Genomic DNA, 144,179 nt, shown 5'->3' on the forward strand with positions numbered 1-144,179 from the left:
CATTAATATTTCTTATTACTTCATTCTGGATTTCTCACTTTGTCCTGGTGCATTGCTTGAAACAGTTTAATTTCTATTACTTTGCACAACCAGTCCTGACTGTTCTTCATTCAGGATACTCAGCTGTCAGTCCTTATCTTCTTATACTGATTAACTACAAAATAAACGTGAAAATGGGGTCTTTCTGTTGCAAAGGAGAGGGGAAACCAGTATCCCCGACAACTGTATTTCCATCTGAAGAAATGTCTCCATATGCTTAGCAATTAGAATTCTGTTCCAAAAACTCTATGAATGTTCTAAAAAGAGAGTATGGGAATGAACAAGAGAGAGAGAGAGAGATGTGCATAATTGTCAAAATGTATATATTTTAAAGTATAACTTCCATCTCCTCCAGAGGTACAGGCGTTTTTCATATGCACATACAACCCAGGGACCAGAGGGGTACTTATGCTGGCATTTTGCTACAACATATTTGTGGGACTCGCCAGTAAGGGCATCAGGGCCAGAGGAGGGCGCTGCAGCCAGGTTTGCCCTCCCTGCCGTTTACCCTGCCAGAGGGCCGTAGAACTGCCCCCTTGCGGCTGTGGAGGGTAGTGGAGCCCCGCCTTCCCTCTGCGGCTGGCCACCTTAAGAGGAGGGGGGTTTTCTGCACCCTTATCCCTCTCCCTCTATTCACCCCAGTCTGCCCGCTCTGCTCCCCTCCTTTGAATCCCCATTCAACCCCTCTCCATCTCCCTGGCCTCTCTCTCTTTCCCTGTTGCTTAATATTCCCTCTGCTCACTCTCCATCTCCTTCCTACCACTACTTCACCATCCCGAGCCCTCCGGCTTCCTCTCTTTTATCTTCCCCACTCCCCGTCTCCCTCCTGCCTTTCCCTTCCCAAGCTCCTATCCCCGTCGTCATTCCCCCCATCTCCCCTGACAGGCAGCCCTCTTGGCCATCCAGAGGGCCGCCGTGTGGGCTGCGCTGATTAGCGCCCCAGCCCAACCCCGCCTCATCCAGGTGTAGCGTGGGGCTGGCTGGCCCCGCCCAAGGCCGGCATGCCGGCCACGGGCCTCGCCGCCTGGCCCAGGTTGGGAGCTGGCCGGCAGCACTCCGAGGTGTGTAGGAGCCTTCTTTCTCTGCGCCATGGCTCCTTCCATTTTTGGCGGCTCCTTCGTTCTGCCGGCTAGTCCCGGTGCCTGCCCCGTTGCTCCATGCCACTGGGGCTCAGTCCTGGCCTCGGCCAGGCCACTGCTCCTGCGGGGGGGTCATAGGTGCCCTTCCCCCACCCTGCCTCAGCTGCCCCCTTCGTTCGGGCCCCGCGGGGGTGTTGGGGTGGGGGGGGGGCTTCTGCGCCTGGACAGTATTCATAGACAGTCCCTTCCTTCACTGCACTACAGCTAAGCAGTACTGGTGTAGGAAGCCACAGCCTGCAATCCTAGCTCTCCCTCTCATAGAGAACTCAAATTGGTAATAGGATGAAGATGCAGCCATTTTGGAGGGGGGATTTACTGCATTATCAGGCTGTTGACATACAGTGTCATGTGAGACTGGATGTAGAGAACTTGGTGACGGTGGGTAGGTCAGGAATAGAGATATGCACGAACCAAAATACGAGCCAAAATTAAGCACGAATCAGGCCGGTTCATGGTTTGCAAACCAGCGGTTTGTCAGATCCCATTTCTGACGAACCGCCACGAACTTTAGGCTGGTCCGTTTGGTTCATTTTTTGGTTTGTCACTGCAGACAGTCTGGTGCCAGTCAATCAGTTTCCTAGGCAATGGGATGGACTTCCTGCAGACCTTCTGCTGACCCGGAAGTGAACTGCTGCTTGCCCGGAAGTGATGATATTCTGACCTGGATGTGACGTTTTCACAAACCAAATGAACTGGTTCGTGAACCAGGGGCAGGTTTGTGAAAGTTTGTGGTTCGTGAAATTTGACGAACCATGAACCACATGGTTCAGGTTTTTTCCGGTTCGTGCCCATCTCTAGTCAGGAATTGCAAGGCTTTTATTGACCTACATGACTAAAAGGTATTATTAGTTCCTGTGTATAGGTGAAGACTGCAGCACAGCAACAGTTGCACACCTCTGTCGCCTGATTAACCCCTTTATACCTCTTTTTCCTTGCTACTTTACAACATCAGATTTATGGTGCACTTTCCTGCCACAAATAATATTCAGATGGCATACAGCTGAGGTTCCAACTCTCTGTCCCTGTGTGGGTGAGCAGAATCACGACCTTGAATTTTAAAAAGAAATTACAATATATTCCGTAGTATAAAATACACGATTTTGTACAGAAATAATGTATAGATGGATGTCTGATAGCCATGTCTGTTTCATTCTTTTTGCATTGAACAGATTGTTTCGCTTTTCTGAAATATTAAATGAATGCATACATATTTTATGCTGTAGTATTTTGAACGAGTAAAGTAATACACTATTTTATATTGCACTGGGGCTTTTGTTTTAAACTAAAATATGAGTTTATCACTCATGTGGATGAAATAATGTGAGTATATAATTAATAAATAAATGCTATTTTATTCTCAGATACAGACTATATCTTGTATGCTGTTATTTATAATGATGTGCTTATAATTCTAGCAGTATCATATCACACATATATTTGCGGTCTCTTTCTGATCATCAGTACCATTTTTCCTACTTAGGGAGGATTTCTCACAATTTGGTGGTTCAGAGAAAAATGAAGTTTCCATTGAATTTTGCAATATTCAGGCATCTTTTGGGGAAGGTGGGAGAAGACTGAAGAATTATGGAACATATGTGATTACTGTTCCAGAGTACCTATATCTGTATTTATGACAGTGTAAACAAGTTTATATAACAAATGTGCTTAAAATACCCAAGGGTTTGGGTTTTTGGCATTTGAATCTTGAATATATCAACAGAGGCCTTGAGCCTCTGTGAATCTTGTCTCATGATCAAAATCTCTAATTTCCCAGATAAAATGCAAGGTGTTTCCCCAGGTGAAAACCTTATTATTTTTATTCTTTAACATTCCTATTTGTTGAGGGAGAATCAGGATAATTTAAATATTACATATCCTTTCTTTTTTGGCTGGGGCCAAAACCAAGAAAATACCTCTCCTTCAGTATAGCATCAAATTAGTTCATTGTGTGGTACCTGTGCAGCCCCACATGGGTTCTGCACGTAAACAGTCCTATTGCAGAGAGGTTTTTGAAGATCAAAAGAATCAGCGGGTGCTACTTTCCTTTCACCCATCCTGCTTTCTCAACCTTTTTCAGCATGACAAGGAGGGGAAGGAGTGCCCTTCCCTCAGTTCTTTCTCTGCTGCTACTGAGACAGTGTGTTTCTACTAGAAACTCCTTTAAAGACTTGCAGCATTGGAAAGACAAATGCCCACCTCCCATAATGGACTGAAGGCATTATAACTTTTATCAGCATTTTAACATATGGCATACAGACAATTGCATATGAATTTATTTTGAGATATTTGGAGAACCTTAATAGAAGCTTGTGTGCAGACTTGCTGCCTTTTTATATTTTTTCTTGTTTATTCTGTATAAAAATAAATAAAATTGTGAACAATCTGGTTTTCTTTCCCCTAAAAAAAAAGACAATTTTGTCATTAGCTCAATCTTTTTCAAGAGAGAAATGCACATGCAAGCAAAGGCCACAAAAATATGGCTCAAAAAGGTCTGTTAAAAGATGTATGTCCTGTGGGGCAGAAAAGAGAGAGAGAGAGAGAGAGCGCAAACAGCCACAAAAATATGTCTCAGAAAGCTCTATTAAAAAATACAGGTCTTGTTGGATAAAGCCTCTCACTCCAATGACCATACATTTTACCTATTTTAAGAGGAGCACGATGTATTTAGATGCTCTATATGCAAGGCATCACCAGGCTTCCTGCCTTAAGGCAGCATTATGGGGGGAAAGCCCTCTCTTGTGCTGTTCACAACAGCCACCCTATCCCAGTATCTCCAAGCTCCAAAGAAATGGGCATGCTTTTTGTCAGTTCTAATGGTTCTGAGAATAGTTCTAGCTTCCTTGAGTCTGTCTTTGGCTCCAACCAAGTCCTTACCCTTGATTCTAGCTATACCCTCTCACAGTGTTCCAAACAAAGTGCACCATAAGCACAAGCTTCAGGAAAAGACAAGGCCTTGTCTTGGATGCTCTTCTTTCTGCCCATGTCTCGAAGGATAGAAAAATGTTCAACACCCTACAGCTAATTCCCTGGTAATAGCTTTATTCCAGGCCAACAATGGGCCTCAATTGACAAGGAAGGATAAAGATTAGACGGAGTGGGGTGTAAAATTTATGTCTTTTCTGCCTTTCAAGAAACTGCCAGTATATTTTGTTTCATTAACAGTTTATTTCTTTGGGATCACATAGCACCCTATTTAGAGTTTCTGCTGGAAGAAAAGTAGAAGTTGGCCAAACCTTTACAGCTTGAGGCCTCAAATTTATCTAAACAACAAATTTCTTCTGTTAAACATGTGGCTGATCACTCACCTCACAGTCCCACCACAGCTATTTCCCTGAGATATTACTCATGGTTATGCTCCACAGCCTTACCTAATGAGACATACTCCAGAACTGAAGATCTCTCTTTTGAAGGTATGGATATTTTCAGTATCAAGATAGATGAGGTCCTTGACTGTATAAGGGGGTGGGGGGAGTTACAGCAGAAACGTCAGGAGTAATTTCTTCTGTCTCACCATCTCAAAAGTCCGGGCTTTATTCTAGACCCCTCAGCCAACCACCCAAATTACAGAATCAGAGGATATCAGCTTTTTCATCCACCTCCTTCTATAGACCTCTACAATTGTGTGTTTTATTTCTGTGGTTGATACGGGTTTTTAAAATATTTGTTATCATGCGTTTAAATGCAGACCTCTGAGATAAGAAGGAAAAGTGTTTCATGGGTGAGTGAAGTGTGCTGTGATTGGATAGAAACTGTAACCTTGAGAGTACAAGTGAACTGCAGTTTCTTTGTCTGAGAGCCTCGCTACAAGTGACATCTTACACGCGAACGGCACTTGATCATTTTCGCAAGTCTTTCTGGGAATTGAAGTCCCTCTCCCCCACCCCTTTTCTTTCTGTTCCTTCCCCTCTCTGTTAGAATGGCTGCCTGAAGAGACAGAGAAAGCCTGCTTTTGCAAATCGTTCCTCCAGTCACAAGCCTGCTTTCAATAATCTTTGGGGGTGGGCAACTGCAACTTTTCCGCTTTCTCCAGACCATCTTCCCCCCCCCCCAGCAAGACAATTAGCAAAGTTGCAGCTGCCCGCCCCCAAAGATCACTGAAAGGACACTAGGACTTCACCAACATGTCAGCTTTCTCCAGAGCATCCCCCACCCTCCAGCAAGACGATTTGCAAAAGCTGCTATCATAGGCTTTCTCTGTCTCTTCAGACAGGCATTCTAACAGAGAGGGGAAGGAACAGAATGAAAAGGGGTGGGGGAGAGGGACTTTAATTCCCAGAAAGACTTGCAAAAATGATCAAGTGCCGTTCGCGTGTAAGATGTCACTTGTAGCGAGGCTCTGAGAACAGAGGGAAGGAATTAGGGGTGTGCACCAAAAAACGGTATTATTTGGATCCAGATATCCAGAATACCATATATATTTGCTATGTCTGATATTTGGGTCTAAAAATACTGATTTAGTATTGAGATCTGGTTTTTATTTGGGAATCAGAATATATTCATCTCTATTATTCCTTATAGGGGAACCTCTCTGGAGGCGGGGCGCATTTTTCAAGCACACACCACAAAAGTTGTGGGAAACCTAGTCCTTCATGTCTGCTGCAGACCTCCCCCCAAAGTTTCAAGAAGATTATACCCTGGGGTCCAATAATATGAGCCTCTGAACAAGCTGCCCCCACGACTCTCCATTGTTCCCTATGGAGAGAAAAAAATCCAAGCTGGCTTTCCAGCAAAAAAAAAAAAAAGCATAACCAAACACACAGGGTCAGGCAAACAGTGGCCAAAGGCCCAGTCCCAATGCAAGATGAACAAAGAAAGCCCAACATAACCAACATCAAACCAGAGAATCTCACCAAAACCAAAGTGAAACAACGGAGACTGTTGCAAGCCCAACAGAACCAGTGCCACTCACAGATGCCAGGCAAAACCTATGGCTAATGTGGGAATACCACAGAACAGAAACAAGTACCAACATTAACATCGACAGAAGCACCAACCTTGCACAAGCACTGGTAATGACAAGAAAACATAGTAGTAACTTAGTATAAGTTATATATAGTATAAGGTTTGGCTTCTGCTTGTTACAAAACATTAGCAGTGTATGCTCTATGTTCCTATTCCAGGGGCATGAAAATAAAATTTTGGTTCTGTTTTTCTTAATTTTCTGCACAGAATTGTGCCAAGGTCTAAGGAGTGTGCTGGCTGGGAGAGATTCCAAGTTGGAGTGTGCATTTTATGTGGTGTGCCAACTGGATAAAGTGTCCTGCTGGTTTCCCCACCTCCCCAGTACATACTGATAGAGGATGCAGGCACAAGGTGTGCTCACTTCACTCATTCTAAAAGTTCATAATCGAGGAATTTAAGAGCAGCCTTCAGGAAGACTAACTGCTCAGCTCTCCAGGGGAATACCAAACAGACCAAAATCCCTGTAATGCACTCAATCCATCCTGATATATAAACTTTTATTTTTTTATCATTTTACAAAGTAACATAAGGTGCTAGTGCATATGTATCAGTGATTAAATAACAATGAATATATAACAACAGCCACTGGCATTAGTCAATATCATTTTGTGCCGGAGGTACTACCCTCAATTAAGGGCAATAGAAATTGATCATATATGCATTTTTCATTGACTGACAAATTTCAAGCACCTTGGCAATATTACAATAAATACTACAATAGACAAAAGAATAAATACTCCAATAAATAAGACAAAGTTATATGGAACAGTTTTTACAAAAATAAATATCTCTTTTCAACGCTAAGTTTTGTTGCATCTCATTCTTATTTGGGCAAAGTGGTGGTAACGTGTAGTAGGAATATTCTTCCTTTATAGTATAATCTTATCTGTCCAAAATTGTTCCTATGATTGTATCTCTCCAATGAGGGAGATGTGTCATATCATTCCACTCCATAGAAGCAAACCACCTCTAACCACTCAACTTTGACCCCAAAATATGGGGGTGATACAATATGTCCCACCCAAAGATGGGGTGATCCAACCCATCCTGACAGGATGCTAGCTACTCGCCTGTTTCGTGTGACCACTTTCTCAGGGGATAATATTTTTCAAGTTTTTGTCCAGATTAGTTCTCAAGTTCCTTCCCTCAGTCAATGGGCTGGTGAGGGAAGGCAAGTGCAGTGAGGGCTGACGATGTCACCTGCATGGGAAAACACATGTTTGCTCTGCTTGCTCATTGAGAGGAACTTCTGAGCCACAAGAGAGAGTTGGACAGATAGCCTCTTCGTTGGCCCAGTAGCTTAAAGGACAGGTAGTACACAACTCACAGGGTTCTGAAAGGTAGTCCCTGACTATTGTCTCTGCCTAATCATGGCTCACACACCCCACATCCCCACAGAGGGGCTGAGCACTTCCCCGATGGCCACACAAGAGTGGCCATGTCCTCATGCAGGGAACCATGCTGAGAAGAGGAAGTGTGGGGAACAGCAAAGCTGGTCTCTTCTTCCTCCATCTCTGTTGGCAGGGTGCCCCTCTTGGTCTGCATATGCTGCACCCAATGAGAGAGAGTGCCTCTCTCAAGCTGGTGAATTTCTAGCCCACTAGTCCTTGATGTGCAGGTCGCACATGGTCACTAACATGTATAGCTTGTTCTCAGTGAGAAGTTTCCGGTTGGGACTTGATGCCCTGTTACCGCCTTCTTACAAGCCTGTGCACTGCTAGAACAAGGTCTGCACATCCTGTGCCTGGGTCCAGAAAGGCAGCCATCTTCCTCTGAAGCATTTGTATCAAAAGAATGACCAGACCAGGATTTCCATGTCAAATGAGACCATTATGGTGAAGCTCTTAAAAGGCCTAAGGACCTCCTCCATCTGAGAGACAGCCAGCCAGTCCTCTTGGATGAACTGACTCTGCCCCTCCCAGTGTCAGTCTTTGAGAGCCACATTCTGAAGACAGCCTGCCGTTCCACCAGATACTCAAGCATGGCGTTAGTGGAGTTCCAGCAAGTGCCAACATTGCTGATCAGGAGATGCTCCAGCACACCTGCCAGAAACTGTTTCTGGTGCAGTTGATGAGCAGAGAATAAAAATAGAACCTTGCAGAAGAAGGGCAACCAACCAACCAAAGTGAATTAAATATAACTCCAAACATGATACAAATGAATAAAACACTGGTATATAATTTAATTCCACAAATAAAATTGCAAAGTTATGATTAAAAACAATGTGGTTCAACATGCAAGTATCATACCCTTGTATATACACATAGTAAGTTCACACATATACAGGTATGTTAGTACATTTAATCTTCATATGTATAGAACCGGAACTAGACATGTTCTGGCCCAAAGGCCTTCATCAGTGGTACATATTCATACAAAGAAGTCCATCAATATATCTAATAAATCCAAAATCCCTGATCCTGCACAAAATTGACACAAGGATGTTTTATAAAAAAGCTGTAACTATATTCATTTCCTCCCATGAATCAGCTTAAAGTGTAGTATGGCACCACAAACCCAGTTCCCGGGAATAGTATCCACTAAACCATGAAACAAAATTCTATGCAAAATTAATGAGGCTCTCAAAATACAGTTATATCAATACAAAAATATCTATTCAGTTCATTACATGAAAACAGTCAATTCTAAACATATTTTATACATACAATGTACAGAGTATAGACTATAACGTCACTGGTATCTCACAGTGTGTAAGGCTCAAAGTCTCCAAAAATAGACACAGTCCTCTATTCAATATGCTAAGTCTTGCCCAACACACTGGAGAACAAGACACCTGTAGTCCTCACGGGGGTGAGGAAACACTGCAGGGTGATGCCATCCATCTCCCTGTTCTATGCCACAGGGAGCGAAGAGCAGACGAGTGAAATGGCGCGATCCCATGTACAAGTGAAAGTCTTATGTCTTCTTATATCTTTCAGTACAGTTGAAGCGGTACCCCAGCCCCCCCCACACACATCTCGCCCTACAAACGGCCAGAAATATTTAATCAGCTTGTTTCATAGATGTCCACTTCCTCAGGGGACGATACATAGTTCACCAAAGCAATAAACTTTCTATGAATGAAAATGTCTATAAAGCAGTGTAAATTTCCTTTAACCATCACCCGAATATCAAAAGCAGCTGTTCTCTAATAACGGAACTCACCAAATAAAGCAAGTTAAAGATTCTCAGGTACTCCCATCCTTCCCCTACCTGTTTCCAAGCCAACACCAGGCCGAACTCCTTTCTCCCTAAAAAAATGGGGGGGAGGGGTTTGAGTCCCTAGACTCACAAGCTAGGTAGAATAATAACAACAACAACATTCAATTTATACACCGCCCTTCAGAATGACTTAACACCCACTCAGAGTGGTTTACAAAGTATGCCATTATTATCCCCACAACAAAACGCCCTGTGAGGTGGGTGGGGCTGAGAGAGAGCTCCAGAGAACTGTGACTAGCCCAAGGTCACCCAACTGGCTTAAACTGGAGGAGTGGGGAATCAAACCCGGCTCTCCAGATTAGAGTTCCACGCTCTTAACTACTACACCAAACTGGCTCCCTTAAGTGGTCTTCCAGGCAGCCAGCAGCAGTTTCCCAAGTCATCCTCCACAGGCAGTAGCAGTACTCCATATCAGTCCAAATGGTAATCCAAAAGGCAGACTCATAGAGCAGCCTGGAGTTAAAAGCATCACAGCACAATCTCCAGAAATCTCACTCAAAATGGAATCTGCCCTGAGCCAAGCCTGCTTTTATGTCCTTGCAAGAATTTTAAAAAGGCTCTCCCAACTTTGACTGGCCAGACAAGTAGAGCTCTTCCACCCATTGGTCGGTCACTCACTTCTCCCTCCTGCCCCACTCCCCTGATGGAAAAACTTATGAACTATTCTGAAATCAATATGTGGATTAGTACTCTGCAGCCATAACACATATATCCTTATAAGTCAATTCCAGTTCTGGTTAAACAAAACACCTGTTTTATCTGGATCCCTTTTTTACCTCATAGCCAATTCCCATGCACTAACCATTCTATTATATTTCTCTCTATTTAAAAAAATCATTTGTATAATACCAGTTAAACCAAAGATATCTAAGGTGAAAGCCTCTGGTGGCAGCAAAAACCTTTTGGGAACTTTTGGGAGTCAGTAAAATATGGGTCACACAAACAGGGCAAAATACCACAGGTGGGGTTAGTAATGGGATTAAAACTTCAAAGTGAAAGTGTTCTTGAGATAAAAACCTGGGTAAAGTAGAGAATCTCCAAAGTCCTGTGTGTGTGGAAGAAAAGGAGTGTTTCTTGTAACCAGGGTCCCCCTGAGGTAAAAGCTGAAACTGAAGTAAAAGGAAGAACTCTAATAAAGGTTCAAGGTAGTTTGAAATAAAATCATTACCATCTCTTTTTCTCTTCTTACAGTCAGCCCCCTGAATAAACTGAATTAATATGTGACAATGGCAAAATTAACATCTTTTATACACAATAGATCATTTTCAGAATTTCAAGGAAAATGAACAGGGCTTTTTTGATTATATATCTGAAAACTAGATTAAAATTAAATTAAGACAGAAAGACAGACTTGGGTAATGCATATCAACAGATATGAAAGCAGATGGGAAAGATAGAATAAAGGTATTTAAATAGAAGTGAAATATTATAAAGTTATATAATGTATGATTTGATAAAAGATTAAGTTTGTTTGTATATTTGCAATAGTTTTAAAGAAAAGGTTAAATCTTCGAAAGGTTCCCTTCATTGGTAAACAGTGCAGAAAAATCTCCTAATAGAGGTACACTTCAATCCCCCTCCCTCAAAGGTTACCTTAAACATGGATGCCTCTTTCTTGGGTTGGGGTGCTCATGTTGGACCCATCTCAGTCAGTGACACTTGGTCCCCCCAGGGGAGCTTGCTCCACATAAACATTCTTGAGCTCAAGGCACTTTACAATGTACTGATTGCCCTTCATTCTCATGTGACAGGGAGGACCATTTAGGTGGCAACCAACAATGTCATTGCAATGTATTACCGGAACAAAGGAAAACAGCCTCAGTGGCTTATGCCACCTAGCCATCCAAATATGGAATTGGTGCATTCCAATTAGGTTGTTACACAGGCTGTTCATATAACAGGTGCCAGAAAACTCTTTGCAGACTTCCTCAACCACACTCCACTGGTTCCTCACAAATTAGATCTATATGCAGCTTACCTTATTTTGGTCTTCCAGCAATGGGGCAATCAGGTCATCAACATCTTTGCTGCTGCCACCACCATGTAGGTACTTTTCGCTCCCAAGCAGTTTGGGATCCAGCATCTCTAGGAAATGCGTTTCAGCTTTCTTGAGCACATCCTGATTACACCTTCCCTTCTTTTCCCCTCTGTTAATGATATTTCATGACTATTATCTAGCATCCCTGTTCTTCTAAGTGGAAGCATCTTTCCATCTGGGCTGAACAAAAAGGTATTAATTCTGTTACCTGTCCCTTATTAACTTCAGTACTTAGACATAGTTGACCTTTCTCACTGAAGGTGGATTACATAGAATAAGTCAATGCAGTCAATGGCTGAGTCATTCAATAAACATCACAATAGGGTAAGGATAGTAGAAATTTGAAAGCAAGCAGAAACCTGATACAGAGATGAAAAACAATGCTGAATCAAAACAGAAATTCAGTACACTGCTGATGGATACAGTCCTGTGAACAGTCCACATAGCTCTCTGTGATATTATATGCACTTACAATTATGAAAATCATAACCCCTCTCTCTGATGCACTTTAAGCTGCAGTAGCAAGCCACCCAACTGGGCGAGACATTGCTGGCTTCCGACCAGGAGACTGGAATGCAAACAGAATGCCAGTGGAATGCAGAGTGATTAGGTGTGATTGGTTCCTGCCCTCCCTGCTTCAGGATGTGCAGCATTCCTAAAAGAAAGGTGCTTGAGGGATTTTCCTTCACAAACCCTCAGACATTCCTGCTTCCCCTCTCCATTCAAGATTGAAACAAAATCCTATCCAGCAATCAAAGGCCATCAATCATCTCTGATAAGTTTAAACTCTTCCTGGGAAAACTTAATCTAAACTTCAAGTTCATTGTCCAACCCCAGAGATACTTAATTAAAACTGTAGCTTTGTTCTCTGGCACCAGCAACAATTAATCAAAACCTCCCTAGCCACTATTTTCACACCCTGGAATGCCAGTCAGGGTTCTTCAAACCCTTTGTCTATTCCAAGAGACAATCCTTAAAGTCATTGTTTTTCAGACTGAGGTCACCTTCTTGCCCCAGGGCCCATTTTGCCCTATAATTGCTCAGGCTTTGCCCCAGCCAAATTGTACACAATTACTCGGATCCAAGTGCTATACCCTCAGATCTCTCAGCCTCCCGGCAAAGGACACTAGCTGTTCGAGCCCTCTTCCTCCATGGACTCCTCTACTCCTCTGACAGTAACTATCACCCGAATCGCATAACCTGTTGTGAGTCACTGCCCTGCTGGGCCTTCTGGCCCCACCCTCAGCTGTGTTCCCGGACACACTGGCGGAAAGACCTTCCTCGGCCTCAGAATAGGCAGGGGGAGGGGGATACATCACCTGGTCCTCCCCCTCGGCCTGCTGAACTGTGACTTTGCCTCTCTCCCTCTCTCTCTGGCCCCTAGTCACCTCAGCATCTTCCTCCCTGGCCTCATTGGGATGTCTCCCCTTTATAGCGTCCATCTAGAGCCGGTTTGGTGTAGTGGTTAAGAGCACAGGACTCTAATATGGAGAGCCGGGTTTGATTCCCCATTCCTCCACGAAGCCAGCTGGGCGACCTTGGGTGAGTCACAGTTCCCTGGAGCTCTCTCAGCCCCACCCACCTCACAGGATGATTGTTATAGGGTAATAATAACACTTTGTAAACTGCTCTGAGTGGGCATTAAGTTGTCCTGAAGGGCGGTATATAAATCAAGTGTTGTTGTTGTTGTTGTTGTTGTTGTTGTTGCTGTTGTTGTTGTTGTTATTCTACCCCACCCCCTCCCCAGACCGCCAATTGTCCCTTGTTCCTCCCTTCCCTCCTGCCCTCCCTTCCCTGCACCTGGACCTTCTGCCACCTGGCTGGTCGAGGCCCTGCCTGCCCTTGGGGCCACTCCCTTCTTCCCAGGGCCAGCGTCCAATGAGATGTGCATCCTCATTCTCTCCAGCACGCACCTCCCTTGGAGGCCACCCCACCCACCTCCCTGGTTGGGTGTGGCCCTTCCTTGGCATTTGCCCCAGCTGCCCCACCTCCGCCGGCCTCTGCGGCATCCCCAGCCGCAGCGGCAGCAGGGTCGGAGACTGCTGCCACGCTACTGCAGGGATCAGTTGTTCGGCAGGTCCTAGGGCTTGCAGCTACCACACCGCACCACCCAGCTGGCCCACAGCATCTTCCGGCCTCCTCCCTGGCCTCTTCATCCTGGCAATGCCTCCCTTCATTCTGGTGCAGGCTAAGGGAGTGGGCATCAAGGGTGGCAGTGGGTGGAAGGCTGGGCTCTGTGACTGGGCCCGGTAAGGTTCCTGCAGTGGGTGGCACTGGGCCACGCCCAAGTCCGGGGCAGCTGCGACTGGCTCTGGACACCTATATCCAGCCTCCTCACTGCCTTTCCTGGGACTCTTGTATGCTTGTGATTTGCTTTGCCTTTTGCTGTGTGTTTGAATTTCCCCTTTTAATAAAAACTTGCTTTGGGAAACACCTGTCCAGTCAGTTTCCTTGGGGAAGAGACCTGGTAAAAATTGGTGGAGGATCTTGCTTGTTACTGCCTCTTGCAGCTTCTCCTTGTTTGCTAATTCCTCCATCTTGCAAGGAGACTCATCTAGGTAACAGTCCAGTCCAGTGCTGCTGGATACAGTCCATCAGGGTGGACTTAGCTATAGCATCTTTCCATTGTTGTTTGAGAAATGTAGATGCTTGAAAAATCATGTATATGTTGTTCAGCCACTGGCAGGAAATCCTGTAATGTAGTGGAGCTATGAACCTATATCATGGCATGCATTTATTTCCAGAAGCCCATTTCTTTTGACACTCCCCCCTACCGAAAGATTACAGGAATCTTAAACAAGCACTTATTATCAACTAGCCACCCCGCCCCACAGATTTGCTGACACTGAAGGGTTGTGTGCTGCTATTTTAATGAATTGTTACTGATGTTTTTATATTTTTATGCTACCCTGTTTATTTTATTTTAGGTTGTTGTGACCCACTCTGAGCTTGATAGCAGGGCAAGCGGAATATAATATAAATCAAATAAATAAATAAATTTTCATACATCAGCAGTAGTTTGTGTAGTTGAAACTTCTGAATTAAGTACACCCCTAGGAAAAGTTGTCTTTATATTTATTTATTTTTAAAAATTATGCCACCTCTCTAGGAACCTGCCTGAGGCAACTTACAAAATAAAATTAATTAAAACAAAACATTAAAAGATATTAATTAAAACACAGATTTATAAACTAGGGGTGTGCAGTGCCAGTAATATTCGGGTTTCCTGCTTCAGTATTTCTGAAGCGGGAAAAGGCTTCAGTATAAAGCAATTTTTGAAGTGGCAAGCTATATGGGAGAATATGAGAAAAGGCAGTTCTTCAAGTAAATGTTTAACCAACTAAAATATTAATTTGTACAGCTTGAGCCACAAGGTTTTCTTAGTAATCGTTCACTATGTAGCTGAATGAGTTCAGTACTGAAAGGGGAGAATGGAAAAGGAATAAAGATCACAACCACAGCTCACTCCATTTTCACTCACTTGACTCAAATCTGTGCTAATGGACAAGGGCAAAAGAAGCAATGAAAGTTGACAGTAGCTGCAATGTTCAGTCCTTTCTTCTCCCTAGTAAAGGGAAGCTTAGGAGCGCTCAAAAATGTGTGAATAGCTGTGTATGTTTTGAGCAATCCATTTCTTTCTGAGAAAGAGAAGAGGCTATTTAAAAGTGATCAGTATGCTGCTTTTAAAAACAGAGTTGCAGAAGGAGCAATCAGATGATGCCTCACAAAGAATGGAGAGTCCCACCTTCAGGAATGCCTGGCCTCTAACTATGGTTGGGAGGCCTCCGACTAGCAGCTGTAGTTGCTTGCCACCATTCAGACCAGCTGCTGGAAAATTTTTTAAAGGTGATATTGTCTGTGTCACCACATCACTTCTGTGGAAAACCCTGAAATGACATAAAGTTGCTCTGGGAGTCACCAAAAACTCTATGGTTTCATCATACAGTTTCTGGTGATTCCTAGAGTAATGTGACATCACTTCTGTTTTTTCCTGGAAGTGACTTTGTGACCTACAGGATGCCCATGTTCCCCCATGTCTCTGCCCCCTCTGCCCTTCTTCCACCAGTTGCCAAGCATGGCAACCCCACCCAAAGGAGCAGCCTTGGGGTGCTTTCACACATTTTTTGCTTCCCCTGATATTTTGTGGTTGGCTTTGGCACCTGCAGGAGTCAGAATTATAAAAAGTTTTTTCAGGTTTGAAAAGTTTGGGGACCCATGTTCCATGGTATGCCATAGAGTCTAGAAGAAATAAAACTCCCTCTCCAAGTTTTACACCCAAATCTCCAGGAATTTCCCAAGACACAGTTGACAACCTTTGCAGAACTATGTGTGAAAAACAATGCTGAGAAGAAATGCGCTTTCTTCTGCTGCTGAGCAAAAGATTAAGAGGAATACCATCACTGCAGATTAGAGAAGGAGCTGTTGTGCATTGTACACGATAAGGATCCTTGCCTAACTTTCGTTCACATGACGTTGATTCTGTAGCTGCTCCCACACAATTCCTTCCTAATTTAGCCAGTCTACTCTGAAATAAGTCCCATTTTATTCACTGAGGCTTACTCACAAGAAAGAGTTCTTAGAATTGCAGCCACAAGTGCCTTAACACATGACATTTTCAGATCATATGAAGGCAAAGAGACACATAACTCCATAGTGCTATCCACTGCTCAGTCTTCCATACAATTATGGACACACAGGGCTTCGTGAATGCTAGCAGTCATAGTGGGCATGATCCAGCTAGAGTTAAGCCCTTTCAGTTTTGATTTCAGAAGAAAGATTTACACATGAGCTTAACTCTTGCATTGAAGACAATGGAATTTTAAAGAGCTTAACTGTGTCTGAATTGTGTCATGGTACCGTATGAAGATTAATAATGAACAGTTACTATTTCAGCACTTATGTTTGGGACATGGTTTTTGATTCTGTGGGTTATCTCTAGGAGTAGAATGATTATATTGCGCAGCAAGTTGAATGTCTCCTTTAAGGCATCAGAACACTGTATGTCAGAATGTCAGAAATGAAATTTAATTTGGACTGCATAATCGACCATTCCTGTTACTGCCAAAGAGGAAGATTGTATGTGGTAGTTGTTCATGTGCCTGTGTTTATATATTTATTGCACAACATTAATTTTCTTTCCTGTTTTTCTTTTTAATAGAATTGTATTATCTGATTGAGTCAATGAAGATGTGTATAGTAGAATAATGGAAGCCCCTGAATACCTTGATTTGGATGAAATAGATTTTAGTGATGACATATCTGTAAGTATGAGGCTCTTGTTTTTCTGTTTTGGTTTAGTGAAATACATTGTGCTGGCGGTTGTTTTGCTTTTAAGTCCAGATACTGCAACCATTCTACCAAATGAGTGGAGAAGATTTACATTTACATCCTAATATTTCAGACAAACAGCAGGAATCCTGAAAGGTTTCTACTTCTGAATATGAATGTTTGGCACTGTAAAGGACATTCAGGACCCATTTAAGCCAGCATTATGCCTAGAGACTCTAAATACAATCAATGTTGATATCATTATGGAAATGCTATCATTCTTTGGTACGCAATGTTGCATAAGTTCTTACAGGAACTAATGATGCAGCTTAGTCAATGTCCCTAATGAGACCACAACTATAGGTTATATTATTTTATGAATACTAATAAAGGCTCCAATCCAAATATGTGCTAAATGCCCAATTAGTGAGTAAATTAGACAATGATTGCTGAATGTATGTTTTTTTACTCTTGCCTTCAGAGAGATTTTTTTAAAGTTTTCTGCTGCTTTATTCAGAGGTATTTTTTCTCTTAAAATGGATTTTAATCTTTGGTTTTCTCTATGTAGATTTTTAGTGAAGGGAAATCAAGACAGGGTTTGCAAATTCATGAGGCAGTGATCCAATCCCCAAAGAATAATTTATTCAGTGTAACTATGCTTTTATCACTGTGGGGTATTAGGATATGTCTCAGAACCTATTTCCAGACCCAGTTTTATAGCAACATATAATCAAGAATATGTAACCTCTCTTTGCCTTTCCCATTGTGCCTTAGTGATGAACTTAACTGTCAGTTCCATAAGTGGATAACACAAATTCTCCATGTTAATAATGAATGCTGTAAAATGCTGCTGACCGTTTTGAATTAAAGAATTACTCAACTTTAGAGAAAGTATTATCCTTAATTTCCTACTGTCAATTGTTGAAGGCAAGATTTATTTCTAACTAATTTGGTCATATGTTACCTCTCATAGGAGAAAATCTTGGATCTTTAAATACAGGCTTCAATAATAAACCACAGACAGGTTTCAGTGTGGGTTAAATATGACTCTTGTGCTAATTTTCTTTCTAAAGTGACATCATAATCATAATCCTTGTAAATGAAATTTATAGTATTTTCAATCTGGCCCCATTAAGTGGATTTCACTTTAAGGTACTTAAGCAACATCTTTTGTCATATGGGTTTCTCTCTTGTTTGGAACTCCAAATCTGCCTATTTTCAAAGCTGTAAACTTACAACACAGCCAAAACTGGTCTGGCACCCATACTCAATAGCCTCCCCCAAACTTTCCAGATACTTCCACAGCACCTTTCAGGTGCTGGATCCTGCTGGTTTCTTCTCTGCCACCATACAGTCACTATTAGGGTTGCCAGCCTCCAAGTGGTGGCAGTGGAGATCTCCTGGAATTACAACTGGTATCTAGGCCATAGAGATCAGTTCCCCTGTAGAAAATGGCTGCTTTGGAGGGTAGACTCTATGTCATTATATCCCACTGAGGTCCCTCACCTTTCCAGGCTCCACCCCCGCCCCCCAAATCTCCAGGAATTTCCCAACCTAGACCTGGCAACCCTAGTTGCTATCTTTCTGCCAAGGTTTCTTCCAAGCTAGTGGTGTCCTATCTGGGATATTTTGGTTGCAAGTGTATGAGTCAGGTAAAATAGGAGTGAACAGAAGAGAGCTAAGCCTGTGTATAATCCTCCCATTGAAATCAGTGAAATTATCTGGGTTTTACCCAGTGTGTTCCTCCTCAGTCAGGTTTGTTTCAGAGCTTAGCTGATGTTTCCACTAAATAAATATTAAATAAACAGAAAACCGGAAAAGGAAAACAACCTTTCAGTGTTTCTATGTCTCCTGTGTGCACACAGGCCCTTGTCAAAGTTAGACCTGCTCTCTGTTTCTTCTTCCAAGCTCCATCAAAGTGTTCAGTTAAAAGAGGCCATGATATTTCAATAATAAAATGAAAAAGATACAACAGATATTAAAACTAAACTGTAAGGCAGATCAGTAGCCTCTCTTCATGTACCAGGATAGGAGCCAGAGAAAGAAAGTCGCTGCAAAGTGTAGAGTTGTTAGTAACTTGGGAAAGAAGTGAGTAATGTTCTTTCTTGGCAGTGTAGTAGTTTCTCAGCTGAAATCCTATTCATTGTATTGACAGAAATGGAAGAAATTTTAAGTGTTCATCTTTTGTTTGGGGACAGGAGTTGAGCAAGAGGAAATCTGTTAATGCAATCAAAGATACACCATTAAAACTACAGTGAAATTTATGACATGCTTAACAGATTTTTGTAAAGAACTGAATATATTTTAATGCTGTATAAAACCAGTGGAGTAGTTTGTCAGTCCAAGAGAGAGGAAATAATATACAAGGGAAAACTTCAGCCTAACAAACACATTTCAGTTGTAACAAGCCTATTCCTAATTGAACTGCCAATTATGTTTCAGCCTGTATTAACTAGCTTCCTTAGTGTATTTCCTAGGAGACCTGGTACTGCTCTTTCTATTGCAACTGGGTTTTATGTTTATTCAAGAAACAGCATATGGTAGGCAGTGTAGTGGTTTGATTGGAAATAATTGGTTTCAGATCCTACTCTGCCATGAAATTCAGTGGGTGTCCTTGGGTCAGTCACTATTTCTCAGACTAACATGCCTCACAGGGTTGCTGTGAGGACAGGGCATGTTATAGGCCTAATTTTTTATGCAAGCATTTGCATAATAGTCCATGATAGAAAGGGATGGTTCATACTTTTCTGCTTATTTTTATATACTTAGTAGTTCACTTAATATTTTGTTTCTTATTACTATCTCTCAGATGTGCACATGTATATCACAAGATGCATTTGATTGAATAAGTGATTGAAGTTACATTCTATCTATCTATCTATCTATCTATCTATCTATCTATCTATCTATCTATCTATCTATCTATCTATCTATCTATCTATCTATCTAATCAGGAGATTGCAGGTCTATGCTTTGTGATACTACTAATGTTTGTTTTTTGTTTGCTTGCTTGTTTGCTTGCTTTCTTGTTTGTTTGTTGGTTTGTTGTCTGCCTTTCTCACTGAGACTCAGTTTAGATTACTTCATTTAAGTCAATATAATCCACAGCAGGAATATTCATTAAACAATATAATAGGGCTTGCAGAAATACGGATACAGAGCTAAAACAATGATGCAATAAAGCATAAGCAATTTGATATGACGTATTACATGACTTTAAAACTACCCAGTAAGAACATGCATATAGCAACAAACAGTATGCAGTAGTACAGTCTACAGTCCGTATACTATATCATCTCGCTGAACCATTTCCTTACAGCACAGCCCTATTACATCTGTTAAAAAGCCCTCTTGAATCAGTTTTGCAAAGTTTGCAAAAAGTCAGGAGTGTGGGAGCTTTCCTGACCTCTTCAAGCAGACCAGTCCATAAGGTGGGGGCCACAACTAAGAATATGCATGTATCAGCAGTTATTGATTGTGCCCATTTGCAGGGTGGCAGCTGCAGATTGTCCTGTTCAGATGAGTGAAGCTGCCATGCTGAAGCACAGGGAGAAAGGCAGTGCTGTAGATACGAGCGACCAAGGCCATGAAGGGGATGATATTTTGATATTTTACTTAAGTTCTTCATTTAAAATACAAATAGAAAAATAAAACTTAAAAAAAATTATATCTTGCTTTTCTCCCTATCCGTGCAACTGTGTGGAATTTCTAAGAAGAGCTAGCTATCAGATTATCCTAGGAGTCCCAAATACAACTGAAGTTTTGCACCATCAGCCCCAATTAGAGGGGCAGGCTGTTCATGCTAATTGGTTGCCCCATATTCCACTAATTTTTACTAGCATTCATGGACTTATTCATTTATTTGTTTTTTATTTGTATTATTTATAATCAGCCTCTCTCACTGGAACCTAAGATGGAGTACACAGTTTAAGTCAATATGAGAATGGCTGGGATATTCAAAAAACAAAACATTCAATAAACAGTACAATAGAAATTTGGAAAAAAGCAGAAATCCGATACAGTGCTGAAACAATGCTGAAACAAAACTTAAGCAAATTGACATGACATATTAAACAACATTGAGAAACTATCAAGTAGGAGCTTAATTACAGCAAACCACTGTACGTCGTAGTATAGTCAATGGTCCTTATCTCTTTTACCAATGCACCATCTTATTATCTGTGTAAAAAGCCCTTCTGAATAATTCAGTTTTGCATAGTTTGCAGAAATCCAGGAGAGTGGGAGCTTTCGTAGCCTCCTCAAGCAGGCCATTTGATCAAGTGGGCGCCACATGTCGGGGCAACTTTCATTTTGCCTGTTTGTAGAGTGGCATCTGCAGAAGGCCCTGTTCAGATTAGCAAGGCTGCTGTGGCGGACATAGGTGGAAAGGTAGTCCCTAACATATAAGGGACTATGGTCATGATGGGCTTTGTATATGATAACCAAAACCTTGAACTGAGTCTGGTAACTGATGGGAAGCCAATGGAGTAACTGCAGAATAGGATTAATATGCATGCTTCTGATAATAACGGAGTTATGGTGTTCTACACCAACTGGAATCTCTGAGTTGTCTTTGAGGAAAGACCTATGTTGAGAGCATTACAGTAATATAATCTTGAGGTCACTTTGGCATGGATCCGGGTGGCACCTTTATAGGATGCATGATCTACTGTATCAAAGGCTGCAGGGGGTCATCAACTAAAGCCACCATAGCCATCTCTGTCTCAAAACCTGTCCTGAAACCAGATTGCAAAGGGTGGTCCAGAATATGAGTTATCCAAGAAGACCTTGAGCTGATCTGCTACTGTTCTCTCACTTACTTTGCCTAGAAAGGGCAGCTTTGAGACTGGGCAGTAATTGAGCACGTCATTTTCATCTAGGATTTTTTTAAAAAGTAGTAATTGGATAACCACTTCTTTGAGTGGCTGAAGGAAGACACCTTGAGTTAGTGACTGATTTATGATAGACATCAAGGGTTCATTTAGGTAGTCTTTACATGATTTTAGCAGCCAAGATGGGCAAGGATCCAGTGCACAAGTTGTGTCCTTCACAAAGGCTAGGCTCCTGTCAGTATTGATCACTATAACTGGGTCAGAATGGTACATAAGTAGACCAGATAATGTATTACTGATGTTGTTGTTTTTTTAAGATTTTATTAAAACTGTAAAACCCACGAAAATACAGTAAGATAACAGTGTAAAACAACAAGCGATACAACATTAGCTTTCTGAAGTACAAGAAGATACAGCTGGTTGTATAAGTACATGTTCAGAGAGAATATTAGCAGTATCCAGCTTGGTAGTACAAAGGAGAAGCATATATTTATATATAAAGCCTAAATGCAACTTACATATTTACATACATGTGAAAGATTTTCAATCCTATTATTTTCTATATGATCAGAGAATGGAAACCGTTTCTCAATAAAGTTTGTGGTGTTTGGAAAATGCTCTATATGATATATTTTGTTGTATAGTTTTTCGGAAATGAAATGATCCCAGATTTTAGAATACCAATTATCAATTGATAGATTTTGTTTTTCATAATGTAGCTATTGCACTTTTCGCAGCTACTAGCAAAGTGTCTATCAGATCTTTTCTTTTCTGGGGAATCGGGGAATCAGGGTCTGGATTTTGTCCCATTGGTCCAGGAAAAGAATCTCTGGTGCAAGAGGAATCTCATACTGATGTTATCATGGCTGGCAGGTGCACACCTGCTGTGTGCTGGCTCAGGACATTTTTGCCTCCCAGGCCCATTCTCCAGGCCTTCCCCCCCACACATACACACACACTGGCCAGATGAGTGGCAATGGGGCACAGAGGCTGGGAGCAGAGGATCCCCCACCCTCACTGGGAGACCTGGCAACCCTATTCTGTGGGCAGACCATTTTAACAGGTCCTCCCCTATTTCAGGGTTTCAGGGCCTCAAAGGCTCAGTGCAAAAGATTAAACCCAAAGTTTGGCCTTTTTCATGTGTTAGGCCTGGCTTATCACTATTTGAGAGAGACCCAGGGCAGTCAAAGAAACTATAAAATCCCGGGCCATCTCTTGTGAGGAGCATTCAGTGTGAATGTTTAAGTCACCTGGAACAACTAGTTTTGGTGTCTCTAGTAGTGCACCACATCCAAGAGCACCTCTACCAGCTAAAAAGAATGCTTACTGGGGAATTAGGAAGCCAGTAAACAAACAGAATACCTAATCTATTGTTAGATCCCAGCATAAGGAGCATACACTCAATACCAGCTATAGTTTGAACTGGGAGTCTGAGGAACATGAAGGACTCATGGAGGATAATAGCAGCTGCTCCTCCCTAGCCACCTCTGCAGGGTTGGCCCACTTACCAGCTTTCATTTTTTGAAAAAAGTAAGCCTATAGCCCCTTCACTTGCAAAAATATACCTTTCCCCTTATATCTCCACAAGGGAAGTGGCTGGAGTCTTACTCTTTTTTTTAATGAAAGCTAGGGATTAAGAGAACCTTTACCTTTTATTTCAATGTTATAGCACTATGGTGATATTTTTGTTCCTTTTTTAAAAAATGAAAAGCCCTGGTAGCCCAGGAAAGGGGGGATAGCCACTTCCCAACTCCAGAAGAAGTGGTGCTATTTGAAATAGGCCATAGCTATTTATATGTGGTTCATAAACAGATGTAAATGGTATTTGAAACACTGTCCCCACATTGCTTTACAAGTCAGCAGGAATGGATAGCAACCAGGTTAAAATGAAAATGTGAAAGGGACCATAGTGTAGTCAATCCCAGGGACCCATCAGTCCCTGGCACGCCTCCACACTTCTGCATTGCGCCCAGTCTTGCCCTGTTTCCTTGCCTTTCCCCTGTTAGCTAGGCAAGAGGGGGGCAGGGGCTGGGAGTGGGGGATCCCCAAATCCACTGGGGGAATGGAATCCCTATGAAACAGGAAGGATACATTTACAGCAGTTGCCGATCTTACCCATTTGTGGGGTGGCACTTTCAGGTTTTGTTCACATAATAACCCAATGCAACATTTGTATCTTTGAGTTCCTAGTCAAGGCTAAGGTAAGCAGTGGTAAGTTTTTACTATTTTTAATGTATATGAAGACAAGCATTGTTCAATATGAATATTAAGTTTGTAAAATGGTTGATTTTGCAAATCCAAATGCAAAGAAGTAGGGAATTAATAATATGAAGCCCTCTCCCCAGCAAAAGATATTGAGATGGAAGAGGTAAATAAAGTCTTATGGATTGACAGGCTAATTCAACTTTATTTGCATCAGCCATGTGAGCTATTTCTGTAATTGGTCACTTGAGTGATTTTGAATCATTCAGAGGCATATTGTCTTGTGAACTGTAATTTGATTTTGACATGTATTTGGCAAACTATAATGAGACCTCTTACATCCCAGGTTCTATATAATGTGAGAAGCTACTGTGGTTTTAAATGTATGTGAGTATTCAGTTAGCTCTGCTCTGGCTAAAAATACCACTTCAGTTTAGAGTATGGTGTATTTATACAATCTTTACTTTATTAAAATATTGTCTTTAACATTTTTGTCTTTTTGACACTAATATTGTGCAAAAGTTATTTAGTTCCAAAGACATGATGTGTATTTGTGACACTTAGATAAATGTTGGCATAAATGAAACTTTTTGTGCTGTATAGCGTTCAGTTATGAGAGAGATCAAAGGGATCAGTATTAAATTACCTACAGATTTTTGTTTGTGGGAAAATTCTCTTTACAATGTTGGATCATACAGATGAATGAGGGCATTCTGCAAGTTTATGATGAAATGGTTGCTGCTTGCTCAGATACATATGACATTGGTTTAAAAGTGAGTCCAAGGAATGGCTTACTGATTAACATCAGGTGTGCCCCTTGCGGCAAAATAGTAAGACATGGTTGTTTTAATAACACTTACTCCTTGAGAAGTTGGTTTATTTTCTTGTGCTTATTTATATGGAATAATTTATGATAGATCCTAGAATTCCAGAGAATGTTTTAACATATAGATGGAAAGTTGAGTCTTGCCATCTGTAAACCGAGGCATATAAGTTATGAAATCAAAATGTATAACAAATTGAACAGGTGATATGTATGTAATGCATTCCAGTGTTTTAAATGCTTCCCATTTAAAGTAATGCCACAGTCTTCTGGAGTAGGGAATGCATACAGTCAGCCATAGTGCTTTGCAGTTAAACCCATGGACCAGATTTTATAAAATGCTGTCATTTGTTCTGCTATAAAGCAATGAATAGTTTTTATAATATAATTTTATAATGCTATTATATAAATTTATAATAATTGTATAATTGTTAGATTGGTCTGCTGTTTAATTCTGATTAGCATATGCTTGAAAGTAAGCTTACCTAAAGCAAATTTTTGGGCTATCTTTTTGCCTTGTTTACATTGGGCCCAGCCATGAAAAGTGATCTCTTGTTTTGCCCTTTAGTCTTGAAACCTGCTATGGATTAATTGTTCAATCGTCTCTGTGTAGTTGTGTTTCAGTAGCAAAGCTGTTCTAATAGATGAAGCTGCAGGTGTTAAAAAGAAGCTGCTGCAAAATATCATTTGCAGCAAATTTCACCTCCCAGCAACAAATTTTCCTTTGACCTGTCATCAGTGCAAGTTCTTCCAGACTCCTTTCATGATATGAGCCTGAAGCTGTAGGAGGATGCGATGTTCACTGCCCCCCACGGACAATAGAGTTTTAGTGACCTGACGTGGCACTGCTGCATATCACTGAGGCAGGGGTCTAATAAGCAGCACAGCAAATCTATTCTAAGCCTTTAGGAAAGTGCTGAATAATATAGTGGCCTGTGAAAATTAGGAAAATATTTTACTGGTTATATAGTCTGATTTTATACCATTTAGACTTTGAACTAATGCAATTTCTTTCTTTTTTGGCAGTATTCTGTAACTTCTCTCAAGACTATTCCGGAATTACGTAGGAAGTGTGATTCACAAAATGAAGACAGAACAGGTATCCTGCTCATTTCTGTACTGTAATTCTGACAGGGTGTTTTGGTTAAATTAGGTGCCATGACAGATTTTCTTTTAAAAGTTATCTGTCTTTAATTTTGTTTGTATCATAACAATGAATTTCCTTTTTTCCTTTTATTTCTCTCTAAATATTTTTTTCTTCAGATGTTAGGTCATTAACAGAAAAAACAACCAAAAAAACTCCATAAAAGGATTTGGTAGAATACAGACAAATGCAGGGTTTAATCTCAGCAGCTCCAAACCACAGTATATGCAACAGTTTACTGAAAAACCCGAGAAACCATTAGTGACAAGACATAACGATGCAGGCGCCAATGAAAAAATGTTGGATACATTTACTACCCATATGGTCATGACCAGTTTGAGGCATTATGTTTTGCCAAATTCTGAAACTCTATCAAGGATGCTACAAGATAGTATCTACTCTCAGGCATACTGTAACAGTTAAGATGAAAGCTGCGTTTTTGAGTTTAATAGTGTAAACTAAATGAAGAGTCATGGCAAATAGATGAGAACCAGCTGGATCCCTCCCCCCTCCACTGACAAAAAGTGCATGCAGTGTTGTTTTTCACTTTGTAAATCTGATTAAGTCTCTTTTGTTTCTGTCTTCAGCATGAAGCAAACTGTATTGGTAAGAGTAACACATCTGTACTGCACTTTGAAAACTTTATTATCTATCTGTCAACTGTTGGTTTCATTAATACTTTTGAATCTGAAATGTCTATAGTAAAAATCTGAAGCTTCAATTTTTTAGGGAGGTATTATGAACCACATAAATCTTTCATCATTTTTTTACTTATGTATTATATTTCACATCATAGTAAATTACCGTGACTTGTAAATGAGTTATGCATTCTTCTGCCACAGCCATTAATAACTAAATTTCATGTCTCCTTTCTCAATCATAGCTGGGAATACAGGGGATACAGTCTTCTCCTCCTCTTCTGATTATTCTTTTGAGCATTCCTTGCTTACATTGTTCTTGTAAGATCCAAGTCTAGTAGCACCCTAAAACCCAACTAGATTTCCAACGTATGAGCTTTCAAGAAGAAAGCTTTGACGTTCAAAAGCTCATACTTTAGGAATCTAGTTGGTCTTTAAGGTGTTATTGGACCCAGGTCTTGCTGTTTGGCTGCAGACCAACATGGCTAGCCACCTGAAACTATTGTTCTTGTAGTGATAGAGAAGAAGATTGTGTCTATATTCTGATTCACAGGAATAACCAGGAAGATGCTGGGTACTGAAGCAGCCCTGTTTCATTATGTTCTTAAAATGCCTGAGCGAATAGATTAGTTAAATTGCTTGAGGACAGATTTGTAGTTAAGTTCCTCATCTAGAAGATAATTAATGATTTCCATTTTAGTTATCTGTCAAACAGGAAGAAGGCACAGACTAGGACTAACTTTTTTCTTTTGTTAAACCTTCAAAGGTACTTGACAAGCATTAATTCAGAAGATGAGGTTTTGACCACATGGCTGTACACTGTTGGGAAAGTTTCACCAGCTGAATTTCTCTTTCCCATTGGGTTTCTGTAGGCACAGGGCCCTTTGGGGGTGGGGGGGGTGGGGAGATAGCAGGTTTCAAATTAGGCAAGACTGTAACAAGTAGGGCATTCCGGCACCTCTTTAAAATACCCATGTGACTTGTGTCATGTGGGTATTTTTAAAATGGCCTATTTTGGCCATTTTGGGCCTATTTAGGGCCCAAAACAGCCTGGATCAGGCCAATGCTAGGTAGGGGAGAGTCCCTCTGCCCAACACAGGCCCGATCCTGGCTGTTTCAGTCCTGATCCGGGCTGTTTTGGGCCCTAAATAGGCCCAAAATGACCAAAATGGCACTGAAATGGCCTGGATCAGGGCCAAAATAGCCAGGATCAGGCCACTAGTGGGTCCTACCAGGCCCTAGTATGCATTTTGGACCTATTTAGGGCCCAAAATGGCCCGAATCAGGGCCAAAACAGCTGGGACCGGGCCGGTGCTGGGCTGAGGAGGGTTCCCTTAACTGGCGTTGGCCTGTTCCAAGCCAGGTCGGCCCTGATCCGGGCCGTTTCGGGACCATTCTGGCCATTTTGGGCCCATTTAGGGCCCAAAATGGCCACAATCAGGGCCAAAACAGCCAGGATCAGGCCACTGCCAGGCGAAGGAGGTTGCCTCACCCAGTTACCCCACCCGGCAGTGGCCCAATCCTGGCCTTTTCAGGCCCAATCCTGGGCCCTTTTCACACTGCTTACCTGCTGCTGCAATGACGCAAAATATCATGCAAAAAACACGGAACATCGCATTTTCTTGCACGAGATTTGCATGATATTTTGCGTCGTTGAGGCAGCAGGTAAGCAGTGTGAAAACAGCCCTGGTCATTTCGGGACTGAATTGGGCCCAAATTGGCCAAATGGGGCCCAAAACGGCCAGGATCAGGCCTCTGCCGGGTGGGGGAACATTCCCCCACCTGGCAGCAGCCCTATCCGGGCCATTTGGGAGCCCCTTTCAGCCATTTTGGGCCCAATTCAGGCCCCCAAATGGCCAGGATCAGATCCAAAACGGCCAGCTTTGGGCTCCTGCTCGGCAGCAGCCTGGTCCTGGTCATTTTGGGGCCCTTTTGGTCATTTTGGGCCCAAAATGGCCATGATTGGGCCCCAAATGGCCAGGATCGGGCCCAAAATGGCCAGGATTTGTTCTCTGCTGGGTGGCGGAACACTCCCTCGCCCAGCACCTGCCAGATCCTGGCCCCAATTCAGGCCCCAAATGGACAGGATTAGGCCCAAAACAGCCAGGATTAGGCCGCTGCCTGGCGGGCGAGTGCTATCCCGTGTGGCAGCAGCCCATTCCAGGCTGTTTCTGGCCTTTGGGCCCAATTTGGGCCCAGAACAGCCCAGATCAGGCCCTAAACAGCCAGGTTCTGGTTGCTGCCCTGTGGGGGAAGCGCTCTCCTGTGTAGCAATAGCCTGTTCCAGGCTGATCTGGGCTGTTTTGGGCCTGTTTTGGCCCAATTTGGGCCTGAAATGGCCCAGATCTGGCCACTGCCAGTTGGGGGAATGGTCCCCACAGCAAAGTGGCCCATTCTGGGCCAAATCGGATCCATCCATGGAGCACAGGAGCACTCCCAGGGCTGCCACACCTGTGTGATGATATCACTTCTCGGAAGTGACATCATCGTGTCATCCCGGGATATTTATTGAGAGGCACACCACCTCCTCCCGGGAGTTGCCCTAGATGAGAGTTCCCTCACCTCTTTCCCCAGAAAAAAACGCCCTGGTAACAAGAGATATTAAGTCAGGTCCTGGAAGCAATCAATAATAAATACAAGTAGGAAAATAGACTCTGGTCTTGGAGCACATAGTATGTTTTTCACAGGAGGTAGGAAGAAAAAATTAAGTAGAGAAAGAGGCAAGGAGTGACCATGCAAAGGGAAATGAGGCAAGGCAAAGGCTAATGGGTTGTTTGGGCCTTAGAAGCACATGGTCAGAGAGTGAGTGGCTCATGGGGCAAAGTGATTCAGTGAGCACTTGCCGAAGATTTCCTTAAGCTAAAGTTTTATTCAACCATTTTTATATTGTCAGAGAAATGAAGTTCCACTTAATGGCCTTAAGGAACACACAATGGTTCAATATAAGCAACTTCACAGGACTGCTTTGAAAAGAAAATTTGCTATAACCCAATGACCATCATTCTGAAATCTAAATAAAGCGTATGAAATAAATGTATAACCTGAATATATTCATTTTTTCTGGTGCTACGAATATGAGTTTCTTTGGTATCTGCATATCTTGCCAAATCAATTTCTGTATTATTTCTAAATGTAAAGTATATAACCAAGTTTCAAACTGATAGCTAATTCAATTTTTCACATATCTTAGTTCTTTTGCAAACAATTACATTTCCTTCAGGAAAACAGCAAGAAGATATTCTGGAAACTCTGTATCTTTAGTTAAGGTCACGCAGCCCTTTTCATGCTGAGTATTTAACAAATTGTACCATCCAAAAAGTGTGTGTGTAGATTTGGTATTTTTACTAGAAAATGAAAAACTCATTCAACCTGAGCAAGTAACTAATAGTCTCGTCTAGGTACAAGAAAGGTGATGACAAACAAACTGTTGATGCCTTGTCAGTGTCTTGACCCCTCTATGAAAAGAAGTGTTTTCATAAGACAGACAGAATTCATTTCCATGCAAAGTCTTTAAAGGTTTTTGTCAGAGTAAAACAGCTGTGAGAAACATGTGGTATCCATTTCCCTGCATCACATGAAAAAAAAAATCACATGTAAATAAAACCAGCTTAAAAGTGTCACCTTTTGAACCCAGGATCATATACAATGCATAAAGATATTTGTGCAATGAGGGGTTTTTTGGTACGGAACTTTTTAGTTGCATATTGTTGTTAGAATAATAAATAATTTTCTAAGCAATATCATTCCAAACGCTTCTGAAGGCATCCAAGGAATCAGTCAAACTCCATTCTGTTCTTTTTAGAATGGATGTTTTTTACTATAATGATAACAATGTTACCATAACTGCTTCTTTCAACATGGTGTTTATTAGAAACTGTGAACATGAATGCTTGTTTGATGCAAATGAAGCATTACACTTAGCATATGCAAGACATTGAAGTATGCCTCTTGAATTCTGAGTATCAAAAGTGACCTTTGGAATGAAGCAGGCAATTCTACCAGTTTCTCCCAACAGAGTAGAATGAAGAATGTTTTAAAGTTTGAAAGAGCAACATGATTATGGTAGCAAGAATCCATCTGTATTCTACAGAATATGTAACATTCAGGGCTGAGCTATGCATTAGGACAGGGTTTTTTAAAAATTGAAATGTAGCCATAAGGAGAATTTGCTTAATGTAGCAGTGAGGCCAAAGGTGTTTAATTCTCCCTCATTCTGCAGAACCAGTCAAAATAATCACATTATGTTGCTTTTTGATCTGTGAGGGACACAAGATACAGGTACCATTTTTGAACTCGTGGGGTAAACAATAGTTTCAGGGAAAGGAGTGATTTGGTTGAAAAAAGTGGTACTGAAGAAAGTGTTTTAAACACCTCATTCTGTCGGAGTAGCTGCAAGCAATGTGCATTTTGTCAATGAGAGAGAGATCCAATCACAGATATAATGTATAGTTTGCCCCGCAAACTGTAGTTTAGACAAGGGGTAGGCAACCATTTTGTTGACGTATTTAGCAAGCAGAGTGTGAACCCTGAGCTACTTCCCAGAGGAGGCAACAGTGGTGGTGCCCCCACCCTTGCTTCACATTCTCCCTTCCCCCATATTCTGCATGCTCTCTCTTCATTGAGGTACCACTAGACTAACTCAGATCTAGCTCAGTATAAGCTACCTTCATGTGTTTGTGACAAACTGAGGTACTCTTCTTCCTCCTCCTCATTTGCATTCTCCCTCTCTTTGGACACTGCACTTTCCAGAAAGTACAGCAAGTGAGTCACATAGGTTCATGCTCCCTTTGGCCTCTATCAAGAGGAGACCCCAAGAAGCAATGGTGGAAACTGGAAATGGGGCAAGTATTCTGGCCCCATTGGCCATGTGATATTGATGGGTAGCTTAACCCCAATCAGCTCTGAACCACTGGTGGAGCCAGGGTGTGCTTCCCAGTTCTCCTTGATCCCAGCGTCCGTTACCCGCTGATGAAAAGGATGTGCTCCGCCCGTAGCATCAAATTGCTGATGGAGCCAGGTTTGCTCCTGCAGCTCTTGAGCCCAGGTGTGTCCTGTCCTCATCTACTTGAGTCTGTGAGAGGGACTTTGCTCATCAACACTTCCCCTTAAAGCAGATGAGGAAGGAGAGTTCAGCATAGTCCAAGCTGACAAGCTATCAGCGGCTGACAATCGACTGGCTGGTGACCTCAGCCTCAGTCTAGTGAGAATCAGCAGAAACATTTACAGCCTTGTTTTCTAGCTTAAACAAGACTGCAAATGTTTCTGATTTTTCTCACCAAGCTCATGATTAAATTTGGTTTCCAAAGATCTTTTTTTCTTACTGCTGTTACTTTATTTATTTGTTTATTTGTCTATTTGTTTATTTGTTTATTTATTTATTTATTTATTTATTATTCAGTTTGTAGTCTGCTCTCTCCGCAAGCAGGCTAAGTGGCTCACATCCACTTTAAACACAGTACAATATACAATATAGACAATTAAAACAATTAAAACTGGTAGCATTAAAAGAATAGTTGCATTTGCACAACCCACCTTCAGCAGTGCCTATTTCACAGTCCCATATGTAATCATTGGGCCCATGGTGACCAGTGGCAAACAGCAAATAAAAGCCAAAACTGGCAGGGGGACCATGAATAGCCCAACAAGAACTCATGCATAGCAGTTGGAAGAGTGGGATTAATACTAAGTTGTATTTCTTGTATCCTTCTAGTTTCCAGTACTAACTGGGGTTCAGGAGTTTCAACACTCCTTGGAAATGCACAAAAACCAACAGGAATTGCAGACATGTACAGTAAGTTCAGGCCAGTGAAGAGGGTTTCCCCACTGAAGCACCAACCCGAAAACGCTGAAAATAATGAAAGCGATGACCAAAAGAACCAGAAGATGGAGTGCCAGAAGGGCAGTGACGGTCAGTCTGCTGCTCAGAATGGTGATCAGAATCCAGGCAATGGAGAGGCCCTTAAAACGAAATGTGTTGAACCTGGAGTGTTGCTTGGAGATCTGGAGCACTATGATCTGGACATGGATGAAATTCTGGATGTGCCTTACATTAAATCAAGCCAGCAGCTTGCTGCTTTTAATAAGGTAGTACCGGAGAAAAGGATTTTGGGTGTGTATTCAACACTGAACGGTCTTGGTGGCAAGCCGTGCCCTCTAGGGAGCGCTGAGAAGCCACCAGCAGGAATGACACAGTTCTGTGTTCTGTCTCCAGTGAAAAGCTCCCAGATGAGAAAATCGCGGCCCGTTCTTCCTGATCAGCATAAACATTTAACAGAAGATTTGGAGTCCCCCCAGTCGCTGGTTAAATGCAGTTCAGTTCATGAACCTGAAGCCCAAACCAAGGGCTTCCTCAACAGGACGTTTCCTGATAAAACTGAGAAGACTGTTCCTAACTGTCAGTTAAGAACTTTTCATCTACAGGCAACAGTGATGGAAAACAAACATGATGAACTAAACAGCAATACGAACTGGAACAACTCAGGAAGTCCTGAAGAAAGGGCTGAGGATATGAAGAAAATCAAGAGCATCATAAATATTGTGAAAGAAGGGCAGATATCGCTACTGGTAAGTTTTATTTTTATTTGTAAGGTATGTAATAGTTCAGAATAGGAGACCTTACACATTTTCCTCAGGGATCAATTTAAATCAAACCCCTTTAATTTACAATGTAATCATTCATTTTAGATACATTGCAGAGCATGACATTCAATGAGAACGTTAAACCTGAAGTTTATAATGTGGAAGATGGTTGATTTTAATGTGGCAAACTCAGCTAAGAAGACAATGGATGTAATCCAAAGAACCCTTTCCTGGAAATAAGCCCCACTGAATAAAATGGGGCTGACTTCTGAGCAGACCTGCTTACGATTTCTCTCAATGCATTGCATTTTGTACTGCCGCCACCAAGTTCAAATCTGCTTTTGAGAATGGGTGGGTGGGTGGTGAGTGCGCTCATTGCTTTTTTGAGCAACTTAGAGAACAGTAATGGTAACTGAGAGTCCTCAGCTGTGTATTATCCAAGAGTGTTTACCCCAGTTTATTGCTACAGCTTTAACGGACAGGAGTTCACACAGGAGCCGCAGTTGGCCTCTGACCCATACGAAGCTTTGAGTTAGTTCCAGCTTTGTGATCAGACACCATGACAATGCATTTCCAAAGCAACTAGAGGCAAGCTGAGAAGGTTTGGGGAAGGGGGAGTATCATATGTGCTTTCTCTGTTTTGTACCCGCTTTTTGCTTACACTTTACCTAGAAAGCTTCTTTAGAATGGAAACAGAGGCAGATCATAACTTCAGCAACAAACAAAAATGCAGAGTTACTTTTAAAAATAGAAATAGGCTATACCATATAATACAGCAATAATGATAAATACTGCAAATTCTACTCCCCCGCCCCCATTCCATCTCTGGAGATACTCTCTGTGAGCCAACAAAAATATAAAACAATCTCTACAAAAAACAAGAAAAATTTACCAAGTCATTAAGATTATTATTGTTCACTATTAATGCCATCAGAGTTAACCTTACATTTTTTGCTTTCTATTTGTTCTTTCAGCAATTTATTATTTGGTGCTACATTTCTATACAAGTGTGAGGCACCATATCCTGAGTGAAGTGCAGTATTAATTCCAATTGGATTCCACTTTAGAAAGCTAAAGCTTCAATGCATTTCTTACTCCTTGAGACCCACTGAAGTTTTCATATTTAGTATAAGTAATAGGAAATTTATGGGGAAAATTCCATGCTAGAGCTAGAAGAAATGACTAATGGAGGTATCATGCAAAACTAATAGAAGTAGCATGCAAATGTTATATATACAGGTTCTGTTCAGTCATAATATAAAACCATTGTTTATTTTAACTGTGGTTAGTTTTAGAACTCACGATTGGGTTCACGGGATGATTATTCAAATCCTGTTTTTCCTCAACAAATGCTGGCTCCATCAGCTTTGCTTTTTCCTCTAATCTCCCATGGAGGCCAGCTAGTATGAAAGCCTGCATAGTGGCACAAGCAACTTCAGGGATTAAGCCAGGATTTTCCTGTTCATTTATCAAATGAAAACATTTCTATGTCAACAGTGATCAATAAACCATCTTCCAGCCATTGTTTCAGATACTGGTTTGGCAGACACTAACTAACGATACGAGAATGGACCATATATTGGATCTTTGCAACTATAACAAAATTTGAGTCCAGTAGTACCTTAAATACTAACAAGGTATTCAAGGTGTAAGCTTTCACAAATCAAAACTCCATTCATCAAATATCTGCAGTGACCATAATTAGCTTAATTAGACCATCGTTTTGCATGATACCTGAATGGAGTCACTGTGTCACATGCTGGAGCTAGCTTTTTCTTTTTTTTGCTTCATCTGAGGGATGAATACACGCAAGACAAAGCTACATAATATAACCTTAAATTGTTCTACAGCAATTCCCTTAGGATCATAGGAAATGTCATACTGCAGCAGATCAATATTAAGTCATGCTTATACTAGAACTGCCTTCATAAAAATGAGTGGCATTTATATGATTAATTTTCAATCTGATGCTTCACCAGTCTGGAAGGAAACTCTGTTTCTTAATTCTCCCAGGCATTCCAATTATTTTCTTTCCTTTGTTTGCATTGTTATAGATGGCTATACATGGACATAGATATTGATAGTGTCTCAAACTCTAAAATGTTATTTCCAGTATTTTGATTAGGTTTATATTCTCTTGGTTACATTATAATTCTTATCTTTTCTGAGGTATACAATAGAATGGGGTTTTATGGCAGGGGGAAAGGACTGTTATATTTGGTTTTGAGTATTATATGCAGACAGTAAGGTATGATTAGATTAGTTGAGATTTTGTAGACACAGCCTTTACTGACCAGGTCTACTATAACTCATTTGCCATATTCTGCCAGTGGTGTTGCTTACAAATGATACATTATTAATTTGCAGGAGTCAGTTACTGTGCTACATGAGGAAACAATTTTATTACAGTTTGTAACTGAGCAGCAGCATGTGCAAATCAAAATACCTTGATCTTATCTTCTGTATCAATAAATAAGCAGAAGTATATCTGAGAAAAAGTTGGAAGAAGGGCTCTCTGACTCTCAAAAGCTTATAGCTTGAAAATCTTGTTGGTCTCTAAGGTGGTACTGGACTCAGATCCTGAGAGAAAGTAGTTCCTATTGTAAAGATTTCTATCATTTACTGGCGGTTTACTTGTTTAATAACTGCTAAAGATGCATCTTGAATCAAATAATCAGTTCTCCCACAATTTCTTTTACATAGCCCCACCTTGCAGCAGACAACCTGGACAAAATTCATGATGAAAATGGCAACAATCTTTTGCATGTTGCAGCATCACAAGGACATGCAGAATGCTTACAACATCTCACGTCTTTGATGGGTGAAGACTGCTTGAATGAGCGAAACTGTGAACAACTAACTCCAGCTGGGTTAGCAATAAAGGTGACTTGAAGTTTTGTGGTATTTAAGGTCCAACCTAATTTTTTGTCAGCAGACCTGGGACTCGAAACATGGGCCTCTTCTTAGGTGGAAAGGGCCATAATTTGTTTGACCCTTGCCTCAGTTACTGTGTCTCTTACACACTCCTCTCCCTCAGCCTTTCTGCTCCTCAGCTATAGTTCCCAGGTACATATTTGCTGCAGCTGAAATAATAGCAACTGAGAAAGGCTGTTCAAGGGGCAAGTAGTGGACAAAGGGGCCTCAGGATTAAATACCTATTTACTGCCCACTGCTTTCACTTCTAAATTGGATACTCCTGTACTACGTTTCAGATGTTGTTGCAATCTGGGTTGCAGACCACCACCACCACCCCAAGTCTCCATCTCTCTCTCTTCATAAACAAAAAATACTATGTTGTTTTCCAGGTCTTTTATTGTTACATTGGAAATAAAAATAAGGTTTTTTAGTGATTACTAAAAGTAAGTGCCATCAGGTCATAGCTGATTTATGGCAACCCCTGCTGGGATTTTCAAGGCAAGAGGACAATTACTATAATAATAACAAATTTTGAAGTGTGCCATCTTTGCATTGTAATCACCTAGACACACTTTATCAGCAGATGGTTTTATATGCCAGTTTTGTTATTAAGTTCAGTGCCACTATTTTTAATTAGGTTTACTGGGTTTTAGATAGGCAGAATTGGATGCATTTATAAGACAGTGCTGTAAACATTTATGTCAAAGAGTCAAAATTTAGCTAGGCTTGAATGGACATCAAGTCCAATCTTCTGCTTCAAAGGAAGATCAGCCACCCACCATCCCTATCACAGATTACCCTATATAATACAAAACAAGATCAGATCTTACACCAGTTATATATTTCAGTAGTATTTTATACTGTGGCTTGTGTACACATTATATAAAGAAGTAAAGTATAAACTACCAAGATTCCAGAGTTACCAATTCCTAAGGGTATGCACTTGCTTGTTGTGGTGGTTATTCATAGAATGTATGCGGTTCCCACCATGTAGACTCTTAGCTGTAGCACTGTGCTTTGGCACAAGCTGATGATTCCTGCATAGTACTGACCTCACTCCCCGTTTCTCCACTACTGGTAAGGATGTAGGGACACCCTTCCCTTCAGTTGTTCTATATTGTGCATTAGATGCCATCAAATTGTTACCTGAACAACTACACGTGTCTGTCCTCTAGCTCCATCTTAATCTTAGACTCCAGAGACACATCCTTACATTTCCTTACACTAAAGTAACTTTTCTCATTCCTTCATGGCTGCCCTTCTGAGTCTCAGATTCCTTCTGATTTCTTGGCTGCAGTCTCCCTTTTGGTTGATGATTGACCCAAGGAATAGAAACTCATTTCAGTTTATTCATTGTCAGCCTTAAAGTTGTGTAATTCCTCAGTATTTATGTTCTGCATATAGTTTGAACAGATAGAGAGATAATATTGCCCCCCCCCCAGTTGAAATAAAAGGCAGACACAAAGCTTGGGTATAAAATCGGTCCAGTTTATTAATTACAACTTTATTAATTACAAACTAGCAGTATAGGTCAAGCCCTGGGATCACCCATTACCTCCACCTTGACCTGTCTTGGTGAGCTCCCGCTGCCCCGGGGATGAGCCATACAATGCATGGCTGTACCTGGTGGCCAAGCAAACAGTTCCCCCTCCAAGTCTGCAGCATCTCGCTGTACAGCAGGAGAGCCTTACTTGTACATGGGGAACCACACAGCAGTCTGCCCTCGCAACTGGCAGCTGTACAGCCTACCAGCTGCTCCTGACAGACCCCAATTCCCCACCAATGGGGATGTGCCAAGGGCGTCACTAGCCCACTCATTTTCCCATCCTAAGCTGCCACCACCAGGGCCAAGCCTCTGCTTAGGCCCTTGCGCCTTGCAGGTGGCTTATGGCCAACCTGAGCCCTTGCCATAAATCATCCAGGAATATGTCATAGCCAGCCACAGAGAGGTGGGCCCCATCACCTCTGTAGAGGGTGGCAAATTCAGCCTTTATGCTGAGGTGCAGCAAATAATGCTCCAGCTCTCCCCAAAAGCCAAGGTCAGTACCATCCAGGTGAATGACCAGAATAAGAGGTGGAGGACACACCTCCCTTCAAACCACCAGGCCACTGCTTGCCTATGCACTTCAAGTCTGTGTGAGCCTGCAATGTGGAAGGTCATCAACAGCCAGGTGAATGACCAGAATGTGAGGCGGAGGATTGCACCTCCCCTAGAGCCATCAGGTCACTACTTGCCTGGGCGCTGCAAGTCTATGTGAGCCTGTAAGGAAAGGGAGGGCCGTGCCATGTAAGCCAAGGTAATTGCCACCAGGTAAATGACCAGGACATGAGTGGAGGACCACACCTCCCTTGAGCCATCAGGCCACTACCTGCCCGGGCAGAGCAAGTGTATGTAAACCTATAGGAAAGGGGGGGACTTGCCTTGACCACAAAGACACCTGGGTGAATCTCTCATCCTACCACCTCAACTGCAGCACAGGAGTGTAAATGATCTGACCAGTTTCATAACTCTGTTGAGGGGGAGTGTTGACTAGGAAGAAAGTGACTTGAGAACATAGATTTCCACCTGAGTTGTTACACCAAAAGTGGACAATGTGGCCGACCAGCTCCTTAACACAAACCAACTTCCACTAAGATAAAGAAACCCAGAAGCATCAGAGGTAACCTGGAACTCCGCCTCTAAGAGTAGGTCCACCTTCCAACGTCAAAGGAGTCAGAAAACTTAACTCGTCCCGCACTGCCAAATCCTCCCTCATACGTTTGCAAAACTTAAGCCTGTGGTGAAGCAACCAGAATGGCACGCATCGCTTCATTAGGGGTCAATAAAAACTCCCCAACTGGAGCCACCGCTCTCCAGGCAAAATTTAAGTGACCCACAAGCTGCTGGAGTTCCAAAGGGACTCTGAAAGAGGCCAAACTGACCCACAGAGCCAAGGGCTTTTTTTTTTTTGGTGCCGGCAAACCTGATGTTTGCTCCCATGTATCCAGCTCTATGCCCAGGGGTGATAGCACCAACACTGTGCCCACCACCACTTTATGAGCTAAAGGCATTCTCAGCTCACCTGGAAGGCTGAATAAGCAGCCTTGCAATGGTCAGAAAAACCTCGCAATGGCCAGGAACTGCAGAGCCCTCACTCGTGAAAAGAGCAGAAGCGCTCAAAGGCCATGTTGGCTTCACAGCAACATCATCTGTAGCCCAAGCTGCTAGTGTATCCTATCCCAGGGTAATCCAGGCTTGAGGACAGCCCCCGCACCCTGAATTCCTCATCATACTGCAACCGTGCAGCAACAGCTAAGTCACTGTGCCCTTTATATTATATCCAGGTACTTAAAAGGGGGGGGGAGCAGCAAAGGGGCCATCAAGTCGATTAAGGTCTGACCCTCGCCTCCTTGCCATGGCACAGTGGCTAAAGTCGACTGTGTGTGCAGACTGACAACCTGCCTGTCGTATTGCCCACCTGTAGATATGGCTGGGGCCATGAAGGCCACTGTCCTGACTAACTCAAGTCTTGATATGTACTAGCCTGGGTTCCACCTGAGTGTAAAACACCAAGGGTGTAGGAGCAAAGGCTGACCTCAGGGCCCGTACCACCAAGCATATGCTTGCTGTCGTGTAGTGTGCTATAGGGCAGGCCTCTGCAAGACAGCATGGTTGATCTGAAGTCACATTTGCATCCACATCCACACTGTCCACCACCGGGGTTACACCTCCACTGCCTTCACCTCTGAAATCACATCTAGCATCCTCCCCTCCCCTCCCCTTCGGCTGCCTCTACAGCAAGCACGTCAGGCCCCAGCACCGCCGCCCATTCCTGTTCCACAGATCCCCTCATCTTCAACTGAATCCATGGCCACCGCTATGAGGCAGACCTCTGCAGATCAGCTCACTTCCTCTGAAGCCACATTTGCGTCCACACCATCTGCCACTGGTTTTACGTCTCCTCTGCTTCACCTGTGCCTGAGGGGCCCTCAGCATCCTCCCTGGGAATGTAGACCCCTGCTAAGCCACTAGCATTAATGAGTGAAGCAATCCACCCCTCAGGTGGCTACAAGCCACTCCTGCGGCCTACAACAAGGCCTTGTTATTGCTGCTGGAACTACTCTCTCCAAATAAAGTGAAAACAATGGGGAGTGGGGGGTGGGGGGGAGAAGCCTAGGTAGTTTCCTTCTGATTTTTTGGCTGCAGTCTCCCTTTTGGGTGATGATTGACCCAAGGAATAGAAACTCATTTCAATTTATTCATTGTCAGCCTTAAAGTTTTATAATTCCTCAGTATTTATGTTCTGCATATAGTTTGAACCGATAAGGAGATAATATAATCTTTGTCTGACATATGTACTGATTGGAAACCATTTTGTTTCCCCATATTCTGTCTGAATAGTAGCCTCTTGTGTAGAGTACAGGTTGCACATCAAAACATTACTGTTACATTCAAGGCTTCTCACCAATGAATGACATTTATGCAGCAGCAATGACTAGTGGTTTGCAGCAGTTGTAGAAAGGCACATTGTCCCTGCCATCATATTGATCAGGAGATCTGGAACGAACCTAGCATACTAACCTTGATGATTTAACAAGCAATTGCTGTGGTCTGAAAAATACTTGTGTGATTTTTATTTAATTTTATACATAATTGTGCAAACATCTGCTTACACCTTGTTTTTTCTTTTAATTAGAATGGTCAACTGGAGTGTGTGAGGTGGATGGTAAGTGAAACAGAAGCCATCGCAGAACTTAGTTGTTCAAAAGATCACCCAAGCCTTATTCACTATGCAGGATGCTATGGACAGGTACAGTTTCATTTTAAATTACTATATAATGCTAAATAAGGGAAGTTATTGAAGTTTGCCCACACTAGAAGCCATTTTTGTACTTAGCCATCAAAACGGAAGTCTTTACTACGAATATACTAAGCATTGTTAGAAGCTTTCTTAATGTATCTAAAAGTTACATTTCATCCAACATGCTTTTAACTCTTGGGAGCTAGAAAAACAAACATTGAACAATTTTACGCACAAGTATTTCTAAGGCACTTTAAAATGTATTCAAAAGTTACTCATGCAAAAGATAGCCCATATAAACACCAGCTTTGGATACATTACAAGGGAAATATTTTTATAAGGAAGAAGTGTTTTTGAATGGATTCAACACACAATTATTTCCTACAGGACTTGGCACACATGGTATCTGTTTTTTCAATAAATACTTCCTATGATGGAGAAGGCAAAAACCAGCCAAAGAATAGGCCCATTGATGTCAGCCTTACCCTGTAATGCCTGTACAGGATGCTTTATTCTTGAGAAAACCGTGCCCTGCCTCAGTTCCAAGTCGGTTTTCAGAATATCCTTGAACTGAAAAAGGGTAAATGAGCCAATTGAGTTATTGCCAAATGTAAGACCAAGAAGAGATGCAGATCAAGCACATATCCAAGAATGTGTGGATTCTTAGACTGTGAGTCCTGCTAATAGTTAAAAGTGACCCGTTTATTGTCCACTGTTCTTGGTCAAACAAGCAGACACTAAAACAAATCTCCAACTTAATGGGCCAGAGAAAAGATTTGTGATATTTAGAATTTGAGTACTTAGACTTTATTAGTTATATGTTTGTTGATATAGCGTTAAATTTGTGCACAATCTTTTCTATAATAATTGCTGCTATTAATTTTTCTAGTATAGTAATATCAACATTAACTATATTTCTTTTGTAATATCAGCACACAATATATTTATGCAGCGTTGCTGAGAAGTATCCAGGATCTAACTGAAAACAATAATAATAACATAATAACATTCGATTTATATACCGTCCTTCAGGACAACTTAATGCCCACTAAGAGCGGTTTACAAAGTATGTCATTATTATCCTCACAACAAAACACCCTGTGAGGTGGGTGGGGCTAAGAGAGCTCCAGAAAACTGTGACTAGCCCAAGGTCACCCAGTTGGCTTCAAGTGGAGGCGTGGGGAATCAAACCTGGCTCTCCAGATTAGAGTCCCACACTCTTAACCACTACACCAAACTCGCTCTTTAAATCTAAAAATCTAAAGTTTTTCACAGTTGACATTTTAGTGCCTAAAACTGACATTTTTAGTGCCTAAAAACTAACTCATTTTCATTAATAGCTAATCTCAAACATCTACAGCCCCTTATTCTGTCACTGTGCTTTTTATCTCCAACTTTTCATTCTCCTGTAATTGTTTTCTTCTCCTGGCCCTTTTTATCAAGTTAATGCTAAAAAATGTATTTCATTGCAAGTTCTCCCTAATTATATCAGCTATCTACGCAAGAATTTTAATTGAAATCATGACATAAGAAATATTGGGGATCTTCTTATAGCTCAAGATGATTTTAACTCTTCTTAGGACTGCAGTAATTTATCAGACCTGTATATATCCAAGTGGATACTGTGTTAAGTTCCATGGTGTGGCTTCCATGTGATCATATAGTTTCACATACGTGTATGTATTTATCAGTGTCCTTGACAAACAAAAACATCTACAGTCGCTTATTTCTCAACAAGGCCATTTCTTCTGTGTAGGAGAAAATCCTTCTGTGGCTTCTTCAATTTATGCAAGAACAAGGGATTTCTTTGGATGAAGTTGATCAGGAGGGAAATAGTGCAGTGCATGTAGCTGCCCAGCAGGGGTATCTGGGATGCATACAGGTAAAGGAAAAAGCTACATTTATTTCAGAGTGACGTTTAAATAAAAACTTCAATGTAACATGTTGTAATCTGGAACTATATAAAAGCATTTACATCAAAGATTAATTTGCAGTTAAAAAGCAGAAGTACAAAGACCCAGATTCAGAGTAGATGGCAGGCATTTTGTATATATGTGTGTATGTTATCTATAGTCTGCCTTTCTCACTGAGGCTCAAGGTGGATTACACAATGTAAGTGAATATGATCAACAGCAAGGACATTTAATAAACAATGTAATAAGGAAAGAAAATGCAAAGTTGCAGAGATTTGAAAAGCGGAAATCCGATACAGAGCCGAAACAATGTTGAAACAGAGCATAAGCTCTTCTAAGCCTGACATAATAAATACACAGAAACTACCCAGCAACAGACAGTACACAGTAGTTGCTGCTTTCTGCACCGACCAGAATCTCCCAGTTGATTTTGAGGGGAGACCTATGTAGAGTGCATTACAATAGTCTAGTCTTGATATTACTGTGGCATGGATCCAGGTGGCTTTGTCAAGGTAGGGGCCATCTTCCAGGCTAGCCTGAGTTGATAGAAGACATTTTTTGCAGCTGTATTCAGTTGCTTCTCTAGCAGTAGTGCTGGATCCTGACTATGGGAGTTTGGACTTGGCTCTTAACCAAGTTTGCAAGGGTTAACATTGAACCCTATCAAAAATGGGAAGTAGAATATCTTTCAAGATCTTTGCCTTCACAACTAGCATAACTTCCATCTTGTCTAGGTTCAGTTTCAATTTTTTGCTTTCAACCATTTGACCACAGCTGTCAGGCAGTGACTCAAGACCTGGACTGCATCACCAGGGGGGTTTGATAGCAAGACAGAGCTGTGTGTTGTCCTTATATTGATGACATCCAAGTTCATTGCTACAAATAATTTCTCTTAAAGACTTTAAATAGAAGTTGAATAGCATGGGTGCTGGTAATATCGTGCTTTGTGGAACCCTACAAGACAACTCCAATACTGAAGATAGCTGGTCTCCAACAGCAACCCTTTAAGTGCGGTCAGTGAAGAACAATTTAAACCAGTTCAGGGAACATCCCCTGATACCAGCTTCTGCCTCCGAACACCTCAAGAGGATGGCATTATCAACTGTATCACCAATACGTGTTGATGTAGGGGTAGGAAAGTGTCAGAATTATGCAGCACTCTTAATCAGTTCCAGTTTAATATAATTCTTATGGCTTGCTTATGTTGCCCTTTGAGAATGACATTCAGTGGGCTTGCTTGCTGATCATGTGAACTTTGAAGTAGGACTGGGTAAAAAATGTAAGCATTTTTATTAGATAAATAATAGGTGTATTTTTACTCAAGTATTTAAAAGAAACTTTGAACATTACCAAACATATGGCAGGGAGGGTTGAAAGAATCCCAGAATATACCATAACATTAATCTCTGCAGTAATGAGATGTGAAAATTCCTCCAGCCTCAAATGGACAAGGAAGGGGATTGCCTTGTTCCCTCTCCTGCCCTGGAAGTGGCAGCTGTCTCTCCCTGCAATTCCTCTTCAGCACGCACAGAAACCTGCCTTTAAAGGAGCCCCTTTGCTCCACCTCCCTGGGTCTTCTCCAAATCCTCACCCAGCCTCCCTGAGTGGCCCTTCTCCCAGCCTATCTGATCGGAGGGCTGGGTAGACTCTGCAGTCTGCCAGCCCCACCCACTCCATCTCATCCCAGGGCAGGGCATTTCCTCTGTTCTCTGCCTGGCTCACCCCTTCTGCTTCTGAAGCCTCTCCATGGCTTTCTTAGCAGCTTGAGGCATGTGCTTGCCCAGCTTATGTTTCTGTGGGCCTGGCTGAGGTTGAACTGCCTGGGCAGCTGCAGGAGAAGCATGAGTCAGCTGAGTGGCTGGAGGCTGTCACCTAGGGTTGTGCCTGGGCATCGGCTGCTGCCGTTGCAGTGGTGAAGGTGGCCTGGAGCTGAGATACTGACAGAGGTTGCCTAATCCTAACCACTGTTTTATATAGCACAATTAATTGAAATCAGTGAGCTTAGACTGATCTAACTTTGCATGGGATTTTACAAGTTGCTTCCTTTGATTTATATAATCCCTTTTAATATCCACCTTTTCTAGGAGCCATCATCACATCTTGTAGCAGTGAATTCCTTAAATTAATTGTATTCTATGAAGAAGTGCTTCATTTTATCTTTCATGAATCTAATGCCCATCAGTGTAACAGTTGTTGCTAAAACATATGTGTGTATGTATGTGTGTATATATATAGACTCTGGTTGAATATGGAGCGAACGTCACTATGCAAAATCATGCTGGAGAGAAACCATCCCAAAGTGCTGAGCGGCAGGGACACACCATGTGTTCCCGTTACTTGGTGGTGGTGGAAACATGCATGTCGTTGGCATCCCAGGTTGTGAAGTTAACAAAGCAACTGAAAGAGTAAGTCTTCATTAAAGGTAGTGGCATTGTAGTTAGTTTGGTTTTTTCCCCTTTGTGGTATCAGGACCACCACATATTTCATGCACCAAAAGTTTATTCATTCTGTCTACATACTGAGCAATATTATGCTTACTGGGAGGATGCATCCCGGAAGTAAGCAATGAACAAACACTTGGAACCTGTGGCCAATTGCATGTCTAATGCCTGTTCACTGATGCACATCTCTCCTACCAACATTGCCTTATGTTCATCTTGTGACACCTGGTGGACATGCTGAAAATACATTTGCTTCATAAAGTTAATATTTAATCCTTCTGGAGAATGAGGAAGCCCTCCAGAAATATATCCTATGCAGGAACTTTTAAAATACATAAGAATTACACCGGGATACACCCATTTGTGATTAAACAGCAGAGCTTTTGTAAAATTCACTTTCATTATACCAATGTAGCTGGTATATACAGTACTCTTTCTCCAAGCCTGTTCATTGATACAACAAATATTTGTTTACCTGTGCCCTTCTTATGGCTCAACTACATGTTACATTTTTCCATGTTTATTTTGAACAGGTTTCAGGTGGGTACCTGTGTTAGTCTGCAGTAGAACAGCATGATTTCAGTCCAATAGCACCTTAAAGACCAGCAAGATTTTCAGGGTAAAAGCTTTCATGGGACAAAGTTTCCTTCAAATCTTGTCAGCTTGTCATATTTGTCAGCTTGTATCTGACTATGGGAGTTTGGACTCTCTAAAGCTTATACCCTCAAAAACTTGTTGGTCTATAAGGAGTTACTGGACTTGAATCTTGCTATTTTAAACAACTTGTTTTTCTTTTGCAAATTTTGGTTCCAGAAGTGCTTTATCAATGAGAATGATGTGAAGAGGGTAGAGAAATGTAAATCCTTTGCTCCCCTGCCATTTTCTCATTGGAAAAAGTCACAGCAGAACTGGAGAACAGTTACAGGTACCCATACATGTTTCTCCCATGGAGATAAAAGTAGCACAGGGCAGTCTTTTTCAGCAAAAAAAGAGCAGGAGAAAAAAGAGTTATAGTTTCTCAAGCCATTTCCACTCAGGATATATGCCCTGGGTTCAGTGGTGTTAGAAAGCTGGTTTTATTTCTGCTTCCATACAGCATCACAGTGCATTCATGCATCTCCTGGGGTTTTCCTAGCTTTTTTCTGGTTTTTCCTCTAACATGTTTTGCTGCAAAGTTTTGTAAAATAACACAGTAAAGCCTAGGTGGCTGCCGTGAGTGTGGGAAAGTTCAGATTTTCCCTCCTGTGCAGCGACCTTTTCCCCTAACACTGGTCCTGAGCTGGTTGTTCCTTTCCTGTGCTTTTTATTTTTTTAATTGGCAATTGAATTACTTTATATTGATATACCATTATAACAATATATGTAGCAGGTTCTCTGAATTCCTAGCTTTCATGTTTTAAAAGAAAGTAGCCTCTAGCCTTCTGTTGTAAAGATCTAAGTAGAAAGGCATATCTCCTCAATGGAAGGGTCTAGAGATGTACTGAGATGAGTCTCAGTGAGAAAGGTGGACTATAAATAACAAATAAATAAATACTTTAAAAAAATTAAAACTGACAATTCAGATAACCTGTTGCACATATTGTTATAACAATATATTGATATACAAATATTCAGGGGTCATTTCGTAGAAAAAGAGCTGGAGGAACTTATTAGCATAACTCATTAGCATGTGCCACGCCCCTTGACATCACCAGAAATGTGTCATTGGGATAACTGATTTGCATATGCCACACCCCTTGACATCACCTATCCTCGCTGTTTTGGACTGAATCCTGGCCATTCAGAGACGAAATTGGGCCCAAAAGGGCAAAAAGGGGCTCAAAATGGCCCCAAAGGGACCCAAGATGGTCAGGATTGGGCCGCTACTGGGCAGGAGAGTGATCCACCACCCGTCAAAGGCCCAATCCAGGCCGTTTCGGCCCCAATCCAGAACAAAACATGCCCAAAAGTGCCAAGAGTAAGGTGGGCGGGGCCACCTGACATGTGACCTCTTTGGGGAACTGCCGGAACTGCGTTCCTGCACGTTCCCCCTTGAAATGAGCCCTGCAAATATTCAAGTGTTGATTTTTTTAAAAAAAATTGAGAAAGCCCCCAGGGGTCTGGAGGAGGGGGATGGCCACTTCCAGTGGATTGGGATGGGGAACCTGAGGGGGATCCAGTTTGGTGTAGCAGTTAAGAGTAGAAGGACTCTAACTGGGAGAACCAGGTTTGAATTCTCACTCCTATGTTTGAAGCCATCTGGGTGACCTTGGATCAGTCATAGCTTCTCAAAGCTCTCTCAACCTCACTCACCTCACAGGGTGATTGTTGTTGTGGCAATAATAATAACATACTTTGTAAATCACTGTGAATGGGCATTAAGTTGCTCTGAAGGGCAGTATATAAATTGAATGTTATTATGTGGACGTACTATTGTTGCTGTACTATACTGGCGGATGCACCAGGACCAAGGAAACCACTCAAGCCAGCCCCTGTGTGGAAACCACTACCCCTCTCCATGCTATCCTCATAAAAGAAAAAAAAGGGAAAACTCATTTCTAATAAAAATGGAATAGAAATGTGTGTTGAACTCTTAGTTGCTTCATTCACTATCTTTTCACATGTGACATTGCAATAACTACTTATCTTTTATTACCTTTAAAACAGCATTTTTGTTCACAGTTCCTTTTTAGATTCCTACAATTATATTTTAAAAAATTAGCTTCCACACCAGCAAAATGCTAAAGGTCAGAGAGATCCAGATCACTTTCTGTCCCCTCAAAGCATGATATTTCCTTCCCCTTTTATAAGCAGCAGTAGCAGCAGAAGTTGGGGGACTTCTGCTTGCTAAAGAAGCTGCTGTAGCCAGACAGCCAAGAAGCATGGCCCTGATAGGAAGGAAAAGACACTTCTAGAAACAGAGGATCAATGTTGAAGAAAAAGCCCATTCTGTGAACTGATCCTTAGTTTATTCCATGCACGTGCATGTTTATGTATTGTGTGTTTGACAAACTCTAAAAAAGGCATGACTGTAAAAAAAAATAGAGTGTAGTTATATATCTGCACTCTTGTCTTCATACACAGGTAGCTGTTAGAGTGACATTTTCCATCCACTAACTCCACAAATTATTTTCCTTTATGCAATGCAGCATTCACATCATAATAGCATTTCTCATAACAGAAGCAATAAGTTGCATCCCTTATGTTGTTGAAATATAGATTGGGTGTTGGCAGGGTCATTTCTGCTTTGTTTGCTGTCAGGATGCAAGCAGCTGTCTCTTATAAATGTGTACCTAATGCAACTCTCGTTTGCATTGGAGGCTGCTTTGGTTCCTGGCCAGGTACATTAATGTGAGAAAGAAAATGTCAAAGGGAGCAAAATAGGTAGACCAGCAACAGCCAGGAATAACAAATGGAAGTAATTCATCTAAACCTGCAAAAGAGAGCGTCTTGGGACTTTGTACTGCTAGCCAATGCTGACAGATGGTGGGAGTGATTTTTAAAATAGAGTAAAGAGATGTGTAGGCGAGAGGAAGGAAGAGGGAAAATTGAAGGAAGGGAAGATCTTTATACAGTGCATTTGGTTTCTGTGAAATAATGTGTTGGTGTCCCACCTAAACTATTTCTGCAACTTCAGTTCCTTTCTCTAGAAAATGTGTGCACTTGCTTTTTGCAAATTTAGCAAACACAACCTGCAATCTCAGAAATCATCTGGATGCTTTCTGGCTCTGACTGTCAGTTCTAGAACTGAGAACTAAGTTAATCATCTTATGTCCTATGAGTCTGGAAATTATCCAGTTAAATATCCCACATCTGGGCTGGTACTGTAAATTTTGTTCTACTTTTTAAGGAAGCCAGCTGAAAGTGAAACAGTAATGAACAGGTGGCTGCATTTGCATGATCATGGGTATCACCACATGGCCCTAAACTGTGAGGGGAGGGGGAACCACAAATCTATCCCTACAAACGTAAACATAAGTCATGGAAGGGAGGAAAATGCTTTCCTAGAGGCAGAGTTTCCATTGGAAAAGAGCTGTCCTTATGGGAATCAAGGACTGTTCCTTATGAATACCACTAATACAAAGATACTAAATAAAAGAGAGAGATTTTGAAAATGAACGTACATTTTGGTCATTTGAATTATAAATGTAGGAAACTGAAAACTCATTTAAATGTCATTTGTGGAAATTGCAATAGCCTGTGCACAGAAAATACTGGGCATCGTTGCTACTCTAAGATTGCTGTAGGTGTTTTATTTTTTACTGTGGCGCAGAGAAGAGCCCCGTGGCGCAGAGTAGTAAGCCGCGGCACTTCAGCCCAAGCTCTGCTCACAACCTGAGTTCGATCCCGGCGGAAGCTGGGTTCAGGTAGCCGGCTCAAGGTTGACTCAGCCTTCCATCCTTCCGAGGTCAGTAAAATAAGTACCCAGTTTCCTGGGGGTAAAGTGTAGATGACTGGGGAAGGCAATGGCAAAGCACCCCATAAAAAGTCTGCCAAGAAAACATTGTGATGTGACGTCCCGCCATGGGTCAGTGATGACTCGGTGATTGAACAGGGGATTGTACCTTTACCTTTTTATGGTGCTTTTCTCTGAACATAAACACTGGTCCCAGCTCATCCTTACCTTCTTTGAGGGAATAGTTTTCCTAGTGATCAGAGCTTGCTCTGTTCCAAGCAGCAACATACTCTAGATGTAACAGAGGAATCTTGAGCTGCTTCTCCTCCCAAGTCAGAGACAAGACAGAGTTGCAATAACTAGTTCTAAATTTTCCATGTGTTAAATTTTAATTGGGCACAGGTAAGCTAATTGTTTTTAAGTCCCACAGCTCCAGTAAACTGCTTCTTGGGATTCTAATCTTGCAATTTACACTGAAGTCACTACCAGTAATAAATAATGTATACAAGGCAGGCAGCTTTCTGAAGGTACAATAGAGTGATCACAATGTTCCCACTGGGATTAGAAGCAATTTGCAGTACAGAGCCCCTTTTTGTATGTTTTAGTATTTGTATGCAAGCTATGTGTGCAACTCTTAAATTATAAATGAACAGGGGCTTTCTTTTCAAAGTGATGTTGAATGAATGCTATCATTTCTTCCTTAGCACATCCACTGACAGCTTTTATTTTAGAAGAAAAAGTAGCTTTAACAATTTAATATTTCTTTTCAGGCAGACAGTAGAGCATGTGACATTACAGAACCAACTTCAACGGCTTCTAGAAACTCAGAGATCAGAGGGCAAGTTACTGCCAACTTCCCCAAGGTAAAAGAGGCTTATGGGAGTGGAATTCCAGTGTAGTTTGAATTGGAATCTTTTCATGGTTGTTGCATCGAGAGATCATGTTCAAGCTAATTTGTTCATTTCACACTGTAAAATAATAAAAAGTAGAACATCCTAAAATGGAAATCCTCACCTTTTAATTTGGTAAGTGTGACTAATGGATTATGTGAGTTAAATTAAATTAATTATCTCCCAGGTTTTTTTTAACTTTTCTTTGTTTAGACCATCCCCCTTTCCCCCTAATGAGGACCCAAAGGGGCTTACAACATCCCCACTTCTCCATTTTTATTCTCACAACAACCCTGTGAGGTAGGTTAGGTTTGAGAGTGTGTGACTGGCCCAAGGTTGGTCACCCAGCAAATTTCCATGGCAGACTGGGGATTCAAAACTGAACCCCCATATCCTCATCTGACACTCTAAGCACTACACCACATTGGCAGTTTATCAGTCTGGATTTATTGTGGCAACTTTAGATGATTCATAGCAATCATGGAAAACCTCTTGTGAACATTTGAAACTTGGCTTTACCACAGCCTGTGGTAATTTTCTACTCCCAGTGGTTTGTAAAGACTTTTGCTGAGTAAGTAAGCTACTGATCTTGTACCTTAAAGGTGATTTGTTTACATGGCCTAATATTAACAACACCAAAAGCATAGTTACAACTGCATATTTCAGTGTTTTAACCAAAGAAGAGGCTACTTGACCATCTGAATGGGTATTGTACAAGGCAAAACTGTTCTGGCATTGACTTGGATTCCACTGAACATCCACTGATGGAATCATTTCCATCAGGGAATGCAACCCTCCTACTTTATCCCAAAATGTTCATCAAAATGATACTCCTGGGGGGCAGTGGGCCACCAGGAAAATCATGCAGAAGAGTCAGAGGTCTGCAGATGGAGTGAGGAATTGGCATAAAATTACCCCCCTTTGATCCACAAAAATCTTCTGCATTATGGCAAATGATCCAGAGGTTTCCTTTTGCAAAGGCTACATCAATCATCATCATGATCTTCATCATTATCATCTTTAGTATTTATACAGCGTTTTTCTTAAAGCAATCGAAGTACTTCATGTACTTTGTCTCAGTCATCCTTAAAACAATTCTGTGTGGAGGGCCAATATACTTTAATTATATTGCAATATTATTTTTATTACTCATCAGTATTATTAATGTTTGAAAGAGAGCAACCTTTTTTGCCTAAAGAACCTGTTTGTTAACAGTACTAGGCAACCTTGTAGAGGTTCCATGCAGCAAGTAGATGCACGCATTCTACAGCGTGGACTGCAATCCTGCTCTTCTGTAGCAATCCTGTTACCTTTCTCTCCTGTTTCATCCCTCTCCCTGTGTCAAAACTTAGGTTCCAGGTTTCTGGGACAGGGATCTCGTGTTGGAGATAATAATACAAACACAACAATAATTGTGTTTTTATTCTAGCACTGCAGTTTTCTTTTAACTAGTTTCAGGTGGGTAGCCATGTTGGTCTGCAGTAGAACAGCAGGATTTGAGTCCAGTGGCATCTTAGAGACCAACAAGGTTTTCAGGGTTTAAGCTTTTATCAGTCAAAACAGATCTACGTTCTTAGCTACAGAATCTGTAGAATGACCCATTAATACAGTCCATATAGGCAAGGGTCAAGAAAAAAAGCAACAGGGTGCTTAGATAAGCATGTGCAATGGGAACTGTTACACTTTATATCTGTGTTACACTTTATATCTGTATAATTTAGATTGTAGTATCCCAAACTGAAAATCTTTTTTTTTCCTTGAAGTTCACCATCCTCACCCAGTTCTGTCAAACCTCAGTGGAAACCATCTGATACAGATAACTCGCCTCTACCAAAAAGTAAATTAAATACCCATGATGGAATTCAGATTCTTGGCAGTGGGGGAACTTCCCACCACAATCGGCCCAAGATGAAAGATGAGGATTCAGATAAAATCCTGCGCCAGCTGCTGGGGAAAGAAATATCTGAGAATGTCTGCATGCAAGAAAAGCTGTCACTAGAATTTCAGGATGTGCATGGTTCTAAAAATACAAAGAAGATTCCTTTGGAGAAAAAGGAGCTGAAGCTAGCAAGACTGAAACATCTAATGCAACGATCCCTCAGTGAATCTGATACAGATTCAAATAATTCTGAAGATCAAAAGAATACACCTGTGAAAAGAACTGATAAACCCAGGCCTCAGCCCATAGTGGAAAACATTGAAAGCTCTGAGAACTTGCAGCTAATGATTAAGAAACACACTTTGGCGGCAGGGCGCCGGTTTCCTTTTGGGATTAAAGCCTCAAAATCCATGGATGGTCACAGCCCTTCTCCCACCTCAGAAAGTAGTGATCCTGATAATGAATCCCAGTATCAGACTGGGACTGTATGTCAGAACCAAGTCTTGGGAGATGCCTGTCAGTCTAGCCCTGATACCACCACTGCCCACAAAGTGGCCACAAGTCCCAAAAGTGCTCTCAAGTCTCCATCTTCAAAGCGCAGAACTGCCCAGAATTTAAAACTCAGAGTAACTTTTGAGGAGCCTGTGGTGCAGGTGGAACAAACGGAGGTTGTTTTAAATGGGGAAAGGGACAAAGAACGGTGTAAGGTTGGTCAGCGGCCTCCATCCAGCTCTGAGACTGGGGACCAGCAGAAACGGCCATTTGGGACATTTCGATCCATAATGGAAACACTTAGTGGCAATCAAAACAATAATAATAACTATCAGACCTCAAGCCTAACCAAGACCTCATCACCCTTTACCTCATTAGGAAGGAAAGCTGGAGATAGCAAGGGAAATTCAGCAACATCTGCAAAAGGAAAAAATAAGCCAGTGAGTCATCAGAGGGGGCTGAGTGGATCATTCTGGGTTTAATCAAATATTAATTGTTTTACCTAGTGTCAATTTAACCACGCATACACACAACCATTAAACAAGTCATTACTGAAAGTGCTGGTGGTGGGGAAAGATAATATGAGAAATCTGGAAGGGAATAAAATTACTGTAAGAACATAACGTAAAAACATCTGATGGAACTTTTTCAAGGATCAAATTTGTTAATTCTATGTGCCAAGACCTTGCAAGCCATTTAAACCTTGAGGTGAAACTTTCCCTGCATAGAAGATGGGAATGTCACTGAGTACAACTTGTGCTTAGGTCATGTCTGCAACAGACATAGACATGAATCAAAATACAAATCAAATTTTGTGACAAATCAGGCCAATTCGTATTTCGCGAAACGCGTTTCATGGGGCCACGGTTCTCATGAAATTCATGACTTTTGGGGCCGCTTCGTTTGATTTGTGAATGATTTGTGATGCCAGACAGGCTGGTGTTGATCCATTGATTTCCTAGGCAACATAGGTCCAGAATGTCTGCAGACCTTTTGTGGTCATTGGAAACCCCAATCTTAGCCCACATAACCTAGATAGGCAGCTCTTCCTGCCAACTGGAGGGATTCCATTCTGCTCTATACAGCAAAGAGCAGGAAGGTTAATCCCCTAGACAACTGAGGAGATGGGCCTTGTGTAGCTATGGGAACAGCAATCTCTTCTCTCCAAACCCTGTTAGGCAGGTCTGTCTGCCAACCAGAGACCTCCTGTTCTGCTCTATGTGAGCATTTCTTATATAAGGCACAGCTCACTGCCTTGTGCTTTTCAGTTCCAATAGACAAAGGGAGAGGGAGGACCTGTTGCTGGGATTTGGAGTGAGAAAGTGGAATTTGGAGCTTTTGGCTGGATTTGCTGCTGCTTTAAAAGAGACTGAAAAGCCTCTTTTTTATTTTCAGCTCTTGGCCTTGCTGGAAAGGTCATTGGGTGAGGGTGCCTTCTTTCCTCCACCCCATCCAAACCCAGTCTCAGGGCATTGCCTGGCTCTGGGGCCTAGCTCGACTGAGGCCTGCCTTTTTTTTTCTTTAATTTTCTTTGCTTATATTCTCATTTAGAGCATTTGTTCTTGCTGGGTGAGGGTTGGTGGAGGAGAGCCTGCTGAAGTCTCCCTGTGAGTTTGGCATCTCTGGGTATGAAGGGGGCCATTGAAGTGCCATGGGTTCTAACAAATCACGAAACTAATGAATCATTTCACAAAACTGGACAATTTCGTGAAAGTTCATGATTTGTGGAATGCGACAAAACACGAAATGCTCATTTTGTTTTTTCCCCATTTTGTGCTCACCTCTAGTCTGCAGCATTGCATTTGATGCCTCCCATAGTTATGATTTGAAGTAGGCACCATTCCTATTCAGATACTTTCCAAAAAGTGAAAATTGTGTCCTAGAAAAATCATATTTTCGCTATGGAAATATTTTCGCTATGAAAAATCATATTTTCGCTATAGGTTGGATCCAGCGCAACATTTCTGCTTGTGCTAGATCTCATACACAAACTTGGCTACTGAGCCTGCTCTGGTGACTGGCACCACACAACTCAGCCCTAGTTTTCCCAAGGAGAGGCAGCCAGGAGGAGGGAAGGAGGCAAGCTGAAGACAGGGACAAAGGTAAATGTAAGTTGGCTAGTGAGTGGGAGGGAGAGAAGAAAGCAAGGGCTATGGGGGCTTTCAGGAACAGAAAAGAGGAAGTAATGGGAGAGGGGGAATAAAATGCCCCCAACAAGTCCTTGTGGGGCCCCCACTTATAAAGTAATAATTTTTTAATTACACTGTACAGATGGGGAGGCAGATCTATGGGATGCTCTTTACAACAAAATAACCAAATCAGCAACTTAAGGGAGAAAGTTCAAAAATAGCATCTATTTAATTGCCAATACTTTTTCTAAAATGAGGCCACCTGGAAGTTTTGTTATGTAATGAACTTTTCATGTGGGATAGATCACCATTCTCTTGGTGTGTTTTGTTCCATTGTGGTGCAAACCTTTCTTGCTGAACGTTCCTGCTGGCAAGGAGAAAATCAGCTGCAGTGATCCAGTCCACATGTAAAGCTTCAAGCTGCCAAATTGAGTCTACCCAGAGTAGCTTTAAAGTGTGAGCTACTGTCAGTCCAGAATGTATACTGGCAGGGAAGGTGCACAAAAACCAAAGTCATGGCAATGAGTGGGGTGCAGGAATTGGAGAAGAGCTTGACAGGTATGAAGAGCTGAGTGCTGTCAGAATAAAATGGTAGAGAAAAGTCGAGTCCACAGCAGTTCTACCCTGTTGCCCATGATGAAGATGGTAGCCAGCCATCAATGAAAATAGAAGTCATGGACATTGTGGGTTGGAGCTTGCTAATTTTTTCTATTTGATCTGTTCCAATTCCCCTCTTCACACTAGCTACTGTCCCATGTGACTTTTGTCCATCCGGGTCCCTACTATAGCTTTAGATCCTTTCCTTCTCTTTCATCAGGGGCTAAAACAAGAAGTACAGCTTGAGTTCTGGGGATCAAATTTGATACAATGAGTGAGTGTCACATGTTAATTCCATTATTCAAAGATAATTTAAGGAGTTAAGATTCAGCAATGAAAATTTGAAACTAAGACATAGCAGAATGTCTCCATTTGTGTTTAGCAAAATTTGATTTAAAAAATTATAAGTAATTATAGATCCTATAGTGTTAAATTATATGAGCCTGTAGCTGAACAACCTTTTAAATATAATCATCCCTGCCCAGTCCAATCCCATTAAATGCATTAAACAGAGATGGAAACCTGTAGCCAATTGACTGTAACAAGGTGTACCAAAAGGAATACAAATATTATTGCATTATCATTTTGCATAATTCATATGGTATTGCTGAACATTTGGACTAAATTCAAAAAACATCACTCATTGCTGTGATGAAAATGTAATACAGTTTTTAAATGTTTCTGCTTGAATGCTAAAATCAACTATGAATGTGGGTAACTTTGTTTTTTTTTTCCAGCAGGATTTCTGCCCAGTGGCATCTTTGTTTTTCAATCTGATCTCCAGAATGCTTTGCAGAAAGTCATCCATTTCTGCCCATTTTCACCACCATTCACTGCATGAGACATTTTCACTTATTCCTAGAAACTGCTTGCCATTTTGCATGCTTTCTTCATCAAACATCAAATTCATTTTAAAAAGTGTGCCATAACAGTTCAAATCGTAAATAAAGATGGGCACAAACAGTAATATGAACCAAAAAAAGCCATGAACACCCCAATCTGCTGTTCATGAGGCCCCATTCTAAACGAACAGGTGGTTGTTGTAAGCTTTGTTCATTGTTGTTCGTCTTGCTGTTCATCAAGCCAGACAGTCTGGCACCTGCAATCAATTCCCTTGGCAACTTAGGCAGGGATTGTCTGAACTCTGTCTGAACTCCTGGTTTTGCCCTGGAAACCCCAATCTAAGCCTAATTTAGCTTGATAAGCAGGTCTTCCTTTCAAGTGTAGAGCTCCAAATTTGTTACAACAAGGGAGCAAAGAGCAGGGGGGAGGGGGGCTCCCAGCTCTTTGCAGACAGTGGAGAGGGAGAGAGACAGTTGCTGTTCGCATTTTGATAGAGTGAGTGCATTGGAGCTTGAATTTTCTTTGTGTGTGGTAGGATAGGGATCTACCCCTTCAAGTTTCAGGGTTGCTGCCAGGCTCTGGGCCAAGCTATTATTTATTATTGGTACCTTTCCTGCTGCCTGCTCAGGTAAGGTTTCTGGGAGTGGTGCGGTAGGGATCTTCCCCTTCAAGTTCCAGGGCTGCTGCCAGGCTCTGGGACCAAGCTATTATTTATTATTGGTACCTTTCCTGGTGCCTGCTCAGGTCAGGTTTTTGGGAGTAGTGCAGTAGGGATCTTGACCAAACTAGGATGATGGCAGGAAGAGAGCCTGCTGGCCCCCACAAACAGCCAACCATGAACATGTTCGTGAACAGGGCCATGTTCGTGGTTGTTCATGAGTCCCTGTTCGTGGATGGCAACAAACAATGAACATCATGTTCGGGTTTTTTTTCTGTTCGTGCCCATCTCTAATCGTAAACTGCTGCCAGGCATCTGTTATGTTTCTGATACCTAACTAGTGTATGGATATGATTCAAGGGGCTCCAATTTTTTTCCTGATAGGAAAAGGACTATAGTGTATGCAGAACATTCTCTAAGTCTAGAAGGCAATGGGAGCATACCTGTGATTTCATGTGCTGACTGGAGGTACTGGAATGTGACATATGAGTTTTTCAGGGCATTTGCTGTTAAGCAGTAACTTCTTTATTTTAATAGTTTTGTGTAATATATTATGCATGTGAGAAGTTTGTTGCATGGTCTTTAAACTGATTAATACATTGCATTTCCCAGGGGCCATACTCCGGCTTCATCAGTTTTTCCACTAGCATGCTGATTGAAGACTGCCTGCATAACTATGCATGGTATGTGCCGATGCAGGGTGAAAATGTTAGCTTTCCTATTACTTTTTTATTAACCCCCATTGCATGTGCATCTTATAATTGTTCACAGCTCAAACTAATGAAACAATTGATGACAACTGTAAAAGAAAATGAAATTTTTATATCCTTTTTTTAAAAAAAGGATAAATAATCCCGTTACAGGTCTTTGCTAATATCCATAACTGAGCTAGTTTAATGGCTCCAGCACAAACTGTGCATAAAAAGCACTAGTGCTCATAAATCCAAAAATGTATTTGAGTTCAGTTTGGCATCACACAGTCTCTTGAATGAGAGTCAAACACCAGATGAGAATGGAAATTAAATTTCCTCTTATGTGCAGGCCAAGTCAAACTCCATTTACAGTCAGAAGATACAGTGTACCCCATTTTCCCATGCCTGCCTCATTCTGGTTTTGAGCTTTGGTTTAGTCTCCTAATTTTACTGAGACAGACCAGATTTTTCCTTGGATTTTACATTCATAAAAACATTATTTTTCAAGGTAGGAAAGTGGGGCTTTTTATTGGATATTTGTTTGATGAGGAGAACTGTAAAGTGTTGCTACTTTTAAAGCTATAACTTGTCATTTTTTTAGTCTTCAGTTAGCAACTGCATAATTAAGGCCATATCTAAATGACTGTCATAATGGGACTTGTCTTGCATGAAATGTAAAAACTAAATGTTGATTGCAATCAAAATTATACAATTCATGTGCACAGTAACCTCTTCTTGAAAGTTTACCAGCTTCCCATTTATAGAGTGCTTTTGATGTGTATTTCTAGAATGGGATCTTTAGCTATATCCCTGTTTATGACTCTAGGCCTGCAGTCCTTTAAGAACCCATACATGGAAGTACTTTTTTTATTAATCAATAGGGTTGCCAGGTATGGCAACTGGCAGGAGACCTGGGGGAGGGGGTGGCTGGCAGCAACGGTATGACATCTCAGAAGTGACATCATTTCTAGAAATCTTTGGAAAAACCACACCAGTGATTCCTAGAGAGGACTGACATCACTTCCAGGTTTTCCCTGGAAGTGAAATCAGGCCATCAGCCTGACATAGTGGGGAATCCCGTGCTGGGGGCTGGCAACCTTAGTGGCACTTACTTGCAAGCACATATGCTCAGATCAGGAAGTAAGTCAATGGTTTATATAGCTATGTTGGAATGAGTTTTGATTTGCATATGCTGACACAAATGAAAGCAGACATTTATATACTAATTAAGAAAGAGGGATTTGTGGAAACAGTCAATTCAGCATGTGTTATAAATTCTGTAAGTACTATAGCCAAAATATTGTAAACATCTGAATGGCAGTTTCATTTACAATTTGATAAGATGCTAAGGACGTGGAATGCACGTTTTCTTCACTGGAACAAGACTTCATTAGCTGAAGTAAGACTCTTTACTTACCAAAAAAGAATCCAACCCAAAATCTTTAAAAATAAGTTTAAAGAGAATCTGAAACATTGGATTAAATGCACCTTATGAAGTCTTATGTTCTGCTGCCTGTTGTCTATAGGTTGCAAATATATTTGTTGACAATATGTGGAACACTTTGGCACTAACTGTCTGGCAAGAGAGCAGACAATAACAGGACTAGGGCAACAATAAAGTTAATATTCCAGGTCCAATCTTATAATTACTGGGATGTAAGTCCCACTAAGTTCAATGGGACTTTCTCCATAGGCAGAGTATTGCTTCCTATCTTCCATAAAGAGCAGAGCGCAGTAGAAGTTTCTTTTGTCAATGTAGTTAACTTCTGCACTTAAAATTGTGTTCAGAATTTTACTATGATGGAGCTCTCTTGGAATGACAGGTTTGAGATAGCATTCTAATAATAACCTCCTGTTACATGAAGCTACTGCACACATCATGTCTTGCTGCATGTGTCCTAGGAAAAATTAGTTTGTCCTGATAATTGTCATATGTTACCTCTCTTGTAGCCCTCGTGAATCTCATACAGCCACAGAAAAGAAGTTGGCATATTTAAGCCTTGGGCTGAATGCATAACTTAGATCTTGGTTCAGTAACCAGGGGACAAAATGAAACATGTATAAAAACATATAGAAGTTTTAATCAGCCAGAGCTCATTTTCACCATCCCTGGGTTTTTTTAAATATGTTGTTAGTGAAGTTAAAACCATGGTTACATCCCAAAATCCTGTTCATTATTTGTTTTCCAATTGGCTACAGCTAGATAGCAGCAAAATAATTAATATTTCTTGTGCCCAGTTAAAATTTGCTAGGATTCTTTGAGCAGCCTACAACATGTTTTAATTTCCAAGTACTTTTCCTTTTAAAAGGACAGGTTCATTTTTATCAATATCAATGCCAAGCAAATGTTTGCAATTACATTATCCATCTATTGTCAGTGAAATATTTGCTTCACATGGTTTAAGTTATTGCAAAGCATGTAGCGCATTAAAGTGAGAACATATTTGTCTTATCTGTAAAAAGCACTGTAGTTAATTTATTCACATCAATAGCAGGTTTTTTATCCTTATCAAGGCTATTATTATTACTGTGGGTGGATTCAGATGATGAGCACAGAGACTTTTATAGTTACTATACAGTGGGAATGGGAAACACATGGAACGCAGATGTCTGTAGGGGCCAGTATGTGATGCTTTCATACCAACTGCAGTTGGGCAACTGCAAACATCTACTCTTTTAGAAATGCATGGGCAACAGAATCCTGATTGCATTAGGACATCTGTTTACAGCCTAATTCCATGGGAATCTAATCTTTAACATCTACGAGTAAAACCATCATGGCAAGGAGGACACATGTAGAGCCAAAACACACGAGAAGAAATACCCAGGTTCAGCACGTGTTCTCTTACCTCAAGGTTTGCCGGGATCTGTAGGCGTCCTGGAAGCTTAAAGTTTAGCATTTACAGGGCAGCAGGAAGGGAAATACAGGCACCTGTATTTCCCTTCCCCTTCCTGCTGCTCTGCAAATGCTAAACATTAAGCTTCCAGGACGCCTACACTTCCCAACAAACCTTGAGGTAAGAGAACAAGTTTAGCATTTACAGAGCAGCAGGAAGGGGAAGGGAAATTCAGGCGCCTGTATTTCCCTTCCTGCTGCTCTGTAAATGCTAAACTTTAAGCTTCCAGGACGCCTACAGATCCCGGCAAACCTTGAGGTAAGAGAACACGTGCTGAACCTAGGTATTTCTTCTCGTGTGTTTTGGCTCATAGAGGCCTGCATATTGCCAGGATCATAGGAACTGCTGATGTGTCATCTGCAAGTTATACACACAGGCACACAGTGTGCCCCATCCAATTAGTGCAGTCCATGCCCTGCAGTGCTGAGCGTGATCTTTGCATTCTACCTTATTGTTTCCTGTAGAATATAATGGCAGCCTTTTACTTACATGTAAAAATAAAGCAGTTATTCAGGGAGTGTCATTGGAATAGAGGCTAAGTCTCTTCCTTGGGGCTTCAGTATGAAGGAGAAGTGAATTTTATTGCTCTTTTGTAGGCTTGCAAATTTCACCCCATTTACTTAGTTCTCAGTTGCTCCCATTAAGTTCTATGGACAAAGTTCACTGTTGTCTGCATAGTCCAACATGCTCTTCTGTCTGGGTTTTATTTCTTGATCATATAATTTTAGTCATGTATTTATAAAATGTGCATCTAAACTTTCCACTCTGAGAAAACTTCCAAGATAAAATCTGCATTGAAATAAAAGTATATGCTAGTAAAGAAGACAGTGGAATGTGATGGAACCCGGGAGCTCTTTGTATATATTTGACAAGAAGTTCTAAGCCTGCAGTCTTCCAGCTGGGTCCCAGTTGACAAACCTTTAGAATATTATAGTAATCATTCACAAGCAAGCTAACCAGTAAAAGTTATCAATAAGTTTTTTTCCCAAAAAGGAAAAGATATTTGATGGAAGCATTGTACATTGTACATTATTCAACCTTTTATACACATCTCATCTAAATTCTCTTATCCAAGAAGAAGAAAAAAATGTCTCAGGGAAGATTTTGTTTTCATCTGAATTCAATGGAAAGACTTCTATTAACTTGAATAGCAAAAAGTTTCAACATAATTATTATGATTTTAAATGTGTTTGCAAATCTTATTTCATAACTGTGGTATGAAAGTTCATAGAAATGGTTTGGATTTATAGGAAGCAAAAGCTTGCCCAAACATCTAAGCAGTGATACTCTTTATTGTACTGGGTTAGGTCACCATGAAAAGTCAGCAACCAAAATACCATAATTTTTCTTAAATGCCAGATGTACAGTAACTGTGGTAACAGTGTAGTATTTTGTTGACAAAGGTCAAATTTCTGCAGACGATCACTCTAAATAGAGCAGCACACCAGGAAGAGGTTCCTAATGGCTCCAACCCTTGAGCTTTTAGTGTACAGTTGGGCATGTATTGCATGTTGCATTGCTAGCCAGGCCTCGGTTCAGATAAAGATCAAAGAAATATACTGTACACATAAAACCATATTCTGAAGTTATCTTCAGCTCTAACTTTAACCCACTTCAATTTGGGCAAAGCACTTTTTCTGACTGCTTTTGTTCAGTCTGGGTCTTTTGGATCACTAGATAGATTTTTTAGATCCTCTGCTGATCTAGTAAGTATATCTTTGCTGAGCAAGGGTACAGCAACTCTAGTGCCATACCATAAGAGCTGCTCCTCAATACTTGTATCCAAGCTGCTCGCTTGGAGGTTCACCAGTGAACGGAAGCAATGCAGAACCAAACCGTAGGAGTTATACCAGAGTCAAAGGGCCACTTGACTTTGTCCTTCAGTGGCAACAATGATCATTGTCAGTTCACCAGTTGCTTCTTCCTGCAATGCCAGTGTTTGATGTCAGTGCAGGAAAAAGCACTGGATGAGAGAATGCCCATCACTGGCCCTGGTGGCTGGGTCTGAGCTGAGTAGCCCCTCCATTGTTGGCTTGTAGAACACTATGAGGTACTTGACTTGGCTTGCTCCTGGGCCATTTTATTTTGCATGTTTATCCCCCCCAATGGTAAATGACATGCTAGTGAAATGATATGTACCATGTATGCCATCTACCCATTTATTTTTTAGACTAGACTAGGAATTCTTAGGACCACTTCACATGCTGTTCATTTTAATGTGGAGATTAATCGTATTGGTGAATCCTATATATATATATATATATATATATATATATATATATATATATATATATATATATATATATATATATATCACCTCAGTTAAAAACATGTGCAAAGCTCCAGACTAAGAAGGAGTGCAAGGCATCACAATTTCTGTATATATGGGTGAAGGAGAAGGGTACTATTGGCCTATCACATATAGAAAGTGGTATTGTACCACTTATACTGTCTTCCTGCCTCTTGATACTGACTCTATCTTGGTGCACATGTAGGTAGCAGTATATGGTGGTGGTAAGTGCTGTCAAGCTGTAGCCAACTTACTGCAACACCTGCTAGAGTTTTCATGGCAAGAGACTAACTGAGGTGGTTTGCCATTGCCTTCCTCTGCAGAGAGACCCAGGTCGTCTTTAGAGATCTCTAATCCAATTACTAACTAAGGCCAAACCTGCTTATCTTCTGAGATCTGGCAAGAGCAGAATTGCCTGGGCTAATCAGGTCAGGACAACAGAGTATAAATATGTGTTAAAAGCATAGGTAGACCATGATAGCACAGAGCAGTTAGTAGGATCTGAGCTTTTACTTAAGCTGACTTGTGGTATAGGAACTAATTTTCTGTTTATGCTGACTTTGAAAAACAAAACAGCTGCCATAAGCAAGCACACAATGCTCTGCTTTTTATTTAATACTCAAAGCAGTTAGCATGGCTACTCTGAAAAAGGAAATGCACAGAAAGCATCTGGCATTCTCTCACAGAAATGTATTTACATATAATAGAAGAACATGGGCAGTGTCATGGGGTGGGTGGAAGTTGTATAATGTACTGCATTGGTAGTGTATCAATATGTTTCTGTTTTCTAAAACAATATATGAATAAACACGTTTCAAGTTGTGCCACAGAATTCATCTTGCAGATTTTCCAATCAAATTTTACAGTCCTTCTATACTTTTAATGTGCAAAATATATATCAAATGGGTCCTAATGTTGTTATCAACTTGGTAAAAATGGTCATATATGTTTGGACACTTAAGTAGAAAAAAATATTATGATAAATATCGAGAATGAATGCTGATAATATGTAGACATCACATTTATCCTTGGGTAAGAAATAACACTGACACTGCTTAAGCAATTGAAGATACGCTAGCTCCACTTGATAGATAATCATACATTTTCTGATCTAAGGACAAGAGACTGGTATGGCTTCCCGGTTCATTTTAATTGCTTCAGTTTTAGACTTTGGTTTTGGTAGGAGTAATTCTTTACAGCAGTGGAATTTTTTCTATGTTGAGCTCATGCTGGACAATGGGATCTGGCCCCGATATGATTCTCCAAGTGTTGTTGTTTCAAACACCCAGTTTCCTTCAAAGGAAATTGAAGAAGCACTTCGTTTTGAAGATAGAGCTCCTTGAATTTTGAAACAAATCAAAGCACTTCAACTTTCATATAATTATGGATGTTTTTTTTTCCTTACCAGGCATAACAACATCAACAGGAAACTCCAGCAATCTTACATCAAAAACGGTGTCGAAGAATCAGAACAGCAAGAATTATTCCTTTGACTCACATCTCATGAGTTAGTCTTCTTCCAAAAACGGCCTGATATCTTTCCACTTAAAAAAAGAAAGAAACCACTAACTGTATGAGACATAACTTTCACCAGCAAAATAACGAACTCTTAGAATGCCTTAAATTTGTTGCTGTGAGACCATATAAAAATAATATGTATCTTACTTGTTTGTAAGTACACTGTTATAAGGCATAGTGGTGTGTTGAAATAATGATGCAAAGAGCCTCCGTAAAGTTCATCTGATCACTAATCCATTTTGTACATCACCTGGTGCATGGATGTATTGTAACATGACTGTCTTGCCCTTTCTTAAAAACTTTACTGTGTAAAAAAATTCAGCAAGAATTCTGTGTGCATCCAGTTCCTCGCTAAGCCCAAAGCAAGGGCTCCCCCCACCCGTCTTGGTTAATATTTTCTTGTTATTTCTAAAAATTTTGTATGAAAGAAAATAAATCAATGTTAACCAAAACACAGTGTGAACAAGATGTCATTGTTAGTTAATTTTTTTCTCTCCCATTGTGACCTTCATTTGTTAGTAAATCCAACTATATTTTTATCAAAACTTCTTTCATTATTCACTTTAACCAGATCATGCTTAATTAATGTTCTTCTCCAACATAAACCATTCTTCAATTCTCCTGGGTTTTGGATTGTAATCATCTCCCCCTCTCCCCCTCCCCCCAGACACAAGCACAAAAAAAAAGCACGTATCTATATGCTTGTTCACTTTCTCAAAGAACTCCAATAATTTGATGAGGCAGGACCTCCCTTTGCAGAAGCCTTGCTGATCCCTCCCCCCCAGCAGCTTTTGTTCTTCTGTGAGCCTAATAATTCTATCTTTGATTGCAGGTTCTACTAATTTATTTGGGACAGATGTTAGTCCAACTAGCCTGTAATTTCTTGGTTCCACTCTGGACACCTTTTTTAAAAATTAGTGTAACGTTTGCTACTCTCCAGTTTACAGTGGCTGATTTTAGTAATAAGTTACATATACAGTTTAGTAGATCAACAATCTTACCTCTGAGTTCCCGAAGAACCTTTGGGTGTATACCATCTGAACCTATAGACACTTAAAATGTGTTTTCTTCTCCATCAGCCCTTGCCTCCCTCAACACCTTTGTCTATACACATGGCCCTCCCTTGTCATTCTACTCTCACTCCCAAGTTCTATTGAGCTCTTATCAATATTACTCTGAATGTTTGCACTACCATATTGTCCATTTGCACTGACTTGATCCAGACAAGCATCTTCTCAGCTCCTGTTGGGTTTCCTTCTGAGATTAGTTTAAAAGCTGCCACCTTTTTGATATTATCAGCAGTGTGGTTCCCTTTGGGTTGAAAGGAAGCCTGTCTTCCTTTGTTCAGCTTCTGCATGTCCCAGAAAGTTCTGCAGGCCATAACAAATCTAAACCCTCCCAGCACCACTTTCTCATCCATGTGTTGAGACCTCCAGGGGTCATTTCGTCAAAAAACAGCTGGAGGAACTCATCAGCATAACTCATTAGCATATGTCACGCCCCTTGCCATCACCAGAAATGTCATTAGCATAAGTGATTTGCATATGCCACACCCCATGACATCACCTATCCTGGCTGCTTTGGACCCAATCCTGGCCATTCAGGGCCTAAATTGGGCCCAAAATGGCAAAAAGGGGCTGAAAATGGCTGAAAAGGGTCCCAAAATGGTCAGGATCAGGCCGCCTCTGAACAGGAGAGTGATCCACCACCTGCCAGAGGCCCGATCTGGGCTGTTTTGGCCCCAATCCAGGATGAAACAGGCCCAAAATGGCCAAGAGTCAGGTGGGCAGGGCCTCCTGACGTGACCTCTTTGGGGAACTGCCATAACTGCGTTCCTGTGCGTTCCCCCTTGAAATGAGCCCTGGAGACCTCTATTTTGTACCTATCTAGCTGGCCCTACATGTGGAACCAATATCAATTCTGAGAATGCTGTCTTTGAGATCCTGGCCTTTTCTTTTAGCCTAGTATGATAAATATTTCCTCTAGGACCACACAACTACATTTCTCAATGTCATTGGTGCCAACGTGCACCTCAGCCACTGACTCCTCCCCAGCACTATCTGTCATACTATCTAGACAGTGTGTGACAGTCTGCAACATTCACACCAAGCAAGCAAATCACCATGTAGTCAAAATGCCTGTCACAGACCCCACCCCACCCCTATATTCTTAACAATCAAATCACCCACTACCAACAGCCCACTTTCTCCCAACCCCTGGGGGGTAGCATCAGTATGAGAGGATATTGATCATTCATGTGAAGAAGGGGTCTCTTCTAAGGGATCATGTCCCTTCTCCTCAGCCTGATGCCCTCCACCATGAGACTATCAATCTCCATGACAGCAGAAAATGGGACTGTTGAAGTAGGTTACTGAAGGTCTCATCTGCAAACTTCTCTGTCTCTCCTGGTCAGCATTTCTCCAGGTCAGCAACCCTAACCTCAAGAGAACTTAGCCTGTTCCCTGATAGCCAAGAATTCAAGCACACACCCACAATTCCTGACCAGTGGGTAGATAGTCATAGATGTGGCACTCCCTGAAAAACACTGGATAGCCCCCCCCCCCGCCTTGTTGGATTCCTACCTTAATAACTGGCTTGGTCATTTAAAGGTGTTTTAGGATTTAAATATGGTACTTACCTGAATCTGTGTGGATTTCCATAGCAGAAAGGATACTGTGGCACACCACCCTCCTTGCTGACATGAAGCTTGTACATTCTTTTTCAGGAAACTCAGACTAGAGAGGGTCCTCTTCTTCCCTCTCTCAGCCTCTCTTGTTGAATGCCCAAGCTCAACTTTCCCATTAGAGGCCTTTTCGAAGAATCTAGATGCAAGCTCCCAGGAAACCTGTGCGCTCTCTTACAGTCAGACCTCTAATGAACCCTGCAGATTTGCATAACTTAAAAAAACATGTATGGGTGAGAACACTAATCAGTGTGAGGAATATAGCCTAATATTCTTCACAAGAGTTTTATCTGAAGCAAGGGATGACTGGCCAGAGCCAGTTTGGTGTAGTGGTTAAGAGCACAGGACTCTAATTTGGAGAACCAGATTTGATTCCTCACTCCACCACTTGAAGCCAGCTGAGTGACCTTGGGTCAGTCACAGCTTCTAGCTCTCTCAGCCCCACCCACCTCACAGGGTGTTTTGTTGTGGAGATAATAATAACATACTTCATAAACCACTCTGAGTGGGTGTTAATTCATCCTGAAGGACAGTATATAAATCGAATGTTGTTGTTGTTGTTGTTGTTGTTATTATATGGTGTCCATACAAAGAAGCATGACAAAAGCCAGGAAGGTGCTGCCACAGTGGAAGCCAGAATAGGTATTCCTGCATAGATGTCTGTTTTCAAATCTGGGCATATGCATTTTACTCTTGTTTCCTTTTACAGAGTTCAAAGTAATGGTGGACTCCTAGATGTAGTTTCAGCACTAATATGATTGACTGTATCTGAGGGCAAGGCATTTTCATCAAGAAAAGGGAATTATGGTTTTGTTCCAGCATAGCATTTCTGTGGGCATAAAGACTTCTGCCTGCAGAATGTGACTTTCTTGCTTCTCCCCTCCAATGGAACCCCCAAATCCTATTCTTGGGTGTTCCCTCTGCCCCCAGGAGCAGGATTTTAGGGATGCATTTAGGATTGTCAGAGGAGGGGAGCTATGTGGGCAGAAGTTCCCACTGATATGCTGTTGTAAGTAAGAAAAAGACTGCTATAGGCTGGATATGCCCTGGAAATGCACATACCCAGAGGATAAACCAGAAGGCATACCAGATCCCTTCTCTATGCTTATTTGAGGCGGACTGGAATCATATGAACACAATTAGACCATTCTAAGAATTATTCGAGTAGTGCAGATATAAATTCCAAGGAAGATTGAGTAATAATCCCAGCCAATATCCCTATACACAAAAGCAGTGAAATGAACTAAAATGAAACTGATTTGACAGAGTATCATGATGTCAAAATAAAATGTTAATGAATAATTATATGTTTGGCATTCCAAATCTCAATTTTTCATTTTTCATTTTGCCATATTTAATGAAGATATAATAAGTTTAGCCATCTAGGTGACCTTTGCGTCATTTGAAAAAGTAATACTAATTTTTTTAAAAAAGTTATGAAAGCCAAAGACGGAAACATAAGATCCCATACTGGGCATCCCATCTGCCATATGTGCTTAAGAAATAAAAACAAAATAGGCACATGCTTTCTAGTCATCAGTGTGGAAAGATACCACCAGAATAGCACAGCAGATATCTTCAAGGCCTAGTACAGACAAATTGAACATTTGTGCTTTAAAAGATGATCAATAATTTGCATTGATGTGACCATAACATGGTTTACAAAAGGTAAGGAAAATGTCTGTTCTGAACACAACTAAACATGCATGTTAAAACTGCTTACCTTTCAATAGCAACTATACCATAAAAATTCTCTGCAAAGATGACAGGTCTGATATTCTATCAGCAGAAAACTTGCTTGAAAATATGATGGACATGACATGTGAAGGACCATTTGAGGTTGGTGAATATTTGGTAAAATTTATGTTTATTCTGAGAACAATAGCAAAAGAAAATTAATGCCACAACACATCAATATGCTATACTTATACCTCTAACAATTGTTCTTCCAGTAACTTAGAAACTATTTTTCCCAAATTTGTCCATTGATACAGTTGTTCATTTTTTCCATATTTTCAGTATTCCTTAATTTCGTCCATTACCACATGTTGTTAAAGCAACGGGCTACTTACTCAATGCTGGCGGGGTTTTTTTACAGATTCCAGATGCCTCTGATTTCAAAGCGGAAGCAGGCAGTTTGTCTTTCATCTGATCAGTGTCCTTGACCCGGCACAGGAAAGAGCGGGAAATCCCGGTCTCAGAAATGACGCTGATTAGACGCAAGACAAACTGCCTGCCTCCCGCTTTGAAATTGGAGGCATCTGGAATCTGTAAAAAAACCCGCCAGCATTGAGTAAGTAGCCTGTTGCTTTAACAACATGTGGAAATGGCCTTCATCTCAGTGGCATCAGTTATAGAAAAATGTATTGTAATGATTTGTTTGGTTTTTATACACTTTTATAACCTTAAAACTTTGGACTGTTAATCCAGCTCCTCCTTGCCTTACCTTAAATTTATACTCATGAGGGCTCAGGTTATTATAACCAACACTCTTTTTTTCCTCTACACACAGCTTCAGGTGTTTTCTACTTTATCCAGGCTTTTACCTCAAGAACACCTTCCCTTTTCAATTATGTGATCTATATATAATTGCCTTCCCAAAAGGTTTTCACTTTGGATTCGGTTTTGTTTTCCCGGCCATGTCGGACGCTCCTCTCCGCAGGTCCGGGAGGAAACGTCCGAGCAGCCTGACCGGGTGGTTGACCTGCGAGGGTTAACCCCCAGACTCCCAGTGAGGGAGACGGGATCCGGAGCGCGGCGGGAAGAACCCCCTGAAAGCAATGCAGGGGGTAAATTGCCCGTTTGCTCCAACGGAGGCCGGCAGACTTGATCAGCACTTCGCGTGCTGCCGGGCCATGGAGAACGGCAATAAGCAGATTTAAGGTGAAAACCTGTAAGTAAGCGAATCCCTTCTGATTTCTAAGCGTATGCGAAGGATTAGTGGGAGTTGAAGCTAAGAAGGCGCAGATTTCTTCCCCTTCGCGGAGTTTTGGAACTTAGTTGGCGCCCCCCCCCTAAGATGGCGACAAGAAAGCAGAGCCCAGCAATGAGTAAATCGGTGATGGCGATGTTACAGGGGAAGGGGGAAACTTTGGAAGAGATGGTGAGACAAGCAGTATTTGATGCTGTGCAGCCTTTTGTAGCGAAACTGAATGAAATGGGGCAAAAGGTTGATTCAGTGGAAAGCGAAGTGAAAACCATTAAAGAAACAGCCACCGGAGCACAGCAGTCTGCACACGAGAACGCAGTACTCATGAAAGCAACAAGTAAGGAAGTGAAGCTTTTGGAGAATCAAATAATAGGATTGCAAGTGGACCGTGCCCAAATGGTACTGCGTCTTCAGAATGTAAAAGAGGAGCAAAGTGAAAATTTGAAAGATCTGGTGTCTGGACTTTTGGCGCCATTCGCAAAGGCAACTAAAGAAGAGTTAAAAAGCGATATTTTGGAAGTCCGGTGGACATCTTCAAAGTATGTAATGAAGCGTCAGCTGCCTCGCGAGATTATTATTGACTTTTCATCTAAGAAGACTCGGGACACCATCTTATATAATTCGTATAATGTGGACTTGGATTATTTGGGCAACAAGGTTAAAATACTGAAGGATGTTCCATTTTTGGCTCGTAAAAGAAGATTTAAGTATAAAGGACTTGCAGCTTTCTTGAGGAAATGTGATGTAAAATATAAATGGTTGTTTCCAGAAGGCGTCTGGTTTAGATATAAGGATCAAACCTACAAGATTACATCGGAAGCGCAGCTGACAGACTTTTTGCTCAACCATCAGGAGTTCCAGCAGGAAGAAAGTTCAAAGTCTGAAGGGGAAAGTGGGGGGGAGGAGAGAGCGGGCGCAGCTGCTCCAGCTGCGCAAAGAGAACTGAGACCGAGACGCAGGGGGGAAAGAAAACCTGATCCTGAATGTAGTCTGTATTGTATAAGATCTACCAATCTGATAGCATATTAAAAAGTTAACTTTTAAGAAAAATTGCAGCATGAAGGGAATACAAGACATGTAGTGTAGCATTTGTTGTTTATATGTTGCTCTTTCCCTTTTCCCATTCCCCCCTTCCCTTTTTTTTCTCTCCCCCTTATACTTTTGTAGTCTCTTGTAGTTTTTTATGTTAGATATTAAAAATTAAAAAAAATTCAAAAAAAAAAACCAAAAGGTTTTCACTTTCATCAAAGGCTTTCACCTTACCAGTTTAACTGGTAGTATAGGAAGATTTGTTATAGATGGTAGTTTGACAGAATGACCAGCATGTAAGGGTAGTTGTGAGGGGGAGAAGACATCTTTCTTGCTTAAACAAAAGTAGAATGTATTTTTAAGAACATAAGTGTGATGGTTGCAGAGTTTTGGTATATTGGTTTCAGAATAGGTCTTAAACTTAGTGGTTTTAAAAATAATTATCAATTATTTATTATCAAGAATTTAAAAATAATTCTTAAAGGTATATTCACAGACTCAGTCACACAGACTAATTTCCCACACAAGTCTTTACTAACAGATTGTTTTATGGGACCTAACTAACACCTCTTTGACTTAAAATTCAAATTAGATATGCCTCAAGGCACTCTGTGACATAATTTTGCCAGTGTTTTAAAGGAAAACAGCTGTGCAATGCCCTAATTCAGATTCAGCATAGCAGGAGGGGGTTTAACCACTGCACTATTTTACCTATTGAACCCATCCTGCCTATCTCCAAGCTTTTATTAGTTTTAGAAAAGAAGAGAAGGCAAAGACAAGAGGTGTATTTTTCCCTTTCCAGAAATTCTAACAGCCAGGAAGGCTGGAAGGAGGTTGACTTGACTAGCAAAAGTAAAGAAGGATTACAGCTCTGCAGGTGTAATCCTTTTTTTAAAAAATTAAGACCTTAAAATATGTGTTTTCTCCTGTTTTCATTATATGCAAGTAAAGCACACTGAAGCTATATAGAAAAGATCATGGCAAGGGAAGAGACATTCTGCCTTGGTCAAAAGATTTGCAGGAGATGAAAGCAGTGTGTTTTCACAAGTGCAGGTGGAGTGGAATTGTATGTTCTTTATGCCATGCTTTTGAGAACATCTGTTGTCAAACTGGTTCCAGTTCATAGCAAAACATATTTGCATTTCATTCCTAAGAGAAAATGAACTGCAGCATATGGTAAATATAATGATGACAGTTTAACAATTCTAAGGTTGGGAGGTCACTAAACTGGATGAGATGCACATGCAATGAAATGGTCAGGCATCATTATTAAATCTCATGGGCAGTTCCCTCAGAATATGAAACCAGAGGCATAATTAGTGCAGCAGAAAAATAAATGACTGTTATGACTGACAATTGCAAAACTCATCAGATAAGCTTCTCAAAAAGCACTAAAAATGCACACTGGTAAATGAAGGGGGAAGAATGGTCAGTCCACATTGGCAATCTCTGGATTTCCATCAACAGCAAGAAATACTTGTTGTTGTTGTTGTTGTTGTTGTTGTAGTTGTTGTTGCATCCCAAAAGATATACAGGCAAATGTGCAGCCTGAAGCACAAATCTTACAAGGAAGCACAACTGGTCAGTGAACAGTTAGGACAATGGTCTTCTCAACTCTTATCTCAGTAAGGAACCTAAAATGGTGGCTCAGGGAACCCATCTTGACTGGCTGATGAAGCAGGACTTAGACTCTCCAAATACTGGAGAGCAGTGTTACAACAACAATCTCTGAAAAGCTGGCGGCTAGGGTGAACTGTTGCTTGGAACCCATAACTAAACAACTAAAAGACATCAAAGATACTTTACTGTGTCACAAACTGCCAAAACAGCCCTAGAACTAGGACTTACATTACAGGAGGAGGTGCGACAAATCCGATAGTTGAAGACACTTTATCAGCCAGAGTAATTGAATTAGACACAAAGCTTAAAGCCAAAAACCTGAAATTTAAGGGTTTCCCAGAAAAAGAGGAAGGAAACTGATTTTTCAATATTTACTTCCTCTTGGCTAGCTGCACTCTTCCAGTTAGAAGATGGCATCGCCCCCAACATCAAGCAAGTTTATAGATTGGGTTCATCTGCATCAAATAGATCTTAACTCCCAAGGGATATACTTGTGACCTTTCAGGACTACAGAACAAAGGAAAAAACCTTATAAGAAGCCTGTAAACAAGGTCATCTACTATATCGCAAAAAAGAAATTCAGGTGTTCCAAGATCTCCTATTAGAAACTATAAGGCTGCTTTGGATTTCAACACAGGAAGCATTTTATAGAAGTGAAATAACTACTAAACAGGGATGGCTGATTTATGGAGACTTACTAGAATTCTCACAAGGAAATTGTAAATGGAAGACAAAGGTAGATTTAATAGCTAAAGGTTATAAATGTCAATGGTTTTTCTATGCCCAAGTTCTAGAAAGGTTTAAATCAGATTTAAAAAATTATGGGGCTTTGGTAATGAAAAGACAGAGTTTAAAAAAGAGCTTTGCATAAATGACAAACATATTATTTCCAAAATGTACAAGCTTTTGTTGAAATTTGAAATGGAAAAAGAATGTGTGAATGATTGTGTGGTAAAATGGGCTAAAATTTTGGAGTATAATATACAAATGGACCAATGGGGAAATATGTGGGCAAAGGGGCTCAAATTCACTTTGAGTTCCCCACTTAAAGAAAATTTCTATAAAATGATGTGGTGGTATATCTCTCCTGATAAATTAGCAAAAATGAATAAAAGTATGTCAAACAAATGTTGGAAATGTGAGCAAAATGAAGGAACATTTTACCGTCTGGTGGACTTGCCCTAAAACAAAAACATTTTGGTCACAAATTCATATAATAGTACAAAAAATATTGAAGATCAATATACAATTTAAACCAGAAGCCTCTTTGTTGGGATTAATGGATAAATAGTTGGAAAACAAACATGATATCTTATTTCCATATATGACCTTGGCGGCTAGACTTTTATATGTGCAAAAATGGAAAAGTACAATATTGCCTTCGAGGATTGGTTTGTGAAAATGATGGAGTTAGTGGAGTTGGCTAAATTGTTCAGAGACAAAACAGTGTCTACTTTTATGGTTAACTGGAAACCCCTTATTGACTTTCTGCATGAGATGGGGAAAATGAACTGATGATTTGTAGTTTTGATTTCTAAGAAAATAAATTTACAAGAAATAAATAGAAGGGAGGCAGTAATGAAAAGGTAAATTCTGGAGGTATCAGAACTATAACTACATTGTGTGTAAAGATATGATAGGTGTTGTAGAGAAAATGTAAAATGAAATATGTATTATTTTCTTTGTTATTTTCAATTTTTCTTTTTCTCTCTTATTCTTTTTTCTTTACTTTCTTTTTGTATTTCTCTGCCCTTTTTATTGGGCTTTTAATTTTATCAATAAAAGTATTCCTGGGGAAAAAAAAGAAACTAAGGATGTGCTGAGATCTAAAGCTGATCACTAACCCCCTTCCAAAAGCCAATATAAAATATAGATTGGTCGGTTCCTCTGCAAAACTATCTGTGCTTCACAATGGAACATTATGCTACACTCCTGATCTGGATGAAAGACAAGCGGTACTGAAAACATTGAGTCTAAATTCTTCACCTGACTCGCCTATTAAACCTCCACTAAAAGATTCAAAAATACCTAAAAGGATTGATAATTGGAGGAAAATCTATTCCAGACTAAGTTGCTTAAAAATCTACTATTGAAATACCACATTTGGTGATATCTAGTTAATTTATCTTTTTGTAATTGGGCTGGGGTTGAAAGCCTGAAGCTTTCTGTGTAACTTCTCCCCACTATTTTTTTCACCCTCCAGGTGTAGAGTCATATGTGCTCTACAAACCCAACTTTCAGTGTAAAATGAAACCCAGGGTGGTATTTAATTTTTCAAAGATGTGTAGTTTTTCTTTTCTCTGTTTCTTCTTAATAATAACATCTGTAGATACAATGGTCCCTTCAAGAAAGGTATTGGGGGACAATGATAAAAGACAGGACATTTGCTCTGTAAATAGTTATTTGTGTAAGAATAGAAGGTGAGTTGAGGAGGGAGGGAATTTCTTTATTCAAGTCTTGCAGCCACCGTCATATAATAAACCAGGACTCTATCCTTAACATTAACATTTTCCATATTTAACCCCAATAATAACAGTTCTGGGCTTTTTGCTATATTACTTTTCAAAATTGATAACATTTCAGCAAAAATCTTAGACCAAAATAGCTTAGCTTTTTCACAAGTACACCACATATGATACATTGAACCTTCATGTTTTTTACATTTCCAGCATTTGTTTGACATTTGATTGTTGGCATTTGCTAGTTTTTTTTGGTGTTAAATACCATCTGTACATCATCTTATAGCCGTTCTCTTTTAGACTAGTAGCTGTCGATATTTTCATTGTGTTTCTCCAAAGATATTCCCAAGTGTCCATTGTAATTTCTCTATTAAAATTCATTGCCCATTTTACCATTTGAACTTTAACTGCTTCATCCTCCGTGTACCATTTCAACAAAAGTTTATATATCTTAGAGATAATTTTTAGGCCATCACCTAACAAAAGTTCTTCTAGGTCCCCCTGCTCCTGTCTAAAACCTTTCTTTTATCAGTTTCAAATAGATCTTTAATTTGCCTAAATTGTAACCATCTATATTGAAATGGTAACTCTATATTGTCTTTAATCCTAGGTTCGTTTTTGTTCCACTTCAACAGATCTTTGTAGGTTATCCATTCTTCTCCTTTTTATTCCAGACTTGGGTTCACAACTTCAGCTAGTACTATCCACAATGGTCTTTCTTCACCTAAAAACATCTTATATTTTTGCCATACCACAAAGAGATTCTTTATAACATAATGATGAAGAAACATAGAGTCCATTTTGTATTTATCATACCACAAATATGCATGCCATCCAAACAGCTTATTGTGTCCCTCTAGAGCCAATAATTTATGATTAGACAATTTTACCCATTCTCTCAGCCAAGTTAGGCATATTGCCTCATGATATATTCTCACATTTGGTAATTGCAAGCCCCCCCTTTCTTTGGCATCACATAGCACCTTCATTTTTATTCTTGGTTTCTTCACAAATTCTGCAATTTTTCTCTGCCATTTATCAAACTGCTTTTTGTCTTTTGCGATTGGAATCGTTTGTAATAAAAACATCACTCTAGGTAATACATTCATTTTAACTACTGAAATGCGACCTAACAGAGACAGATTTAGCTTATTCCATTTAATCATATCTTTTTCTATCTGAGCCCATAGTTTTTCGTAGTTGTTCTTAAACAAATCTATGTTCTTAACTGTTAACTCAATTCCTAGGTATTTCGTTTTCTGAACCACTTCGCAATTTGTTATTCTCATCAAGTCCTGTTGTTTCTCCTTTCTCATATTTTTACAAAGCAATTTGGACTTAGCTTTATTTATAAAAAATCCTGCCAGGTCTCCAAACTCCTTAATTTTGTCCAATAATATTGGTAATCTCTGAGTTGGTTATTCTACTAAAAACATCACATCGTCCGCAAAAGCTCTAAACTTATATGAGAAACCTTTGATCTTTATTCCTTTAATGTCTTCATCCTCTCTTATTTGCCTCAATAGGACTTCCAACACCATCACAAATAATAAGGGTGAAAGTGGGCATCCTTGTCTCGTACCTTTTCTTACCTCGAATCTTGCTGTTACATGGTTATTTAAACAGAGTATCGCTCTTTGGTTCTTGTAAATAGCCTTCACTGCCTCTATGAAGTCTTTCCCCAAGTCCATCTTTTCCATTGTTACAAACATAAAGTCCCAATTTAAGTTGTCAAAGGCTTTTTCTGCATCCGCAAAGAAAAAGCCTATCTCCTTATCAGGGTGCTTGTCATAATATTCCACAGCATCTAACACCACTCTCGAATTGTCTCTGATGTGTCTATTTGGTAAAAATCCGGCTTGCTCTTCTCCAATCCAGTCCATTAGTAGTTTCTTAAGCCTTTCTGCTAATATCTTGGTGAAAATTTTATAGTCATTATTTAATAAAGATATTGGCCTATAGTTCTTTACATACGTTAAATCTTGTGACTCCTTTGGTATCAGTGAAATAGTGGCTACGTTCCAAGTGTCTGGAAAGCCTTCTCTTTTCAAAATACCATTCATCAGCTTTCGTAGGGATTGCACTAGGTCCATTTTCATTATTTTATAAAACTTTGCTGATATTCCACCCGGGCCCGGTGCTTTCCCCACTTTGGTTGACTCTATGGCATCCAAAATTTCCTGTTCCGTAACTTGGCAATCTAAGGTCTCTTTCATTTCCTTTGTAATCTTTGGTAATTTAGCTTTTTCCAAGTAGTCATTGATTTTCCCTTGTTCTATTGTTCTTTCCTGAAATAATTTGGCATAATATTTATCAAAAGCTCTCTTTATGGCTTGATGGTCCATTATTTCTTTCCCATCTTCTATTATTTTATTAATTATTTTTTTCTCGTTCCTCTTTTTCAGTTGCCAAGGTAGATATTTCCCTGGCTTGTTTCCCCTTTCAAATGATTTCTGCTGTAATGTCCTCAATTTCCATTCTAGTTCTTTATTAGCAAAAGTCTTTAACTGTTCTTGCAATAACTTAATTTCTTGGATTATTACTTTCTTACCCGGTCTTTTCTTTAACTCTTGCTCTTTTTTTGAAATTTTCTCCTGAATTTCTTTAAATTTCTCATGTCTTTTTTCCCCCTTATTGTTCAATGTAATAAAAATTCCTCTCATCGCTGCTTTATATGCATCCCACACCGTATGCATTGGTACCTCTTGGTCTACATTGTATTGGAAGAAGAATTTCATTTCCTTTTGGATATATTCTACATTTTCTTGCTTCAGTAACAGATCTTCGTTCATTCTCCATCTTATTTTCCTGTGTCCACTCAAGGCCTTCCATATTACAGGGTTGTGATCTGAACTCACTCTTGGCATTAATTCAATTTTCTTTGTCATACCACTCAACTCCTTCGTTGTCCAAATCATATCAATTCTCGAAAACGATTGATGTCTTGCCGAGTAAAATGTAAAATCTTTAACTTTAGGATTCTAGCTTCTCCAAACATTCACCAGCTTTTCCTGTTCTATCAGTTCAAAAAACGATTTTGGTAACTTCCCCAATCTTTGCTTTGTCAGCTTAGTTTTCCTATCTACTTGCAGGTCCACTACCCCATTAAAATCTCCCATCAACATTATTTGGTCATATGAATGTTGGTCTAAACTTTGTATAATCTCCTTGAAAAATTCATGTTTTGCTCCATTTGGCGCATATATTCCCAAAATCAAAGTCTTTTTAGAGTTCATCATTATTTCAACCACCACATATCTTCCATTTGCATCTTTAAAAACTAATTTAGGGTCCAATTGCTCTTTTATATATATCACAATTCCCCTTTTGTTTTGCAGTTGTCATAAACTCTTTCCCTAATTGACCATTTTTCAAAAATTTTGCATGTTGCTCTTTTATATGTGTTTCCTGCAAGCATATTATATTCCAATTTTGTTTCTTTAGCCAATGAAATATTACTTTACGTTTTTGTGGTGAGTTCAATCCATTAACATTCCAAGATATTAATTTGTACTCCGTCATGTTATTTTCTGTCTGTTTTGTGAAAGTCCTTGTCATTTTCTAATAAGAATAGATCCATCTCATGCTTTGCCTTAATAGTGATTCTCTTTCCCTGAAATTGGAAGCTCAATCCTTCTGGGAGTTTCCACCTGTACCTTATGCTCTTATCTCTCAACTTTTGCATCAGTTCTCTGTACTTCTTCCTTTCCTGTAGAATTCTTCTGGAAAGCCCTTTCATAATTCTCACTCTGTTCCCTTCTATTGACAGAGGATTTTCAAAATGTTTTTTCAGGATTTCCTCTTTCACTCTTCTTGTTATCAATTGAACAATGATATCTCTTGGTAGGTTCTTCTGTTGCACATAGGTGGAATTAACTCTGTATGCTAGATCCAAATTTGTTGCTATCTCTTCTGGTTGCATATTTAAAAATTCCGCCAAAATTTCTGTTATTTGCTCCTGTGCAGTCTGCATTGTAGACTCAGGCATGCCCCTAAATCTCAGCTGATTTTCCGTGATCTTACATTCCATTACAGCCATCTGTTCCTGCAGCACTCTATTTTCTTCTTTCAGGTTAGATGTCAGCTCTGTAGTTTTCTGTTCCATTTCTTGAACTGTCTGATTTGTTGTTTGCAGCTCTTTCTTGACTCCCTCTATATTCCTTGCCAGCTCTGTTATTTCTGACTTCACAAATTCTTTTATACTTATCATGCTGTCCTCCATCTTCTGCATCGATTGACTCAGCTATGGTTGTTGTGGGTTTTCCGGGCTGTATTGCCGTGGTCTTGGCATTGTAGTTCCTGACGTTTCGCCAGCAGCTGTGGCTGGCATCTTCAGAGGTGTAGCACCAAAAGACAGAGATCTCTCAGTGTCACAGTGTGGAAAAGAGAAGAGATGTAGGTCATTTGTATCTACTCAGGAGGGGTGGGGTTGAGCTGAGTCATCCTGTAAGAGTTTCCCAGGGTGTGGAATGCTAATGGCGGGAGGCTTCACTGTATCCTGAGGATTGGTTAATTAAGAATGAACCGAGCATGGTTGCCAGTTCTGAAAAACACCAGGCTAACAAAACATTCTATCCCTGACAATAGCCCTGCAGAGAAGATTAGCACATCAAGTACCAATCCATATGCAAAAGAACCTCCTCAGGATACAGTGAAGCCTCCCGCCATTAGCATTCCACACCCTGGGAAACTCTTACAGGATGACTCAGCTCAACCCCACCCCTCCTGAGTAGATACAAATGACCTACATCTCTTCTCTTTTCCACACTGTGACACTGAGAGATCTCTGTCTTTTGGTGCTACACCTCTGAAGATGCCAGCCACAGCTGCTGGTGAAACGTCAGGAACTACAATGCCAAGACCACGGCAATACAGCCCGGAAAACCCACAACAACCATCGTTCTCCGGCCGTGAAAGCCTTCGACAATACATCGATTGACTCAGCTCTTTGTTGCCCTCCAACATTTTTTTCCCAGTGTTTCTATTGCTGTTTCTATAGTTACCTGCCATTCCTTCTCCACTTTCTTCATCGCTCCTGGACTTGACTTTGCGCCCCCCCCCCCCCAGGTATCTGCTCTCTTTTTTTAAGTTAAATTTTATAAATCAATATAACAGTAAACAACTTCAAACATTATCACATAAACAGTAAATACAAAGGGTAAGGTATAGAAGTAACAATAAGATGTTTTACATAGAGAAATTGATAACAGAATACTATTATTTGCAGTCATTACAGTTAGAAATAGTATACAGAGTCTAGTGAAACAACTTATCTTATACCTAACTATCAAGAATTTTCTGATATAGATGGTTTGGAGGATTTGCTTCTGTTCTGTCAATGTAATCTAAGAAATGCCACCATTTTTCATAGAAGTTGGATTTGTGTACTTTGCTGGTTAAATTATCTGTTATTTTATCTATGATAAGTTGATCCCATACTTTTGAGAGCCAGTGTGAGATTGGTGGGGGTGTCTGTTTTTTCCAAAAATAAGCAATTGAAGATTTTGCTATCAATAGTAGGTTATTAATTAACTCTTTCTGTGAGGGAGGTATGTCACGATTTTGCCAAAGGTTTAAGAAGATTAAAAGAGGGTCCAATGGTATGTCATAATTCGTTATTAGTTTTATCTGTTTTAATATTTCTGTCCAGAATGCATTAATTTTGGGGCATTGCCACCAAAGGTGAGCAAAGGTGCCTATATTGCCACAATTTTTCCAGCACATAGGCGAATAATTAGAGGTGATGACTGAAAGTTTCTTTGGGGTTAGATACCAACGAGTGAGAATTTTAAACGATTGAAGCTTAATATTTATTGCTTTTGATTTTAATGTCGAGGAGGACCAAATTTCCTTCCACTGATCCTGAGAAATCTGGGCATTACATTCTTGTTGCCATTTGTTTTGATAGGCGTACTGTTTTAGTTTCTGCAACACCCTGCAACACCCATCCAGCGGGTCTGGGCCCATAACCCTGTTGGAAAGTGAGTTCAGAACTATGGCTGAGCTAAGAATGAGGCTCCCACACCAGATAGCACTTAGGTGCAATTATTGTTTATTTACAGTGACTATTTACAGAGTTTTGTTCCCAGCTTCAAAGTGCTTCGCCTAGCACTTGATGGAACAAAGCCCACCACAGCATAAGACACTGCTGGCTTATATGCCCCAACAACACCTCCCAGTGTCCAATCTCAACATAGCTTCTTTGTCAGGTGATGTTCTTGCATCATCCAGGACCTGTTCTTGCATCATTCAAGACCTGTCAAATAGATCTTTTACATCTCTAGTAACATGACATGACAGATGCAAACAGCAAGACACAAACATGCTTCTTGACTCACTATCTCAACAGACCTAAATGGAAAAAATAAATTTGATTAAAACCATGGTTTCCCCCAAACTATTGCACTACTTTAGAACTTTATCCATTCCAACAAAACCAAAAATATTAGATACTTGGCAGAATATATTTAATAGATTTATTTGGGATGGAAAGAACCCTTGAATTGGACAACATAATGTGCAGCCACTCTATACAAGGTGGTCTTAGCTTCCCAGACGTTAGACTGTATTATGAAGCTACTCATCTTACTTACTTGACACTCAAGCTAAATTCTAACTATCAAACTGGCTGGAAAGTCACAGAAAACCACAGAATTAACCCAAAGCTCTGCAAGAAATCATTTAGAACAAACCATCTGAATGCTCCCCGACCATTTAATGCTTTTAAATGTTTTTAAATGTACCATTTAGTGCTTTTAAATGTTTTTAATGGTATGTGATATTTGTATTTTATTATCCTCCCTGAGCCTGCGAAAGTGGGGAGGGCAGAATATAAATATAATAAATTAAATTAAATTAAATTAAAAAAACATTTTCCTAGCAACCACTCTGGAAATATGGGATAGGAAGAGACACAAGTTTGCACCACCTATATCGCCATTATAATTTTTTGTTGGCCAAAATTTATTCAAACCTGCCAAATATCAAAATTCATTTAAAATCTGGAGACTAAACAATCTAACTAGATTAATTGACATAACCAAAAATGGACTCCTTTTATCTAAACAAAAAATAGAAATAAAGATAAAAAGCAAGATACTATTGTTTCAAAACCTCCAAGTTAACCACCTATTTAATCAACCTACAGTGAAAAGAGCATTGGCCTGGGCAATAACTGAATTTGATAATTTATGAAAACTTGGAAACAATAATAGCAAATGTCTTATTTCAAAAATATATAAAATACTACTTTCTAATATAAAATCTAAACCTTTCTCCTACCAGACAGCTTGGGAACTTGTAACCTGTCTATTTCTGACTCCCAGTGGTCTAAAATTTGGAATTCTACAATCTTCAACATCAGGTCAATATTAAAACACAATCAATTAAGATATTGACACGATAGTATCCCACTCCCCTCAAACTCCATTACATTAGCAAATCAACTTCCTTTTGTCATTGTTGGTAAACCTGCAAATTCATAAAAAACTTGGTTAAATGTACAAACACATATTAAGCAAATTACGGAGTATGACATTCCTTTGAAACCTGAGCTAATTTTACTCAATCTCTGGTCGGAACACAATCTGCCAGGAGCAGACATGGGCATGAACAAAAAAAATCCCGAACCAGTTCATGGCATTCCACGAATCACAAACTTCTGACCTTTTCCCAGTTCATGGTTTGTGACATTTCAACCGCCCTGCACCAGCTGCTGAAGCCAGTGCGGGGCATTTGAAACAGACAGCCCCTTTCTTCTGCTGCCCAGGCAGCAGGAGAATGGGGCTATCAGTTTCACAGATGACGCACCAGTTTCAGCCGATGGGCTGAACCCAGCACAGAGTCTGTGAAACTGACAGCCCCTTTCTCTGCTGCCAGGGTCTGTGAAACTGATAGCCTCTTTTCCTGCTGCCTGGGCTGTCAGTTTCACAGACCGCGCACTGGAACTGATGCGGGGTCTGTGAAACTGACAGCCTAGGCAGCAGGAAAAGAGGTTGTCAGTTTCACAGACCCTGTGCCAGTTTCAGGCCATCAGCTGAACACAGCACAGGGTCTGTGAAACTTACAGCCTATTTCTCCTGAGCAGGGGCTGTCAGTTTCACAGACCCCACGCTGGGTTCAGCCGATGGGCTGAAACTGACGTGGGGTCTGTGAAACTCTAAAGCGGCCATGGAATGGCTGGAAAAAAAAATTTTGTTCCGTAAAAACATGTTCTCATGGAACGCATGTTTTGGTGCAAACGAACTAGCCATCCCGTACAGAATTTTGTTCCGTGGTTCATTTTGTGCCCATCTCTAACCAGGAGGACCAATAGACCTTATAGCTTCTCTATTAGCTGCGGCTAAGGCTACTATAGCTACCTTGTGGGAAAATCCCAAACCTCCATCAATCGCATTATGGCATAATAAAATCTGGGACTATTTCTTCATGGAGAAGTTCATCTACCAACTTAAACAAGCAGACACAGAGAACCTCCAATCAAACTTCCTGGAGAACTGGCCACCTGTTTTGGGCTATATGACTAGCTATGACATAAAATCCTGCAAACCATATCCAACTGATCCTTTTAGCATTTGAAAATCTATATCAATATAGAGAATAGCTATCAAAAACCTTTAGTCTATCAGTGAACATTCACTAATGGAATTACCTTATGCAACTTTGCCTTTGTATATAGCTAATAATTTGTTTCTCATGCTGAAATGTTGTGTTTGAAATGTTATGTTTATTATTGTTATAAAAACAAAAAAACCCTAAAAAAAAAGTAAAAAAAAAAGAGTCTTCTGTCTCTCCAGACCTTGGTCTCACTGAGATGCAAAAAGTTATAGGGAGTCATGTGACATCAGAATCACATCACATCTCCAAGTTAGGGAGAGGAGCCAAAGTTATGACTGCCAAGGCTAGGGCTGTGGGCAGCAGACAAAGGGAGCCAGGAACAAGAAACAAATTGGGTATCCTTCCCCCCCCCCCACACACACACCCCAAACTGTTTTTTCCACAAGCAGAAATATCCATATAGTACCTATATGGTTCCTCTACACACACCTCACTCACACAGCAAATTGTTCAGGGTTTTTTAAAGAAAAGAAATGATTAACAGCAATTTTTGGAGGGGAGCTATTTAAATTAAGAAAGCAGGTAGATTCCTGCCTGAATCTGATTTTACTTCATTTTCATTTTACCTTCGATTTACCTTCATTTTCTTCTTAAAACAACCTTCTAACTGATTGTTGGCAAGGCTTGCAAACAAACAGGCATAGTTGAGTAATGCATGCTGCAAGGATCTATATGAGACCATCTCACTTAAAATAAATATCTAATTTCCCCAAATTGCCACAGAAAAGATAGCACACACGTATCCTAACAGATATATGTCATTATAAAGGCTCGGCATTTTTTCCAGTTCCAGATTTTTTTTCTTTCAATAATGGGAGCTTTCGAAAAACCTCTGCTTTGGCAGAGTATTTATAGGCTTGAAATTGGAGATGCTTAACATATGTGGTATTGTTTTCCACAGGTTTTCATATTTTAAATAGGCCACATTTGACATGCAAAATGGAGCAGGATAAGCACTTCTGATAAAAACCTTTAGGTGTTGAAGGTGGACATCCAAACAATTGGGTATGGAGGGTTGGTTATATGTCATTTCAAAAAAATAAAGATGAGATTCTTTTATATCAGAATAAAAGCTGATCTTATTAAGATATCAATTCAGTTTAATATCTGTTTCTAATTGATCAACAGGGCACGCATCTCTGCATTTCACTTTCCCACCTATCCTATTAGGATGGAGTTCTTAAGGGCTGTACTCTTCATCCAAGGGATCATTCCACTTTTCAGTTAGATAAGAAAAAGTTTCCCCTTTTTATAGTTTTAGGTAGGTAGCCATGTTGGTCTGCAGTACAACAGCATAATTTGAATCCAGTGGTACCTTAGAGATCAACAAGATTTTCAGGGTATGAGCTTTTGAGAGTCAGAGCTCCATCCTCATTTTTGAGAGTCAGAGCTAGAGATGGGCACAAACCAAAATACGAACCAAAATTAAGCACGAACCAGGCCTGTTTGTGGTTCACGAACTGCGGTTCATCAGATCTCATTTCTGATGAACCGCCACCAACTTTAGGCTGGTTCATTTGGTTCGTTTTTTGGTTCGTGATTGCAGACAGCCTGGTGCCAATCAATCAGTTTCCTAGGCAACAGGGGATGGACTTCCTGCAGACCTTCTGCTGACCCAAAGTGACCTTCTGCTGGCCCGGAAGTTACCTTCTGCTGGCCCAGAAGTGATGATTTTCTGACCTGGATGTGACATTTTCACAAACCAAACGAACCGGTACGTGAACCAGGGCAGGTTCGTGAAAGTTCGTGGTTCATGAAATTTGACGAACCACAAACCGCATGGTTCATTTTTTTTCCGGTTTGTGCCCATCTCTAGTCAGAGCTCCATCATCTGCAGTCAGACTGTGTATTACAGGCTGCCTGGCTGGTGCTGCTGCCTATTTGTGTTGGGATAGTTAACAGTAGCATTTGCCTCTCTCTCTCTCACTCTCTCCCCACCCTTATTATTCAACATCTTATTAATCCCTTTGACAATGGTTCTAGAGAAAACAAAAATGGGTTATTATATTTCTGATCAGGCTGGGAAAATAAACCATCTGCTGTACATGGATGATTTGAAATTGTATGCAAAGAGTTCCACTGAACTTGAATCATTGCTTAATACAGTGAAAATGTACAGTGATGATATTCAAATGAAATTTGGCTTAGACAAATGTGCAGTACTCTCCATACAATGTGGAAAAGTAAAAAATATTGATGGAATGAAACTTGAAAATGGCAACATTATGAAATCATTATCAAACAATGAAAATTATAAATATCTTGGAATATTAGAATTAGATAACATCCTGCATGTGAAAGTAAAAGAACTGACTCAGAAAGAATATATCAAGAGAGTATGAAAAATTCTGAAGTTAAAATTAAATGGCGGAAATACAATTGAGGCCATAAATACATAGGCAATTCCAGTGATCAAATGTCCAGCTGGAATAATAGATTGGACACAAAGTGATTTAGAAAAATTGGATCAAAAATACGAAAACTAATGAACGTGCATCACTCTTTACACCCAAAAAGTGATGTTGACAGGCTATATTTACCATGAAAAATTGGTGGAAAAGGACTGTTACAAGTACATCAGGTAGTGGAAAAAGAAAAGAGAGGCCTGAATGATTACATCAGTAGAAGTACAGAAAAATTACTTCAGGCTGTGAAAACAGAGAAAATATTAAAAACAACTAAAACAAAGGCTGAATACAAGAAGAAACAGTTTGAGAATAGATTAAATGGCTGGAAAAACAAACCCTTACATGGGCAACATCTAAAAAATATTGAAGGAAAAAGTGGCAACAGCCTAACTTGGGCATGGTTGAAAATGGGTACAATTAAGAAAGAAACTGAAGGTATGATCTTTGCAGCACAAGAACAAGCATTGCAAACAAATGTTATGAAAGCCAAAATTCAGAAAATCAGTGAAAATCCAAAATGTTGACTTTGCCAGGAAAAAGATGAAACTGTGTCCCACTTTATCTTTGAATGCAGCAAAATTGCACAGACGGTCTACAAAGTTAGACATGACAGGGTTGCAAAGCTGATTCATTGGTCATTGTGTAAAAAGTATAACTTGCCAGTATCAAAGAATTCACGGGAACATCAGGTGTAAAAAATGCTAGAAAATGAACAAATCAAGATCTTGTGGGATTTCAGAATTCAAACTGATCGGCCCCTTGAACATAATACACCAGACATAACAGTCATGGAAAATCAAAAAGTCTGGATAATCAACATTGCAATTCCTGGGGATGCCAGAGTCGAAGAAAAAGAACAAGAAAAAATTATGAAATAAAGAGATCTAGCAATAGAAACCACCCAACTATGGAAGAAGAATGCAACAGTAGTCCCCATTGTCATCAGGGCACTTGGAACTATCCTGAAAAACTTTGTAATTCATATGGAAAAACTGCAGCTTTCTGACATAACATCTACAGAACTGCAAAAAATGGTGCTACTTGGAACAGCGTACCTATTACGCCGGTATCTGGTTGATTCTCCAGTGGAAACTTGTATCAGCTTAGCAAGGCCAATCAATAATAACATGTGACCTCTGCTTATTGTTGATTATGTTTCAGATAATTTGAATAATAATATGAAGAAGAAGAAGAAGAAGAAGAAGAAGAAGAAGAAGAAGAAGAAGAAGAAGAAGAAGAAGAAGAAGAAGAAGAAGAAGAAGAAGACGACGACGACACTGTTTGAAGGGGAAATTGGGTCTGGAGCACCATTTCCCCTGTGGTCTTTCCTCTGGATGTGGAGAAAGGCAATATCTTGTTCACAGAAAATAACTCCATGGGACACATTAGATCCTGTCCCTATTTTATGGCATCACAATTTAGTTGCAGACTAGTAAAAATGCTCATCACTCAGAGTTCCGTGCACGAAAGGTTTATGAACCATTTGTTTTACATGACTCTCTATAAATTCTTTCCCTCTACAGTAATACTTATTTCCCTGCCAACAAAATGGTCCATCAAGGTTTGCTTTCTTATAAAAACCTGAAGCTTTGCTGGTATGTTCTGTGCTACAGGAATCGGTTTAAACATGAAAACAAATTATATAAATATAATTATACTTGTGAAATTTGCTAGGTGCCATTACTTTATAAATGAATTGCCGATAATAAGCAGCAAAATCAAAACAGATGCTTTCTTGGCTGATCAACAGTAGCAGCTGTGGCTGCAGGGAAATTAGGGGGGGATTTCCCTTCCTCTTTCCTTTGTTTCCCCTTGCCGCCTCTCTTTCCCTTCACCACTATGTCCTGTGTTGGCTCTGGGCTGATATATATCATCAGCCAAGTTCATGTGGCTGCACTGTGAAGGAATGAGAAGGGTATGGAATGAAATCTTCCTGTATAAGGGGGGCGGGGGAATTCAAGCCATGTGTGCCTTTACAGAACCTTGGAGTAAGTGATAATTTATCCCAGTGTTGAACCTTATTTATATACTTAATTGCTAAAGCACCTAATGTAAGGGTGTGTGTGTATGTTTGTATTAAAAGTCCCTTCCAGCAACTTACAGTCTGGTAAATCTAAAAGTAGTTGGTTCATCACCATTGTACAGCATTAAAATTAAAAAAGTACTTTAAACTGAAATCAGGAGGGATGAATCTAATTTATGATGTAGTATTATTTCTTTCTAACTCACCTTTCTATCAGGCCCTCAAGGCAAATCATGTTTCGTTATGCTCCTCCCTCACGCAAAGTTAATAATGAGAAAATAATGATCAGACAATTCAACACACATCAAATATCATTGCTGCACTACAAATGATACTATTAAGTATCATTGCTGCACTATAAATGACGAAAGCCAGAACAAAAGCCATAAAGACCCTTCTTAGCATTTTCTCAGCCTCATGAACAGATACTAGGACTGACAGACATTCTTAAAGTTAACTTGTGTTACACCAAAAAGGCTTGCATTTTTAAAAAACCCTTACTTGAAACTATTGTTATCATGACTGGTAATCCACATAGTAGCCTCACTCACTTCTAACCATGGTTCATTTCTAGCCATGCCTCAGCAAATTTCTCATGACTGATGGCTGTGGCCTGCCATCAGTCATAAGCTACTCTGCTGTGTTTCCGGGAATGTCTAACACCATCATCCATCTCCTGAGCTGGGCATGGGTGTGGAGGTGCTGCAGTATGGTTTAATAAACCAATTTTTAATAAACTAAACCAGTTGTTCATGTGACTGTAGTTAGAAGTTCACCTGTGGGCTGCCCTCCCTTATATTCATGTCCCCTCATCCAAGCCCAAACTTCTGCTCTGGTAATCGAATTGTTGAACAACCCCAGTTCTGGGTTGGAAAATTCCTAGAGATTTTGGGGGTGGAACCTGGAGACAGTGGGGTTTGGGGGAAGAAGGGACTTCAATAGTACCAAAGAGACCACCCTAGGGTTGCCAAGTCCCCTTACACTCCCAGTAGGAAGAAGAAGGAGACCTGGCTCTTACCTCCTTCTTACTCCCTTCCAGTGTCGAACCTCCCGTTCCTGGGCAAGGTGATTGAGCGGGCGGTGACGGTACAACTGCAGGAATTCCTGAATGATGCTGTAGTCCTGGACCCATTCCAGTCTGGCTTCCATCCTGGCTATGGGACGGAGACGGCCTTGGTTGCCCTCACAGATGACCTTTGCAGGCATCTGGATCGAGGTGAGTTGGCGCTGCTTGTGTTACTCTATCTCACAGCAGCGTTTGACACAGTCGACTACGATTTGTTGGCCAGCCGCCTTGCTGACGTGGGGATTAGGGGGACAGCCTTACAGTAGCTGGTCTCCTTTCTCCAGGGTCGGGGACAGAGGGTGGCGCTCAGGGGAGATCTATCGCCCCGTCACCCTTTGGTGTGCGGGGTTCCGCAAGGGGCGATACTCTCCTCGATGTTATTTAACATCTACATGTGCCCCCTCACTAAGTTGGTGCGCAGGTTTGGGCTGGGCTGTCATCAATACGCGGATGACACCCAGCTTTTTCTGTTGATGGACGGCCAGCCAGACACGGCCCCAGACAATCTGGCCAGAGCTTTGGAGGCTGTGACGGCATGGTTGAAACAGAGCAGGCTGAAACTGAACCCGGTGAAGACGGAGGTCCTGCAGCTGGGACGGGGGCTGCCAGATGTTGGGATCCAGCTCCCTGCCCTGGATGGGACACCACTGGCAACTTTGCCAGTGGTGAAGAGTCTGGGTGTGCTCCTGGATGCCTCCCTATCAATGGAGGCCCAGGTCACGGCGGTTGCCACGTCTGCATTTTTCCATCTTCATCAGATCAGGCAACTTGCCCCCTACCTGACGCCCCAGGACCTGGCTACAGAGACCCATGCAACGGTCACCTCCAGGCTAGATTACTGTAACTCACTCTACGCTGGGCTACCCCTGGGCATGATCCGGAAACTACAAATGGTCCAGAATGCGGCGGCAGGGGTCCTGACTGGTATATCCTACCAGTCACATATCACACCTGTCCTGCACCAGCTGCACTGGCTTCCGGTTGAATTCCAAATCAGGTTCGAGGTATTGGTTCTTACATTTAAAGCCCTGAGCAGGTTGGGACCGGCATATCTTAGGGACTGCCTCTCCCTGTATGTTCCCCGGAGACTGCTTTGATCAGCGGATAAATGTTTACTGGAGGTCCCCAGCCCTAAGGAAGCCCGCCTCGCTTCAACCAGGGCCAGGGCCTTTTCAGTCCTGGCCCCAGCCTGGTGGAACGCTCTGTCAATGGAGACCCGGGCCCAGTGGAACATATTATTGTTCCGCCGGGCCTGTAAGACAGAGCTGTTCCGCCAGGCGTTCGGTGGTTGAAGGGGGTGGTGCCATGTCAGCCTCCCACCTTTGGGGTGTGTGTGTGGGGGGGGTTTCTCCCGACCATTGCACTTGGTTAATTTATTTCATTATTGTTTTGTATATTGATTTTAGTATTGTTGTTTTCTTGTTTTTATTGATTTTAAACTGTTCACCGCCCAGAGCACCTGAGGATGGGCAGTATATAAATTGAAATATAAATAAATAAAAAATAAATACGCAGTCCCACAGCTTTGTGATGATGTAATTTCCAGTGATGTCATCACGCAAGTGCAGGAGTGCGTACTTGGCCTGTTTGGGTTTCAAATCGGCCTATGGTGAAGCACAGGAGTGCTCTTGGGATGGCGTAATGACATCAGTGATGTTGTTGCACCATCCCAGGAGTGCACCCAGGACTCCCAGTCCCATGCCTTCCTCACCCACTAGCTCTGTAAGTGGAGGTAGGGGGCAGACGGTGAAATCGGGGGATTTCCCACTCCACCGGGTGAATAGGATCCCTAGTCCACCCTCCTGTCATTTTCTCTAGGGAAACTTATCTCTGTTGGCTGGGGATCAGTTGTAATTCTGGGAGATCACTTGGAGGATGGCAACCCTACCACTCACAGTGGATTCCTCACAACTATCCACTTGCAGGATAGTAGGCTTCAGCCATTACAAGCAAACAATGCTCAAAATATAACTTCTCCACACCCTACCATCACAACCTTCATTTAAAAAAAACAGTCACTAGTCAAATCTTCTCTTAGTCAGCCAGCAGTTCCTGCATATCTAAGAGCTTTGAGACAAACTCTTCAGTGTGTCCTCCTGACAGCAGCAGTTTCAAGGGCTCTGTCCATCCACCAAACACTTCCACTCCCCATCTCAATCAGGACTGTGGGAATAATGTTATACTGTCCAAGGGGACAGAGTATAGCAGCTGTTGCAACATCAGTATAGTCCAGAGCGAGAAAGACGGAACTGTACTTGTTCTTTCCTCACTCATCTGGTATCACCTAACAAAATATACTGGAATATATTTCAATTCCAACCCTAATCTTTCAAGATAAGGATTTTGAATTTTTCAAAATGTGATTAGAAAAAGTAACATTCCTAGGTTGTAGTGTGAACTACTTCCGGCACTCAGAAGCAGTTCCCTCTACCCAAAACGTGCTTCTGTTTCTTTGGAAACAGAATGCACTGCAGTGAAAACAGCAAGCCTCCAGCTTAGTGTTTTCCAACCTTTTTTTCCATGGAGGAATCCCTAAATTAATTTTTCAGTAACGCCTGCCTATGTTTCCAAGGTAGATCTACCTATCTAGCTTCCAAAATCTGACGAGATCAGGCTTGCCTGGGCTATCTAGGTCATGATATATACAGACATATGTATATCTTTTTTAAAATATCGAGATATCAAATCAAAATAAAATTCACATCCAAAGTCATTGAAATGTTACTTTCAGTGTAATATTTGGGTTGTTATTTTGGAATTTTTCATAGCATTCAAATTATTTATTTATCCCACGATTTCTCACAGAATTCCTGACGATGTTCTGCAGAACCCTGGGGTTCTGTTGAACACTGGTTGGTAAACATTGCTCTAGCTATATGTGCAGTGCCACCCCACACATGTGTACCTTTTCTTATGTCCTCCAGAAATAAGGGTTCTAGTTTACAAAACATATTACAAAAGGCTGCCCTCCCTTGCTTGACAGAAGTCCTTCTGCAGGCTTCTTGAAAGTAGAAAATCTCCAAGTCATTCTTAATGAATTGTGATTCTAATGCAAATTTATCACCATGGGATATCATTTGTAATTTAACTTCTAGAGAAAGTAATAGTGTTTTTGAAAATATGGCAATTCCTAGCCACACTCTGACAAAAATGGGTAAGAAGTACACACACACACACACACACACACACACACACACAAGTTTTGTGCTGATATTTATATACAGTTCTATACAGATTTGTTTCTCTGAGTAATCTTGGAAGAGGTAAATACTTTCCCCCACCTCCTTGGGTTAGCATAGCAGAGGACTTAATTGTATACATTTTGCTGAAGAAGTGGTGTCTGAGAAAGACATGACTTCACTTTCTAAGTTGTGTGTTTTACTGGTCCAGAGAATCCTGGTGGGTTTGGACCATTTTACTCATAGTCCTCATGAGATTCCTTTAATGATTAGGGAAGGTAACTTTTTAAAAATCTCCATACAGAATCAAGCATATGGTATATTTATTGGCAAATGCAAAGCCCCTCAGGAACAAGCTCTGTCGTAACAAATGATGAATTATGTGGCTTCATAAGCACATATGTCATCAAATGCACCATTGACCTTTTTACATTTTCAGGGGGATTTTCTGCTTTGTGCACTTTCTCAGCCTTGGAAGTGAAGCAGTTTAACAATGTACCCTGGAGGAAACAGGTAATCAATAATTTCAGTTTTTGTTTCTGTAAAAGGTAAACGAGACCCTTATATTTCTTTAGAAAATAAGCAAGCTGGTGTTTAGTGAAACTTTAATAAGAGGCTAATAAAGCACACAAATATTTCCTTGCTACGGGTGGTGGGGAGTCAGCAGTGGCAAAAGAAATGGTGCCGCATCAAAGGAGAAATTGTCTGTAAAATTAAAATGTGTGCTTGTCTTGAGGAGTATCAAACATTCAGGAAACTGCCCAAGTCTCTTGTGGCTTGTAATAAAGGACATGCCAGCAACTTGTCTCCATGAGGTTTGCATCTACTTTAATAAGCCTCTGAGAAAAAGAATGCAAATAGGTGACGGTAACCCCATCAATTGGAAGTGTTCTTTCCAAGTTCTTTTTACAGAAAAAGCCCATCATATTATTTTTACCCTGCTTTTCCAAACAGTACAGAGAGACTTATAATGTATAAACATTATAAGCAAGTTTGTATATAACATGGATAGCAATATAGCGCTGTCCTCTATGTAAATTATGCATCAGGCAGCCATCCTACTACTCCCAGAGAAATAAGCAAAAGAAGGGCATAGTGTGTGCTGATGAACCCCCAGTCTAATGGCAAAGTTTCATTGAACATGCAGTGCTGCATGCTGGAGTATGTGAGACTGAATTGTCCTCATCATTTCTCTCTCAGCAACTAAGCCAGTGGGGCTCAGACTTTTGCAACCCAGGACTCTCATTGTGAGATAAAATGTTTCACAGTTATGCAAGACCTCCCTTCTTCCATGCCAGCTGGGCCGGCACATCCATGGAGGCGGGTCCGACAGTCACCTCGAGTGCTGAGGTGCCGGAGGGGACTCTGGGGGCGGGGGCATGTGCTGCAGAGCTGGTGGCGGCAGCTCTGGCAGCTGAGTGGAAGGACTGGGAAGCTGCCCGTGTGCCATCCCGGCCGCCTGCCACACCTGGCCCGCAGCTGCTGCACCTGGCTGGGAGTGTGTACTAGCGGCGGCAATGCGGGGCAGTCTGAGCGGGCAGCCTCCCAGCCCTTCTGCTCAGTTGCTCCATGCTGCTACTGCTGCCTGCACGCAGCTGCGGGCCAAGTGCAGCAGGCGGCCAGGGCTGTGCGGGGCAACTGAGCAGGAGGGCTGGCAGGCCACCCGCGCGCCATCTCAGCTGCCTGCTGCGTCAATGGGACTGGCTCACAGCACCATGCTGTGTGATGACATCGCACGCAGAGATGTCATCACGCAGTCCAAGCGCGAGAGCATGCTTTGCACACACATGCATGGGGGCAGCAACAGCCCTGAAGCTGCCCCCGGCCTCAGGTGCCAGAAACTCTCGCACCAGCCCTGCATGCCAGGTCAGGTCATCCCTTTTTATGGTAAACATTTTGCATGCCCCACAGAGAATTCCGTTCTCTCTCATCCTCTAAATGTACAGTGAAAGTCATATCAGCTACACTGTTTAAAATTATAAAAGCAAATTTGAGTAAAATATTTGAATTGTCTGTCCCAAGTCTACAAAGTTATGTTTCAGTGAGTAGTTGCTTTTATGGGCCATAACTCAAAAAGTCCTTACTGAAGTTCTCATCCATCTCACCCTTTGATTAGAAGTGCTTTGCACGAGAGACACCAAGAAACTTTCTTATTAGTACCTTGTAGACGGCCAACTTCACTGAACAGGTCTAATTAACAGAAGAAAACAGATGGCCACCTTTTGGTTTGAAAGCAATTTCAAAATTGGAGATATCTTATGTGGACAAAAGCAGAGGCAAATAGGCCTGTCTTTTTTCAATTTTGTATACAAAATTTTGTTTGCAGAACGTAGGGCTGATGTTTGAACCACCGCAGTGTTCAATCAAGACAGGAAGTCTATTAAAATTATTTATTAGGTTTTTTTTAAAAAAAAATCCTGTAACATTTCTGGGAGCCCCAACTTTGTCTTCAAAAGAACCCTTTAATACCGAATAGTAGTACACCAAACAGGTAACACATTGAGCTGCATAACAGAACTGAGCGGGGAACTGAACAGTCTCCAACGTCCTAGTCTGACACTGGCTCTTACTGAATGGCCTGGGCATGGTTTACAGATGGAAATTGTGTTTGGAAGGCATTCTTTTACACTTGCATTCCTTTTAATTTCCTCAGGGGAAATTATGGATGCAATTCCACTTGTTTATATTTTGGGTGAACTAACAGGTAACACTTTTCCCTTGCAGTACTAATCTGCATCTGAAACCCCATTCGAGTCCCCTAGCTGAGCACGAGATGAAGCAGCAGCCCCTTGCCTCAGAGAAGGGGTTCATGCCCAAATTACAACTGTGCTCCACAAACATCTTCCCATCTCCCTTAGATGCAATCAAGGTGTTGGCTCCAAAACATGTTATTTAACACCTGGCTACTTTAGGGACTGGTTTTCCTGGTCTCCAGCCTTTGACTAGAATCAGCTAATTGGCTGGAGTGTTGCAAATAAAACATTAATTTAATAATGCTAGGAGACTGTCATATCCTGTTTTCAATGCAAAGGAAATCCAGGAATAATAGTTCTGACTGGAATGTGGCCATTAGATTACAGGGCTGGGGGTCACACTTGTAAAAAACGCATTTCTTAACACCAAGTATTTTTTTATGGCACACAACATTTGGCACCTCCTGTAAGGCATTAATTACAAATACAGTGCTTAGAATTGAATTGGAAAACAGAAGTGTTCACAAAAATCATTTACTATGAATTAGTTCAGTCTTCATAGAAACTAGCCTCTCTGTGTTCTCATAAGTGGATATCCTCCATACTGCTCAAGAATGACTAAAAGGTGGGATTGTAATTATTCAGTCAAGGATTAGAATTTTTAAAAATCTAGGATTGTAATAATTAGATGGATTCTCTTGTACGTAAAATATGAAGATTGATAAAAGCCATCTTCTTAGGGTGCTTTTGCTACTTTCACTCTGTGCATAGTAAGAACCAATATAGTACATTTAGATTTGAAAATGGATTGAAATCCTTACACATCTATGTTTTTACCAGAAGGAATGTTCATGATATAATCTACTATTGAATTTTCTCCAGAGATTTTGACCTGTCCTGTCACCAGCATGACACACCAAAACAGATCTTACTGCACATTTTAACTTCCCTCATTTTACACCTTAAAAATAATTATGTAGTTTATGGGCAGCTCCATCTTAAGACCACAATGCTGGCATAGCCACCACTACTATTCAGTATGCTATGGCCATTTTGCAGAGGGAAAATAAGTGACAGACAAACCCAAAGCAAGTTGCAGAAAATAAAATGACAGCTTTGGAGTCCAAAGAAATCCCGTTGACACCCACCAGTTGGGGAGTACCAAGATGTTGATGACTCCATGATCTACACACTTCCCAATGCAGCCAACCATTGCCTGGCAATAAGGCCATGGCCCCTGACATCATCAGCTGCTGCACATGTGCAGAGCACCAGAAGGCAAGGAGTAAAGAGCAGCCAGACCCTTTGCTCCCAGAAAGGTCAGTGGCATAAGTAGCAAGAACCATGGACTTAACAGACACCCAGGATCTTTAAAGACATGGCTCTGATTCCTTGGTTGTGCTGAGTTCCCTTTGGCTAGCGGAAGACAAAGGGGCACTCTGGTTGCAGCAGTCTCATGCTTCCATAGCACTCAGCACAGGCAACCACAACTCTGTCTCACCAAGGGTCCTAGCCAGAATAACAACAACAACAACATTTGATTTATATACCGCCCATCAGGACAACTTGACACCCACTCAGAGCAGTTTATATCATTATTATCCCCTCAACAAACACCCTGTGAGTTGGGTGGGGCTGAGAGAGCTCTGGAGAGCTGTGACTAACCCAAGGTCACCCAAGCTGGCTTCAAGTGGAGGAGTGGGTAATCAAACTCAGTTCTCCAGATTAGAGTCCCACCGCTCTTAACTTCTACACAAAACTGGCTCTCATTTTGATGAGGGCCAAAAGATAAAGCCCTGGACCAGGCTGGGCAGCACCAAGGCAGAAGGTGGAAGCCAGACTAGAACTTACTTATCCAGCACTTGGGAACAGTTTTCAAACAAGTCATTCAACTGTGTGCATAAGAATGAGGTACGCCATAGGTCATGAGCCATTTGTGACGGTCTGCACGTTTTAGAGAAGCCTGAAAGAGCTGTGTACACACACATTTGCAGGATTGTTAAGAGTTAACCCTTCTCAGAGTCAGAGAGCTATGAGTGGTAAACTTCTCCCAGGCCTCTGATTCGTAGCTGACCTGAGAGAGTTTTGATCCTGGCAGAGAGAGAGATTGGAGTGTGTGAAGGGGTTGAGAGTTGGATTCCTCAGGGAAAGCAGTTTTCAGCACTGGCAGGAGAAATGGTAATGTTGGCAGGAAGTTTGGGTTGTAAGTGCAGACTAGAGATGGGCACGATCCAAAAAATTTTAACGACCCAGAGGATTGTGGATCGGCGCTGACGACGATCCCGGATTAACGATCCGCGCCGATCATCTCCCGTTCTCGAGCCGTGGATCGTGGATTGTGGATCGTGGAGGCAAAAGCGGAGGGGCGCCCTGCTGTTCCCAGCGATACAGGAACGGTGGGTGATGCCGGCGGCATCTGTGTTTGTGTTTGGCCGTCTGTGTTTAGCCGTCAGAGCTGCCTATCAGGGTTTGCAGGGATGAGATTGGAGTGCCCATGGCTACAGAACACCCCCTCCCCCCTCCCTCCCCTGCTTAAGATGTTTATAAAGCAGTGTTTCATGAACTTTTAAAAATGTCTTGATTAAACAATTATAAGTATTTTCATTGTAATGAAACACAGCATCAGGAGGCTGCTGTTGTTCAGCAAATGAGAAGTGGGGAGGTTAACCCATTACTTTCCAGCTGTTACTCTGATCAAAGTTTTCCTGAAGCTTTTTTTGTCCCCTGCAGGAGAAAAGACAGGATTCGCCATACCTTTTTCCTATAGAAAGAAAGCAGTTCATGCAGTAGTGTTGTCAACTTCCAGGTGGGACCTGGAGATCTCTCAGAACTACAAGTGATCTCCAAATGACAGAGATCCATCCCCTGGAGAAAATAGTAGCTTTGGAGGGTGAACTCTATGGCATTAATACTCCCCTGAAATCCCTCCCGCCCCCTTCCCCCTCCCTCCCCTGGGTGTCTTCTCCCAACTGGTGACTGCTTTGCTGCTCCGTGGTTGGAAGGAAGCCCTGCTGATCAAGGAAAGCTGGGCTTCCATTCGGGTTTCCAGGGCGACAGAAGGAGGGCAAACAGAGCTCAGGCTTTCCCCTGGCTCCATTGCCAGGGGAATAGATTGCTGGCGCCTGAGTGTCTGGATCCCCGATCCGAGCTCAAATGCAACGATCCAGGCCTCTCCTGATCTCTGGATCTTTGGCCGTGGCCGATCACGATTCACCGGGTCATGATCGTGCGATCGCCATTATCGTGGGTTTTTTCTATCGTAATGCGGATTGTGCCCATCTCTAGTGCAGACTACCAAACAGGCCAAAAAGAAAGGGTAGGTCTTCTAAAGGAAAGGAGATTGTTCCTTCACAGTTGAAAGAGGAAGTCAGCTCTAGATAGAGGAGAAATCCTTGGTTGAGTGTGGTTGCCTGAGGAGACTTCCAGATTCAGTTGAGAACAGAGGGAAAGCACTGGTGTGTGCAGAGACGGGGCTTGGGGTACTAAAAAGAGGGTACCAGCCTTCCTAACCCCGGAAGTGAAGAAGAATACTAAAAACAAAGTATACTCAGATGCTTGGGGGAAGAAACAAGGGAAAGAGAGCTTAACAACAGAAGCCTTAAGTAACAGTGAAGAGCCTAAAAACTGAAATCTGTGCATGTTCTGAATGTTACCTCAGTGATCTAGACATATGTATGTTGAATTTTACCTCAAAAAGCTTCAACTCCTGACTTACCTACCTTTCTCCATTAATGTAAATAAACTCCTTAGTTATTTTTGAGTTTTAAAAACACCCCTGGTGCCATTTCTGTGGTTTAAGGACAAGGACCCTTTGTTTCCTGCCATCCACATCAGCCATATGGAACAGGGCAGGAAAGATTGCAGAGACAGGCACCGCATAGTTGAAAGGAACAGGCATAGCACACCCAAGGTCCAGGGTACAGTTCCCACTGTAGAGCCTTGAGGTAGTCCAGCGGGTCTCCAAAGCCCCACTGAAATTTAGCCCCCTCTAACATGATTGCAGGTAGGATTGCCAGCTCCAGGTTGGGAAATTCCTGGAAATTTTGGGGGTGGATCCTAGAGAGAGCTAGGAGGATTGAAGAGGAGAGAGACATCAGTAGTGTATAATGCCGTAGAGTCCACCCCCCAAAACAATAGTTTTCTCCAGGTGAACTGATTTCTGTAGTCTGGAGTCCAGTTGTAATTCTGAGAGATCTCCATATTCCACCTAGAGGGTTGCAACCTTATTTGGGGTTGCCCACTTATACTGATTGGCTACCCAGATGATCATCATCTTGGGGAACAGCAAATATCTATAGCATTCATTCACCCTATCAAACATGAAATATCAAATAGCATCAAATATGTCATTTCATGAACATCAATCTGTTATGAACAATGGATCATTATTTGTTTTGTGTATTTTATCAGGCATTTCCTTGGCATTGATTTGTCATTCTTATCAGCATAGCATAGGCATATGAATACAGTGTTAGCACTTTTGATTACCCACTTCTAATGGTTCATGCCCTCAGTGGAAGAAGCTTCCAAAATTATTGTCATCCACATTTCTATACAGTTGCATGGTCTTATTTCAGAAGCAAGATCGACATATTCAGAGCCACCCATTATCTTGTTTGTTACTTCCAGACCAAGTACAAAATGTTGTGCTTGCATACGACAGCATGTAGTTTGTTCATGTGTTTCCAGCCTCTGTATGTTATGTGGGCATTGCTAAAACTCTGGGAAGAGATAGTATGGTGTGATAGTCAGACCCCTGCACTAGCCCTGGAGAGGTCTGGATTGAAATAGCCACTTGACAATGAAATTTGTTTGACCTATCACTCTCTTGCTCAGCCTAATCTGTATAACTCCACGTAGTTGTTTTAAAGGATGAAATAGAGGATGGGGGAAACATGTACTATCCTGAGCTCCTGGGAGGGAGGGATGAAAATGAGACAGAGTCACACATGCAATTGCATGAAGATGGGGTGGGGCAGAGTTTTATCCACTAGCCAAAACAGAATTCAGGAGGAGTTGACCACAATGCAAAGTAAGCACATGGAACAATAAGAGATATATGCAATTGCACCCCCCCCTCCAGTTGGAATAAAGAGGCAGACACAAGGCTTGGGTACTAAAGGGACCACTTTTATTTTGGCAACAACATTAACTGTAAGCGAACTAAATCTGACAAGGGCCTAACTAGTGGTACAGGTCAAGCTCTGAAGTCACTCCTGGACCTTGACCTGCCTTGACCTGCCCAGACAAGACCCGCTGCCCCGGATGCGAGCCATCCAAATGCATGGATGGGATCTGGCCGGCCTGGCAGATGGTTTCCCCCTTAAAGCTCCAAGCACCCCCACCATGGAGCATGAGGGAAGGACTTGTACAGGGGATCCCACCAGGCAGCCTGCCCTCTCAATTGGCCACCGTAAAGCATGCCAGCTGATCCTGACAGGCCCCTATATCCCCACCAATGGGGATGTGCCAAGGGTACTCACTGTCCCACTCACTTTCCCCCAACTCTATTTGGCCAGTGACCACTTATATCAGCACCAGCGTAGCCAATAGCCACAGCCCATGTGAGCAGTACAAGATAGGTGAAAAACTTCCTTCCTATGGCCAATCAGGGAAAAAAAGGAAAAAAATCCTACCTGGCCCTGAAACAGCAACCAGTCTAAACCTGCACTGCTACAGGGTGAGTGGCTGGGCTGAGCACGAGGCAGCAAGTGCCGGAATTGGAGGCGGAACAGCCTTTTAAGGCACCTAGCCCTGCCCCCATCATGTGACCCCTTACAAGATGGGGGAACACTGCTACTTATCCTCCACAGTGGCAAATGCAGCCCCCAGCCTCAAGCCTTCTGCTGCCAGCTGGGAGGGCCAGATTGCACCCCCCCCCCGCCCATTCAGAATAAAGAGGCAGACAAGGCTATGAAAATCTTTCCTTGTACATGTGTTTTCTGAAGTTTTCAGTCTAATGTCTGATCTAGAACTGATTCCATGGTGTGCAAGATATGCTAAAAAGGATCCTGATTTACTGAGGTATTGCCTTTTGATACCTTTACAACAAGTAGAACAGATGGGAATGCTTAAGGTATGAAACTGTTGAGTTTGTTCAGGGGCTTCTGGGAAGCAAGGAAAAACTAGTTTAGTTCCTTACAGCTCCCTACCATTTTGCACCTGTACCTGCTGCTATTTTTTCTACTTGCCCTCTGCCACTTTGATGGGAACATTAAAGCCTCAGGAACAGAAGTAAAAAATAGCTGATGAATGTAAAAGAATATAAAAGAAAATGATAACCATGTTACAACGGCCATTTCTTCCGTGTACTCTAATTTCAAAAGCATGGTGGCAGCAGATTGGCAGTGCAAGTAAGTAGAAGAAATGATAGTAGCAGCTGGCATAGGTACTCCTAGCAGCTGAAAAGGACATGCATAGCAATTGCCAAACATAAAACCTCCCTTGGGCTCCAACAGTTTCAGACTAAGTTTTCAAAACAGTAAAACAAGCTGTTTGAGGGTCTTTCTCCAGCTCAGTCTCAGATTCAAAGCACCCCCCCCCCGTTTAATGAGACCCAGAACAGAATTTACTGATAATGATGAAACCTCTGCATTGTAAAAATAATTCACACAATCCCTTCCCACATAAGCAATCTATGAAGCAAAGCACGCCTTGTTGACTCATGCAGGCATTTCTGAAAACCAGAATAATAAGTTGATAGAAAGGGGTTTACAACTCAGTCTGCCAAGAGAATGTTTGGACCCTGAGGACAATCATAAGCCCCAGACTTCATTCTCTTTACTCTATGCAGTCATGACTAATATTTCTAATTGTTTGGAACTGCCAAAGTTTGGTTGCCAAAGAGAATATATAATTTATACAGAAAACTTGCTCACATTTATATGTTGGCAAATATAAAACTCATCCAAAAAGAAGGAAGGAAAATGCGGTGGGTGGGGGAGGCTAGAACCAGGAATTAGCACTTAAATATGGAATGGATTTTTGCATTTGATACATAAAATAATTTCTTACACGAGTGTTAATAATAACAACAACAACATTTGATTTATATACCGTCCTTCAGGACAACTTAATGCCAACTCAGAGCGGTTTACAAAGTATGTTATTATTACTCCACAACAATCACCCTGTGAGGTGGGTGGGGCTGAGAGAGCTCCAGAGAACTGTGACTTGCCCAAGGTCACCCATCTGGCTTCAAGTGGAGGAGTGGGGAATCAAACCTGGCTCTCCAGATTAGAGTCCCGTGCTCTTAACCACTACACCAATCATCCCACATTAATTCTGAAGTAATCTCTCATTTGTGTTTCTGGAAATGCAAGAATAAAAAGCCTCTCCCAAGAGGTTCTCTGGCATAAACTCTGCTGAAATTGACTGAAGGAAGACTCATATGGCATTTGAGCCTATTCAAAGCTAATTTTATGTTTTGATTTTTAGTCATCTTGTTCTTTCTTCAATCACCAAACTCTGTTTAGCAATAACTCTGTTGCTTGGAAGGAAGTTCCACTAAGGTCAATATGGGCATCCTCTCAAACATGTGAGAGAAGTCAGCCACTGAAGCCTCAATGGAGACCCTATCAATCAGCCAGGCATAAGAGCACAACAGCCATTACTTGTTGTGGAAGGTCTATATGAACCTCCCATATATAGATCTAATTAACAATATCCTCTTCAGAACTTGTGCATCCGAATATCAAATTCTTTTTTTCCCCTAGAAAATACTATGCAAGACACAGAATCTTAACAAATGTAATTTTAGGTGGGTAGCCATGTTGGTCTGTAGTAGACAAGTAAGATTTGAGTCCAGTAGTGCCATAATGACTAACAAGATTCCCAGTGTACAAGCTTTTAAGAGTCAAAGCTCTCTTTGTCAAATACCCGATGAAAGGAAATTTGACTCTCAAAAGCTTGTACCCTGGAAATCTTGCTGGCCTTTAAGGTGCTATTGGACTTGAATCTTTACAAATAGTGTTTATGGCCTACAGTTCAGGAGAAATAACATGTTGGGTCTTCGTTGTAGCTAATCCATACAACTTTCTTTGAGTGCTATGTGGAATCTACAATCTTGAATCTATACAGTTCTTGAACATTTACCTCTGTGGTCAGGAGTGTGCTGTGACATATGGATTTATTGTTGTACCATACAATCATTTTGTACCAGAGTGCTGCAAATGCACCATTATTGCTTTTTGTTGTAAATGATACAAAGTTTATTATAAGGCAGTATTTCAGCATTTTTTAAATTCAAGCCACAATATATTTTTGCTGGGGTGAAGAGATTTTTCCATCTAGTTATGCAATTGAAGCGTGGTTGCAGACACACTAATTTTGGCTTCGCTAATTATAAGAAACACAATTCCTGCCCCAGGCCTGTACCAAGATATGACATAACTGGGAAGCCTGAAAATATGGGATTTAAAAGGGGCATAGTTGAACCAAGCCTGTCTGAAGACCGAGTAAGGGATGACTTTGAATTTTTTAGCCTTGCTGATTTGAAGCAAAAAAAAATTCTCTATTTAAATTTTTCTGCTTCTGGTGCAAATCAGATCTGTCATTCTTTGTGTTCATGTCCTTTTCTATTTCCTTACACTGAATTTTTCCCATTGGAGTGGACCCCACAGATTAATTCTGCTAGCACAGGTGCTGTAGGAACAGTCACCTGATACAAGAAGGTCTTCAGATGTCATTTGAGAAATTCTGGCTTCATTTCAGCCCCATTTATTGTCAACATAAAATTAACAAGGGGATTTACAAATTAGTCAAGTGCCGTTGCAACATTTCCACTCACGCAAAAGTGTTTGTCAACCAGCCTCTAGACCACTAGCAGACATGGAGGGTGAAGCTGCACAGCTACTCTTCTTAGAAAAAGAATATATTGCACTCAGCAAAATTACCTCCAGAATCTATGTATTAGTTTTGCATTGAGTAGTGCAGACCTGCCTTTTAGTAGGACTTGAAGGACTGCAAAGGTACTGGGCTCAGCCCTTGATGAGATTCTGTGAACTGCATGAGGTGGTTCTCTTTCAGAAAGCTTCTATCAATTGAAGTTTGAGGCCAATTATTGCTGGATTTGTTAGTTAGAGTTTATGGCAAACACTGCTAACCTATTTGGTGATTCTGTTTCATAATTTTTTAAATTCATGTTTGGTTTTAATTTTCTTGTGATTATAATTTAATGTATTATTAGCTGTGTAAAAATAATCACAGAAGTGGGATACAATTTACAGGAGTTCTGACTCTGGAAAGCTCATACCCTGAAATCTAGTTGGTCTTTAAAGTGCTACTGGACCCAAATGTTACTTTTCAAATACAGACCAACACAGTGACCCACCCCAAATTACTGCCTAAATCAAACAGATAGAGTGTAATAGAAGCATGCTTGGAAATGACTGGATAAAACCAAGGATATCAAGTTGATTCAGGTTTCTCTCAAGTAGTTTATGATGTCCATTTAAGTGTCTGTCAAAACAAATAAAGGGTTCTAAAATGATGGATCCAAATCTTTTCAAACAATAAAAAATACTTTTATATATCTTCCCAAGAAAAAGCAGTAGAGGGAGCTGTTGTCATATACTGAAGGAACATTTTTTTTGCTGATTTTGTTTCCCTGACTGAAGTAAAATAAAGAGATGGTGATAATGCATGTTTTTGCAATGACAAATTCTCCTTAGAATAATCATAAAAATGATTCATATTTCTATTTATATGTCCAGTTCATCAGTAATTTCATATTGAAACTTACCCTCCCATATGCTAAATATATTAAAAGGAGCGAGGGGTAGGGGAGAATCTCTTGTACAGCAGTGGTAAAAAAACAGAGAAGTAAAATTAAAGTTGTATTACTAACCGGATTAAAAATCTTTATGCTGGTCTCAATAGTTCACAGCACACTTGGAAGAAATGCAACAGACTATTTGTAAAAGTATTCTGGAAAGTTTCAACCTATAACTTCAATAGATATAAAGTGATTAATCTAAACTATTCCAGCAGGTTACTTTTAAAAGTCATCTTATCACAAAAACAAAGCTGAAGTTAGGGTTGCCTTGTTAGAATAGACCACGGGGTTAGGGAGAGGTAAAAATATAACATATATGATTTTTTGGTCTGATTCCACATGGATTGAAAGACCTGCATTTAATAATAATTCAAACAAATAACAGAACTAAATACACTTTTGGCATAAAAATAGTTGTAATATATCATGTACTAAAAATGGCAAATTGTAGCATTTAATGAAGTGTTTCCTGCACCCAATGCTTTAAAAAAATGGTTTCTAGCTCAGGATGGTGCAATCAACATGTCAGGCATTTTATCATTGTAAAAAAGCTTAACTTTTTTTTTAAAGTAGCTCCTAACTTGGTAGAGCTCATATTACATGTCAACCTCGAGCTTGACTCCAACCTTTTAGTAATACTCTACTTATCTGTTCTATAGAAACAAAGCTACAAGTGGAGTAAAATACACATGTTCTAATTAAGCAAAATTCCTTCATATGTAAGAGAAACATATTTAAAATACTAGAAATAGTCAAAATGCATGTTTCTGATCTTCCTGCCTGAGCTGGTAACCAATATAGCAGTTTTCACCTTCTTAAGAACATTGAAGTAAACAGATCGTCTCTAGCCACTTCGCTATAGAGCCAAGGCACAAAGGAAGTAGGCCTTTAAAACACATCTCCTCTTTATTGAAATACCACGAGGAAGAAAGCTCTATTCAGCATGTAGAGCAGGGAGCAGAAACTACAGGAACCCAACAGGCTCAAAAACACTAGCTTTGAATCACTGCCCCATAGCAAGAAGCAGAACATTTTCTCAGCAGATCAATATGGCATTTGTTCATAGACCATCAGTATTCAGGAGGACCCTTTATGTCACAGGTCCGTTAACTTTAATAATAATAGAAGGTTCATAATTCATTTAAAAAAACCTGGTCATGTGGTAAAAATGCATGAATAGTAGGTGCTGAAAGGTCACTATCTAGACTACATTTCTATTTCCTTGTAAGTCCTCACATATGGAAACGTGGAGATAGCTGTAGCAGGACTTAAGATGGTGGACCCTCAGCAGGAATGACTCCTACTTTGGGGCAAGCAGCAACATGTGGGGTTATGAGGACCCTGGCTGGTCTTGGTACCCATTCTCCTCCAACAACTCATTGAAGAGTATCTTTTATTGTCTACATCAGCTTTCAGCTTGGACATCTGCTTGGGGATGAGGCAATGCAATGGTACTTGCTCAGATGAGGTCTCTGCCTGGAAATTCCTTAAACTCAGCTGATATAAATGGAGGCCTATTGTTGAAAACAATAGAGCTGGCATTTTTTATTATTGCAGAGTTTGTGGTGCAATACACCACAACATCTGGTGCAATACACCACAATACACCACAACATAAGAACATCTCAAGACCTTTTGAATAAGAGTCTACCACAAACCCCAACAATATATTTGCCTTAAATGAACCTGCAAAATCAATATGGACTCTTTACCAAGGCTTCCTTTCAGGGAAATATGGGCACTTCGGGGGATTATGTGGAATAGCCTAGCAAAACAGTGCTTTCTTTTACAGACTGTTGACTATCTGCTTTGATTTCAGGCCAGCAGAGAGAGCTGCTAGCTAATGCCTTAAAGTGAACCACTTCCCAGACATGCTGCATGTGCGGTCAAGGTGGTTTGATGACCACCTCCTAAAATGAGAATGAGATTCCCCCACAAGAGGCATCATTTATAGGCAGATAGCACCATGCTGATGAGGTGTGAATTGTTCAGATTCCTCACATAGTTTCTCAACTGGCTGTCCCTCTCATACCCAATTTAGGATTTGGGCCAGTATAGGATATGGAAAAGTTATTCTTTCAATTTGGTTAGCATTGAGAGATGTTAATCATCACAAAGTCTCACATTGCTGTTGTGTGCTAATACTGCAACAATTCATGTAACCCACTGAGTTTGTGTAATGGATTCAATGACTCTTTGTCTGATGAGATGCTCTAGCTGTTCATAAATTCTTTCCTACATGACAAAGGATGCATTTCTGACTTTTTAGTGAAATGGTGCAATGCTTGAAGTCAGATGAAATAACACTGCAACCACCTTTTAAGCTCTCGGTTTCTTGGGAAGCAATTTGGGAAACTTATTCACTTATTCCGGCACTTATGGTATGAATGCCTTGGACAGTAATTCAGAAAGGTTTGAATGAGTTCCTTCCTAAAGGGTTTTTGTACTGATTCTCTTCAGTCATGAGAAACATTTCAGATATAACCACATTGCACATGTAGATCATAAATCCCTGCGAGATCTGTTTTCTTCCCATTTTAATCATGAAGAATGAAAAGCGAGCTTGACAACTTTGGAAGAGAAACTGGTATATGTTTCTCTCTTCCCAACAAACCAGTATTTCAAACCTCAGTTTAATCTCAGTTTGTGTGTCCAGAGACAAGATCCAGTTTTCCCAGGCATCCTCATTCAGATGTCATAGAAAACTGCTCCATGACTGAAAGCTTCCTAAACCATGAAATCTTAAACCATGCTCTTTGTGAATGTAGAGGAGCAAAGGAAGACTGTGAGCATGACATGTCGTATTCATGTTTGGTGCAGGCAAACTTTCCCTCTTGCAATGTCCAAAGGCAACCTCTTTCCCCCTTTGCCAGAATATCATCACACAAAATGCAAATGTTTAGAAGGAATAAGCTAATGTTATTTGAACCACTATATTGGAAGGTTTACCAAGTTATCAATGAAAGCAGTATCAGGGAGGATATTCTGTTGTAAGAAATCCATGCAACAATGATCCTTAATTACTGTCAATGGAATTGGAGTAAAGAAATGTTAAAGGGCAAATAAAAAAAAAACTGTTTAAAGCTGGCCTAAATAGTAATAAGCATGTTTAATACAACTAATTTATAGATGAATGCAGTGCCAAGCTCAAATACATCAACAAGGTAAAGCTGTAGGGTCTATAGGTAAGATAATGAATTGCTTTCATTAAAAAGCAATCTGCATGGACCATATCCACTAACACTGGAAACCCTGCAGCTGTCACCTTTATCAGGGGAACAAGAGCAAGCCACTACATTTTAATCACTGGAGTTTGTCAGGAACGAAAAACAGCCAGCTTCCCACAAATCAACAGGCATGTATCCTGATAAGGAAGGTGAATGGGGAAAGGACAGCTACACCCTGCATAGTACACCACCTATTGGATGTGATCAAAGTGCTGTAAATTTGTAGCAGATAAATCTACTGAATTAAGCTCCAGGACAAAACAACTCATCTTTCTGAAGACAGACAAATGCTTGTAAGGGTCATTCGTGACATGAGGCAATTACCTTATATATAAGTTTGTGCTTTAACAGCAGTTAGTTCCTAAAACAACCAGGAAGTAAATAAAAGGTCTCTTAGTTTTCTGCTTCCTGTCCTCATCTCACCCAGGAATCATAATGCTAGAGATGGAGGTATGCCCAACTCAAAACACTGGTATATAATCCTTTACTATTTCATTTCTAGAATACCTGCAATAAATGAATAGTGTTCGTACCACATTATATGGTTTGCCCCCCTAGTCAGAAGAATGAGACAGACACAAGGCATTGGAACTAAGGGCTGCTTTATTAAATACAACAGCAACTCTAAACTGCGGCAAAGGCAAACTGGTGATACAGGTCAAGCCATGGGGTCACTCCATGACCTCCGCCTTGACCTGCCTGGGCAAGCACCACTGTCCCGGGCGTGAGCCATTCCTGGAATGGCCTCTACCTGGCTGGCCAGGCAAAGGGTTCCCCCTTATCAAGCTCCTAAAGCCTCAGCCATACAGCATAAGGGAAGGACTTGCACCTGAGGTTCCCTGTAGGTAGTCTGGCCAGGTGATGGTACCCATGAAGCATACCATCCCTCCTGACAGACCCCATTTCCCCACCACTGGGGAATTGCCAAAGGGGTACTCACCGGCCCGCTCCCTATCCCCCAACTTTCTCCTGCCACCACGAGTGGCCAAGCCTCAGCTTAGGCCTCCGTGCCCCACAGGTGGCCTAGTGCCAACCCAAGCCCTTGCTGCAGGTCACCTACAAAGATGTTGTTACCAGCCACTGACAAGTGAACCCCATCGTCCCTATAAAGGGTGGCAAATGCGGCCTTGATCCTATGGTGAGGCAGGTAGATTCCGATTTCCACCCCTAACGCCTTCTGTATGGCCGTATTTGCCCTACACCTAGCCTGAGCCATGCCCCTAGGGTCCAATGTCTCTCTCCATACATGCCAAGGGAGCATTTCGGACCAAAAAAAATGTGCTCCAGGCCACTGGTTCTTGATTACTTTAAAGTCAGCAATCACCTGCAAGGACAGGGCTCTGCCTTTCATTAAACCCAGGTCATTACCAACCAAATGGATGACCACAATATGCGGGGGAGGACTGTCAAGGACGTCTTCCTTGGTGTGGACAGCAATGCTGGGTTGCAGGAAACTGTTGCTATAGAGGCACATACACACCAGCCAAAGTGTATGACATTTATTTACAATGACTATATTACAAGTTATCACAAGACTGACTGGCATAAGGCTCTGCCAGACTTGTGTTACCAACAGAGGGCAAAACATAATATCATTACAACTTTTAAGTACGCAGTTGCTTAATCACAGGAGATTACACAAATTGCACCAATTAACCAATCATGGAATAGTTGCTGACTCACCATGACTGAGTCTAATTATCCTTGTGTATCACCTGATATGCAATCATGTGACTTAGCACCTGTCAGGCTAGATCATTCCCATCTAGCCAGCTGTCACTGTCAGTAAACAGCTTCAATACTCCTCCCTGTTTACATAAGTGACACTCAGGCAACTCCTGTAATATTGAAACTTTTCAGCACAAACTTTTGGTAAATACATCAGCAATGTTCTCATCTGTGTTACAATGATCTAGGGTTACAAACTTGTTACCCACAGCTTGCCGAACCGTCTGATACCTAATTAGAATATGTCTACTGCAAGCTTTTATTCCTTGCTCGCTTGCAATTTGTACAGCCGCTGAATTATCACAATACATTTTTATTGGCAACTTACATTTCAGCTTAAGATCCTTTAGTAACTGATACAACCATTCTAAAGTAAGAATGCAAGAACACATGGCTGCATATTCTGATTCACAGCTACTTGTTGCTACTAGCGTTCGCTTAACAGATTTCCATACAACTAATGCACCATGTACAAATACCACATGCCCAGATTTGCCAGAAATGTGATCATCACACCAACTGGAATCCGTATATACACATACTTCAGAATCTTGTTTGACGTTAAGGACCAACTTATAATCAGCAGTGGCTTTTAGATATCTAAGTACTCACTTGGCAGCCACCCAATCCCTGTTACAAGGGTTAGCACTTTGTTGACATAACCAGTGTACTGCCAAAAACACATCAGGTCTACTCCAGCATGCTAAGTAAAGTAATGCTCCCACCAAAGATAAATACTGCATTTTGCATTCTAGCTCTTGGTCTTTAGGTTCCTTAAGGTATCCAGTAGTCATGGGTGTACTTACAGGTTTGGCATCTGTCATGCCATATTGTTCCAACAACTTCATTATTTTCTGCTGTTGGCATAACTCATAACACCCTTCAGAATTCTTTGTCACATCCAAACCCAAATAATGTTTAATGGGACCTAAGTATTTAATCTTAAATTGACTACTTAGTTCGTATTTGAACTTGTTCAATGATTTGTCATGCTCACAGAGGTACAATAGATCATCCACAAACAAAACTATAAATTCTTGTGAACTTTCTCCTTGTTTGCTGAACACACACTGGTCAGCAATCCCAGCAGTAAACCCTATGCTGGACAGCTTAATGCTTATACACTTGTACCAACATAATGCACTTTGTTTCAAACCATAAATTGACTTGTGCAACTGCAACACCAGTGTTTTGTTTTGTGGTTCAAACCCCTCAATCTGATCCATAAATAATACTTGATCCAGATCTGCATTAAGGTAAGCAGTTTGGAAATCAAAATGATGTACATCAAGATTTTCCAGACTTGCTTTACACAATGCTAAACGTAAGGACTCTGCCCTTACTGTGGGTGCAAACACTTCGTCAAAATCTGCACCTTGGATTTGAGAAAAACCTTTGGCCACTAATCTGGCCTTTCTTTGATGACTACCATCTGGCAGCTGTTTAACCTTGTACAGCCAGCGACAACCCACAGTCTTTTTTCCAGCAGGCAATTTTGTAACTGAAAACACTTTATTTTCTATCAAGGAATCATATTTAGACTGCATTGCAGCCAACCAAGCCTCTTTCTCAGGACTTTTAAAACTCAGTATCTCCTGGAATGATTTAGGCTCTGGTATGTAAACATAATTAATAGATGCTGTAACCTTGGCATCAAAACCATACCTAACAGGAGGACAGCCTTTAGTGCTTCTACTTGACACATGAGTTGGCTGTATGTCAGCTTGCTGCTGTACACTACCTTGCGCATGTTCAGAGGCTTTTTGACCTGGAGAGGCTGCCTCTTGCTTTATCTCCTGCCAACCTCTGGCTGCTGCACATCTTCAGCCTCGTTAGTAATGGGTAACACAATTTGACTCTGCTCCTCCCTACCATGTAGTTTACCCCAATTTCCATGCTTGTTAAAGCTAGCTGATCTACTAAAGCTTAGTTGTTGTTGTGAATCTGCAAACCTGTAGGCTTTCATGCCCATTTGATAGCCCAAAAATATCAACTGTTTGGACTTGGGACCACCTTTTCTCCTCAGAGATAAAGGGATATTCACCCACGCTGTTGTACCGAACACTCTTAGGAAATCTTTTTTAGGCTTTTTGCCAAACAACATAAAGTAAGGGATTTGGTCAATTGAGCTGGACCACACACGGTTGCATATGAAACAGGCAGCACAAATTGCTTCTGCCCAGAACCTCTTGCTCAGATTTGAATCTGCCAACATAGCATTCATTACTTGTTGAATCAAACCGTTTCTCCTCTCAGCTACACCATTTTCAGATGGTGTGGCAACATTTGCATTTCTATGGTAAACACCTCGTCTCTCAAGCCAATGTTTGAATTCTTTTGACATGAATTCACCCCGTTTGTCAGTTTGAATAGCAGTTAACTCTTCACCAAGCTGCTTTTCTACCCTGCAACACCAACGTTTAATAGTTTGGTATACCTCTGATTTATGCTTCAAAGGATAAATCCACCCAAATCTACTATAGTCATCCACTAGACAGAGTGCAAATTTTAGTTTTGTGAAACTCTCAGGATAAGGCCCAGAAACATCCATATGAACCAATTCTAAAGGTCTTGTGGTAACCCTGGTACTGGCTTTTGCCACGGGGGACGCTTTTGCTTTTACACATTTGCATACCTGGCAATCAAGGAAGTTACAGCTTTTTACCTTCTCTGTACCCAGACAAGCTAAAGTTTTATTAATTACTTTGTACCCCATGTGCCCTAGCCTACGGTGCAGCAAATGAATGCACCCATCATGGGGATTCTCATTCATAACTACTTGAGCACCTGCTGGCACATTATGAACCATATACACATTATTATTTAACTTCCCAGTCACTAACACTTTATCCCCCTTGGATATGGTGCATGATGTTAGTGAGAAGGACACAGTAAACCCAGCTTGTGTTAAACAAGCTACACTAAGCAAATTTGACTCTAGTTTGGGTACATACAATACATTATGAAACACATGTCCCAATGCTGCGAAGTCAAGGCTTCCTTCTTCTGAAACTTGCACTTCACTACCATCAGCCAGGTTCACATGAGTAAGCTCAGAAGGACGCATGTCACGGAGCAAGGTTTTATCACAACAGAATAGCCGAGTTGCACCAGAATCAAGCAACCAAACATTATGAGACACTTGGCTTGACACCACAAGCTGAGCACTACTCTTGGGTACATTGTCAGATTCATCCGGAACCCTCTTCTTCTTGCCCTTTGCCTTTAACACCGGGCAAAACTTATGAATGTGGTTTAATGAGCCACAACCAAAGCAATGCCGACGGATAGTTAAAGCAAACTGCTTCTCTTCTTCACTTGCACTCGGCTTGGAAACATTGCTTGAACTGCTCCAGCTGTGCTGAGTTTCCTCATCAGTTCTCCTGGAACCGTTTCCAGACTTGGCTCCGTTCCCAGATTTAAGCAAGGACGATTCACTGGTTGCCAATCGCTCTGCAAACTCAAATATACGTCCTGTAATGTGCTGTAAGGACAATGTAGTCAGGTCTTGAGACTCAAGGGCGGCAATTAATGGGAGGTAAGTGTCAGGAAGCAATGAGAGTAAGATTAAAACTTTGTCCTGCTTAGTGACAGTCTTCCCTCTCAAAAGTAGCTTCTGAAAACACTCTGCCATGGAGTTTATGTGAGTCTTTACACAACCTCCCCAGGCCAACTGTATCCGGTACAACTTCCTGGTAAGAGATATAACAGACCCAGCAGACTGCTGCAGATATATCTCTTTCAAAGTGTCCCAGGCTGCTTTTGCGCTGGTTTTATTAGCCACATGTACAAGCTGATCATCTCCCAGGCACAACACAATAGTGGCAAGAGCCTTCCTGTCTCTCACCTGCTCTGCAGGACTTGGCTGATCAGGAGGTGCATCCACACTTTCCCACAGCGACTCCCAGACGAGGTAGTGCTGCATCTTCAGTGCCCAGATGCTGTAATTACTGGAGGTGAGCTTGTCCACCAGCAGCCCCATCTGGATCTGTGCCATGCTGTCGTCTAGGACAGGAACCAGGGCTGGAACCAAAACAGGAACCTGGAGTTCTTCCTCCTCCTCCTCAGGCACACCTTCATGAGTAGACAGGTTTCTTTCCGTCTCCTCCTTCTTTGCTGAAGGTAGCCACTCCTGGCCTCTCTGTTGTCTTGCCTCTTGAATGCAGCTCACAGTTCACTGCCCTTGAACCCAGCACCACAGCCACGTTCTGGGCCCATAACCCTGTCAAGGACGTCTTCCTTGGTGTGGACAGCAATGCTGGGTTGCAGGAAACTGTTGCTATAGAGGCACACACACACCAGCCAAAGTGTATGACATTTATTTACAATGACTATATTACAAGTTATCACAAGACTGACTGGCATAAGGCTCTGCCAGACTTGTGTTACCAACAGAGGGCAAAACATAATATCATTACAACCTTTAAGTACACAGTTGCTTAATCACAGGAGATTACACAAATTGCACCAATTAACCAATCATGGAATAGTTGCTGACTCACCATGACTGAGTCTAATTATCCTTGTGTATCACCTGATATGCAATCATGTGACTTAGTACCTGTCAGGCTAGATCATTCCCATCTAGCCAGCTGTCACTGTCAGTAAACAGCTTCAACAAAGACCTGTCCTTCCCCCGAACAAGAGAGGCAGTAACCCTGACCACCGGAGGCCTCACTGGCCCAGCCATTCAACTGCGGCAACTTCACCCAGCCCAAGCTGAGATCCCACAGAGCAACTGAAGCCTCGGGGGCAGAGACACCTGCCCCCCCCAAGCTTAAGACCCAGATGCCCGCAAAAAGCCATCTTCTTCATCCTCCTTCCAAGGAGGCAAACCTCAGCCCCTGGCTGCGTGGCTGCCGGGAAGGGCCGCCTTGTTGGTAATGTAATAATATCTAAAACAGTCAATAAAAGTACCAAATAAAAAGTATTTATTTACTTCATGCATACACCAACTTTGTTCACAGTGGGGACTCAAAGCAGCTTACATAGTTCTCCATTTTTACCCTCATAACCACTATTTTAGGTAGGTTAGGCTGAAAGTATGTAGCTGGCCCAACATCACCCAGCTGCCATGGCAGACTGGGGATTCAAATCTGAGTCTCCCAGATCCTAGTTCAACATGTTAACCACTACACAACACTGGCATTTTGCGTATTACAACACAAGGCATTATAAATATACAAAGGTATATTACATTGTATCACTCCAAATGTCCCTTAGTTTTATATTGTCTACTATGGGTCTGCTTAAGATTCTTTTGCAGGCTAAAATGATGACTCCATATCTGTTTTAGGACTGGCTGTTAAAAGCCTGGTAAAACCAAATGCTGTTTATTTATTTAATGAAATTTTATACCCTGCAGTTCTTAACTCTAGTATCACCCAAGGTGGTTTGCACTATTTTAGGAGGGGGGGACAGACTTTTGACAAATCTCCTAGGAAACAGGACCACTGAAGATGTATTTGTAATGGCACATATGCAATATAAATAAGGAAATTTTCTAATCTAATCAGTACCCTAAAAATAATGGGAAGCCAACACTGATGTTTGCATGACTTTTCCAGAGTATTTCTAGAACTGTTTCTTCCACCATATTAATAAGAAGATAATAAGCTTTTCGGAGAGAAACTATGACTTTCAGCTGCAATGGATTCTCTCCCCCAGACATATGCTTCAGAAACATACATAAAGTCATACGCTGTTACGGTTATGCCAATAAAGGTTCTGTCTTGTGAGCATCATACATAAAGATTGTCATTGTGATAGCAACATCCAGTAAATCATTCCCTTTTCTTTTTTTGCACTAATTGAGTAATTGTAGCCTCTTAGTTGTAATTAGCAAACAAACAGAATAGTTCATTGTTGACCTATGAAAAGGTTTGCAAAAAAACAGAGTAACACAGAATTAAGAAGTGAGTATGTGAAGTTGTGATACTTAAAATATCAATCAAATGGAAGTGACTAGCAATGAAACATTGCCACATGTGTTGGACATCTTGCTAGCATGTGATAGACCACCATTGCCATTTTCTCTGACTGGTTTGAATTCTAGTTGGATTCCCCCCCATTAAGCATCACATATTTTTCACTTACCCTAGCAAACTAAAAACTGGATAGGCAGATGTCATCATCACTGTATGTGGAACCTGCATACCATTCCAGTAAGTAGCTCTGAAGAGAATGCTGAGCCCGAAAAGGTGACAGGAGAGGCTAAGCACATGTTTGCAGATGTGTATTCTCGTATTTATTTCCCCTCTGCTAAATTATTTATTTTAAAAACATCCATCCAGACTCTCAAGCCAGAGGTTGGGGAGGTGGCGTTTCGACATTTAAAGTATTATCACACCAATAATTTAAACGTCAAAGCTCCACCTCCCCACATTCCACAACTGAGTATTGTATTCCATATTTGAGTATTGTTAGCAAACAAAGCTCCATTAAAAGCCAAGTTCAGGCAATTCAATTAAGACAGCAAAACAACAAGATTAAAGCAATCAGATCAGCCAGAACAGAGTCAACTCATATGACCAAATATAAATTGTGTGTGATTGATGTGTCGTTAAGTGACCTCCAACCTATGGCAACTCTATGAATGAAAGGCCTCCAAAATGTCCTATCATTAGCAGATTTGCTCAAATCTTGCAAACTGGAGGACATGACTTCTTTTATTGAGTCAAGCCATCAAGTTTTAGGTCTTTCTCTTTTCTTACTGCCTTCTACTTTTAAGAACATAAGAACATAAGAGAAGCCATGTTGGATCAGGCCAATGGCCCATCTAGTCCAACACTGTGTCATACAGTGGCCCAAAACCAGGTGTCCTCAGGAGGTCTGTCAGTGGGGAAGGGACACTAGAAGCCCTCCCACTGATTGCCCTCCCCCAACACCATGAATACAGAGCATCACTGCCCTAGACAGAGAATTCCATCTATACCTTGTGGCTAATAGCCACTGATGGACCTCTGCTCCATATGTTTATCCAATCCCCTCTTGAAGCTACCTGTGCTTGAAGCTACCACCACCTCCTGAGGCAGTGAATTCCATGTGTTAATCACCCTTTGGGTGAAGAAGTGCTTCTTTTTATCCGTTCTAACCCGACTGCTCAGCAATTTCATTGAGTGCCCACGAGTTCTTGTATTGTGAGAAAGGGAGAAAAATACTTCTTTCTCTACCTTCTCTATCCCATGCATAATCTTGTAAACCTCTATCATGTCACCCCTCAGTCATCGTTTCTCCAAGCTAAAGAGCCCCAAGCGCTTTAACCTTTCTTCGTACGGGAAGTGTTCCATCCCTTTAATCATTCTAATTGCCCTTTTCTGCACTTTTTCCAGTGCTATAATGTCTTTTTTGAGGTGTGGTGACCAGAATTGTACACAATATACCAAATGAGGCCGTACCATTGATTTATACAGGGGCATTATGATACTAGCTGATTTGTTTTCAATTCTCTTCCTAATAATCCCCAGCATAGCATTGGCCTTTTTTATTGCTATCGAACACTGTATCGACATTTTCAGTGAGTTATCTACCACGACTCCAAGATCTCTCTCTTGGTCAGTCTCTGCCAGTTTGGACCCCATCATTGTGTATTTATATTTGGGATTTTTGGCCCCAATATGCATTACTTTGCACATGGCCATGTTGAACCTCATTTGCCACATTGACACCCACTCGCCCAGCCTCGACATCCCTTTGGAGTGCCTCACAATCCTCCCTGGTTCTCACCACCCTGAACAATTTAGTGTCATCAGCAAACTTAGCCTCTTCACAGCTTACTCCCAATTCCAAATCATTAATGAACAAGTTAAAAAGCACTGGACCCAATACTGAGCCCTGCAGTACCCCACTGCTTACCACCCTCCACTGTGAATATTACCCATTTATACTCACTCTCTGTTTCCTATTCATTAGCCAGTTTTTGATCCACAAGAGGACTTGTCCTTTTACCCCGTGACTATTGAACTTACTTAGCAGCCTTTGATGAGGAACTTTATCAAAAGCTTTCTAGAAGTCCAGGTAGACAACATCTATTCATTCCCCCTTGTCCACATGTTTGTTCACTCCCTCAAAGAACAGGTTCGTGATTAGACATGGGCACGAACCAAATTTTTTTAACAAACCAGTGGTTCGTGGTTCGGTGCCGCTGACAAACCCGAACCAGCGAACCACAATGAACTTTTTGCGTTGCCAAACCAGTTCAAGGTTCATGGTTTGTGGGCATCAGAACGGCCCCCAATGGAATTAGAGAGCCCATATTCCCGGGGAGTCTTTAACAAGCTCTCCTCCAGCCATTAACCAAGTTTGGTCAAGATTGCAATAGGGATCTTGGAGTTATACCCTCTCCAATCCGAAGCCCCCAGGAAACTCCCACTCGATACAATAAGAGCCACCGGTTGACATTGGCCCAGTGTACAAGGGGTGTACTCGAAGGTGTGCCACCTCCCCTCAGGGGCCAGTGGGTCTGGCTGCTCACCAGCAGCACCCCCAATGTGCCCACCTGCCAGGCCACAGAGGAGTGCATGTGTATTCCTGGCGCAGGCCGGAAGGTGAGTGCTGATGGCAGCCACCGGGCCTGGCAGACACAGGGAGGGCGATGAGCCACCTCCCGTTTAGGGGGTGGGGGGGTCTGGCCGCTCGCCGGAGGCACCCCCCATGTGCCTGCCTGCCAGGCCACAGAGGAGTACGTGTTTATTCCCGGTGCAGGCCGGAAGGTGGGTGATGATGGCAGCCGCCAGGCCTGGCAGGCATGGGGAGGCAGTGATGTGCAGCCTCCCCTCAGGGGGCGGGGGGTCTGGCTGCTCGCCGGTGGCACCCCACATGTGCCTGCCCACCAAGGCACAAAGGAGTGCGCGTTTATTCCCGGTGAGAGCCGGAATGTGGGTGATGATGGCAGCCGCCAGGCCTGGCAGGCATGGGGAGGCCGCAATGAGCTGCCTCCCCTCAGGGGGTGGGGGGTCTGGCCACTCACTGGCGGCACCCCCCATGTGCACACCCATCAGGCCACAGAAGCGCACGCGTGTATTCCTGGAGCAGACCGGAAGGTGGATGATGAAAGCGGCTGCCAAGCCTGGAGGGCATGGGGAGGTGGTGACGAGCCACTTCCCCTCAGGGGGCGGGGGATCTGGCCGCTCACTGGTGGCACCCCCCATGTTCCCACCCACTAGGCCACAGAGGAGCGCGCATGTATTCCCGGCGAGGGCCAGAACGTGGGTTTAGACAGCGGCCGCCGGGCCTGGCAGGCACAGGGAGGTGATGACGTTCAGCCTCCCTTCAGGGGGCGGGGGTCTGGCCACTCACCAGCAGCACCCCCCATGTGCTCACCCACCAGGCCACAGAGGAGTGTGCGTGTATTCCCATAGCAGGCCGGAAGGTGAGTACTGATGGCGGCCGCCGGGCCTGGCGGGCCCAGGGAGGCGGTGACGGGCCACCTCCCCTCAGGGGGTGGGGGTTCTGGCTGCTCGCCAGCAGCACCCCCTATGTGCCATCCCACCAGGCCTCAGAGGAGCGCACGTTTATTCCCGGTGAGGGCCGGAATGTGGGTGCTGATGGCGGACATATTATTTAGGGGGTAAGTGGGAAGATCTCCCAGCAGTTGCCTGGCCTCACAGGAACGCGTGTTTATTCCCGGCGAGGGCTGGAGCGTGGGTGATGTGCCCTCTCTTTCTATTTCAATCTCTATCTTTTTCTACATCCAATTCTCCAACCATATACCATTCTCTAACTGTTAACATACATTCTCTAATGTATGTACATACATTCTAATGTATTTTTCATTATACTTATACATTCTGTAATGTTTGTCTCTTTCTCTGTTTTTGATTTTCAATCCTTTTCTCCATGGATTTGTCGTGTTCTGTTCGATTCTATATCTCCTTGATGCATTCACATTCTATTTCTACTTCTAGAATGGTTGATATCTGTGTACCCCTTTCTATCTGTTTCTCAATCTCCCTCTCACTGTCTTTTCACAACTTTCTATCTCTCTCTGTTTCTTCCTATGTGATTCCACCACTATTTATCTGAATCTATATCTCTGTATCAGGCATCTGACGAAGAGAACTTGATTCTCGAAAGCTTATGCTAAAATAAAATTGGTTAGTCTTAAAGGTGCTACTGGACTCTTTTTGATTATCTCTTTCTACGTATATCTGCCCTTTATTATTTCTTTCTGTCTCGAGCTGTCTTTTTTTCTCTTTCTATAACTATATTGTTTTCTACATTCCTTTCTCTATCTTCATCTATATGTATGCTCGTGTGTCCACCTTTTTCCAATGGTTTTGTTTTTGTTTTTCAATACATCTTTCTACCTGTCTCTCTGTCTTGTTCTGTCTGACATGTGGAGGGGGAGCAGCAAGATCCCCCAGCAACTGTGGGTCCTCACCCGATGGTCCCACTGAGGATTTCTCTGGTGGCAGCCATCCCCACCCACCTTACTGCCTTGACAGAAAGGATGGGAGTTGCAGGACACATTCCCACCCAGCTGAAAGGGGTCCCGTCAGTCCCATTGACAGGGGAGCTACCACACTGTGCAACCAACTGTATCCGTACATGATACAATTGGCTACGCAATCGCAGCTGAGCTGTTCCTCGTGACCAAGGAGGGAGCAGCAGCAGGATAGTCCCTCATGAAGCAGGGGCTGACATGACCCACCGTCCTGCCTTTGTGGAAAGTAGGGGATGGGCAGGACAGGAGACATTGCTTGGATGGGTCAGAGTGGTTCCTGAGAGGGAGAGACAGTAATGGGACAGCAGCAGCTGACATTGGCCACCTCCCTGCCTTTGCGGGAAGGACATGAGTCGAGGGACCCATTCCCCCAGCTCAGAGGGCTCAGCATTTGTGATGGATAGGGGCACCGTGCTGCTCAACTATATGTGCAACAGCTCCTCAGCTGTTGTGCAAGTGCCCAAAGGAGGCTGCCTCCAGCATCACCCACTTTCCTGCCTTCACAGAAAGGAGGTGTCATGATGATCTGGCTGTGCCAGGAAGGCCTATCAAGGTCTCAGAAGCCTGTTAGCAGTGAGAGTGGACCTGGCTAAACCTGACCCAAACGTGCTAGCCCTCATTCGAGATACCCACAGGACTCGACGGGCAAGGGTGCATGGCGATGGCATGGAGAACCAAGGGGCGAAATGTTTAAGTATCCTGCAGAAGCTCATGCACTCCACGACGAATATGGGCAAGTATCTCTGCTGTATGATGTAGAAGTGATGAGACACTGTGGGCAGGTTCTCTAAAAATCAGCTCTAAATTTAGTGTTTGGGGTAATTTTTAGAGAATTGGCCCCTGGTGTGACCTGTTACTTCTGCAACATGCTGGAAATTACAAAATTTTCCAGTACAATGGGTAGGCAAGCATGTGCTTCACATGCATGCCTCAGGCCTGTCTCTGGCATTTCCAGGTTCCTTTCCCCCCTGCTGGCCTGGTGAACAGGGGTGTAGGGCAGAGGCTGGTGAAGGCTGGGAGTGGGGTGAACACCCACTATGGTAGGGGATCTGACAAACTTCTCCTGGCTACTTAAATTTGCCAGGAGGCAGGGCTGGCTGACTGAGTCTAAAATATAGATAATGCATCTGAGAGAGAGAGAGAGAGAGAGAGAGAGAAGTTGCCCCAGTCTTGAAATACGCTGTGGTGCGTGCACTCTGAAAGAAGTCTACCCTAGACCTAGGAAATCTCAATAACTGTCAACCAGTCTCAAATATTTTATTCTTGAGCAAGGTGATTGAAGGGGTAATGACTGGACACCTTCAAGCTTTTCTGGTCATCCTGAGATTTGAGCTGTGTTGTCATCAATATGTAGAAGACACTCAGCTCTATCTCATACTTCCAGTTGAAGCCAGGAAGACTGGAGAAACCCTGAACCAGTTCCTGGAGGCAGGTTTGGAGTAAGTGTAGGCTAATAAACTGGAACTTAATCCCAACAAGATGTAAGTACTATTGGTGATTTATTGTGTCACTCAGTTTGGATGGAGTTGCAGTCCCCGTGAAGGAAATGTTCCATAGTCTAGGGGTGCTCTTGGACTCAGGCCTACAGCTGGATAAGCAAATGGCAACTGTGGTCAAGACTTCCTTTTACCAGCCTTATCTAGTTAGCCAGGTGTGGCCTTTCCTGGGTAGAAAAGATCTGGCCACTGTGGTGCATGAGGTGGTGATTAGATTTACATTGCAGAATGCTGCAACTGTTACGTTGACCAGAGTGGGTCATATTGATCATGTCACTCCAGTTTTGGCCTCTCTACACTAGTTCCCAATCCATTTCTGGACACATGTCAAGGTGCTGGCATTAGACTACTGCAATGCATTCTACATGTGGCTGCTCTTGAAGGCTGCCCAGAAGCTACAGGTGGTACAGAATGCTGTAATCAGAATATTGACTGAGTAGATCATAGGGACCATATTTCTCCAAATTTGTTCCATCTACACTATTTCCCAATTTCTGAGCCCAATTCAAAGTGTTGGTGTTGACCTTTAAAGCTCTCTATATGGCTTGGGACCAACATATCTGAGGGACGGCCTAGTCACTTATAAACCTACCCAACCACTGTCTTCTGAGGCCCTACTTGGGGTGCCCTACCTTCTGAGATTAGGTGGGTGGCAGCCTAGGAGATAGCCTTCTTGGTCATGGCACCAAAGCTCTGGAACTGTCTCCCCAGGGAGATTCATCTGTTACCATCTTCCACCAGTAGGTGAAGACTTTCATGTTTTGCTTGGCATTCCCTCAATGATCCCTCCTTCCTGCCCAGTGTTTTAATTGTTGCTTTTATGTAGTTGTATGTATTTTAGCTCTGGTTTTAATTATGCGTTTCTTGTTGGTTTTACTGCTTTAAGATGGGATTTTATTATATATGTTTTAATTCATTAGCCACCTGGGTAGCCCTTATGAGGGCAGAAAGACTTGGTATGAACATGGTAAAATTAAAATTAAAATTAAATAATCCAGTAGAATATTGTCACCATTCATAGATAATATCTTTAATGCAAGTTATATGATCCATATGAAAAACAGTAGGAATACAGAAAAGTATCTGGAATAAAGGATGAACTAACACATCAAAATCAAATGAAACATTGTTTTAAATGTTAATAAAAATATATTATTATTTTTTTTACAGCAGATTGATGCATGCATTGTGTTGTATGTCTTCAAAGTAACATTTGCACCTGTGAGCTTTAGAGCATAGATATGATGGATAAATAGGGGACCATCTTGTGATATATACTTGGGTGAATCCTTGTGTATCTGTTTCCAATCTTGGTTTTTTGGGGGAGGGCTTATTCTGCCCATATCCCATAGACAAAAAAGCTGTTGTAGTGTGATTTTCTCCCATGCTGCTGGGATGCTATCAGAAACCAAGACTACATAGGAAGAGTATGTTCCTATTACAAGATAGTATTCCCTTCCCCAAATGAGGGGCAATAAGAAAGTGCACTATGATTCCTTCCATGTTGAATTACCAACTGACCAATGTTCCAGTGGCAGAATCCATATATCCCCTTCAGTTTGGCTGTCAGAAGAGGATTATTTTTCTGTTTTTGTTTTATTTATACTAGAGAGAATAGGGGAAAGGATGGTATTTCACTGCTGAGTGCCCTTTAAGGCGAAGAAATTTTCTGCAATGTGTCTTTAAGTGGCTTCCAATCTACTTTTACTTTCATTTTCACCTGGGCAGCTTTGTGACTGTTTGTGTTTAGATGCCTTTTCTATTCCCTTTCTTCCAAGATATCATGACACACAGAAACAACAGGGGGCATGGAAGCTGGGAGAGAGAGAGAGAGAGCAAGAGAACATAGCAGTACTATAAGAAACACCCCTATTTTAAAATTGTCTCTGTACTATCTGGCAGGTAAGAAGGGATAGTTGCTCTTTTATAAATCCACAAACTGCTACAGATTTTTCCTAAATTGTGTTACTCAAACCCATGGCTAAAGAATTTCAACAATGTTCAATCTGATCATGTGCATGGTATAATGGTACTATTGCTTTAAGGATAACTCTCAGAAGTCCTCCAGAAAGGAGAGACCCACGTCTTGTGACTAGAGATGGGCACAACAGCAATACAAACTAAAAAAAGCCACGAACAGCCCAATCTGCTGTTTGCGAACAAGCTGTTCATGAAGTCCCATTCTAAACGAATGGCCATTGCAAGATTCGTTCATTGCTGTTCATTGCTGTTCGTCAAGCCAGACAGTCTGGCACCTGCAATCAATTCTCTTAGCAACTGGAGGCAGGGGCCGCCTGAACTCTGTCTGAACTCCTGCTGTTGCCCTGGAAACCCCAATCTAAGCCCAATTTAGCTTGATAGGCAGGTCTTCCTTTCAAGTGTGGAGCTCCAAATTTGTTACAAGGAGGCAAAGAATAGGGGGGAGGGGGACTCCCAGCTCTGGTTTTGCAAACAGTGAGGAAGAGACAGTTGCTGTTGGCATTTTGAGAGAGAGAGACAGGGAGAGTGCATTGAAGCTTGAATTTTCTTTGTGTGTGGTGGGATAGGGATCTACCTCTTCAAGTTCCAGGGCTGCTGCCAGGCTCCGGGCCAAGCTATTATTTATTACTGGTACCTTTCCTGCTGCCTGCTCAGGTAAGGTTTCTGGGAGTGGTGCAGTAGGGATCTACTCCTTCAGGTTCCAGGGCTGCTGCCAGGCTCTGGGGTCAAGCTATTATTTATTATTGGTACCTTTCCTGGTGCCTGCTCAGGTAGAGTTTCTGGGTGTGGTAGGGATCTTGATGGCTGGAGGAGACCCTGCTGGCCCCCACAAACAACGGACATGTTTGTGAACAGGTCATGTTTGTCAATGTTTGTTGTTCATTGTTCGTGGATGGCAATGAACAACAAACACCATGTTCGGGGTTTTTTCCCTGTTCATGCCCATGTCTACTTGTGACTATAGCTAGCGGAGGGGTTAGAGTTGTAGAGGCCTAGTTCTGACCAGTTAGTTGCAGGTGTGTGTTCCAATAAACATAATTTTTGCAACTATTGCTGCCTTCACTACTGATCCCCTTCCTGCAATCACAACAACGAGCCTATTTAGTCCCGGGTAAAGACTTTATTCATGAAGATCAAAGTAGTTTTTTTTGCCCAAAAGACAGTTGAAAGACAATGTTATAACTGTATTGGATATAGAAGAATACAAGCAGCTCTAATTTTTTTGGGATGCAAAGAAGGCCTTTGACAATTTGAACAGGATTTTCCTGTTCCAAGTTTTAGAGAAGATGAATTTTGGGGAAAACTTTATAAAATAGGTGAAATCAACCTACACTTCAGACTGCTAAAATTATGGTTAATGGAGAATCAACTAAAGCGTGTGAGATTCAAAAGGGAACACGTCAAGGATGTCCATTGTCACCACTTCTTTTTATTCTGGTGTTGGAAGTTTTGAATAGAGACATTAGACAAGAGGAAAGGGTTAAAATTAAAAAAGAGTCATATAGAGCCGTTGAAGATGATTAAGTTTTAATATTTGAAGATCCACTAGAGGAAACAGAAATATTGATGAAGAAGTTGACATAATTTGGTACTCTGGCAGGTTTCAAAATAAATGAAAACAAAAATGTTAACGAAAAATATGGATATTAAAAACCAGGAAGAACTGATAAGAATAACAGGTTTCAAGGTTGGAAAAAAGGTAAAATATCTAGGCATCACACTGACAGGGATGAATTGTATGCTATTTCAAAATTACTTTAAGACATGGAAAAAAATTAAAAAGGATATGTTAAGATGGGGAAAAGTACAGTTGTCCTTGTTAAGGAGAATATCAGTTATTAAGATGAATGTTTTATCTAGGGTGTTATTTTTGTTTCAGACAATACCTGTTTTAACTTCAGAAGTACCATTTAAACAGCAGCAAAAGGATATATCAACATTTATATAGCAAGGGGAAAAAACCAAGAGTTAAATACAAAATTTTACAAAATGCAAAAGAAAGAGGTGGCTCAGGTCTACCAGACTTGAAGTTGTACTTTGTGGCCTCATATCTAATGTGGATGAAGGAATGGATGCTTCTACGAAATGATAGGCTCTTGACTTTGGAAGGTCATGACTAGAGATGGGCACGAATAGAAAAAAATGAACATGATGTTCGTTGTTCATTGCCATCCATGAACAGGGACTCACGAACAACCACAAACATGGCCCTGTTCACAAACATGTTTGTGGTTGGCTGTTCATGGGGGCCAGCAGACTCTCCTCCAGCCATCATCCAAGTTTGGTCAAGACTGTAAATTGAAGACAAGGGAAGATCTAATAACTAAAGTTATAAATGTCAATGGTTTTTCTATGCACAATCACTAGAAAGGTTTAAATCAAATAAAAATTATGGGGCTTTGACTACGATCAGATAGAGTTTTAAAAAGAGCTTTGTTCAAATGATGCGCACATTATTTCAAAATGTACAAACTTTTGTTGAAATTTTAGGTATAATATACAAATGGACCAGTGGGAAAATATGTAGGTAAAGGGGCTTGAATTCGCTTTGAGTTCAACACTTGAAGAAAATTTTTACAAAATGATGTATCAGTGGTATATGCCTCCTGATAAATTAGCAAAAATGATTAAAGGTATGTCAAATAAATGATGGAAATGTGAGCAACATTTTATCATCTTTGATGGACTTGTCCCAAAGCAAAAAAATGTTGGTCACAAATTAATATGATAATACAAAAAATGTTGAAGGTCAATATACAATTTAAACCAGGATCCTTTTTGTTGGGACTAAAGGACAAAGTTGGAAAATAAACATGATACTCTATTTCTATACATGACAACGGCAGCTAAGATTTTACATGTGCAAAAATGGAAAAGTACAGTATTGCCTTCAATGAACGACTGGATTGTGAAAATGATGGAGTTAGTAGAGATAGCTAAACTTACAGCTTTGATCAGAGATAAAACATTGTCTATTTTTAATGCTTAAATGAAAACTCCTTATTGACTTTCTGTGAGAGATAAAAAAAGCAGGAACTGCTGATTTGCGGATTTGATTTCTAAGAACATAAATTTGGGAAAAATAAATAGAAGGGGGGCAATAATGAAAAGGTAAATTCTGGAGGTATCAGAACTATAACTACATTGCTTGTAAAGATAGGATAGGTGTAGTAGAGAAAAATGTAAAATGAAATATGTATTATTTTTCTTTGTTTTTAAAATTTTTATTTTCTTTCGTCTATCTCTTTTTCTATTCTTTCCCCCTCTTTTTTCTCTCTGCCTTTTTATTGGGCTTTTATTATTATTAATAAAACATTAAGTATGTGGGAAAAAAGGATTCAGTCCCAGTGAGGTTATCAGTGTTTAGGATTGTAAGCCATATACATATATTTTGTGGAACAAACAAAGCTCCAAATGTACATTTTATTAATGGTATTCAGATTTTGTGAAAAAGATCTCTTCTCCTGAAATTGTATATGTTGTACAGTATTTGAGCTTCTTGTGAACATCTGCTGGAAAAATGTGAAAAGGCAAAACAATAAAAAAGATACATAATAGTAACAGCCTAAAAGTAGCCATTTTGGTCTGTTGCCTTAAAAATAAACAGGAGTCTTATGGCTTAAAAGTAAAGATAATTTTATATGAATGATAAATTGCAGATATCAAAAATGTTCTCCTTTCATTAACATAGTTAATGAAATTGAATGATGAAATTGACATTGACATTGAAGATGAAATTGACATTGAAGATAGCAAAAATGTTCTCCTTTCATTAACATAGTTAGTAGTAGTTAGTAGTCACTATTGGCAACCCAGCTGCTCCTTAGCCTGTCAACCCATCATGGAGCTGCGCTGTTAAACAGTGATTCATTTTTGCTCCAAGTGGATGGTAGGCAGCACAAGTAGCCTGCCTGCCTCATCATCAAACCCTCTGCACACCTGGTCAACACCAAGTGCCAATAGGGTTGCCAGGTGTCCGTTTTTCACCTGGAAAGTTTGTTGTATGACAACCAGTGGAAGACCGAGGAGTGGGGATATGGGGAGGGGTTGCCACTGGTGACAGCATGATGCTGACTAGGGGTGTGCAAAGGCACACTGTTTCGGGATTCTCGTTTCGGGTATACCGAAACGAGAATCTGTTTTGGCAACCACTAAATCCGAAACGGCAAGCCGTTTCGGGTTTAGCGGTTCGGGTATCGTTTCGGGTTATTTTGGGTTGTTTCGGGTTTCTTTTCAATGGGAAAATGCCTCCATCTTCCCGGACGCCTGGGGGAGGCATTTTCCCACCGAATCAAGCCAAAATTGGTGGAGACCTTCCTCTAACTCCTCTCTAACAAGCCCCCCCAAGTTTCAGACCTATTGGACTTTGGGGGGCCATGTTATGGCCCCCCAAACCAGGTCCCGCTATCCTCGCCTAAAAAAGGGAAACATGAACGTATTTTTACCTTGCTGCTGCTAATCTTCTTCATTATTTCCTATGGGGAAAAAATGAAGAGGCAGGCTTGTCTTGCCAGGGGCGGCATTTTGCATGCAAAATGCCCCCCAACCCTCAAGGGCCCTTCTCCCACCTTTCCTCCCACCCCCCACCAAGGCTCAGCCTGCTCCCACTTGGGGGGGGCATTTCATGGCCTCCCCAAGTCGGTGCTCTTTTCTCCACCAATTCCACCTGCAGGAGGCTTGTCTTGCCAGGGGTGGCATTTTGCATGCAAAATGCCCCCCAACCCTCTAGGGCCCTTCTCCCACCTCTACTCCCACTCCCCACCAAAGCTCAGCCTGCTGCCACTTGGGGGGGCATTTCATGGCCTCCCCAAGTAGGTGCTCTCAGCCCCCAAAGTCCACCCCCGCAGCCCCACACAAACCCAATTCCCCCCCAGCAGCCACACACAGACTCAAATCCCGATTCCCCACATTAGCCCCTCACAGACCTAAATCCACCCCCAGCAGCCCCACACCCATAACCCCAGGAACAGGCTGGCAAAGGCCAGCCCTCCCCCTTTGTTCCCTATGCCGGGAAATTCTAAACTCTCTTTCCCAGGGCAATTCCGCACAGCCCAGGGGTGCCACAATGGTGGGCAAACTTCTGAGTGCCAACTTGTCCCTGGGAAGGAGCACCTGACCTGACACACAGGCAACCACCCCCTGACACCCCCACCACCTACAGAGAAGCCTGGCCAGCCTGCCGCACTGTTTCCTATGATGGGAACCAACTGCACATCAAAGAATAAAACACGAACAGCACAAAATAAATTTTTTAAAAAATTATTTTCTCACTTTCAAAGTACAAGTAGGCAAAGTATTATGACACATTACACCAGCAGTCCCCCACACAGAAAAATAACACAACTCACTTAACATCAGAGAATCACAAAAACACAATTGCTTTCAAAAACACTTTATTTCTTTAACTGTTTTAGGTTACACAGTAGGAGGGCACAACAGGGCATGGAAGCAGTGTACTACACAAAATAATACAGCCCACTTCACAATTTTTGACAGCAATTGTGTTTGAGTGATTCTCTGATGTGAAGTGAGTTGCGTTATTTTTGTGTAGTAGACTGCTTTTACGCCCTGTTGTGCCTTCCTACTGTGTAACCTAAAGCTGTTCAAGAAATAAAGTGTTTTTGACAGGAATTGTGTTTTTGTGATTCTCTGATCTTAAGTGAGTCATGTTATTTTTCTGTGTGGGGGACTGCTGGTGTAATGTGTCATAATACTTTGCCTACTTGTACTTTGAAAGTGAGAAATGTTTTTTAGAAAACGTTGTGTTGTTTGTGTTTTATTCTTTGTTGTCCAGTTGGTTCCCATCATAGAGAACAATGGGGCTGGCTGGCCAGTCATCTCTGTAGGTGGTGGGGGAATTTGAGGGAGGGTGTTTGTGGTTCAGGTGCTATTTCACAGGGACAAGCTGGCACTCAGAAGTGTGTCCACCATTGTGGCATCCCTGGGCTGTGCACATTTGCTCTGTAAAACAGAGTGTTATAGTTCACAGCATAGGAAACAAAGGGAGAAGGCTGGCCAGCCTGTTCCTGGGATTGTGTGGGGCTGCTGGGGCTGGATTTGGGCCTGTGAGGAGCTATTGTGGGGATTTGGATCTGTGTGTGGCAGCTGGGGGAGAATTGGGTATGTGTGGGGCTGTAGGGGGTGGACTTTGGGGGCTGAGAGCACCTACTTTGGGAGGCCATGAAATGCCCCCCCCAGGTGGGAGCAGGCTGAGCCTTGGGGCTGAGCCTTGGTGGGGGGTGGGAGGAAAGGTAGGAGAAGGGCCCCTCAGGGTTGGAGGCATTTTGCATGCAAAATGCCACCCCTGGCAAAACAAGCCTCTGTTATTTCCCAGCTGGAAATAGTGGAGAAAGGGGAGGAAGAGCACCTACTTTGGGAGGCCCCCCAAGTGGGAGCAGGCTGAGCCTTGGTGGGGGATGGGAGGAAAGGTGGGGGAAGGGAGAAGGGTGCAAAATGCCACCCCTAGCAAGACAAGCCTCTGTTATTTCCCAGCTGGAAATAGTGCAGAAAGGGGGTGGGAAGAGCACCTAATTTGGGAGGCCATGAAATGCCCCCCAAGTGGGAGCAGGCTGAGCTTTGGTGGGGGGTGGGAGGAAAGGTAGGAGAAGGGCCCCTGAGGGTTGGGGGCATTTTGCATGCAAAATGCTCCCCCTAGAAAGACAAGCCTGCCTCTTCATTTTCCCCCCATAGGAAACATGGAGATAAGCAGCAGCATACACAACGTAAGAGATCAGCAGCAGCAAGCAAAAACCTTTCCCTTTTAGGCGAGGATAGGGGGACCTGTTTTGGGGGGCCATAACATGGCCCCCCCAAAGTCCAATCTTTCTGAAACTTGGGGGGTTGTTAGAGGGGAGTTAGAGGAAGGTCCCCACCAAGTGTGGCTTGATTCAGTGGGAAAATGCCTCCCCCAGGCTTCCGGGAAGCCTGGGGGAGGCTTTTTCCCATTGAAATGCATTACTAAAACAAGCTGAAATACCGAAACGTTTCGGAAATCGCTGTTTCGGATTACCCGAAACGTTTCGGGTTTTCTGAAACGTTTCAAGAAAACCCGAAAGAACCCGAAACAGGTTGTTTTGGGTTTTTTTCGTGTATCATATACCCGAATTGAACACCCCTAATGCTGACCATTTTAAACCATTTTTTCTTGGTGGTGGGAAATGGGAGCTGTGGGTCTGACAACCCTGTTCCAATCGGAGTCATCATTCCAGTTCAATCTAGGGAGAATTCTCTAGCCACTAATTTTAACTTGTCATTTTGAGGGGCAGTTATGTTTAAAAAACAACAAAAGACCAAATACATTTCAATGTTGTAAATACTGAAAAATAATATCTTAATAGTGCAGTCTTTTTTAAAAAACTGGGAATAAGCTCCACTGACTAGACTTCAGTAGGATTCTTAATATGCCTGCTGAGGATTATACTGTTATTTATTTATTTTGAAAATTTATATTTTGCCTCTCTGCTCAAGGATGCTCACAAAATGAAAACAATAACATAAAATAATAAAAACTATGTCTACATCTGCATCTCACTGCAGCAGAAAATAAAATGTAAGGGCTACAAAGTATTAATAAAAGAACCAGTTATATTTTTCTCCTTTACATTTCAACACTGTTTTAAGAATATTACAATATTTCGTATGAAAAGTTCATGGATTGCTTCCACTTGGCTATCATTCTCCCTTGGAATAAAAATTCTTTTAATCCATCTTCCAGAAAACTACTTAAACAGAATCACCAATAGTTTGTCAGCACGCCTAAGGAAGCCACATTGTTTTTCAGTTTTCTTCTCCTTTCCAAGAAAGGATCTGAGTATTTCATGTTGATTGCTTGATTGGCTGCAGTGGGACTCTTTAAAAATACTAAAAAAAATCAGGAATCCAGTAGAAATCAAACATAACCTACTATCAATCATGCGCTTGGGGTATTAGCTGAGGTTTTTACTCAGGAAGATGTCATTAAAAGTTGCAGAAATTAATTGGTGCCATTGAACATAATGGCCTTTCCTGACATAGTTCCTCAAATGTAAAGAAAAATTATGGATAAGGCAAATTCCTTGTGGGATTTTTATGGATGTCTGCTTTGTTCTGTTATTGTTTATTGTAAATGTTATTACTGTGATCTATTGCCCCATCATGCTTTGTCTATACAGGTTATGCCATTTTGCTGCTCATAACAACTGAGGGTTTCCGTCACCAGCAAAAATAGCATTTATTTTTAATTTTCTTGGTTTGTATATTCCTGAAGCAATCTTCAGACATGAATCTGATGTGTTTAAAATTTCATACCCAAAGACATTTTGGATTAAATACCGCTTTACACATTTTCAAACAATTCTGAATACAATCCACTGGCCCTCTGTTAGGGAACCACATTTGTTCATTTCAGCGGGACTTAGGTGCCAACTCTCCACAAGTCCCAGTAAAAAGAATGAAGATGGCCCAGTAGTGTGTTCAAAAGATTGCATCCTTTGTCTCTCATTTTATGTTCAGTTTGATCCTATGCATGTTAATTCAGAAGTGGACCTGATGCTGAGTGATTTGTGAATTTTATATAACAGGTACATGAGCCTGTCATTCATTGCTGTGGAACATGTGAAGGGGAGATTTAACGTATCTACACAGGTTTGCTGGTTGAAACCAACCCCAAATTCTTCCTGGCTGCTCTTAGCCCCAGAAGAAGGGAGGACAGGTTCCCTGATTTCAGCGTAACCTAAGAGATTGCTTCTTGTCACATGAAAAAGCCTGCAATGGACCCAGTGATAAAAAAATAGAAAGTTAACTTCAGAAGAATGGAAAGTGGAGTGGAAAAGCAGCAAGGACAGTATGCTTGACCTTTTCCTCACTTACCATTTCTACACTCCAAGGGTTCCCCCTGTTTTTGTAAATATGCTTGGAACATAAATCCACAGGGGAAGGTGGGGGGGGGGGTTGGAGTAGAGAATTGTTAGGCATGGGGATCCCATTCCCCTGGTGGGGGCAGGGGTCCCCCACTTTCACCCCCCACCTCTCACCTCCACTTACCTGGCCTGTGGGGGAGGCACGGGAATTGGCCTCCCAGGCACACGCCCCAAGAGCATTCCTGCGCTTTGCTGCAGGCCAATTTGGGCCCCAAACAGGCCAAATTGGGTCAATTTGAAATACAAATTGGCCTACTGTAAAGTGCATGCACGCTTCTGCACCTGCGCAGTGATGCCGCCAGAAGTACCATCACTGAAAATGATGTCATCACGCAGCCACGGGACTGAGTGAGCTGCTTGCGAGATAGTAAAACATAGAGGGGAAGAAGGAGGTAAGAGCCAAGCCTCCTTCCCCCAACAGGCAACCCTAGTTGGGCAGGAAAAGGGCTAAGCACTCCTCTTCGCACTGCTTTCCTGCTCTAATTCCCATCTGGCAAAGTTACTTTTTGGTTAAAAGAAAGATCAAGATTTTTTAAAATGCATTTTAATGTGAGATGTAGTTAGCCTCTTCTACCTATAGAAGTGAGCATAGGGTGCTGCCTTTTGGCAACTGTCTCTGTAACAGTTTTTTTTAATCCCAGTATGACAATAATTTTACTAATCTGTATCTAGAGTTTGTATTACTGAAAATGTTCTAGTGCATTATTATTTCAGAATACTAAAATGCATAATTTCATATAAGTAGTCATGTTGGTTTGCAGTAGAACAGCAGGATTTGAGCCCAGTTAACACTGTAGAGACCAACAAGATTTTCAGAGGATAAGCTTTAAAGAGTCAAAGCTCCCTTCTTCAGATATCAAGCTTTGACTCCTGAATGTTTATACCTTGAAAATCTTGTTGGTTCCTAAGGTGCCCGCTGTTAAAATGCATAATGTGCTCACATTAAATTGTATTTTGATTAACCTTCTAAGGAAACTCTATTTTTTAAAAAAAATCTATGTGTAAATGTTATAGCAATGATAAAATTACAGTAATGAGATATGGATCTCACAAATGGACCTATTTACTGTTTTAATAAATATGTCTTTGGTAGTCTGGTAATCCTTTTACAATTCAGTATATCCTCTTTTCTGGGTCATGAAAATATTCACTTAGAGGCATTTGGGAGCATACGTCTCACCTTGAAAAATTGCAGTGAATTAAACTTTAAAGTATACTTTTCTTCATTAAGTTCTTCTGGCTGGGATGTGCAGTTTATTGAAGTTTTACATTAAACTGCTTAAGATGTTTCCTGAGAAAAGCAATAGATTGGGGATGATGCTCTCTAATAGTGTAAGTAAAATACCAAGCTATTACTATATACAATTACTTTGAGGCAGCTCTCTTTTTTGCCTCATTGTTTCATACCAATGTGTGTGTAGGGAGCAATCAGAGTTTAACCATCTACCGGTATTTTATGAGGTAAAGCAAAGGAGTTTAACACATGCTGCTTTTGTTTTAATTTGCCCTTTCTGTGCAAGAAGCCCAGATGATACATATTTGAACCCCACCGTCAAAGAAATTCCACCAACAGAACGTCAGTTTATTAATATCCAGCTATCTTTTAAATGAATGCCATCTAAAATGATGGTGTCTGGATAATTCCATCGTTGATTTCATTATTTGTATTGATTTTCCTTTTTCTTACTTCTAATCCTCTCAAGCTTGTAATTTTTGTAACAGAAAATCAAGTTTTGAGAAGCTATGAGATTATGAGTTTTTTAAATTATGGGTTCTAATAACTGAATTTTCACTTTTCTACTAAATTAACATCCTTTGGGGTATTTGAATAAACAGTGCTTTAGTTCCATTTCAATGGCCAGAAGTACTTTTTTTTTTAAAAAAAGTGTCATTCACAAGAATGAAGCAGCAGAAGCAAAAATAAAGATGGGATGGCACTGCACGATGCTCTAGGAATGCTGTGGGGTTTTTTTAAAAAATTACCATAGAGATTTGGGAAATTCTTAGCATGTTGTGAAGTTCCATGAAATTGCTTTTAGGTATATATCCAGAAATAATGCATATTTCTGCAGTTTCTGTCTTCCAATGGTCCCCCAATGGTGCTGGTCTCCACTAGAGATGGGCACAAACTGCATTACGAACCATTACCAAGCTCAGTGGGTACCTTGGCTGAGGGCTCACATTGATTATTGATCAGAGCCTGATCGGGTCAGGTCTGTGGGAGGGGTGGGCTAGGGCTCTAGTCCCACCTTCTCTCTGGTGCCAGGGCTGCTGCCTGGCTCTGGGGCCAAGCTCAGTGGGCACCTCGGCTGAGGGCTCACATTGATTATTAATCAGTGACTGATCGGGTCAGGTCTGTGGGAGTGGTGGGCTAGGGCTCTAGTTTCTCCCTCCCTCTGGTTCCAGGGCTGCTGCCAGGCCCTGGGGCCAAGCTCTGTGGGCACCATGGCGGAGGGCACACAGAGTCATCTCCTTTCCCGTCCTCCTTAATTCTAGTTTGGTGGCACAATGAGTCTTCCTCTTGTGTTGGCTGTCAAGGGTGATTGTGGGGTGAATTGTGATGGCAGCCCTCCTGGTTCAGTATTGGGTGTGGCTCGGGGGCTGCAGGGAGTCCTCCCGCTCCCCCCAATTCACCTATGTGGGCTGTGGAGGCCCAAGAGGTCTTTGCGCAAGGGAGAGAGAATCTCTCTCAACATTTTGAGGAGGGGTGGGTGGCGATGTATACCTGGAGGAATGGTATGTGTGTTATGAAAGATCCCTCCCATCCCCATCCAAAACTCTTGGTGGTGTCCCTCCCGCAGTCCACCCCTCACGCCATCGTCCGTGTCCAGCCCCACAGCGCAGCCTGTAACTGTTCATCCTCCTTCCCCTGGGACAGTTAGCGGTCGACGTTACAACTCCTCCGTACGGAGGCACTTTCGGGCCCTTCCTGAGGGCCCCCGTGTGCTGTCGTGCCGTGCCTGTGATGTCCTGGTGTGCAGGGGCAAAAACCCGAAGCACCTGTCTTCGACGGCCCTGGCTTGGCACCTGAAGAGGCACCACCCAAGCCTGTCTCCCTCCTCACCCAGTGAAACATCCATTTGGGTGGAGAAAGGGGGCCACCAGCTCTTGTAAGTGGGGGTCAGTGGGAGGATCAGTTTGCCCGGAGGGTGATGCTGGCGAGAGCAGAGCGCTCCAGCAGGCCACACTGGTGGAGGTTGTCCCCTCAGGGTCTGGAACAGCACCGCTTACAACCTTGAGGCTGATGGCTCAGGAGGCGGCTGCCACTGCACTGTTCCTCAGTGGGACCCTTGGGTGAGGACCTGCGGTGGCTGGGGGATCAGGCCCCCGGTCTGAATGACACGTCCTCTCCCTCCCACGCCGGGAATTCCAGCGCGCTCCTCTTTGGCCTGGCGGTTGCGGGGGGATCTTCCCACTCCCCCCCCCACATGACAGGTCCTCTCCCTCTCATCCTTTCCAGCAAGGCAGGAAGGTGGGTGATGCTGCTGATGGAAGCCTCCTTTGGGCACTTGCGCAGCAGCTCAGGAACTGTTGCATGTATAGTTCAGCCACACGGTGCCCCCATCCATTGCAAACGCAGAGCCCTCTGAGCAGTGGGGAATGGGTCGCTCGACTGATGTCCTTCCCGCAAAGGCAGGAAGGTGGCCGATGTCAGCTGCTGCTTCTGCTGTCCCATTTCCGTCTTCCCCTCTCAGGACCCACTCTGACCCATCCAAACAATGCCTCCTGTCCTGCCCATCCCCTACTTTCCGCAGAGGCAGGACGGTGGATCAGGTCAGGCCCTGCTTCACAAGGGACTATCCTGTTACACAGCTCGGTGACATTCATGCGACCGATTGTATTGTGTACGGATACAGTTGGTTGACAATGTGGTGGCACTCCTGTCAATGGGACTGACGGGATCTCTTTCAGCTGGGTGGGAATGTGTCCCGCAACTCCCATCCTTTCCAGCAAGGCAGGAAGGTGGGTACTGTTGGCTGCCACCGCTGCAGTGTTCCTCGGTGGGACCCTCAGGTGAGGACCCACGGTGGCTGGGGGATCAGGCCCCTGTCCAAATGACAGGTCCTCTCCCACCCATTCTGGGAATACCAGCATGCTCCTGTTTGGCCTGGAGTTTGTTGGGGGGGGTCTTCCCACATCCCCCACATGACAGGTCCTTTCCCTCCCGTCCCTTCCGGCAAGGCAGGAAGGTGGGTACTGTCAGCTGCCACCGCTGCACTGTTCCTCAGTGGGACCCTCGGGTGAGGACCCACGGTGGCTGGGGGATCAGGCCCCTGTCTGAATGTCATGTCCTCTCCCACCCTCGCCAGGAATAACAGCGCATTCTTTTTCGGCCTGGAGGGCAGGCACATGGGGGTACCACCGGTGAGCGGCCAGACCCCCCACCTCCCCATGCCCGTCAGGCCCAGTGGCCTCCAGCAGTACCCACATTCCTGCCACTACCCACATTCCTTGCTGGGAATACCAGTGCACTCCTTTTTGGTCTGGCGGGCGGGCACATGGGGGGTGCCGCCGGCAAGTGGCCACACACCCCACCCCCTGAGGGGAGGCGGCTCTCCGCTGCCTCCCCGTGACTGCCAGGTCCGGTGGCTGCCGGCAGTACCCACCGTTCCTTTCTTGCTGGGAATACCAGCACGCTCCACTTTGGCCTGGTGGGCGGGCACATGGGGGGTGCCACCGGCGAGCAGCCAGACCCCCCACCCCCTGAGGGGAGGTGGCTTGTTGCTGCCTCCCCGAGCCCGCCAGGCCCGGCAGCTGCCGGCAGTACCCACCATTCCTTTCTCGCTGGGAATAGCAGCTCGCTCCACTTTAGCCTGGTGGGTGGGCACATGGGGTGTGCCGCTGGCAAGTGGCCAGACCCCGCGCCCTCTCCTCGTGACCGCCAGGACTGGCGGTCACCAGCATCAGCCACCGTTTCTGTATCGCTGGGAATACCAACGCGCTGCATTGTGCCATCCCTGAACCACAATTCAGTTCGGCAACGGGAGATGTTTGTTGCGGTTCGCTAACTTGGGATCGTCGTCTGCACCGAACCATGATCTGCTGGATCATTAATTTTTTTTGGTTCATGCCCTTGTCTAGTCTCCACCTCCTAGTTCTGGGTTAGCCTAGGTGGGGGATGTCCAGTTTGGACCACACATGGGAAACTTAGGTATGGATGGTAGAGTTACTCCCTTTTTACTCTTCGCCATGCAAAAACCTCCCCATTTTATTTTTGATTTTTAAAAAATCAACCCTTATATTGCATTAAAAGCATGTACAAAAAAAGGGTGTGTGTTCCGTGATGTCATTGATGATGCCACCAAGGAAGACAGCACCTTCATCTGAAAATCCTGACAATATAAGGCATGTGAAGAACAAAATTAACCAATCCATAACTGTAAAAATGCAAAGGGAGAGCAGTTGTGCGGAAGAACTGATTCTAGTGCTTGGGGAATCGACTGCAAAGATAACCAAGAATAAGTCAAGTATGCTGAAAAGCGCTCAGGTAGAGGTCTTTCACATCACCTAATACCTGGTACTTTTAATTGGAGATGCTGGGAACTGAATCTGCTAGCCAAGCAGATGCTCTAGCACTGATCCACAGTCTCACTCCAAACTTAATAATGTTATTGCCTAGTAATTTGCCAGTTGTATATTTGGTTTTCATTTGCTATGTTCAACCATATGTGAGTCCTTCACCAGCTTCCCTTTACAGCTTGTGAGGCTTCCCTTGAGATTACTTTTGTATGTGCAGTACAAAATTATGATGCCAGTTTAGTGGGATTCTGTAGACCAGGCAAGGTTTCACATGAAAGTATCAATAAAAAGTGAGCTAATATAAAATGAACTCCTGGTGAATGATTGTATACACTTCAATATAAAATGGAGAATGGTGGAATTCTCTGGACACCTAAACAACTAATATCTAATTCTCTACCTATAATCCTAGCTCAGACAAAGTGACAAACAGATTTTCTTTAGCCTAATCTGCATGCCAGCTGATTCCCTCTCCCTTTCTTCCACTTACTGGTTTCAGTTAGTAAATCAGCTGTGGAGGCAGCTACAGTGAAAATTCTGCCAAAATTAATGTCCTGGACATAGTACAAAGTATTCTGTAAATTTTGTCCACAGTAAGTTATCTTCATTAAGACATTGTTTGTGATAGAGAAAATTTACACATTTGAAAATAGTCGTCAGGTTCTGATCCTCCTGAAACAATTTAGGAGTTTTAAGACCAAGCTCAGCATAGAACCTGGGATCCTTGCTTGTAACATGAGACATTATTAAATAGAAATAATTACAAAGTCATTGTTTCAAGCAAGATACAGTAAATGGAATGGGAAGAAGCTAGATGGAGAAACCAAGAATTCTCTCATACTGCTTCTGGCCTTCTTGGGTGTTCCATATGAAGTGATAATGGTGATGATGTTGGGGGCAGGGTCATTTTCCTAACTTGGAGCTCTAGCAAAGGAACATTTTGCCACTCTCTAGAGATGGTATAAAGAAGACAATGTTCTTGAACAGGTGCAAACAGTCCTCCCATTTTCCTTAACTTCACATACCATTGTGATTAAAGATGCATGCTTGAACAGAAAATATTGTAACTTCCAGGTATTTTGTGAGTATATCTATGGCATTTATACTTATTAGAAATTAGCAGTGAGTGCCACCATTCCGAGACCATTTGACTTAAATGGACTTAGAAGGGTGTAACTCCACTTAGGATTGCACTGTAAGTATACTTCAAGCTGATCACATTGTGTTTTTCAATACAAATCTATAATTGAACCAAGATAACGTATAGAAAAGAATAAACAGTTTACCATTCCTGACTGTGCATGGATGTGCATGGAAGAGATAACATATTGAATAAGAACTCTAAAGGAACCAAGCAGAGAGATGTAGTTCTTTACACATTCTGTTGCTGTCTTTAATTTGTATAATTTGAATCATACACAGAATGATGGAGAAAACATGATTAGCTTTTGAAACATTTTGAAAGGTCAGGCACAAAGTCATTCCTTCTAAGAGGTCTTGGCCGTTTCTGCCTTTTGATGTTTGTGCCATCATGCAGACCTGATAAGTAGATGAATGACCATGATAGATGTGCATAATGAGAAAGTGATAAGAATTCAGGCATCTGGCATGAGTTATGTGTCTGTCAACCAGAAGTAGAGATACTCTTACTTTTATCTGCACTCTCTAATTTCTTAATTACAAAGAAAGCATCTTTTATACCCTCGCATGTATATTGGGCAAGTGGCTAGTATCCATTGAAGAACTGAACTAAGCTATAATGGCCTTGTTTATTGTGTATCCCTATTAAAAATTGCCTTCCTTTTTATCTCATTTATTTTTAAAAAAGAAAAAAAAACAAGAAAGGTAATGGTCAACAATTGCACAATTGTTGACCATTACCTTTACTTGTGGCAGGAAGTGTGGGGGCAGGTTTACCACCAATTATTTCTGACTTATTGGAATAGCATAAGTTATTTCTTAATGGTACATACCTTCTATAAAAGCCCCGTGGTGCAGAGTGGTAAGCTGCATTACTGCAGTACAAGCTCGGTTACAACCTGAGTTCAATCCTGGCAGAAGCCGGGTTCAAATACCTGGCTCAAGGTTGACTCAGCCTTCCATCCTTCCAAGGTCGGTAAAATGAGTACCCAGTTTCCTGGGGGTAAAGTGTAGACGACTGAGGAAGGCAATGGCAAACCACTCCGTAACAAAAGTCTGCCAAGAAAACATGATGCGATGTCCCTCCATGGGTCAATAATGACTCAGTGCTTACTCAGGGGACTATTTTTACTCTTACCTTTACATACTTTCTATACATTGTAATATTCTTGAGTCACAGATCTATAGTGAAATAGAATCTCAGTGTACAATGCACCCTGCATATATAACAATGCTAGAAATAAGTTGCTGTTGTCTTGTTCTTTTGCTGAAGTACAGTATGACAGGGTGAGTGAACTACCCTACAAAGTGAATAGCTGAATGACAGAATCCAAAATTAAGATGTGATGAACCCATGTTAATCTGGACAAAAGCACCAGCCCTTGGTGGACAAACAGCACAAACCTGAGGGGGGGGGAGCTTGTAAATGCTCTGGGAGCTGACCAGGAGTTATGCTGGTGTATCCCGGACTTGTGTCAGAGTAACCACCCCCCTAACCACCCCCCCTACACTGTGTGGGACTTGCCAGTGAGGGCGTCTGGGCCAGAGGGGGGCGCTGCAGCCAGGGTTGCCTCCCCACTCGCCTGCCCGGCTGGAGGGCTCTGGGGGGGGGGTTCCTTTAAGGCCTCGGAGGGTGGAGGAGCCCCTCCCACTCTCCACAGCTGGCCTCCAAAAAGGGGAGGGGGGTTAGCCGCACCCTTGTCCCTCTCCCTCTAATCCCCCCCCGTTCCCCTACTTCCGCTCCCACCCCTTCGTATCCCCATGCAATCCCACTCCGAGTCTCTACTCTCTCCTTCTTTCCCTATCACTTAGTATGTCCTCCGCTCGCTTTCCCTGTCGTTTCTCGCTCTCTACTTCACCACCCCGCATGCTCCTGTTTCCTCCCTTTTATCCTCCCCCCTTCTCCCTCTCTCCCACCTTTCCCTTCCCCCTGCTCCTATCCCCATCATTCTCCCCCCTCCCCTAATGGGCAGCCCCCCTCCCCTAACAGGCAGTCCAGAGGGCTGCTGTGTGGGCTGTGCTCATCAGTGCCCTGCCCCAACTCCACCACGTCCAGATGCAACACAGGGCTGGCTGGCCCCACCCAAGGGCGGCATCCCATCCGTTGGCAGCGGGCCTCGCCACTCGGGCCAGGCCAGGCATCAGTCTGCCGCACATTGGAGCGGGTAGGTGCTTCCTTGCTCAGCGCTGCAGCTCCTCCTGCTGCTGGTAGCGGCGTTGTGGTGCCGGCAAGGTCCGGTGCCCGTCCCGCTGCCTTGAGCCCTGCTCAACAGGCTGCTGCTGTTGTGGGGGGGGGGCATGGGCCATCCTTCCCCGCCCTGCCGCAGCTGCCTCCTCTGTCTAGGTCCCATTGGCGGACCTCGCGGGGGCGTCGGGGTGTGGGGAGGCTTCTGCACCCAGACACACTGGCACAATGGACCGAGATCACTGGCACAGCAGCATGGTGTAACCCTCCCCTACACTGGTGCACTGGCCGGGAACAGACATAACCACAACATAAGTCCCCGTGCCAGTAGGCTCGTAGTGGTGAGGAAGAGTGCACAGGGTGGACTTTGCGAAATTTGGGACATGCCTCACACTCACATAAAGGAGAAGAGCCATGTACAGAATGTCTGGAAAACAAGAACTTGGAGTATTGCCTGTGTGCGTTTGGCAGTGGGGGGTGCAACAGAAGACTCTCCAACAGCACTGCTGGCATATGATAAGCCAGGCAGGAAATGGCTGAATGCAGGGTTGAGGTTCATGCTGGGATGTGGGGACGGTGTGTGTGAAGTGATCTCTGGGGCTCATCCCTTGCTAGGCTGGATCACTCTCCCTTTTGCTGTTTCTAGAGGCAGGGATAGACTTCAGGAATCTTGCTCAGGGGATGGGATGAAATACCCTGGCGTAGTTTCTCTCGTCCTGGAGGCCATCATTCCACTCTGGGGACTGTCATCGTGGCACCAGACACAGCTCTCAAGGTCCACCCCACATTGTCCTTGCATCTTTTTGATGCAGTGATGTATTTCAATGGAGCCGCTTTATGTTGATGAGCATTCATGGCTCCCATCATATCTAATAGGCCTTCCAGCCTCTCCCATTGTTTCCAATGAGCATTCTTGTCATTTGTTTCAGAAGAACCCCCTCCCCCTCCCATTTGCCTTTAAGGAGCTGCCTTTCCAAGACTGGAGGGGCTGATCCTGAATGCCAGAAGCTGTGGGTGCAAACCCTGCCAGGTCTCACTGCCTTTCTGGTCTTACTTTTCAAGGAGGGGGTCATGTTTCTCAGAGCAGCAGCAGCAGGGGGGAGTTTGCAAGTGAACGGTGCTTCAGCTGCCAGCTTGGCCCTTGTCAGAAATGGGAGTTGGGCAAGTGGGTGAGAGCGCACCCTGTCTGCTCCCCCCCACAGGCCGGGGCTCCCCTCGAGGCAGACGCCTCTGTTGGGGTGTGGCAAGCCTGATCATGAGGGTCTTTCTGCCGTGTACACCCACTCTCTGCTGGGTAGGGGAATGGCATTGGCAGCTGATGTCAGCAAACACAGCCCATCCCACAGACCGGCTACGCCTTTCCTTGCCATGATGCTGTCAATTGCAGCCGCCCTACAACTGATAGATTATGCCAGTGTTATCAGACAAATTTAGTAAGGAATTTACTTTTTAAAGTTTTGTGCTCCTAAATAGATAAGAAAACATTTTGTGCTCTCTTTTCATTTAGATTTGCTCAGACCCTTTCAAGCTACAATTTGTTTACTAGAGGCATTACAATTTAGTGAGACAAATTAGGCTAAACTTTTTATCTCTAGTGGTTTGCACATGCACTGATTGAACTAGTATTTCTTCTAAAGATTGCCTGGGAAGATAAATGAACAGGAGGAGCAATTAGAGTAAGGAAAAACTAAAGATTGGCTGACATGATTTAAGTTTACTGCAAAGGCAGTTTGTCATTTTGTCTCTATAATCTCTATCAGAATTGACTAAAACCGTAAACATAAATCATTATACTAATTTATTTCTCTGCACCATGGACTGGGAGACAAAGATTTCATTTTTTTCCCCTTCAGGCTTTGGAGATTAGAACATTCACTTTGAACTTTATAATACATAAAAATACAAAACCCAATGAGCCATTGATTAGCATTTTAGCTTTCTCAAACCAGACTTTTGGTAGTAAACTAACAAATATTGTGAGTACTATTTCTGACACTGATGCTATACACAACAGATAAAATACATAAATTGAATTTTAACAAAATTACTGTCCAGCAGTCACACGATAGCTAAATTAAGATCCCATAGGTTAATTTGTCAAGCGGAACCAGTTAGTAAAGAGGCTCTACTGAGATGCCCTTTGGGACTGCAGAGGTTTTATGGTGAAGAACCCAGCAGAATATGTAAGGATATATCACAGCATAAATCTCCATATGATACTATTAAATCCAAAGCAGCATTTGCAATTTGTTTACAAGCCATACGACCTGGGCTATTTCTATGGGAACTGCAGCAAGAGATAGATTACAGAAAACTCCCTTTGCAATAAAAAAAAAAATCTTGGCATTGGCGCAGCCTTCTCTCCCTTGATCATTGTTCCATGCACACAATAATTTAGGTTCATTGTAGGCTTCAATACTTATATAAATATTTACGCAGGGGGTTAACTTGTAAGACGAAAGTACCCACAGTAGTTTGATCAGGGAGATCTTATGGGGGTTTCACTTTGCCCTGATGAGTTTAGTGAACCTTAGCTCAGTGCTAGGAAATGGGCAAATTAAAATGTGTGATTAATTAAATGAAGCAATCTGTACAAATATGCTATGGCACTCTTTCTCCCCTCTGGGAAACTAACAAGCTCAAAAAGTTTCCTCTTTGGTATGGGAAGTATAATAGATTGTGAGGAGAACCTTGAATGCAGTAGCCACCCTCCCTCCCAGATGATTTCTTCATGGGTTATATGCCCTGAGTTCAATACTTTGGGGGAGCAGATTGCCCATAAAGCAGTAATTTTCCCTGACCCTATCCCCAGGGCAGCCATTTCCACCCTCTTCCACTGGGTGGGGTGGTTTGGATGTTTTTAAAATAAGCACTAGAATATCGTA

The 144,179-nt window shown here is 42.0% G+C and overlaps 2 protein-coding genes across 2 annotated transcripts in view; both read left to right on the plus strand.

The window, feature by feature from the left end:
* The window catches only part of LOC129334314 (uncharacterized), a 987-nt gene extending 727 nt beyond the window's left edge, over nt 1-260 (plus strand). Inside the window, exon 1 of the mRNA XM_054986311.1 lies at nt 1-260. This exon is cut by the window's left edge and continues 727 nt beyond it. Within this exon, the coding sequence (XP_054842286.1) occupies nt 1-260 (260 nt within the window).
* A 16,344-nt stretch (nt 261-16,604) lies between these two features.
* On the plus strand, nt 16,605-64,568 carry SNCAIP (synuclein alpha interacting protein). The gene is made up of 11 exons (XM_054986956.1): nt 16,605-16,661; nt 25,552-25,624; nt 32,018-32,871; nt 35,590-35,769; nt 40,479-40,592; nt 42,340-42,465; nt 44,732-44,901; nt 50,083-50,175; nt 51,966-53,013; nt 57,413-57,483; nt 64,088-64,568. Exons 1-11 carry the CDS (start codon nt 16,605-16,607, stop codon nt 64,170-64,172), a joined length of 2,871 nt encoding a protein of 956 aa, XP_054842931.1. The 3' UTR covers nt 64,173-64,568.
* The last annotated feature ends 79,611 nt before the right edge of the window (nt 64,569-144,179 follow it).

This window comes from Eublepharis macularius, chromosome 8 (assembly GCF_028583425.1).
Source record: "Eublepharis macularius isolate TG4126 chromosome 8, MPM_Emac_v1.0, whole genome shotgun sequence".
Taxonomy (NCBI): Eukaryota; Metazoa; Chordata; class Lepidosauria; order Squamata; family Eublepharidae; genus Eublepharis; species Eublepharis macularius.

Coding starts and splice junctions, on each gene's coding strand:
- SNCAIP (XM_054986956.1), top strand. CDS start 16,605: ATGGAAGCCCCTGAATACCTTGATTTGGATGAAATAGATTTTAGTGAT. Junction 32,872..35,589: donor AAGGGCAGATATCGCTACTG/GTAAGTTTTATT, acceptor TCTTTTACATAG/CCCCACCTTGCAGCAGACAA. Junction 35,770..40,478: donor CAGCTGGGTTAGCAATAAAG/GTGACTTGAAGT, acceptor TCTTTTAATTAG/AATGGTCAACTGGAGTGTGT.